Genomic DNA, 144,179 nt, shown 5'->3' with positions numbered 1-144,179 from the left:
GAACTGTTTTCTGGACCCTTCCCACAGTCACAAACCACTTGTCCGGTTGCTGCTGAGCAATTTTCCGATGCCCAGGTTTTCCACCAGTCACAGTCTGTGGGTGATGATGACCTTCTTGACGTAGTGGAAGTGTGTAAAGAGGTGTCCGACGATGAGGAGACACGGTTGTCAGACAGTGGGGAAGTTGTTGTCAGGGCAGGAAGTCCGAGGGGGGAGCAGACTGAGGGATCGGAGGATGATGAGGTGACAGACCCAAGCTGGGTTGAGAGGCCGGGTGAACACAGTGCTTCTGAGACGGAGGAGAGTCCTCGACCAGAACAGGTTGGAAGAGGCAGTGGTGGGGCCAGACGGAGAGGCAGGGCCAGAGCTGGTGCATCAGCGCCAAATGTGTCAACTAGTGAAGCTCCCGTGGCGAGGGCTCTTGCGGCGAGGGCTAGATCTTCAGAAGTCTGGAGGTTCTTTAAGGAAACACCGGATGACCGACGGACTGTGGTGTGCAACATTTGCCAAACCAGGCTCAGCAGGGGTTCCACCACTACTAGCTTAACTACCACCAGTATGCGCAGGCATATGAATGCTAAACACCCCACTCAGTGGCAACAAGCCCGTTCACCTCCGGCCGTGCACACCACTGCTCCTTCCCCTGTGTCAGCTGATAGTCAGCCCCCTGCCCAGGACCCTGCCACAAAAACCCCATCGTCGCCTCCACGATCCTCCACAGCATCCACCAGTGTTCAGCTCTCCATACCCCAGACGCTGGAGCGGAAACGCAAATATAGTGCAACCCACCCGCACGCCCAAGCCCTTAATGTGCACATCTCCAGATTGCTTAGCCTGGAGATGCTGCCCTATAGGCTAGTAGAGACCGAGGCCTTTCGCAACCTCATGGCGGCGGCCGCCCCTCGGTATTCGGTCCCCAGCCGCCACTACTTTTCCCGATGTGCCGTCCCAGCCCTGCACCAGCACGTGTCAGACAACATCATCCGTGCCCTGACCAACGCCGTTTCTGACAAGGTCCACCTGACCACGGACACGTGGACGAGTGCTGCCGGGCAGGGCCACTATATATCGCTGACGGCACATTGGGTTAACTTGGTGGAGGCTGGGACCGAGTCTGACCCTGGGGCTGGTCATATACTGCCGACGCCGAGGATTGCGGGGCCTACCTCGGTCCAGGTGTTTCAGGCCTACTATGCCTCCTCCTCCTCCCACCCCTCCTCCTCCTCCGAACTACCATCCGTGGGCACGGCGCCATCAGTCGGTAGCTCTAGGCACAGCAGCAGTGCCGTCGCTAAGCGACAGCAGGCGGTGCTCAAACTGCTGAGCCTAGGCGACAAAAGGCACACCGCCCAAGAGCTATTACAGGGCATCACGGCGCAGACTGATCTGTGGCTGGCACCGCTGAACCTCAAGCCGGGAATGGTTGTGTGTGACAACGGCCGTAACCTGGTGGCGGCTCTGCAACTCGGCAGACTGACACATGTGCCATGCCTGGCCCATGTGTTAAATCTGATAGTTCAGCGTTTCCTCAAGACATACCCCAATCTGTCTGATTTGCTCACGAAGGTGCGCCGCATCTGTGCGCATTTCAGGAAGTCCAGCCCAGATGCTGCCACTCTCAGGGCAGCGCAGCGCCGCCTCCAACTGCCCGCTCACCGACTGTTGTGCGACGTGCCCACGAGGTGGAATTCAACACTGACCATGTTATCCAGAGTTTACCAGCAGCGCAGAGCGATTGTAGACTGCCAGATGTCAACTTCCACCAGAACTGGTAGTCAGGTCAGTCAGCTTCCTCAAGTCTACAATGAGGAGTGGACTTGGATGTCTGATATCTGTCAGGTGCTGAGTAACTTTGAGGAGTCAACACAGATGGTCAGTGGCGATGCCGCCATCATCAGCCTCACCATCCCGCTGCTTGGCCTGTTGAAAAACTCTCTGGTCAGCATGAAGTCGGAAGCTTTGCGCTCGTCACAAGAGACAGGGGAAGAATATTCCCTTGTTGATAGCCAAAGCACCCTCAGGTCTGTTTCTCAGCGCATATCGGAGGAGGTGGAGGTGGAGGAGGATGAGGAGGAAGAGGAGGAGAATGTTGGCGAGACACAAGAGGGGACCATTGTTGAGTCCTTCACTGTTCAGCGTGTATGGGCAGAAGAAGAGGAGTTGGAGGAGTTGGAGGAGGAGGAAATGGACAGTCAGGCCAGTGAGGGGAGTGAATTCTTACGCGTTGGTACTCTGGCGCATATGGCAGATTTCATGCTAGGCTGCCTATCCCGTGACCCTCGCGTTCAAAGAATTTATTCCAGCACCGATTACTGGGTGTTCACTCTCCTGGACCCACGGTACAAGCAAAATCTTTCCACTCTCATCCCTGCAGAGGAAAGGAGTGTGAGAATGCATGAATACCAGCAGGCCCTGGTGCACAAGCTGAAACAGTATTTCCCTTCTGACAGCGCTAGCGGCAGAGTGCGTAGTTCTGCGGGACAAGTAGCGAGGGAGAGTAGGCGAGCAGGCAGCTTGTCCAGCACTGGCAAGGGTACGCTTTACAAGGCTTTTGCCAGCTTTATGTCACCCCAGCAAGACACTGTCACCTGTCCCCAGTCTCGGCAGAGTAGGGCTGATCTTTACAGAAAGATGGTGAGGGAGTACGTAGCTGACCATACCATCGTCCTAAATGATCACACAGCTCCCTACAACTACTGGGTTTCAAAGCTGGACATGTGGCACGAACTGGCGCTGTACGCCTTGGAGGTTCTTGCCTGCCCTGCCGCTAGCGTCTTGTCCGAGCGGGTTTTCAGTGCAGCTGGTGGCATCATCACCGATAAGCGTACACGCCTGTCGACTGACAGCGCTGACAGGCTGACGCTTATTAAAATGAATAAAGGCTGGATTTCTCAGAATTTCCAATCTCCACCAGGTGAAGGAAGCTCAACCTGAATAATTGATCCACTCCTCCTCATTTTCCTCCTTCTCCTCCTCTTTGTACAGTAAAGCAGAGGAAAATGGCTATTTTTTGACAGGGCCCACTGGCTCTTGCTATAGTACTTCATGCATTTAATTTTTCTGGAGGGCCACCTACCCGGTCCTCTGTTTGAAACAATTTTTGTGAGTGCCACATACAGGCACTCAATCTATTCCATTTTTCTGGAGGGCCACCTACCCGGTCCTCTGTTTTAAAAAATTTTTGGGACTGCCACATACAGGCACTCAATCTATTCCATTTTACTGGAGGGCCACCTACCTGCTCCTCTGGTTTGAAAAATGTTTGGGACTGCCACATACAGGCACTCAATCTATTCCATTTTACTGGAGGGCCACCTACCTGCTCCTCTGGTTTGAAAAATGTTTGGGACTGCCACATACAGGCACTCAATCTATTCCATTTTACTGCAGGGCCACCTACCTGCTCCTCTGGTTTGAAACATTTTTGGGACTGCCACATACAGGCACTCAATCTATTCCATTTTACTGGAGGGCCACCTACCTGCTCCTCTGGTTTGAAAAATGTTTGGGACTGCCACATACAGGCACTCAATCTATTCCATTTTACTGGAGGGCCACCTACCTGCTCCTCTGGTTTGAAAATTTTTTGGGACTGCCACATACAGGCACTCAATCTATTCCATTTTACTGCAGGGCCACCTACCTGCTCCTCTGGTTTGAAACATTTTTGGGACTGCCACATACAGGCACTCAATCTATTCCATTTTACTGGAGGGCCACCTACCTGCTCCTCTGGTTTGAAAAATGTTTGGGACTGCCACATACAGGCACTATCCAAATTAAATTGTCTCCATAGCAGCCTCCACACGTTGTCTCCATTGCTACCTCCAAAAGTCGTCCATATAGCTGCCTCCATACATCGTCCCTTTATCAAACGAGGTGTGTCAGGCAGAAATTTGGGTTGTTTTCATGGATTCCACATCAAAGTTGTTAACTTTGTCGCCACCCTGCTGTGTTATCCACAAAATATACTGGCAAACTTTTACCATTTAGGGATATTATTTCAGCGCTTCTTGCGCATCTGTTTACATTCCCCTCACCCGGCATATCCTAAACTTATAAGAACGCTACTACACTTGATCTTATACAAAAGGTTCTTAGAAGTGCTGTTTGGGGAGTAGCCTAGAGACAGGGGCTTGGATTGGCGAAAGCTCGCCTGGCAGCGGAGCGCCAGCTCCATGCGCATCATGCGCTTCTTGCGCATCTGTTTACATTCCCCTCACCCGCCATATCCCAAACTTATAAGAACGCTACTACACTTAACTTGGTGCAGGCTGGGACCGAGTCTGACCCTGGGGCTGGTCATATACTGCCGACGCAGAGAATTGCGGGGCCTACCTCGGTCCAGGTCTCAAAGGCCTACTATACCTCCTCCCACCCCTCCTCCACCTCCTCCTCCTCCGAATTACCATCCGTGGGCATGGCGCCATCAGTCGGTAGCTCTAGGCACAGCAGCAGTGCCGTCGCTAAGCGACAGCAGGCGGTGCTGAAACTGCTGAGCCTAGGCGATAAAAGGCACACCGCCCAAGAGCTATTACAGGGCATTCCACATCAAAGTTGTTAACTTTGTCGCCACCCTGCTGTGTAATCCACAAAATATACTTGCAAACTTTTACCATTTAGGGATATTATTTCAGCGCTTCTTGCGCATCTGTTTACATTCCCCTCACCCGCCATATCCTAAACTTATAAGAACGCTACTACACTTGATCTTATACAAAAGGTTCTTAGAAGTGCTGTTTGGGGAGTAGCCTAGAGACAGGGGTTTGGATTGGCGAAAGCTCGCCTGGCTGCAGAGCGCCAGCTCCATCCCAAGATCCAACTAACATAGTTGCAGCACCTTTAATCTACTACTAGTTCACTGCCTCCATAATAATAATAATAATAATCTTTATTTATATAGCGTCATCATATTCTGTAGCGCTTTACAAATCATAGGAAACAAATACAAATGTAATGTAACAGAGCACAACATTTGTATGGAACAACAGGAGTGAGGTCCCTGCTCGCCAGAGCTTACGGTTTATGAAGATGATGGGGTAACACGAGGTAAAAGAATATTTAATGGTCAAGCCATTCTTCTTAGGGAATAGAAAAAAATATAATAAATGGAATTGCTGTCGCTTGAAACACTCAGCCGTCATCTTATATACCAGGTCCAGGGTGAATGGGACTGCAGAGAAGTCTGGTGCCTGTTGGTTGCTGGATAACAGATGGGAGGACGACACAGGACGGGTTAGTAGAAGAGTTAAAACTTCATGCAGTTAATGAGTGTTATAGGCTTGCCTAAAGAAATGGGTTTTAAGAGCACGTTTGAAACTTTGGAGGTTAGGTATTAGTCTGATAGTCCGGGGCAGAGCATTCCATAGAATTGGTGCAGCTCTAGAGAAGTCTTGGAGACGCGAGTGGGAGGTCCGCACTAGGGTAGAGGTTAATCTAAGATCACTGGCGGATCTAAGAGCACGGGTTGGGCGATAGACTGAGATAAGAGAGGAGAGGTAGGGGGGTGCAGCATTATACAGAGCTTTATGGATGAGGGTTATTATTATTTTAAACTGTATTCGAAAGGAGACTGGCAGCCAGTGCAGCGACTGGCATGAACTGTAAGCATGCATGGTCCCCTTATCAAACGAGCTGTGTCAGGCAGAATTTTGGGTTGTTTTCATGGCTTCCATGTTAACTTTGTCGCCACCCTGCTGTGTAATCCACAAAATATACTGGCAAACTTTTATCATGTACCGATATTATTTGAGCGCTTCTTGCTCACCTCCTTTGGTTCCTCTCTGACACCCATTGGTTTGAAGCCTGAGTCCAATTAGGGTATGTCGCCATGCCACTCTCTAGCCTGCTGCCGCTGCCTCTGCATGCCGTCCCCTATAGTGTCAGGGTCAATTATTGGATGTTTTAGATGCTATCTAGCTTCATTCTGTCACTCTGTCATGGCCATGCTGTTGCCCATAATTTTGGCATAATGGTGCGATTAGGCAGCCTCAGAGGCATCCATGCATGCTGCCCCTGCTGTTTCCTGTCCATTTCCGTGGTGTTTCCATCCTTTTCTGAGGTTCCCAGGTGTTTGGCCAAGCTTCCCTGTGCAGAGCCTTGGTCCCCTTGAAAAATGCTCGAGTCTCCCATTGACTTCAATGGGGTTCGTTATTCGAGACGAGCACTCGAGCATCGGGAAAAGTTCGTCTCGAATAACGAGTACCCGAGCATTTTAGTGTTCGCTCATCTCTAGTAGTAACATACAAAGCTAATCAATATTACAGTGCTAATAGCAGTTTGGAGAGTACTACTTGAACTACTTTCAAGAATTACATAAACTTTCAAGGTCCCATAGGACAGCCTTAACTTTTGTTCTTTATTTTATTTGTTTAAAGTAAATCTACCACCAGGATTTAGAATTGTAAACCAAGAACACTGACATACTCATGTGTGCCCCCTCTAGAAGGATCTACTCTTTTTTTTTTTGCTTCTTATGCCCTTGTTTTTAAGAAAAAAAAGCTTTAAAAATTAACCAAATGAGTCTGAGGGGCTCCAGGCTCCATAAACACCTATGGAGTCTTTTGCATAATTATAAAAGCCTTTTATTCTTAAAAACAAGGGCATAAGAAATTAAAAGAAGAGCGGATCCTGCCAGAGGGGGCACACACCAGTATGTCACTGTGCTTGGTTTACAATCTTTCACCCTGGTGGTAGATGTCCTTCAAATGATATACAGTACTTTCACTGCACTTCACATCTGTTATATTTCAGTTTTTTTCCCATGCTATTATTTGCTCACACACCTATCACTGCCAGTGCCCTATTTCTTTTATACTATGACCCCACAGTGCTCACACCTACATAGTATAATCCCCCATGCCCCCTACAAAGACTATTACCACATGTACTCCTACACATATATGTTGTGTAGGAGTACATGTGGTAATAGTCTTTGTAGGGGGCATGGGGGATTATACTATGTAGGTGTTTCCCCAATCTAATACATGATGTGCCCCACCTTCCAAAGATATTAACCTCTTCAACAACCCATCATAGTAGTACACGGTAGTGTCCTTAAGGCTGGCCACGATTTCTATATACTTTCAGCATATAGTCAGGTAAGTAGGTAATCGATATCTGCTGCCGATGTACACTCCCCCCCTCCCCGCATTCAGGGGCAACGTATCTTTACTGCTTTGTAAGGACACGTCAAAATCCCAGTGACATGTCCTCACAACGTATGGCACAAAAAGTAATGTGAACCATAAGAACACATTTATCTAGTTTGAAAGAAAAATTGGTAATTTAAAGAAATCTACCATCAAAGTACAAACATAAAAATACAGGGCCATTTGCTCATAGATCCAGGAACCGTGACTGTAATCTTCTCATGGCCTCTTTCCTCGTAAAGTAAACTTTTAAAATTATTCTAATGAGCCTGTTTTACCAGAGTCCCTCCATGCTGCAGCTTCACGGGCTGTTTCACCTTTCCCCTCTGTTCTCTCAGCGCTTCCTCTGCCTGATTTAATCTTGCTGCAGTAGAGGAAGTTTCAGCACACAATGCTCCTGCACAGTGTTACTGTTTGTGAAGCTGCAGCAAGGAGGCGCTCTGGTAAGACCCCCAGGATGCCTTAAGGCTCATTAGCATAATTTTAAAAGTTGATTTGAGAAAGAAAGAGGCCATGGATAAGAAATATATAAAGATTACTACAGTCATGGTTCCTGGATCTATGATTGAGTTCCCTGGTTTTCTTGATTTTGATGGTAGATTTAATTTAAATATTAAACGTCATGTGACAGTGAGCTGTAAGTTTGTTATCCTCAAGACTGTCCGGAATAACATATGACATAGTTATTGTTCCTCCAACCTTATCCATTTATTTTCCGTATTTGGTCTCCCTCGCTAACTCTACTAAATATTAAAGCTAAGCTTCTATTAAGTTTTAATCTGATAATATGGATATCTTGGCAGGTTTTTCAGCTTCTGAAAGACAGTTCACTGGCTGGGAAGAGATTGCACTACTTAAAATATAAGAAACAGCATTTGGAGATTAGAGCAAGTAGATTAATATGACTAAATGATAGGAAGTTAAAACTACTTTAGATGCATTAGTATGTCATTTAGTTAAGTGGGATTTTTTGTGTTAACACATATGTCAGCAAGTCATAAAACAGATTTGTATATAGAAAGGTACAATGCTTTTTTATGGGAGATAAATGATAGATAGAAAGTGTTGGGGGCCCTAGGCAAACACCCCTTGAGCCCTCCCTTTAACCGGCCCTGATCATGTCTCCAGTACCACATCTCACCAGTTCACAGTGTTTCCTTCCGTCCTTCTACATAATGCTGAGATCCCACAAGGCATATGAACACCCAATCATCTTGGAACACTGTTTGCAAGCAGGTTCTTGTTACCTATGTCTGTTACATTATCTGTCTCTTCACTTGCATAATCTATACACATTTTGACAGGTGCCACTGATATAAGATAATCACTTTTCCAGCATTTCTTCCTTTTTTACCAGATTATTGCACCAGCATAAGATGAAAGCCCTGACCTCCCTGCAGTGATCGAAACCTTAGGATGCTCAGACCTTTTGATGTATCCGTCGGTCACCTGCACCTCCAGGCAATTCTTGACATTTAGGTTGCAGGAAAAAATAATGGGAAAATAATCACAATTACTGACGGTTTGCAAGTAATTGTGGTTATTTCAGGGCTTGTATGGCAAAAAACTGACATACACTATGGGGATTATTTATCATAAGTTGGAGCTCTGGCACAGCCCGAAACATCAAGAGGCTTCGGGCTCTTGATGTATCTGTGGGGGGGGGGGGGGGGCTTCAACGCAACTGAAAAGTATCCCCCTTTTATGTATGTTTTTGGTAATATTAAAAATTATTTTAAGAAAAAAATATTCCAACACAAACATTCATTGCATAGTTGAATTGCAATAAGGCATTAGAATCCTCTATTAGGTCACAAATTGTTTGTTTAAGAAGCTATCTGAAATCTGACAACAAATTCCTCATATTGTTTGATTTTTATGTGTGAATGCTGTCTGTCAGTGACACCATATATGATCTCCGGATAAGACTAATAAACTGCATTTTACAAGTACCCCAAATACAGAGAACATCTGTTGCCTTACTGAGAGAGTGACACTGGCTTCTGTTCTGTTACTACATTGTTCACATTTCATGGTGACTCGTGGACTAATAACACAGACAGAGGTGACACATAATCTTGGAATGCACTGATAATCTAATGGATTTCTCTATAATACTAATGCTATGTTTATACAGTATATCATAGCATTTGTCCTTATAAATACTGGAGGAAAATGTAGTGAATGATTCCTGGATACCGAGCTTAGACGATCAGTAATCCTCTCATTTTCAATAAGCGAAGGACCACCAGACGTCTAATCTTAAAAGCTAAAGAATTAAGCCACATCCACTGCCGTGGAACATTAGGAAATATCAGCTTGAGAATGCAAATCAGGACAGCAAAGCAATAATAGAATTATAATTGTAGTATACTCTTATTAAGAATGACGCTAACAATATGGAAGATGAGTTTGGTCACTATTAAGACCAAAGGACAAAAGGTCATTGATTGGCATAGAAGAAAGAATAATCATGGGAATAATCTGATTGCATTTGTTAGGATTTCATTTCCTTCCTTTGGGAAAAATTAGAAGTGGCTCCAATATGGTATTTGTCTGCTTTCTTCTCGATCAACAATTGGATAATTGAGGACAAGTTGACCTTGACGGATCCAACCATGGCAGCTACATAGCAATTTAACTACAAGTAATTGTTCTTCTGTCAAATAGAGTCCCAGCTACTAGGACTTAAAGCTGGTTTTAGCTCTTTCGTGTAATAATAGACAAAGGTTAGATATACAGTATTTAGTAATAGCTAAGTGGAATTGAAAATAGACGTATCACTGCACTTGATGCTTAGAACTTGAAAGAACCAAAAAAGCGTATTGTTTAAATCACACTTTTAAAAAAAAGAAATTTCCCCAGCATAAAGCCAGCCCTCTGCCCCAGTATAAAGCCAGCCAACATTACCTTAGTATAAAGCCAGTCATCTTCTCCAGTATATAGCCATCCCCCTGCTCCAGTATATAGCCAGCCCCCTGCCCCAGAATATAGACAGCCTCCTGCCCCTGTATATAGCCACCCCCCTCCCCTGGTGTACAGCCAGCTCCCTGCCCCAGTATATATCCATCCCATTTTCCCAGAATATAGCCAGCCCCCTTGCCCCAGTATATAGCCAGCCACTGACCCTAGTATAAAGCCAGCCCCCTGCCCCATTATATAGCCAGCATCCTGCCTCAGTTTATAGCCAGCCCCTTGCCCCAGTATAAAGCCAGCCCCCAGACCCTGTATATAGCCACCCCCCTGCCCCTATATATAGCCAGCACCTTGCTCCTGTAGAAAGCCAGTCCCATGCCCCCTATAAATAGTCATCTAGTATTCCCCCAATATAGCCAACCAAGTACCCTTATAGAAAGCCAGCCCCTGCCCCCTATAAGTAGTCATCCAGCATTTCCCCAATATAGCCAGCCACTGCCCAAGTATAAAGCCAGCCCCATTTTACCCAATTTATGAAAAAATGCTCACCTTTCCGGCACCCCCCCCCCCTCACAGGTCCTCTCTTCCTCGGTCCTGCAGTGGCAACTTCCGGCAGATCTGTGTGTCACTCCTCCTTGTGATGCTGCCAGCAGCGGCAGGTCCGTGTGTCCTGCCAAGCATCATATTTTTTGTGTGCTGAAAAACACGGCTTATACTTGAGGATATACGGTACTATTTTTTGTCACTATCCTAAAATGTTCACCTTGGTCACTGAGACTTACAATGGGATATTTATTGGATATTTTAAACTTTTGTAAAAATAATAAACTGAAAAGTGGGGTGTGCAATATTATTCGGCCCCTTTACTTTCAGGGCAGCAAACTAACTCCAATAAGTCAGTAAGGATCTCCGAATGATCCAATGTTGTCCTCCTTCTCAGGGTTCTCCATCATGAGGACCAAGGAACATACCAGGCAAGTCCATGATACTGTTGTGGAAAAGTTTAAAGCCGAATTTGGATACAAAAAGATTTTACAAACTTTAGACATCCCAAGGAGCCGTGTGCAAGCCATCATATTGAAATGGAAGGAGTATCAGACCACTGCAAATCTACCAAGACCCGGCCAAGAGGCCAATGATCACTCTGGATGAACTCCAGAGATCTACTGCTGAGTCTGTCCATAGGACAATAATCAGTAATACACTACACAAATCTTGTCTTTATGGAAGAATGGCAAGAAGAAAGCCATTTCCCATAGATATCCTTCTTGTTTAAAATTTGCCACAAGTTACCTGGCAGGCACGAAACATGTGAAAGAAGGTGCTCTGGTCAAATGAAACCAAAATTCAACATCTTGGCCACAGTGCCCAATAATATGTTTGGCATAAAAACAACACAGCTCACCACCCAGAACACAACATCCCCACTGTCACACATGGTAGTGGCAGTATCATGGTTTGGGCCTGCTTTTCTTCAGGGACAGGGAAGATGGTTAAAATTGATGGGAAGTTGGATAGAGCTGAATACAGTACCATTCTGGAAGAAAATCTGTTGGAGGAAAATCTACAATAGAATGTTTTACTAATAAAGGTATCCCAGTGTTATAATGGCCAAGTCAAAGTTCAAACCTGAATCCATTCGAGAATCTTTGGAAGGAGCTGAAAATTGCTGTTTACAAACGCTCTCCATCCAACCTCACTGATCTCCAGCTGTTTCCAATAAAGAATGGGCAAGAATTTCAGTTTCGATGTGCAAAACTGATAGAGACACATCCCAAGTGATTCACAGCTGTAAACACAGCGAAAAGTGGCACTACAAAAAGTATTAATTTAACCCCTTAGCGCTCCGCGCCGTAGCTGTACTGCGCAGCTTCTGACGATTAGCGCTCAGCGCAGTACAGCTACTGCGCGGAGACGATGCCGGTTCAGCGCTGCATAGCAGCCGAACCGGCATCGTTAGCCGCGGGATTTCAGCGGTAATCTACCGCTGGCATCCCCGGCTAACACCCGCGGTCGGAGTGGGCTCCGATCGCGGGTGTTTAACCAGTTAAATGGCGCGGTCAACGCGACCGCGGCATTTAACATGCCTTCTGGGGGTCTTTACCCCACGATCGCCCCCCCGCACCGTTTTCGGGGGGGCCGATCGCTGTTTTGGCTCCTCTGGGGTCCGATCGGGACCCCAGAGAAGCCTGGAGGGTTTACCTTTAAGATGGCGTCTGTGACGTCATCTTAAAGGCAAAGTGTCAGCCTATGCATCTGCATAGGCTGGCACTGATAATACCCTGCAATACATTAGTATTGCAGAGTATTATCAAGAACAAGCAATAAGATGATTGCTTGTTCATATCCCATGGTGGATCATGTAAAAAATGTACAAAATAATGTTTTTCAATAAAAAATTACTTTATAAATCACTAAAAATGCCCATAAGCCCCAAAACATATAAAGAGAAATATAATGCTCAAAAAAGTCTAAATCATAACACAAACCCCACATATATAGTATCACCGCGTCCGTAACAATCCATAGAATAAAACTAAATAACTATTGAACCCATATGACGTACGCCGTAAAAAAAAAACGTCAAAAACCCGCCAAAAATTATGATTTTTACCTATTATATCCCACTAAAAATGCAATAAAAAGTGATCAACAAAACATATGTACTCCAGAATGATATTGTTGCAAAGAACAACATGTCCCGCAAAAAACAAGCCATCAACCAGCTCTGTAGCCAAAAACGTAACAATGTTATGCCACTTGGAAGACAGCGATGCAAAAATGATAGATTTTTCCCCACATTAGGGTTTTATTTGGCAAATTTAGTAAAACATAAGAAAAAATATTCATGTCTGGTATCCCCGTAATCGTATCGACCCATAGAATAAAGATAACAGGATTATTAGGATATACGGTGAACACGAAAAAAAAAAAAGTAAAAAATCCAGTACAGAATTGATGCTTTTCTACTCATGACCTCAAAAAAAGTTCCAAAATTTTCAACAATAGGTGATACCAACCCCAAAATGGTAACACTGGAAAAAGCATCTTGTCCCGCAAAAGAAATGCTGTCACATGGCCCGAATAACGGAAAAGCGAAAATTTTATAGCCTTCAAAAGGGGGCAACCAGAAAACTAAAATCCTGGCAGCTGCAGGGTGCTCCTTCCCTTCTGCGCCTCGCTGTGCCCCATAACACAAGTAACGGCCACGTGTGGGGGGTCGCTGCACTCAGGAGAAATTGTAGAACAAATTTTATGGTTAGTTTTCTCTTTTTATCTTTTGGAAATGTGTACATTTTAGGGCTAAATGAACGTATAACCGACAAAATTTGACCATTCTAAATTTCACCGCCATTTTGATTCAATTACTATGAAGATCTCAAGGGGTTAACAATCTTTGTAAATGCTGTTTCTGATAGTTTGAGGGGTGCAGATTTGAAAATGGGTTGGTTATATAGGGGGTTTTGTTGCTAAATATGTAAAATTTGATTTCAAACAGTATTTATCCCCAAAATAGTCAATTCCGAAAATACGGAAAATCGCTGTTCGATTTGTAGGCCGCGTGACGGCAAAATAAATTATCCAAACATTTCAAAAATTATGAAAATGTAAAGTAGACAAATGGGAAATGTTATTCTGCAAGTTATTTAGGTGGTAAATCTATCTGCCTGAAAACGCGGTGATTTAGAATTTCGAAAATGGCAAATTTTTCTAAAAATTCATAATTTTTTTCTTTTTTTTGTAAATAAACGCAAAACTTATCAGCCAAAATTTACCACTAAAATGAAGTACAACATGTGGGGAAAAAACAATCTCAGAATCGCTTTGATAAGTAACAGCGTTCAAAAGTTATTACCACAGGAAGAGACACTGGTCAAATTTTAAAAAAAAGTTGCGAGCCTTAACCTGCAAACAGGCTGCGTCCTTAAGGGGTTAAGGGGGTCAAACAATACGACACACCCCACTTTTCAACCATATCCGGACAGAACAGCTAAATTAAAACATCACTTTTATTTGCTAAACTGTTAAAGCAATTCACAGAGAATGGGGCACATTTACTTACTTGGTCCAGTTGCGATCCTGCGTCGCTTTGTCCGACGAGGTTTCGGGTTCTGCCGGGATTCACTATCCTTGTGAGCCCGATATCCATTAGATGTCGCTACTGCATCGAGGTCTGCACCTGCTTCATCCCGGTGCATGTAAGTGCTTGATCTTGTGTCACATTTAGTTTTTTAAATTCCGCATTCTTTCCGAATCCGTCGTGTTGTCCGACGGCCATGCCCCCCCATTTCTGTTGCGTGAAAGCTGTCGTGCGTGCGCCAAAATCCCGGCGGAATTTGGCGCAAAACGGAACAATTTGGGAAACCCAACAAAAGTGCGGCCACGGAGCCCTCAGTAAATGAGCCCCAATAGCTTTGTTGCTTAGTGCTCAAGTGCATGTGTCTAAAAACACATAGGGGCAGATTTATCAAGCTGTCTGAAAGTCAGAATGTTCTTAGTTGCCCATGGCAACCAATCACAGCTCCCCTTTAAAATATTCATCAGCACTGGTAAAATGAAAGCTGAGCTATAATTGGTTGCCATTGGCAACTAGGAATATTCTGACTTTCAGACAGCTTGATAAATCTGCCCCAGTGTGACATGTAGTCAGTCTTGTCAGCTGGACTATGTTCGGTACACTATAGTGTTAGTGATGGTTCGGGGTGTGAGGCAGTGTACGATTATGTTGATTATTGGTCAGTCATATGACAATGCTATATAGCCATCTTCGTGATCACTATAGTCGTTTTGGTGACCACATACAGCTATAGGGCAAGAGGTATTATCCGATATTGCCTATAGCATAGCACCCTCAGTCGGTCATGTGGTGTGGTGACCAGACAATAATGACAGTCGCCCATCCAGGGGCTGCTGTGACGATTAGGCCACTGTATTCCTTTAGCTTCCGCTGATTATAGATATACTATGAACAAGTGGTGCCGCTAGACTGATAGATATAGAGTTGCGCCTACAGACTAGCCCTATATAACGTCGCACCTACAGACTAGTCCTATGCTTGAGACAACATCAACACTATCATGCCCCTATGTATCAGAGTAAGCACAATACACAATCCCTATATGGCGTAGTTATGTATCAGATACACTCTGACTGACTACGGTACACTCAACACTGCTAGTTTAAAAGATCATGACATTAGCCCAGGGGTTTGGGCTAATACTAATCGCGGTGTGGTGACGCCGAGTATATAAAGATAAAGGCACTCCCAAAGACAAATATGATTAACCAATAAAAGGAAAGATGAGAAGTTGTCCCCTATGGAATATAATGATGATAGGCCCAAAAGGTCCGATTAACATGTGGATATAGCCATGCAAAATATATGGTGGACGGTAACATCCTATCTCTCATGTAAACCATAGAGGAGGCCAGGTCAACCAATGAAATGGGTAGTCCTCACTACGTCACTGACACCCTTTTCTGTCAACTGATCGTAAAGATAAGATGGCCGCTAGCTGATCTCACATTGCGCATGTCAAATGGTGTAGCCGTTCATGGTCAATGTGTTTAATATGCATGTCAACTCATTTAGCCGAAGGTCCGATGCACGGTGCGCATAACTGCGCACTTAGCTGCTAGTACAATTGTGTATTGGCAGCACATGTCCGTGCACTTACCGTATATACTCGAGTATAAGCCGACCCGAGTATAAACCGAGACCCCTAATTTTACCATCAAAAACTGGGAAAAACTATTGACTCGAGTATAAGCCGAGGTAGGGAAATGCATTGGTCACAGACCCCCCCCCCCAGTATGTAGCCAGCCTGCCCCCAGTAGTATACAGCACTGCCCCCAGTAGTATACAACACAGCCCCCAGTAGTATACAGCATAGCCCCCAGTAGTATACAGCACTGCCCCCCGTAGTATATAGCACTGCCCCCAGTAGTATACAGCACAGTCCCCAGTAGTATACAGCTTGCCCTCAGTAGTATACAGCCTGCCCAGCGTTAAAAAAAACAAACTTATATACTCACCCTCCGGTGGCCCCAACGTGCAACGCTGCTCCCCCGATGTCCGCGTGGGTCCTCTTCTGGCTTCCTCGCCCGTCTTCTTGCTTCTCTAACTTCGTGCTGGGCGCCGCCATTGTTCTCCCCCGGACGGCGCTTAGTATGACACGCCGCTGCTGACGTCATACTAGGTGTCGCCTGGAAGAAAAACATGGCGGTGCCCGGGCACAAAGTTAGAGAAGCAAGAAGATGGGCGCGGAAGCCTGAAGACAAGTGGCGCGGACATCGGGGGAGCAGCGCTGCACGTCGGGGCCACCGGAGGATGAATATATAAGTTTATTATTTTTAAAGTATTTTTTTACAGTTTACACAGTTTACATTGACTCGTGTATAAGCCGAGGGGACGTTTTTCAGCAAATTTTTTGTGCTGAAAAACTCGGCTTGTACACAAGTATATACGGTAGTCTCTATATTAATGTATTTAATGCGAATGTCAGTGCATTTAACCGCTGGACAGTGTGGATGTACGGTGCACATGATAGCGAGCTTAGTCGCTAGTACAATTGTGTATTGGCTGCGCATGTCCGCATCCTTAGTCGCTATATCAATGTATTTAATGTGCATGTCAGTGCACTTATCTACTGGACAGTGTGAATGCACGGTGCACATGATATTGCACTTAGTCGCTAGTACAATTGCGTATTGGCTGCACATGTCCGTGCACTTGGTCGCTATATCAACGCACTTAGCCGCTGGACAGTGTGAGTCTACGGTGCACTTGACAGCACAATTAGTCCTTAGTACAATTGGGTATTGGCTGCACGTGTCGGCGTACTTATTCGCCAATCGGAATGGATATTCATTAGTGCATGTCCATACACTTTGCTGCTGGTGAGTATATGTGAGTATATGTTCACCATGCATGTCGGCACACTTAGCCGCTGATAAAGATATGTATTTTCAGTACCTATAAATGGCACGTTTGGTTGCCAAGCGGGTAAGTATTGGTTGTGCCCTTTAACGCGCTCAGGCCCTTTAATAATATGTATGAACACATCCACTTGTAAAGTATGAGGGGCAAGTTCTGTACATGTCAGTATAGTCATGAACGCAATAAATATGTTGAGTGCATCCGATAGAGGACTGAGTGTTCAATCCATCCGATAGAGGAGGTGGCACATGGGCATATAGGTAACACCCAGCATAGGCTATAAGCTGCCATAATTAGTGGCTACAAGAGGGACAATTTGGTTAAAAGTAAATCAAAAGCAAAAAGGAGAGGCACAATTCCCATAGTTAGAGCAGAATGAAATCAATAAATTCTGTTTAGTAAACACACTCAGTGGAAAAAAGGTATACAAATGTACATTTGGCTTAGAGATATGCCGCAAAGGTAAACCCTTCATTTAGGCCCACTGGGCTTAGGGATTTGAGACAACGTATCCATTTAGCTTCCAGTTGTAGAAGCTTCCAATCGATGTTTCCCTGTCGAGGTCCTGATTGAACCTGGTCTATTGCCCAGAACCTAAGGCCCCTTCCACACTTGCATTGCAGATCACGTCAGAGTTTGATCAGGGTGTGATCAGGGTTTGGTCAGTGAAAAACTGACATTTTCAGTTCAATCAGTTTTCAGTCAGAGTTTGTTCAGTGTCTCAGTTTTTCACACGCATTTTCAATGAAATTTCAATGCAATATCAATGCATTTTTCACGCCAGATAATGCGCGTGAAAGGACTCAAGACTGAGCTCTATCTTTTCTATGGCAATTGATGCGTGAAAAACGCATTGCACTTGCATTACACTTGCGTGTATCTCAGAGTGCAATGTGTTTTTGATGCGTCTCCATAGACTTGTATGGTGTGTTTTTTACACGCGTGACTTGCAAAAGTAGAGCATGCCGAGATTTCAATGTGTGTTAAAATACATGCACGTATGCGCGTGAAAAAAAAGTCTGAAAAACCCCATTGATTACAATGGGTCAGAGTGCAATGCAACTTCTGCACGTCAAAAGCAGAAAACGCGCGTGAAAAACACAAGTGTGGAAGGGGCCTAAGGGTGCCTGTGTTCCCTCTGTGGTGGAGTCTCCTTATTTGTCAAGATGGAGCTAATGTGGCTTGAAATCCTCCTCCTTGTTGAGTAGTTTTGTTTACATATATGCGTGGGCATGTACACTGTGCCACATAGACCAGAGCAGTGCTTTTACAATTGAGAAAATGTTTGCTGGAAATAACTTAATTATTGGCTGGATTGACAAACATTTTGGTTCTTGGCATTAGTGGGCAGAAAGAGCAAGAACTGCATGGAAAAGAATCCGTGATTGGATTTTTTAAATCTCTGAACGGGTATTTGAGCCCAGTGAAATGGCTATGCATCATGAAGTTTCGTAGGTTACGGCCTCTACGGTATGTAATTGTAAGCCTGTTTGTTAATCATTCTCTTAGATCCGGGCCCGCAGTGAGTGTCGGCCTGTACCTAAAAAGGATATTATTTATGGTATCTGCATAGGCATCATAAGTCCCTAAGCATCTAATGATTTGCTGGGCAGACTGTAGTGTCTTATTCTGAAAGAGTGCATTCCTCTCAGTAGGAGAGCGTTTTGAAATTATGAAAACATTCACTGTTTGCACCACCTTAGAAACCTTGTATCAAAGGGGGGGGGGGGAGATTAGGACAAAGAAAAAGAGTTGTAAGTGTAAAAAAAATATAACCTTTATTTAAATCTCTAAAATCCTGAATATATTTTCACATTAATAAATGCAAAGAACTAGTATGGCATTATTTGTGATGCCATACTTTATCTTGTCCACATTTGTTGTAAGGTAGGTCATAAGCACAGGTAGGGGTCCCCTTTATTATGTCCCTGCTGTAATCAGTCAGGATCCCACTAATATTTTGTTGTTGGGATCTTAGAGGAGACAGACTGTGTAATATAATTAATTCCAAAATAGCAGTTTATAGAAGGCATCAGCGTTGCTGCCTAACATTGCAGCGCTGCACTTTGCCTGAGCCGATCGCTGCAGTTTGAGAGGATCGCGGCTGGATGTATTGTGCGCTGCATATCCCCTCACTGCAGCGTCGCTGATGCAAACATTACCTAGACAGCATGTCCTCCCCCTCGACAATGAGTATGTTCCCCTCCCCCTAGGTAACAAGCATGTTCCCCACCCCCTATGACAACGAGACATTTTTTTTGTGTGTGTTTGTTTATTTCTTCCATGAACATGCCTGATGTGGACTACTTTGGATTCGAAGGATTATGTAGATGACCAGCATTTTATTAACAAATAAAATGGTCAACGAGGGTTTGTCTGCGTTTTTATTTCAATAAAATTTTCTATTTGTTAATACAATTGTGTTTATTTTTCTTCACAACACTCTTCATAGTTTGTCATTGTAGTGGTGCTGTCTGGTTGATGGTGCTCATTACTAAGGGCTGGACTTAGTGTCTGCCTTTTTTTTTTTGCCAAATTTACACTAATTCACATTAGGGTTGCCGGGAAGAGCCGGGTACAAACCAGTACCTGACCTATTATAGTGGGGCGGCTGCAGGCTGTTAATGTTGCCTGGAATAGCCCTCTAACAGTGGGCTATTCCAGCTCAGCAATAGCAGGCTGCTGCTGCTGCTTTTTTTGTATTTGGCTGATTTGGAAAATAGGTGGGAACTCATGTTTTGTTTTCCATTTTTTTTAGGGTGCACTCTTTTAATAGGCGGAAATTAACACAGCTTTTATTTCTGTCCGGAACCTGATCAGTAAAATTTCAAAAAAATAACTAATTTAGAAAAACTGTATTTTTTAAACTTTACATTGTTTTTTGTGGTACATATAAAGGGTGGTCTTCTCAAAAGTGTGATGAAAGTAAAGCCATTGAAGTTCTTTCTTATGTTGCCAAATTGTGTCATGTCGTGCCCATATTAATATCTTTCTCCAGAGATAGAAGATAAAACGGGCAGAATGCGACTCCCTTGCACATTTTTCTCTAATCTGTGTGATGACATATACAGAAGTATTGTGTAACTTTCCACTCAGTTAAGTTTGCTTTTTATTAACTTTTGCTGCAATAAATTTGCAATGCAAAACACTTTTGTAGAAATATTGCAGCACGCAAGATAATAAAATGTTCATAGTCATTACATTGTCATCTCCGAAGAATCATCTCAAGAAGGAGAGAAATTATTCACTAAACATTTTCTAACTAAATAGTATGCTTAGTTTAATCCCAATTCAGGCTACATACACCTGATATACTGGTGGCACTGTATATGGTATTGCTGCTTGGAACTGTCCTAACAATAAATCCCTTGTGTATAGGAGATCATTTGTTGACGTAATACCCTTTGTATTGGGTGTGATAAATTACATGAACCACTGCTTCTTCCTGTGTAATGGCCTTTCTAAGATGCTGAAGACTTATTAACTGTCCATGGAAATGGGGCCTTCTCCTCAGAGTCTTTCCCTCACTTATTTGAGTCCTACTTTATGCCCCAAAGCTGTTTTCTATAATAATCACAATAGGAAGATTATTTTTTATTTTAACACTAACTGGAAAGCCTAATAACAGTGAGTTTGAGATGACCACACAACAGCCCATGCATGCTGGGGAAGTCAGTAACACAAACTGTTTCTCCCAAGATATCTTTTCCATACAATTGTCAGAATTCAGGGGTAGTGGGCCCGCTGTACCACTGTGAACGATGATATAAGCCGACACCTGGAGCCTGGTTTTCACCAGAGCCTGCCACCAAGCGGGTTGGACTTGCTGCAGCCTGGTACCAGCATGGCGGCCAAGGCGAGGTGCATAATTGTGAGGCAGAGAAAGAGTCAGGGACAGGCAGGAGGTCAAGACAGGCAGCACAGGATCAGAGTCGGAGATGTAGTGAAAGGTCAGGACAGGTAGGACAGGAGTAAAGTCAGGAACGAAATCAAGGTCACAATGAAAAATCAGTCTAAATGCACAGTAAAGGATTTCTCAATGCTATGGAAGCACAAAGATCCATCAGGAGACACAGAAAGGAGCCCGGAATTTAACTGGGATGGCAGTCAACCAATCATTGGTGTGCTGGCCCTTTAAATCTTAGATGGCGGGCGTGTAGGACCGAGGAGACCGTCACTAGTGTGTGGCAAGGTGAAAAAGCCTGCCATGCTTTGGGGGCACAGGGAGCCATACAGGTGCGCCTGGGACCTGTAACATGGGTCGCAGGGGCATCCGAGACAACAATCATTCCTAACTGGGACATAGGGAATGATGTTTGATAAGAAATAGGGGGAGTGGACCTCACAGATGTAGCTATGTTTCATGTTAGTAGAATAAACAGTTCCAAACATCCTTTACTTTTTTCATTGCTTTCTGTGGCATTTGTTATTTGATATTATTGCAGTCAATGGGATTCCAGAAAATGGGAGCTTGTTAACCCCTTGCTAAATAAAGTTAATGTTTGCATAGGTAAACAAGTTATGTCTTTTCTACAGGCTATGGAATAACAAAATAACTGGTGAGTTTCAGACTGTTGGGACCTCCAGCAATCCGGAAAATGAGGGTCTCATTTTCACTGATGGGTGGAGCAACAGGACATGCATTCATTCTGATGCTGCATTCATTTGTGAGGGAGTGTCAGAAATTGTTTAACAGAGTACTTAGCTTACTACTACCATACAATTGAATGTGTTCAAAAGGATCACCGTTCTCTAGATTGGGGTCACATTCTCATGATCAGTGAGTATCCCAGCAGTCAGACGTCACTAGTGTGGATCAGCCTAATCTAATCATGCAATCATTACACTGAATTATGCAGGATTTGTCTGGCTATTTAGGCATCAGTATTCCATCCATATCTTTCGTACATCCCAAATAACATCTTTGTGTAAATGGAAGAAAAAAATTACTGTATATACTTGAACATAACTCAACCCAAATATAAGCCAAAGTAACTTATTTTACAAAAAAACTGGGGAAAAGTATAGTATAAGCCTAGGGTGGGAAAAGAATTGGTCAAAGCCTCCGCCCAGTATATAGCTAGCCCGCCCATGCCCCCAGTATATAGATAGCCAGGCTATGCCACAGTATATAGCAAGCTTCTGCCCCAGTATATAGTCTATGCTCCAGTATACAGCCTGCCAGCCCATGCCCAAATATTTAGCCTGCCAGCACATGCCCCAGTATATAGTCTGCCAGCCCCTGCCCCTGTAAATACCCAGCCAGCCCATAGTATATAGCTAGCCAGCCAATAGTATATAGCCAGCCAGCCCATAGAATATAGCCAGCCAGCTCATAGTATATAGCCAGCCAGTCTGCACCCATCCTGCCCACCCAGGACATAAAAATATAAACTCATTACTCACCTTTCCAATGCCCCCGTGTAGGTTCTCTTGGTTTTTTTAGCAACAGGTTCATGCACGCTGGGGATGCACAGGCTATGATGTCAGCCTGCCTCTGGAAAGAAGAAGACTTGCGGGCGGCCTTGGAAAGGTGAGGTTTTTTTAGACTTGAGACTTGAGACTTGAGCTGAATTTGAGTTTTTTTAGCACATTTTTTGTGCTGAAAAACTCAACTTATATTAGAGTATATACAGTATTTGCATCATAGAACATTCAGAAGGCGCGACCAGTGGTCTGTGGTAATGTTATATGCACTTTTTGCTCAATAGGGGTCATTTTTTATCTTTCCAGGGCCAACACATTAATTCTACATCTTCATACCTTTCAACAATGGAGACTTAAAATGAAAATTCTCCATGCCGCTACATATTACATTTCACATGTCAGATTGTACATGGCTTAGGAAGATTGATGCTTGTTACCTTATAAAACCCAGTGTAACAGAGACAGAATGCTATTCTGTATGTAACAAGGTTGCCACACCATTATATATTTTCTTGCATGAAATGGCAGGTAAGCCTCATTGCACTGCAAAATATCTGTAATCAAAGACCTTGAAGGCAAGTATTAAGCAGCAAGAAACCTAAAAGCCACTTTAAATGTGAACTTAACATTTGCATCCAGGGCAAAACTGTACTTTGCTTTAGTTAAATATTTATTAGAAATGAAATTACTACAAGAGAAAATTCCTGTTCCACATTTTAACAGACTAATCCTTGTGAGAAAATTCCCTAACTTACAAGACTATTTTTTTTCTTTGTTGTATATTTCGGTATTTGGTTAGCTGTGATAAGGTCCTATGATTAGGTAATCTAGAAAAATAAAGATATGGGATGGTTGTAGTTTGTCTACATGCATTATTATAAAGCATCTCACATCAAGTTCTTTATATCCTGTGGTTGGATTATTTACCCTATGCTTGGTATTTTGAAAAGGTGCTAATTTCAGAACAGGAATAATTATAGGGCCTTTTTTTTAAACTCAGTTTTATTTAGGAGTAAAATCATACATATCCATACATAATGTACAAGGTTTGGGCAATCAGCGTGCAAAATCATTCCAGAGTACAGTTGTCATACATTAGCGTAAGGATTACACATGGAAATTTGGCTTATTCTTCTAAGGAGGGGGGACACACACAAGAGGTTACTTTACCCCAAAATGCATGTATCACAGGACATTCCCAAATCATGTGCCAGAATCCTGCCGGTAGGTGTCTGCACCTATGGCAACCCGGGTCAGGGAGGCGGCCCATCTTATGTAGTCTAATGGGAGTCAAATAGCTCTGATGAATAATATATACTTGGATAAGCTTATTATTAATTGCTGGGGATACATATCTGTGTGATTCCAGGAGCTCTGCGTGCTCGTCCTCGCTCAAGGATGGAATTAATACCTTCCATTCCTCTAGTGCCCGTCGTGGGGCAGACTCCGCCTTGGCGCAGATTAAGTGAGAGTAAATAAGTGGAATTAAACCACCTGTGCCCTGTGAACGGATTACTCCTATTAGTGGGGTGTCTGACAGAGGTGTCTTGTTAGGGGGAATTTGGGTTTGAAGTGCGTGGCGCAATTGTAGATATCTATAGAAGCTGTCTCCATCCGATCATATGGGAGTATGGAGGAGTCGTCCCAGACATCTTTAATAGTACAAACCCCGTGTGTCATCCAGAATTGAGGGTCAAGAGTATCTGTCACATGTGAGAGGTCTGGATTTCCCCAAAGTGGGGTTTCCAATTGAACTGATGTAGTCCTGGTGATTTGTTTTGCTTGTCTAGGGCCTTTCCAAGTGGAAGTGGTCAAGGCGTGCCCTAGGGAGTCTACTCCTAAGTATGAGGCTAGGTGGGTTTCGGGATATTGTGGGGTTCCTGCAGATAGCCAGGATTGCAAGAATTTCAGCTGGCCAGCTAGGTAATAAAGGTATGGGTCGAGCCATACCCGCCAGTGATTTGGGTCTCTGTAATTTAGCCAGCTGGAGCTTTGATCTACCAGACCCCCATATGAAAGGGATCATGAGTGACTCTAAAGAAGTAAAAAAAGTTCTGGGTATGAGGTAGAAGAAGTGGGTGGTGACATATAGACACTTGAGTTGAATCACCATTTTAATAAGATTGATTCTCCCAGCCACTGAGAGGGGTAGTTTGGCCCATAGTTCAAATTTAGACCTAAAAAGAGTAAGTAGGGTCACATGATTGTCCTGCATTATTAACGGGTCTGAGGATAAAATTATGCCCAAATATTTGAAATGTGAAACCACCCTCAGTCCCCCTTGGAGCTGCACATCAGGTACCCGAGCTTGCGGCAGATACAAGATACAGGATTTGTCCCAGTTCAAGCGTAGTACTGAGAGATCGCCAAAACTGTCAATAAGTTGCATGGCTCTGGGTAGGGAAGTCTCCGGATCTGACATGTAAAACAGGAGGTCGTTGACATATAATGCCAAACGATCCTCTACCCCGCCAATGCGGAAATCCTTTAAATACCTCGTCTGCACGAATTTGAACCACCAGGAGTTCCACCGCCAGTGCAAACAGGAGTGGCGAAATGGGGCACCCCTGGCGGGTACCTCTCTCAAGGTGGAATCTATTTGAGTGCTGCCCATTAAGTGCTATACCAGCGGTTGGCCTCTTGTAAATAATGGATACCCATTTAATAAATGATGGACCAAACCCAAATCGGCGTAGAGCCCCCAGTAAGAATGGCCATTCAATGAAATCAAATGCCTTGGCCGCATCTAATGAGGCCAAGACCCATTACTCCCCTCTTTCTTTACCCACCGGCATAAGGATCTGAGTCCTCCTCAAGTTATCTGCTGTACTACGGCCAGGTATAAAACCAGATTGGTCTTAGTGTATAAGTGTCGTGATGATCTTATTTAGCCTAGTTGCCATTCCTCTAGTAAGTAATTTGTAGTCCGTTTTTAATAGCGAAATCAGCCTACAGGAGGCGCAATCTGGGGGTCTTTGTCGGGTTTTAGGATAACTACTATGTTGGCATCATAGAACGAGGCAGGGAGCTCCTCTTTTTCAAAGGATGTCTGTAGGGTTTTAAGCAGAGCCGGTAGCATCTCCTCCTGGTACTTAGCATATACCTCAAGGGGCAGGCCATCTGGTCCAGAGGCCTTTCCCTTGGATAGATCTTCAAGGGCCTCTTCAAGCTCTGCCGCTGTGATGGGAGCATCCAGGGTATCACGCTGTTATGTTGTTAGGGTAGGGCATGGTATAGCATTAAGGTAGTCGTCTATCTGATCTATAGTAGCTGTAGATCGAGATTTGTATAGGGCCTTGTAAAAGTCTGAGAAAGACTGTAGTATGAGGTCATCTGAGGTGACTATTAGAGATGAGCGAACACTAAAATGCTCGGGTACTCGTTATTCGAGACGAACTTTTCCCGATGCTCGAGTGCTCGTCTCGAATAACGAACCCCATTGAAGTCAATGGGAGACTCGAGCATTTTTCAAGGGGACCAAGGCTCTGCACAGGGAAGCTTGGCCAAACACCTGGGAACCTCAGAAAAGGATGGAAACACCACGGAAATGGACAGGAAACAGCAGGGGCAGCATGCATGGATGCCTCTGAGGCTGCCTAATCGCACCATTATGCCAAAATTATGGGCAACAGCATGGCCATGACAGAGTGACAGAATGAAGCTAGATAGCATCTAAAACATCCAATAATTGACCCTGACACTATAGGGGACGGCATGCAGAGGCAGCGGCAGCAGCGGCAGGCTAGAGAGTGGCATGGCGACATACCCTAAATGGACTCAGGCTTCAAACCAATGGGTGGCAGAGAGGAACCAAAGGAGGTGAGCAAGAAGCGCTCAAATAATATCACTACATGATAAAAGTTTGCCAGTATATTTTGTGGATTACACAGCAGGGTGGCGACAAAGTTAACATGGAAGCCATGAAAACAACCCCAAATTCTGCCTGACACAGCTCGTTTGATAAGGGGACCATGTATGCTTACAGTTCATGCCAGTCGCTGCACTTGCTGCCAGTCTCCTTTCGAATAGTTTAAAATAATAATAACCCTCATCCATAAAGCTCTGTATAATGCTGCACCCCCCTACCTCTCCTCTCTTATCTCAGTCTATCGCCCAACCCGTGCTCTTAGATCCGCCAGTGATCTTAGATTAACCTCTACCCTAGTGCGGACCTCCCACTCGCGTCTCCAAGACTTCTCTAGAGCTGCACCAATTCTATGGAATGCTCTGCCCCGGACTATCAGACTAATACCTAACCTCCAAAGTTTCAAACGTGCTCTTAAAACCCATTTCTTTAGGCAAGCCTATAACACTCATTAACTGCATGAAGTTTTAACTCTTCTACTAACCCGTCCTGTGTCGTCCTCCCATCTGTTATCCAGCAACCAACAGGCACCAGACTTCTCTGCAGTCCCATTCACCCTGGACCTGGTATATAAGATGACGGCTGAGTGTTTCAAGCGACAGCAATTCCATTTATTATATTTTTTTCTATTCCCTAAGAAGAATGGCTTGACCATTAAATATTCTTTTACCTCGTGTTACCCCATCATCTTCATAAACCGTAAGCTCTGGCGAGCAGGGACCTCACTCCTGTTGTTCCATACAAATGTTGTGCTCTGTTACATTACATTTGTATTTGTTTCCTATGATTTGTAAAGCGCTGCAGAATATGATGACGCTATATAAATAAAGATTATTATTATTATGGAGGCAGTGAACTAGTAGTAGATTAAAGGTGCTGCAACTATGTTAGTTGGATCTTGTGATGGAGCTGGCGCTCTGCAGCCAGGCGAGCTTTCGCCAATCCAAGCCCCTGTTTCTAGGCTACTCCCCAAACAGCACTTCTAAGAACCTTTTGTATAAGATCAAGTGTAGTAGCGTTCTTATAAGTTTAGGATATGCTGGGTGAGGGGAATGTAAACAGATGCGCAAGAAGCGCTGAAATAATATCCCTAAATGGTAAAAGTTTGCCAGTATATTTTGTGGATTACACAGCAGGGTGGCGACAAAGTTAACAACTTTGATGTGGAATGCCCTGTAATAGCTCTTGGGCGGTGTGCCTTTTGTCGCCTAGGCTCAGCAGTTTGAGCACCGCCTGCTGTCGCTTAGCGACGGCACTGCTGCTGTGCCTAGAGCTACCGACTGATGGCGCCGTGCCCACGGATGGTAGTTCGGAGGAGGAGGTGGAGGAGGGGTGGGAGGAGGAGGCATAGTAGGCCTGAAACACCTGGACCGAGGTAGGCCCCGCAATCCTCGGCGTCGGCAGTATATGAGCAGCCCCAGGGTCAGACTCGGTCCCAGCCTCCACCAAGTTAACCCAATGTGCCGTCAGCGATATATAGTGGCCCTGCCCGGCAGCACTCGTCCACGTGTCCGTGGTCAGGTGGACCTTGTCAGAAACGGCGTTGGTCAGGGCACGGATGATGTTGTCTGACACGTGCTGGTGCAGGGCTGGGACGGCACATCGGGAAAAGTAGTGGCGGCTGGGGACCGAATACCGAGGGGCGGCCGCCGCCATGAGGTTGCGAAAGGCCTCGGTCTCTACTAGCCTATAGGGCAGCATCTCCAGGCTAAGCAATCTGGAGATGTGCACATTAAGGGCTTGGGCGTGCGGGTGGGTTGCACTATATTTGCGTTTCCGCTCCAGCGTCTGGGGTATGGAGAGCTGAACGCTGGTGGATGCTGTGGAGGATCGTGGAGGCGACGATGGGGTTTTTGTGCCAGGGTCCTGGGCAGGGGGCTGACTAGCAGCTGACACAGGGGAAGGAGCAGTGGTGTGCACGGCCGGAGGTGAACGGGCTTGTTGCCACTGAGTGGGGTGCTTAGCATTCATATGCCTGCGCATACTGGTGGTAGTTAAGCTAGTAGTGGTGGAACCCCTGCTGAGCCTGGTTTGGCAAATGTTGCACACCACAGTCCGTCGGTCATCCGGTGTTTCCTTAAAGAACCTCCACACTTCTGAAGATCTAGCCCTCGCCGCAAGAGCCCTCACCACGGGAGCTTCACTAGTTGACAGTGGCGCTGATGCACCAGCTCTGGCCCTGCCTCTCCGTCTGGCCCCACCACTGCCTCTTCCAACCTGTTCAGGTCGAGGACTCTCCTCCGTCTCAGAAGCACTGTGTTCACCCGGCCTCTCAACCCAGCTTGGGTCTGTCACCTCATCATCCTCCGATCCCTCAGTCTGCTCCCCCCTCGGACTTCCTGCCCTGACAACAACTTCCCCACTGTCTGACAACCGTGTCTCCTCATCGTCGGACACCTCTTTACACACTTCCACTACGTCAAGAAGGTCATCATCACCCACAGACTGTGACTGGTGGAAAACCTGGGCATCGGAAAATTGCTCAGCAGCAACCGGACAAGTGGTTTGTGACTGTGGGAAGGGTCCAGAAAACAGTTCCTCAGAGTATGCCGGTTCAAATGGCAAATTTTCCTGGGAGGGGGCAGACTGGGGGGGAGGAGGCTGAGGTGCAGGAGCTGGAGGAGTGGGGATTTCGGTGACATGGGTGGACTGCGTGGAAGACTGACTGGTGGACAAATTGCTCGAAGCATTGTCAGCAATCCACGACATCACCTGTTCGCACTGTTCTGGCCTCAACAGTGCTCTACCACGAGTCCCAGTAACTTCAGACATGAACCTAGGGAGTGTAGCTCTGCGGCGTTCCCCTGCTCCCTCATCAGCAGGTGGTGTCTCACCCCGCCCAGGACCACGGCCTCTGACCCCTGCAGTAGTTGGACGCCCACGTCCCCGCCCTCGTCCTCTACCCCTAGCCCTCGGGTTAAACATTTTTAAAATGAGAGTTATAACTTTTTTTTTTTTTTTACTTCTTTTTGTTTTTTTTTGTGTTTTTTTGTGTTTTTTTTTTTTTTTTGTGTTTTTTGTTTTTTTTTGAGTTTTTAAAACCAAACAATCCTATCCTATTGCTATGGCTATTTTCTAGCCAAGTATCAAAGGAAGCACACTACTATGCCAGATGAGATGACACTGAGTTATTGCCTAATAGAAATCCAACCCCTACTGAATTTTCCCACTTCGGCCTTTGCTATGGATATGTGCGCCACTAAGCGCAGAACACAGCGGTCGCAAGTCTCACTACAAATTGCTCAGAATTGGCAAGTACATGCACTGCAGAAACTACAGCCACCAGCAGATCAACCAGAAATCAAATATATAGAACGCTACTGTAGGCTTCAAGAAGCTGTTTGTATTCTCCTATGGCTATTTTCTAGCCAAGTATCAAAGGAAGCACACTACTATGCCAGATGAGATCATAGTATCATAGTATCATAGTATATGAGGCTGGAAGGAGACGCAAGTCCATCAAGTCCAACCTTCAAGAATTAAATGTTTTATCCCCATAACCCGTGATATTTTTTCTCTCCAGAAAGGCATCCAGGCCTCTCTTGAACATGTACATAGAGTCCGCCATAACAACCTCATGCGGCAGAGAGTTCCACAGTCTCACTGCTCTTACAGTAAAGAACCTTTGTCTATGTTGATGGTAAAATCGCCTCTCCTCCAGGCGTAGAGGATGCCCCCTTGTCCTGGTCACAGGCCTAGGTATAAAAAGATCTTTGGAGAGATCCTTGTACTGTCCGTTCAGGTATTTGTACATTGTAATGAGGTCTCCCCTCAGTCGTCTTTTTTCTAAACTGAATAATCCCAAATTTTTTAATCTGTCAGTGTATTCTAGTTCCCCCATTCCCCTAATAATCCTGGTTGCTCTCCTCTGCACCCGACACTGAGTTAGTGCCTAATAGAAATCCAACCCCTACTGAATTTTCCCACTTCGGTCTTTGCTATGGATATGTGTGCCACTAAGAGCTAAACACAACGGTAGCAAGTCCCCCTGCTAATTCCTCACAAAATGGTAATAGATGCAAATTAAAATAAAAAAAGTAGAACGTTATTGTAGCCCTAAGAAGGGCTGTTGGGTTCTTTGAGAATCACTCCTGCCTAACAGTAAGCTAATAGAACACCCTAACGCTTTCCCTGACCAGCAGCAGCTCTCTCCCTAGCGGCATCCAGAGACAGAATGATCCGAGCAGCGCGGCCAGCGGCTAGTCTATCCCAGGGTCACCTGATCTGGCCAGCCAACCACTGCTATCGACGTGTAAGGGTACCACGTCATGCTGGGTGGAGTGCAGAGTCTCCTGGCTTGTGATTGGCTCTGTTTCTGGCCGCCAAAAAGCAAAACGGCGGGAGCTGCCATTTTCTCGAGCGGGCGAAGTATTCGTCCGAGTAACGAGCAGTTTCGAGTACCCTAATGCTCGACCGAGCATCAAGCTCGGACGAGCATGTTCGCTCATCTCTAGTGACTATCTGTCCATTTTAATTTCTAAGGGCAATAATTGTGGGGGAGGCTGAGCTTCTATATATTAGGTGGGCTAATAGGCTGCTTGATTGATTGCCTTGCTCAAATAATAGCTGTTTGCCTTTCTCATGCAAGCAGTGCATATAGGGGCAGATTTATCAAGTGTCTGAAAGTCAGAATATTTCCAGTTGCCCATGGCAACCAATCATAGCTCAGCTTTCATTCTACCAGTGCTTATGAATAGTTTAAAGGGGAGCTGTGATTGGTTGCCATATCACAGAAATATCACTAGAAATATTCTGACATTCAGACACTTGTCTGAGTACCTATGTACTCTTTGCCACATGCACAGGAGGCTCAGTAAATTACCCCTTTGGATAAGCAATTTATGAATCTGGTATAGGTGGTGCCTGTTATGTTGCTGGTGAATGTCCGGGAACTGGATATGACTTTACAGGCAATGCACCCACTGCATCGAAAGCAGCCTTTAATTTCCCTGTGGATCCACATTGCAGATGTGGGGGGTCTCGTATAGTGACTATGTACGACTCTGCCACGGATGTTACGGCCTCGGGGGTACGTGATACTCGGGGATACTGCTAAATGTGGGGCCAGGTCAGGGTCCATTATCTGCCTGGATGCTCTGTCAAATGTGCCAATAAGTCGGATTAGGGAATCAGTCTTAGGTTTGGGTTTAGGGGTTAGTAGAGTGGTGCGGTCAAGAGATACTGCTCTTTGGTACGCCTTCCTTAGGATGTGGCCGGGACACCCGCATTGCCTGAAGCGTTCTCTCAGGTCCTTGGCTTGTTAGTGGAACTCCTGTAGGGTGGAACAGTTTCTGCGTATACGTAGGTACTGTCCAAACGGGATCCCCCTCTGGAGTGCCGGTGGGTGGTGGGATTCCCATCTAAGCAGCGAGTTGGTTGCGGTGGGTTTCCGGTAGATGGTGGTTTTTAGTTCCCCGCTGAGAGTTTTGGTTATCTTTACATCTAGGAAGGGGAGACAACTGTGATGTGTCTCAAAAGTGAACTTGAGTCCCAAGGTATTGCTGTTCAAGTCGTGAACAAGTACTGCAAAGGATTCACTCATGCCTTCCCATACGATGAAGATGTCATTGATGTATCTGGCCCATAACGAGGCCAGTTTAATGTCCCGGGGTCCCGAGTCCTCGTTAAAGACGCAATTGTGTTCCCACCAGCCCAGGAACAAATTGGCATAGCTGGGGGCGCAAGCTCTCCCCATAGCCGTGCCCCTGAGCTGGTGGAACAACTTTCCATTGAAGGTGAAGTAATTATGCGTGAGTGTGAATTTAAGCAAACGTAGGACAAAGTTGTTATGGGCCCTATACTGGGTGCCCCTGCCATCCAGGTAGAATTTGGTGGCTTGAAGTCCTAGGTTGTGGGGGATTGATGTATACAGAGCCTCCACGTCGATGCTAGCGAGTAGGCTCTGTGGTGACAGGTACAGTCCATCTAGTCTCCTTAAGAGACCTGTAGTATCCCGTGTATAAGAAGGGAGAGTGGTGACAAAGGGGGCTAAAATTTGGTCAATGTATGTGCCCAAATTGTTGCACAAGGACTGTAGGCCTGAGACAATTGGTCTCCCCTTTAAAGGAGTCGTGCCTTTATGGCTTTTTGGTAGGACGTAAAATGTGGCTACCTTCGGGTGTTTAGGCATAAGGCATTGGTATTCGTTCTTCGATATGAGTTGGTCATCTAGCCCAGATGAGAGGATATTTTGAAGTTCAGTAAGGACATTTTTAGTCAGATCGTGAGGTAGGATGGCATAGCTGGACTTGTCCATGAGTAAGGTCTAACACATGGACTGGTACTGAGCTGCCTCCATGATGACTATGTTGCCACCCTTGTCTGAGGGCTTGATTATAATATTTTGGTCTCTCTCCAAGGTAAACAGGGCTTTAAGTTCATCTGGAGTGCAAGTAAAGTATGTGGTATCCAGGTTATTATGCTCCAGGTCGTCTAAGACAAGTTTGGCAAAGACGTCAATACTTGTGATATCCCCGACTGGAGGGGATTTAGTATTTTTATTGTGGAGGTTTGTGAAGGGGCCAGACCCCTCTATATTCGGATTCGTGTCAGCGAAATCGTGTAGGAGTCTCACCTCTAACCCGGTACATTAACGAGATTCACAATGGCCATCGATGGCCTGCGATTTATAGGGATTGACCTGTTTTATGTAAATCAGGTAACATACCCCCATCTCTCTTGACAGACAGGCACCTGACTTTAACCTTTTTTCATCATACTATCAGCACCGCACCCTACATGCCACCCACCCTGCCCCCTTAAAAGTAAACCAGTGTAAATCCTTCTTGATGGTCCAACCAAGATTATGGTACAGGACACATCCTCTTTAGGTCCTCTGGCCACTAATTTATTTTTGAAATTATGTTGACTCCTTCAACCTTCTCTCCCTCCCTCCTTCATCTAACTACCGGGTCTGATTCCCTTCACCACCCTACCTTTGGTATGTGTGACAGGGATCTCGACCTTTTGCCTTGCACACAGGTGACCATTTACCGAGCGCCTCCTACCACCTGGGACAGGGAGGGGGGTGCCGACGTGTCGCTCCCTGCCCTGCGTCCCGCTGGTCACCTGGCAACATGACGCGCCTGGCTCAACGCCGGCTTGTCGCTCCCTGCCTCGCGTCCCGCTGGTCACCTGGCGACGCGGCGCGCCTACTTCCATGCCCCCTCTCCTCCTCGGACACTCTCGGCTCTCACCTGATGTGCGCATGGGCACCCTGGGAGCCATTTTGTTGAAGCCCGCTTTCCTGCTCTAATCTCTCCCATGGTCCGCCCCGGGGGAAGGGGCCAGAACGCCCATTTAATGCGGCATCCATACCGACTTGGCACACGTGTGAAGCTCCACTGGCTCTCCGTACCCGGACACCTCCAGCCCGGCTCCCGAGCACGGCACCACTGTGCCGCCGCGGCGTGCATTCTGCGCCTCACCACCTTCCGGCTTAACCTGTGGCCCGCAATTCTTTCAAGTAAGGTAAGAACGCCTAGAATGTTTCCCATTGGGCGCACATACTTGGCTCCCACATTGGCCACTTACCTTACTTTCCCCTCCACAGACTCTAGGCCTTTTGTGCATACGTGTACACTCCGGATACCCTCCTCTCCTGACAAACATCAGTAAATTTGGGTAAGCGTTTCCCGCACCACCTATAGAACAGGTTTAATTTGCACCTTATTACTTACACAGCCCTTACTTCTCTTAACAGGTCGCATTTCCCCTGAGGAGCCTATGTCATATAGGCGAAACATGACATGTAGGGAATCCTGACCTACCAGAATACCATATACATCGCTTTTTGTCTGGGGAACAACTGACTCACAAATCTCATTCCCCTTAATTGGGTATCTTGACCAGTACTGTCTCTATACGGACTCGTAAAGTTCTTTATTGTCTCTATTACCGTCCTGCGACTGCATAGGACAAGACTTCTTCTACATGGGCACACTAACCCTTGACAGCTTTCTTAGGGTCTGACGCGAGGCTCTCCTTCACGTGCCCTGACGCATCCCTCACCCAAGGCATTCCTTCCCATTCATTGTAGGGTAAGGGGACCGAGCATAGTGTAAGGTTCCAGTCGGGGTGGAAGTCATTTAGGGCTGTTGCCCCGAGTTGAGGTACTTTGGTAGGGCACATCAGGTCCCGACACTAACGCCCCACCCGGCACACCCCACTGTATGCTACACATACATCTATCGTTAATAAAGAGTACAGTGTTGGTGTGCAAATACTGTATGCCAACTGCATAACTTATAAACCACGTGAAACAGAAGGAAGATTATACTTATCAAAACCAGGTAATGATAACGAGAATGTGTCCCTTAGTTTCCTCTAAGGCTTTGGTATAGAGGACAGGATCCATCGCTCATAGTCCAGTAATGGTATCGACGTCGTGGCGGGCGCTTGCGGGTGTTTTTCCATGTTTCAGCTTCACTGGGGTTATCGAAAAACAAATCTTTTTCTTCGAAGATCACCCGTAGTCTCGCCCAGTTTGTCATTGAGTAAGAAATCTGGAGCTCACGCAGCTGTCGCTTCACTCCCATAAATGAGGCTCGGGACTTCTGTAGAGAGGCAGAAAAGTCCGGGAATAGTGACAGTCGCATTATGGTAAGTGATGGTGCCATGTCTCTTTGCTGCTTGCAGTAAGGCATCCCGATCTTTGCTGCAAATGAGCCGGGCCAAGAAAGGTCTTGCTGGGGTGCCCGGTGGCGGAGGTTTGACGGAGTATGCTGAAGAAAGCGTGGCGGCCGGCAAGGTGTCGCACAACCATTTTTCAATGAACCCCACAGGATCGTTGCCTTCAGCTGTTTCCGGTAGGCCTAAGATGCGGATATTATTCCAGCGAAGCCGGTTTTCCAAGTCAACGGTTTTCTGGGCTCACATGGTGGCCGCTTTCTCTAGGGATCGCAGCCTCTCAGGTACTGGAGCTAGCGTGCCCTCTACCTCAGAGATGCGGGTCTCGGTCTCTTTGACCCGTTCTCACAGCTGTTGAAAGTCATGTCGCAGCAGGCCTACATCAATGTGTATCTCCTCAATTTTGGTGGTGAGGGAGGTAGTAGAGACATGTATTGCGTTTAGAAGCTGGCTGGTTACCTCCTTCAATGTGGGCTCCGGCTCCTGAGCTGCAGGTGATGATTCAGGCCCTGACACCTGTTGCGCTGTCTCAGGCGCGGGTATGGTGGAGATGCTGGCGCCTTCTTGTGAGCCAAGCCACGCGAACTCTCTGAGCTTTGCAGTGGCTTCTGGTGCTCTGGTTTTGCTCATGGCGGTCTTCCTGTGGTTCAGTCGGCGTCCCACCTTGTTTCCCGGTAGGATGACCGTATATTTTCGGCAGGAAGGGTTAGCAGGTTAGCGGGAGCGGAGCTCAGGCTACATGCGACCGCTCTCCTCGGCTGCTGGCCACGCCCCCCAATTATTGCACCTTTTAAGACCTATGGACATCAGAGAGGGAACTTCTTTCAGACGGCCAAGATCAAGTTTCCATTTTATCTTGTTGGTGGGGTTGTGGAGAGAAAGGTGAGTCCCTTTACTATGGGTGAACAAGCAGCAAACTGTTTTGGACTGATGTATTTTTGTTAATTTTTAAGATTTACAAGGAATCACCCCCCTGCTCCTAACATTGGACTACTTAAGCTGGGTCTGGAAGTTAATTCTTTATCACCTTGGTGGACCACCAACATTGAAATGTTAAAAATGCCAAAAAGTTAAACACCTACTATCAGGCCCGGCGTCAGCACCCGGCTGACCCGGGCAAGTGCCGGGGCCCCACAGCTCCAAAGGGGCCCACCAAGACGATGTGGCACCGTATTACGGGGCCAGGGTTCGCCGCTGATTTCAGGCCGCATAGGAGGAGGTGGGCGGAGACGTAGTGGGATCGGCCCGGGAGCAAAGTATAATTCGGCCCATCCCTTTACCTCCCCTGGCTGCTGCTGAAGGACAGTAGCAGCCCCGCCCTGCCCTACCCACTTCACATGTTGGCGCCCAGCCCTCCGCTCCCCGGCACACCCATCGCTCCTGGCCCGCCCTGCGCTCCCTGGCCCGCCCTCTTCACCTGCGGCCCGGACCGCGCGCCTTCCGGCCGAGCGGCTCGCGTCCGGCCTGCGCACCGAATGTCCAGCCCGGCCTGCGCGCCGAATGTCCAGCCCGGCCGCCCTGTCCTATGCGGTCCACTTCACCTGCCACCCTGTCCTGACCGAGTGACATCCAGCTGGGGTGAGTATGATTGTACATGTAAATGCATGTATATGTGTGTGTATGTATGCTGTATATACTGGATGTGTGTGTATGTATGCTGTGTATAGTGTATCTGTGCGTATGTGTTGTATATATGCTGTATATCTGCGTATGTGTTGTACATACTGGATGTGTGTGTATATATGCTGTATATCTGTGGGTATGTGCTGTATATGTGTGTATATATGCTGTATATCTGTGCGTATGTGCTGTATATGTGTGTATATATGCTGTATATCTGTGCGTATGTGCTGTATGTGTGTGTATATATACTGTATATCTGTGCGTATGTGTTTTGGTATTTTAAATGTCTGTTTTTTAATGTTGCTACACAAGTTCACTGTTAAGGGGCCCACTGAGGCTCTATCGCCCAGGGGCCCACTGAAACCTGGAGCGGCCCTGCCTACTATAATAGAGGATATACTCCACATGGTTAACTCTTAAAGGGAACCTGACATCAAGAGCAGGAACAATAAACCATACTGAAGGTGTAGGATATTTCTCCCTGGTGCAACCCCGATGTGGATTTAGGAACCCTAGTGATTGTATATGGGAAGCCCTTGATGTTATCAGCCTTAAGCAGGGATCACTTGGAGACAAGGGATGTCAACCATTATATTTCTATTTTACTAGAAATTGGTATGGAGTTTTCTCTTCTTGCCACCATCATTAGATAGTTTTACTCCAGCAGTAACGTGTAATTCACCTGTGCAGTTTGACTCTGTTGATCTCAGATATATCCCCTTGGTTTGAAGAGACATAAATTCTTCTCTTGAGTGATCTGTGAAATTATCCTGTTTTATGCATCTCTGATGCAGATAAGAATGTTAAATTGGTCTGCATTTTCTTCCATAATCTCTGCAGCTTCTTGAGAAAGTTGAAATGATCATCTGTCCTGCTCTTGAAAGCCAATTTAAGTCCACGATCTGCAATTTAAAGAAAAATAGATACGTATTACATTCATGACCTACTTGTATATGCCAAGAACCCTTCACAACGTAATACTGCTAAGGCTAAGGATAGCACAAACGCTCAGCATTGGCACCTTGCATTAAGGTGGCTTATCCTATTTTGGAAAATACTTATATAGTCCATAAAATATTCTGCTGTACCATGCAACAGTGCACAGTGCTGTTACTTTTCTTTGAACATCGAACTAACAATGGTCAAACATAGATGACGTATCCTAAGGACAAGCCCATCAAGTTCTCCAAGGCTCTCTACTTACAGAGTAAATTTACCTGAAATTTTACCCCGGGGCTTATTCATAAATTTTAATAAAATTTTGACCAAAATACTACTGTTCTGCTGGTTCTTTCACCGTAATTCACCCATGATGCGTGAATATTCTTTACAGGTGTTCCGTTTTATCAGAACAGAGGATAATCAGAACTAGACTGAAGATTATATACAGAAATCTGAAATGATCAGATGTGTTATGTTTTTGGAAACAAGTTTGCCTTTGCATGCTAAATTATGTAAATTTGTAGTCCATGGCGACAAAGTAAAAAATTCTGAAACATATTTTGTTTATTCACAGTGTATAATTGCAGACCTTGTAAAGTTCAGGGATTATTTGTTTCTTGATATAAAAACAAAAACTGAAAAGCTTAATTAGAAAAAAAAAAACAAGGACAGGATGTGAGAAGATGTGACAAGACAACAGAATTGGAAACTAATAAACCTGTGTTGAAATAACCGACAAGAGAAGTTAAAGAGGAGAAAATTACAGATCATTCTTTCGTGGGCTACACAGAGGTATTCTGGCATCTGTCTGCAGAGCTTGAAAGGCTCTAGATCTACAGAATATCATATTTGTGTTGTATGTTTTTCACAAGCATGATGGGAGTTGTAGTTTAAGAGCAGTTGGAAAGTTGGCAAGTGATTCCCTTGATGTCACCATTTCCCCCTTACTGTATATAAGATCTTGATTTTGCTTCAGGAGACCACCTGCATCCTCTTAAAGAAGGAGGAAAAGACTAAAAGAGAACAGAAGGTAAAATAGTTTGAGAAAAAAGTACGGGTTAAAACCATAACAGGCAATGATCAACAAGGTAGGTCACATAAATCCAAATACAGGTCAAATCACAGAAATCAAAGGAAGACACCAAAATCCAGGAATAGACTACAAACAGACAATAGGGCACATATACAATGTGAGGAATCAAGGCACAAATCAGGATAGACAGGTACCAAAAATAGTAACAGAAACATCATAGGAGGTACAAGTAATTTGGCAGTTAGTCCACAGGTGCTGGAGATTAAAGGTTTTTAGAATGAAGACAAAGACAGAGGCATTGTTCCTTGTGGCAATGCAAATAGGGAAGGGAACAGAGCATACTACCAAGATCAGTTGGGCAACATTATAGCTGTACCTATCTGACCCGGATGATCTATCTCAATGATAGGCAAGCAAATATCTTTAGCCATAAGACTCTAAATCAGGGGTCTGGAACCTTTTTGGCTGAAAGAGCAATAAGCTCCACATATTTAAAAATATAACTCTGCGAGAGCGCTACAATTGGACTCATTTATCTACACGTCCTTTTGACGCCGCGATCCTGAATGTCCGACGAGGATTCGGGTCAGCCGCCATTCACTAAGATTGTGCGTCCAATTTCCTGCATGTGTCGCTTCCCCCACTGAGGTCTGCCGGAGTTCACCATCTTCTTCCCGGTGTATGTAAGTGCTGATCTTTTGGTTTTTAAATTCTGCGGTTTGTTCGAATCAGTCAGGTTGTCCGAAACCACACGCCCCCCGATTTGTGTCGCATGCAAGCCGCTGCTGATGCGCCAAAAATCCAAGGCAATTCAGGGCAAATAGGAAAAAATTGCGAAACTCGATGAAAATGCATCGTTAGGACCCTTAGTCAATGTGCCCCAATATGTTTAAAAGGCCACTGACAGAACAATCCTTCCAGCAGTCATTAGTACAGCAAAGAGTGTTCCTCCCCCTGTACTAAGCCACCATTGGACCAAAACAATGGTAATTACCTGTAAAACAAAAACTAGATAATTTACTTTGGAGCTTGCAATGCATAACATCTTGTCGAGCACTCTGGCTTCTTTTTAATGTGCATGACTGGAAGCTGGCATTCTTACCACCTGATGATGAGAGAGTGCCAGCTTTCAGGCATGAAACAGAATAAAGAATCGATTTTTTATTTTGATAATGATAAGCAGGAACAGGAGCTGCAGAACCTGCAGAATACATGTGCAAACCGCTCCAGAACCCCCTCAATACACATGCCATCCACCATAGAACCTCCCAATACATGCGCCTGCCATCGCAGAACCTCCCAATACATGCACCAGCTGCTGCAGAACCTCCAAATTCACACACCAGCCACTGCAGAACATCCCAATTCACACGAACACCGCTGCAGAACATCGAAATACACATGCCACCCGCCACAGAACCTCCCAATACACGTGCCAGCCACTGCAGAAGCTCCCAATAGATGCACCAGCTGCTGCAGAACCTCCCAATACACACGTCAGCTGCCTCAGAACATCCCAATACACACACCAACAGGTGCAGAACATCCCAATACAAGTGCCAGTTGCTGCAGATCCCCCTTATACACACGCCAACCACTGCAGAACATCTAAATACACATGCCAACCACTGCAAAACCTCCCAATACCCACGCAAGCTGCTGCAGAACCTCCCAATACATGTGCCATCTGCAGCAGAACTTTATAAAACACATTTAAAGTGTCTGCACAAATTTTCTGGTGACTTTGCACTGGATAGAACATCTTTGGAGCTTGTACATGTATTTATAAAGTGTCTGCATCAGTTTTATGTGGCTCTGTGTCCCACAAGACAGAAAAATCTGCACCTAAAGGGGCTGTTACTGCTTAGTCGTACCATGCCCCACATTTATTAATGACGTGCTCCACAATTTTGTCTTGGGTCCTAGCTATTACATATGTCAGCTGCTGCGGAACCTCACATTAATGTACAAAGGCAGCGGTGGGGGAAGATATTTGGGGATGATGCATAGGGGTTCTGTAGGGTATCTGTGTGTATTTTAGGGACATTCAGGAGTTTCATAGCTGCACACAGGATGCTAAGTGGTTAAGGCAGAGTGTGACAGGAGACACTGGGGGGAGGGAGGACTTATCTCTGGCTAATTCTCAGTGGGGCTGCTGACTCCTTCTCCTCAGGTGCTGAATGTTCTCTGAGTCCCTTCTCCTCTGTATGAGACCAAGTCTCCCGTGCTGCTGACATCCAGCGCCGGGATTGGCTGCAGGGGAGGAGCCAGCCCCTGAATTAACACTGTGTACCCTTGTGATGACGATTACATCTAGGGGCACAACTGGGGCCTCGGACATATGGACGAATACGGGCCCCTGTTCTTGGCAGGCACCGTAGCAGCTGCTATGGCTGTAGTTACGCCCCTGGATAGGAGCCCTAGCTCCAAAAGAGGTTCCCGACCCCTGCTCTAAATGTTCAATATCTGGTGTAAGTGTAAGCCACTTGTCCCTAACCTGGGACAAGATCTTTTTGGCTAAAATGGTTTGTGAATATGTTGAGTGGCATCACCTTCAGAAGTAGAATTTCATTAAATACCTTTTAAGGGCACCCTACCGTTCAATAAGAAGATCGAATTTTAATAAAGAGGGGATTTCAACACGACAAACCCTATCATCTGTTTGCTTCTGAAAACCTTAGCATGGCTTAGCTTTTTGACCATTTGACTAAATAGCTGACCTTGAAAAACATGGATGTGTCTGATCCACTGGTATCTTCTCGCTAACACCCATGCATGTAAACATATTGAACTGCATTATATTGGTGATACAATCCCGTTAACACTAAGTGCCTGGAATTGTAATACCTTGTGAGGGGAACAATAGTTTTATTCAGAGCTTCATTGGCCCTTAACACGTTTGTTTTGGGCTTTTGACCTTGGCTGTTCTTCTCTTCCTTTAGGATAACTATTCATCCCTTATCATCCAACTCCAAACATTACATTGGATATTGGTTCTGGTCCAATAGTTTTTATCTCTGCTGAGGTTCAATAATCCAGACAAATTACATTATGAGTTTTCTATAGAAATGACATTTGAATATATATTTTTTTCTTTTTTTATTCTATAATGTAAGCTAAGTAACTTCTGGAAACACTGAAGCTTAAAATGAGGAAGGCTCAATCAAGGTGCATTACGTTGTAACAGACTGCTCCATGGACTTCTCTCCGCTACCTTGTAATGATTTTAAGGCTCAGATGGAAGAGAATTTAAACAGAACAAAAAAAGGGAGACCAAAAAAAATAAAAAGGTAAAATATGAATAGTAATTCAGGTTTTACTGGTGATAAATAGACTCTATAAAACGATCACATTGAAGTGACCTACAAACCAAAAAATCTCTTCAGATAAGAAGAGACAGAACTAGAGGAGCAGGTAAACTGAGATCAAACACTAGATGTAATATACTGAATTGACTGCTATAGCTGTAAGGCAACATATAAAGGTGAAATAAAAAGACTGCATATTGCAAAAGAGAAGACGGAGAAGAGGTGAGTCCGTAGAGCTGTGTAATTTTCCAAAGTCTCAAGTTGTTTCTGAGTCTAATTTTCCAGTGCATGAATTTTATTGTAGCATAGTCTGAGCAGTGACAGTAACGCGTTTAACACTCTACTAATAAATAAAGAGTCAATAATAATGTAAAAAAAATATATAGGAAATCTGGCAGGGTTAGAGTATAGTACATTTAAAGCAACCATATATCTAATGGTATTTTACCCTAATGGCTGTGAGTATGAGTCATAACAGGTTTCCTTATTGGCTGGGTCCCCGCTGCAATAGTGAATATGTCAGGACAGTTCACAGTGATGCTAAGTTAATGCAGAGGGTTTTAAAGGCAATTAGGAGGGTTGCCTGGGACAACTTTATGATCTGCACTTTGCTGGTTGCTGTTACATTCTAGAAGAAAATGGACTTAATATATGATTTAACATTTTGGATGTAATGGAAAAGAAATTTCCTTAAAAGGGTTAGTAGGGTTTGTCAGGGCTCGTGGGTTAGTGGACCCCCTGGACCACCGCGCGAGATGGTATAAGCCGACACCTGAGACCGGAATCTAAGTGACACCTAGTCTTCACCAGAGTCCGCTACAAAGCGGGATGGTCTTGCTGCAGCTAGGTTGTTACGTGGTGGCAACCAAGGTCGAGGTACCAATTCAAGAGACAGTATTGTAGTCAGGTTCAGGCTTTTAATGAGGGCTGGTGGCAGAGATGCAGAGTCAAGGTTCTAGTCCGGGATCAGCAACAGGAGATCAAGGCAGGAACGGGGATGAGGAACAAGGAACAAACGCTAGGTACTGGAAGCTTTCTCTTCTCACCATATAGCTCAAAGACCCGGCAGGGAATGATGGGAACAGTCGTCCTTAATGGAAAACCCGGAAGTGCCAGCCCCATTCAGCGGCACGCTGGCCCTTTAAATCTCCGAGAGCCGGCGCGTGCATGCCCTAGAGGAGTAGGGTCGTGTGCGCGGCCTAGCTAGGATGGGAGCAGGAGCATGGAGAGGTGAGTGTGAGCCGGGGGGAGCAGCGTCACGGAGAGGGGAATGGGTGTGCCCGCGATCCGCGACATGTTAATTTTTTTGTAGTTCCAAGGGTCAGCTGTCCAAAAATCTGATAATACAAACTGAGTTTCTACTACCAGTACAGAAGGCTGGATATACAATTAAATGGACTAATAAAGTGATTATCTCATTAATCCCTGCACCTACAAACAGCCCACTCCCGCTATCAGACGTCACTATGACACTGGCGTTACAAACACTAGGTATTGTGCTTGACATACAGACTCCACTTATTATAGTCCCTATGATAGTTCTCACACCACACTACAAAGAAAATACACAGCCTTTATGCTGTTATAAAGAGGACGCAGCAGAGATCTTATACAAAGCGAGCCAGCCGAACATCTCCTATTTCCTGTTGTCTACAAGCTTCTCATCTTATTCATACTTCTCTAGACATGCCTTATCTTCCAGAGTCTAATCTGTGTTCACCTCCCCCGGACTAGTTCCTTAATCTCCCAACCAACTGTCTTTTATAAAATGATATCTCGGCTTTTAGTTAGAAATCTGTCTGGAGATTAAATAGAATCTGACTCATGAATGTAGAACCACTGTCCTCCAAATAACTAAACACTGTCTACTGTCTACACATGTTATCTGCTCATCTCATTAATCTATTGTGTCCTTTCTGTATATTTACATATACAGTCATTATCTATCTATCTATCTATCTATCTATCTATCTATCTATCTATCTATCTATCTATGTTCTACATGCTTATTTATTTTATCCATCCTCTACCCTTTTCTTCACTATTTATTGGAGTATCTATTAATCTATCTATCTATCTATCTATCTATCTATCTATCTATCTATTACATCTTTATTTTCTATCTATCATGGAAAGCAGCACAATAAAATGGGAAGTATCTATCCATCTATCTATCTCTTATCTATGTACTATAAAGAGACACAACCACATTGAAATAGTGCTTCTTATGGTTAGGAATCTGTCACTTCTGGAATAGATATACTGGTTTGGCTTATATCACACATCATGTCATTAGGCTTCCTGAAAGCCATGCTTGATGGTAAGGTAAGCCTTTCAAGGTAGCAAGAGAGCTGTGGTTTTACTTTTTCCATCCTGGAAAAATGCGCAGTTGTCGAAGATGGGTTGCATGATATAATAAACCTGTTCTTACTTTGTTCTTTACCCTGTGTCCCACGCAGCAGTCCCTCTGTGCCATGCCCCTGTCACCATGTCCCGGACTGTCACCATGTCCCACCTGATATATTGCTGGGACAGTAGTCGGCTGGGTGTGCCCGGCCACCCAGAAGTTTTCAAAGTGGAGTTTCCATGCACCTGTAAAAAAATTGGCCCTTTCCAGCCACCTCACTTTTTTTACATAAAGGTATTTTTTAAATTTTTTTATTTTTACACACAAGGTATTACAATTCCAGGCACTTAGTGTTAAAGGGATTGTATCACAGACAAACCCTTTAATTGTCAAAGGAGAGAAATTTTCTAATTAAGTTCATACATAATCTACGTACTATGTTTAATCCATCAGAAGCCGATGCCACGCCTTTTCCCACCCTTGTCACACCCTTTTTTGTATCAAATAGGTGTAAAGGAACTGATAAAACTTGTGCATGGTCTGTGCCATGTTTGTGTCAGGTTTGACATGGCGTAGAATTGCACCATAGCCTGCGCCTGAACAAGCACAGGCTATAGGCAGGGCACCTGCCCACTGCACAATTCCTGTCTCTACGCTGGGAACTGGGACTGAATTGCAGTTTTTATGCCTGATTTCAGGCATACAAGCAACAATAAATCACCCTATTGTGTACATCAGTGTTAAATTAGACTCCCACTATGGAAACCATCTATCTATAATCTACCTACCCATTATTGGTTTATCTATCTGCTGTATCTGGAGTATCTTTTTTAATCTCTTTATCTAGCAATCCATTATCTATTTATCCATCTATATTTACTTTGTAGCTCTTGATAATGCACCTGTCAGAAAGAGAGGAAAAGGGGAATTTTTCCCTAATTGTGAGCTTTTAAACTGTAAAGTGAGACCTCACAAAGTAGCCAGATGCCTTCATAACAGCATTACTGTACTATGCAGTGGCGTAACTAGGAGAGACAGGGCCCCCTAGCAGGCTACTGCATGGGGCCCCCTTCCCACATAAAAAATATACATATTAGTATACTCACACATGCAAGTGCATATACACATACATACAGTGCCCTATGAAACATACTCACATACAGTGTATACAGACACTATATACACATCACAGATACTGTATATACACATCACAGTATATGTTATATACATATTATGCTGGACAATGTGCAGTACAATATAGATATAATGGTGCACATCCTCCATTCTTTATTGTGTTAGGTCGGATGACGGGGCCCCCTGACACTGTGGGTCCCATAGCGGCTGCTATGGATGCTACCGCTGTAGTTACGCCCCTGGTACTATGTGCTATTGAAGAACCCAAAACACTCAATTCATACACACACATATATCCAGTCCTATGTATTCAAGTCCCAAAATCACTGCACAAAATTGTCAGTTATCCAGTAAAAGGTATCATCAACTGAGGACTCTCATCTTTCATCTTTTTAACCACTGGCTACGACACTACAGAATATTTTGACTATATGTCATAATTCTGCCGAGTATTTGTAATGTAAAAGCAGTGAAGCTCCCAGCATTGAACATACCCTTAGGAAAATATGCCTACCACAAAAAAAAAAGGATTAGAAATTTGGATGCAGCTGTTGTTTCATAATATTTGTAGACCTCAGCTGTTATGCAAATCCTAAATAAGAAATTGTATTGAATTTAGCACAATCATAAAACTGTAAATAATAGGAAGGGAATAGTTTTACTTTAGTGAATTAAAATACTGTTTGCTGAACGCATTGTAAATGGAAATCTGCAGTATGAATGATATAATATTGGTAATTATAATAATTCTAACACTTAAGCAATGTAAACATCTCAGGCTAATTTCATTATATAAACTGACAACGAGGACCATAAAAGTATTACACAATGGGTAATAAATAGCTATGGTCGGATTATGTGGCTGCAAGAGGTTCTCATGTCAAGGCTTAGAAGAAAATTGGTCTTTTAATCAAATTTGCCTGTAAGGCCCCTTCCACACTTGTGTTTTCTATGCACGTGTTCTGCGCGTGGTTTTGACGCGCAGAACTTGCATTGTATTCTGAGGCCCCTTCTACAAACAGGCTCCACATCTCAAGCATTGTATCCCTAAATATAGCCAGCCTCAACTTCTCAAACACAGCCTCATCCAGCTTCTCATGACCTCTGTATAACCAGCCTCCATTTCTCCAGCACAGCCTTCACCATCTCCTGATTCCCTCAGTATTACCAGTCTCCACTTCTCCAAAACAGCCTCCTCCAGCTCCTTGTACCCTCCTTATAGCCAGACTCCACTTCTCCAAAACAGCCTCATACATCTTCTCATCCCCTCTGTAGAACCAATCTCCACTTCTCTTGTACAGCCTCCTCACCCTTGTGTATAATCAGCCTCCACTTCTCTTGCACAACCTCCTCACCCTTCTGTATAATCAGCCTCACCTTCTCTTGCACAGCCTTCTCTCCCCTGTGTGTATAATCAGCCTCCAAATCTCTTGCACAGCCTCCTTACCCCTGTGTATAGTCAGCCTCCACTTCTCTTGCACAGCCTCCTCACCCCTGTGTATAATCAGCCTCCACTTCTCTTGCACAGCCTCCTCACCCTTGCATATAATCAGCCTCCACTTCTCTTGCTAGGCCTCCTTACCCTTGTGTATAATCAGCCTCCAATTCTCTTGTACAACCTCCTCACCCTTGTATATAATTAGCCTCCACTTATCTTGCATAGCCTCCTCACCCTTGTGTATACTCAGCCTCCACTTCTGTAGCACAGCCTCCTCACCCCTGTGTATAATGAGCCTCCACTTCTCTTGCACAGCCTCCTTACCCCATGTGTATAATCATCCTCCCCTTCTCTTGCACAGCCTCCTCACGCCCTGTGTATAATAAGTCTCCACTTCTCATGCACATCCTCCTCACCCCCTGTGTATAATAAGTCTCCACTTTTCCTGCACAACCTCCTCACCTACTGTGTATAATCAGCCTCCTCTTCTCCTGCACAGCCTCCTCACCCTTGTGTATAATTGGCCTCCACTTCTCTTGTACAGCCTCCTCACCCTTGTGTATAATCAGCCTCCACTTCTCTTGCACATCCTCCTGACCCTTGTGTATAATCGGCCTCCACTTCTCTTGTACAGCCTCCTCACCCTTGTGTATAATCAGCCTTCACTTCTCTTGCACAGCCTCCTCAACCTTGTGTATAATCAGCCTCCACTTCTCCTGCAAAGCCTACACACCCATGTGTATAATCAGCCTCCACTTCTCTTGCTCAGCCTCCTCACTCCTATGTATAATCAGCCTCCACTTCTATTGCTCAGCCTCCTCATCCCTGTGTATAATCAGCCTCCACTTCTCTTGTACAGCCTCCTCACCCTTGTGTATAATCAGCCTCCACTTCTCTTGCACATCCTCCTCACCCTTGTGTATAATCAGCTTCCACTTCTCTTGCACAGCCTCCTCAACCTTGTGTATAATCAGCCTCCACTTCTCCTGCAAAGCCTCCTCACCCTTGTGTATAATCAGCCTCCACTTATCTTGCACAGCCTCCTCAACCTTGTGTATAATCAGCCTCCACTTCTCCTGCAAAGCCTCCACACCCCTGTGTATAATCAGCCTCCACTTCTCTTGCTCAGCCTCCTCACCCCTGTGTATAATCAGCCTCCACTTCTCTTGTACAGCCTCCCGACCCCTGTGTATAAGCAGCCTCAGCTTCTCTTGCTCAGCCTCCTCACCCCTGTGTATAATCAGCCTCCACTTCTCCTGCAAAGCCTCCACACCCCTGTGTATAATCAGCCTCCACTTCTCTTGCTCAGCCTCCTCGCCCCTGTGTATAATCAGCCTCCACTTCTCTTGTACAGCCTCCCGACCCCTGTGTATAAGCAGCCTCAGCTCCTCTTGCTCAGCCTCCTCACCCCTGTGTATAATCATCCTCCCCTTCTCTTGCACAGCCTCCTCACGCCCTGTGTATAATAAGTCTCCACTTCTCATGCACATGCTCCTCACCCCCTGTGTATAATAAGTCTCCACTTCTCCTGCACAACCTCCTCACCTACTGTGTATAATCAGCCTCCTCTTCTCCTGCACAGCCTCCTCACCCTTGTCTATAATTGGCCTTCACTTCTCTTGTACAGCCTCCTCACCCTTGTGTATAATCAGCCTCCACTTCTCTTGCACATCCTCCTGACCCTTGTGTATAATCGGCCTCCACTTCTCTTGTACAGCCTCCTCACCCTTGTGTATAATCAGCCTTGACTTCTCTTGCACAGCCTCCTCAACCTTGTGTATAATCAGCCTCCATTTCTCCTGCAAAGCCTCCACACCCCTGTGTATAATCAGCCTCCACTTCTCTTGCTCAGCCTCCTCACTCCTGTGTATAATCAGCCTCCACTTCTCTTGCTCAGCCTCCTCACCCCTGTGTATAATCAGCCTCCACTTCTCTTGTACAGCCTCCTCACCCTTGTGTATAATCAGCCTCCACTTCTCTTGCACATCCTCCTCACCCTTGTGTATAATCAGCCTCCACTTCTCTTGCACAGCCTCCTCAACCTTGTGTATAATCAGCCTCCACTTCTCCTGCAAAGCCTCCTCACCCTTGAGTATAATCAGCCTCCACTTCTCTTGCACAGCCTCCTCAACCTTGTGTATAATCAGCCTCCACTTCTCCTGCAAAGCCTCCACACCCCTGTGTATAATCAGCCTCCACTTCTCTTGCTCAGCCTCCTCACCCCTGTGTATAATCAGCCTCCACTTCTCTTGTACAGCCTCCCGACCCCTGTGTATAAGCAGCCTCAGCTTCTCTTGCTCAGCCTCCTCACCCCTGTGTATAATCAGCCTCCACTTCTTCTGCACAGCCTCCACACCCCTGTGTATAATCAGCCTCCACCTCTCTTGTACAGCCTCCTCACCCCTGCGTATAATCAGCCTTCACCTCTCTTGCACAGCCTCCTCACCCCTGTGTATATTCAGACTCCACTTCTTCTGCAGAGCCTCCTCACCGCTGTGTATAGTCAGCCTCCACTTCTCTTGTACAGCCTCCTGACCCCTGTGTATAATCAGCCTCCACTTCTCTTGCTCAGCCTCCTCACCCCTGTGTAAAATCAGCCTCCATTTCTCTTGCACAGCCTCCTCACCCCTGTGTATAATCAGCCTCCACTTCTCTTGCTCAGCCTCCTCACCCCTGTGTAAAATCAGCCTCCATTTCTCTTGCACAGCCTCCATTTCTCTTGCACAGCCTCCTCACCCTTGTGTATAATCAGCCTCCACTTCTCTTGCACATCCTCCTCAACCTTGTGTATAATCAGACTCCACTTCTCCTGCAAAGCCTCCTCACCCTTGTGTATAATCAGCCTCTACTTCTCTTGCACAGCCTCCTCAACCTTGTGTATAATCAGCCTCCACTTCTCCTGCAAAGCCTCCACACCCCTGTGTATAATCAGCCTCCACTTCTCTTGCTCAGCCTCCTCACCCCTGTGTATAATCAGCCTCCACTTCTCTTGTACAGCCTCCCGACCCCTGTGTATAAGCAGCCTCAGCTTCTCTTGCTCAGCCTCCACACCCCTGTGTATAATCAGCCTCCACTTCTTCTGCACAGCCTCCACACCCCTGTGTATAATCAGCCTCCACCTCTCTTGTACAGCCTCCTCACCCCTGCGTATAATCAGCCTTCACCTCTCTTGCACAGCCTCCTCACCCCTGTGTATAATCAGACTCCACTTCTTCTGCAGAGCCTCCTCACCGCTGTGTATAGTCAGCCTCCACTTCTCTTGTACAGCCTCCTGACCCCTGTGTATAATCAGCCTCCACTTCTCTTGCTCAGCCTCCTCACCCCTGTGTAAAATCAGCCTCCATTTCTCTTGCACAGCCTCCTCACCCCTGTGTATAATCAGCCTCCACTTCTCTTGCTCAGCCTCCTCACCCCTGTGTAAAATCAGCCTCCATTTCTCTTGCACAGCCTCCATTTCTCTTGCACAGCCTCCTCACCCTTGTGTATAATCAACCTCCACTTCTCCTGCACAGCCTCCTCACCCCCTGTGTATAATAAGTCTCCACTTCTCTTGCACATCCTCCTTACCCCCTGTGTATAATAAGTCTCCACTTCTCCTGCACAGCCTCCTCACCTCCTGTGTATAATCAGCCTCCTCTTCTCCTGCACAGCCTCCTCACCCTTGTGTATAATTGGCCTCCACTTCTCTTGTACAGCCTCCTCACCCTTGTGTATAATCAGCCTCCACTTCTCTTGCACAGCCTCCTTACTTCTGTGTATAATCAGTCTCCACTTCTCTTGCACAACCTCCTCGACCTTCTGTATAATCAGTCTCACCTTCTCTTGCACAGCCTTCTCTCCCCTGTGTATAATCAGCCTCCAAATCTCTTGCACAGTCTCCACACCCCTGTGTATAATCAGCCTCCACTTCTTTTGTACAGCCTCCCGACCCCTGTGTATAAGCAGCCTCCACTTCTCTTGCTCAACCTCCTCACCCCTGTGTATAATCAGACTCCACTTCTTCTGCACATCCTCCTCACCTCCTGTGTATAATCAGACTCCACTTTTTCTGCACAGCCTCCTCACCCTTGTGTATAATCGGCCTCCACTTCTCTTGCTCAGCCTCCTCACCCCTGTGTATAATCACCCTTCACTTCTCTTGCTCAGCCTCCTCACCCCTGTGTATAATCAGACTCCACTTCTCCTGCAAAGCCTCCTCACCCCTGTGTATAATCAGCCTCCACTTCTCTTGCTCAGCCTCCTCACCCCTGTGTATAATCAGCCTCCACTTCTTCTGCACAGCCTCCTCACCCCTGCGTATAATCAGCCTCCACCTCTCTTGTACAGCCTCCTCACCCCTGCGTATAATCAGCCTCCACCTCTCTTGCACAGCCTCCTCACCCCTGTGTATAATCAGACTCCACTTCTTCTGCACAGCCTCCTCACCCCTGTGTAAAAATCAGACTCCACTTCTTCTGCACAGCCTCCTCACCGCTGTGTATAGTCAGCCTCCACTTCTCTTGTACTGCCTCCTGACCCCTGTGTATAATCAGCCTCCACTTCTCTTGCTCAGCCTCCTCACCCCTGTGTAAAATCAGCCTCCATTTCTCTTGCACAGCCTCCTCACCCCTGTGTATAATCAGCCTCCACTTCTCTTGCTCAGCCTCCTCACCCCTGTGTAAAATCAGCCTCCATTTCTCTTGCACAGCCTCCTCACCCCTGTGTATAATCAGCCTCCACTTCTCTTGCTCAGCCTCCTCACCCCTGTGTAAAATCAGCCTCCATTTCTCTTGCACAGCCTCCATTTCTCTTGCACAGCCTCCTCACCCTTGTGTATAATCAACCTCCACTTCTCCTGCACAGCCTCCTCACCCCCTGTGTATAATAAGTCTCCACTTCTCTTGCACATCCTCCTTACCCCCTGTGTATAATAAGTCTCCACTTCTCCTGCACAGCCTCCTCACCTCCTGTGTATAATCAGCCTCCTCTTCTCCTGCACAGCCTCCTTACCCCTGTGTATAATCAGCCTCCACTTCTCTTGCACAACCTCCTCACCCTTCTGTATAATCAGTCTCACCTTCTCTTGCACAGCCTTCTCTCCCCTGTGTATAATCAGCCTCCAAATCTCTTGCACAGCCTCCACACCCCTGTGTATAATCAGCCTCCACTTCTTTTGTACAGCCTCCCGACCCCTGTGTATAAGCAGCCTCCACTTCTCTTGCTCAACCTCCTCACCCCTGTGTATAATCAGACTCCACTTCTTCTGCACATCCTCCTCACCTCCTGTGTATAATCAGACTCCACTTTTTCTGCACAGCCTCCTCACCCTTGTGTATAATCGGCCTCCACTTCTCTTGCTCAGCCTCCTCACCCCTGTGTATAATCAGCCTTCACTTCTCTTGCTCAGCCTCCTCACCCCTGTGTATAATCAGCCTCCACTTCTCTTGCTCAGCCTCCTCACCCCTGTGTAAAATCAGCCTCCATTTCTCTTGCACAGCCTCCTCACCCCTGTGTATAATCAGCCTCCACTTCTCTTGCTCAGCCTCCTCACCCCTGTGTAAAATCAGCCTCCATTTCTCTTGCACAGCCTCCATTTCTCTTGCACAGCCTCCTCACCCTTGTGTATAATCAACCTCCACTTCTCCTGCACAGCCTCCTCACCCCCTGTGTATAATAAGTCTCCACTTCTCTTGCACATCCTCCTTACCCCCTGTGTATAATAAGTCTCCACTTCTCCTGCACAGCCTCCTCACCTCCTGTGTATAATCAGCCTCCTCTTCTCCTGCACAGCCTCCTCACCCTTGTGTATAATTGGCCTCCACTTCTCTTGTACAGCCTCCTCACCCTTGTGTATAATCAGCCTCCACTTCTCTTGCACAGCCTCCTTACTTCTGTGTATAATCAGCCTCCACTTCTCTTGCACAACCTCCTCACCCTTCTGTATAATCAGTCTCACCTTCTCTTGCACAGCCTTCTCTCCCCTGTGTATAATCAGCCTCCAAATCTCTTGCACAGTCTCCACACCCCTGTGTATAATCAGCCTCCACTTCTTTTGTACAGCCTCCCGACCCCTGTGTATAAGCAGCCTCCACTTCTCTTGCTCAACCTCCTCACCCCTGTGTATAATCAGACTCCACTTCTTCTGCACATCCTCCTCACCTCCTGTGTATAATCAGACTCCACTTTTTCTGCACAGCCTCCTCACCCTTGTGTATAATCGGCCTCCACTTCTCTTGCTCAGCCTCCTCACCCCTGTGTATAATCACCCTTCACTTCTCTTGCTCAGCCTCCTCACCCCTGTGTATAATCAGACTCCACTTCTCCTGCAAAGCCTCCTCACCCCTGTGTATAATCAGCCTCCACTTCTCTTGCTCAGCCTCCTCACCCCTGTGTATAATCAGCCTCCACTTCTTCTGCACAGCCTCCTCACCCCTGCGTATAATCAGCCTCCACCTCTCTTGTACAGCCTCCTCACCCCTGCGTATAATCAGCCTCCACCTCTCTTGCACAGCCTCCTCACCCCTGTGTATAATCAGACTCCACTTCTTCTGCACAGCCTCCTCACCCCTGTGTAAAAATCAGACTCCACTTCTTCTGCACAGCCTCCTCACCGCTGTGTATAGTCAGCCTCCACTTCTCTTGTACTGCCTCCTGACCCCTGTGTATAATCAGCCTCCACTTCTCTTGCTCAGCCTCCTCACCCCTGTGTAAAATCAGCCTCCATTTCTCTTGCACAGCCTCCTCACCCCTGTGTATAATCAGCCTCCACTTCTCTTGCTCAGCCTCCTCACCCCTGTGTAAAATCAGCCTCCATTTCTCTTGCACAGCCTCCTCACCCCTGTGTATAATCAGCCTCCACTTCTCTTGCTCAGCCTCCTCACCCCTGTGTAAAATCAGCCTCCATTTCTCTTGCACAGCCTCCATTTCTCTTGCACAGCCTCCTCACCCTTGTGTATAATCAACCTCCACTTCTCCTGCACAGCCTCCTCACCCCCTGTGTATAATAAGTCTCCACTTCTCTTGCACATCCTCCTTACCCCCTGTGTATAATAAGTCTCCACTTCTCCTGCACAGCCTCCTCACCTCCTGTGTATAATCAGCCTCCTCTTCTCCTGCACAGCCTCCTTACCCCTGTGTATAATCAGCCTCCACTTCTCTTGCACAACCTCCTCACCCTTCTGTATAATCAGTCTCACCTTCTCTTGCACAGCCTTTTCTCCCCTGTGTATAATCAGCCTCCAAATCTCTTGCACAGCCTCCACACCCCTGTGTATAATCAGCCTCCACTTCTTTTGTACAGCCTCCCGACCCCTGTGTATAAGCAGCCTCCACTTCTCTTGCTCAACCTCCTCACCCCTGTGTATAATCAGACTCCACTTCTTCTGCACATCCTCCTCACCTCCTGTGTATAATCAGACTCCACTTTTTCTGCACAGCCTCCTCACCCTTGTGTATAATCGGCCTCCACTTCTCTTGCTCAGCCTCCTCACCCCTGTGTATAATCAGCCTTCACTTCTCTTGCTCAGCCTCCTCACCCCTGTGTATAATCAGCCTCCACTTCTCTTGCTCAGCCTCCTCACCCCTGTGTAAAATCAGCCTCCATTTCTCTTGCACAGCCTCCTCACCCCTGTGTATAATCAGCCTCCACTTCTCTTGCTCAGCCTCCTCACCCCTGTGTAAAATCAGCCTCCATTTCTCTTGCACAGCCTCCATTTCTCTTGCACAGCCTCCTCACCCTTGTGTATAATCAACCTCCACTTCTCCTGCACAGCCTCCTCACCCCCTGTGTATAATAAGTCTCCACTTCTCTTGCACATCCTCCTTACCCCCTGTGTATAATAAGTCTCCACTTCTCCTGCACAGCCTCCTCACCTCCTGTGTATAATCAGCCTCCTCTTCTCCTGCACAGCCTCCTCACCCTTGTGTATAATTGGCCTCCACTTCTCTTGTACAGCCTCCTCACCCTTGTGTATAATCAGCCTCCACTTCTCTTGCACAGCCTCCTTACTTCTGTGTATAATCAGCCTCCACTTCTCTTGCACAACCTCCTCACCCTTCTGTATAATCAGTCTCACCTTCTCTTGCACAGCCTTCTCTCCCCTGTGTATAATCAGCCTCCAAATCTCTTGCACAGTCTCCACACCCCTGTGTATAATCAGCCTCCACTTCTTTTGTACAGCCTCCCGACCCCTGTGTATAAGCAGCCTCCACTTCTCTTGCTCAACCTCCTCACCCCTGTGTATAATCAGACTCCACTTCTTCTGCACATCCTCCTCACCTCCTGTGTATAATCAGACTCCACTTTTTCTGCACAGCCTCCTCACCCTTGTGTATAATCGGCCTCCACTTCTCTTGCTCAGCCTCCTCACCCCTGTGTATAATCACCCTTCACTTCTCTTGCTCAGCCTCCTCACCCCTGTGTATAATCAGACTCCACTTCTCCTGCAAAGCCTCCTCACCCCTGTGTATAATCAGCCTCCACTTCTCTTGCTCAGCCTCCTCACCCCTGTGTATAATCAGCCTCCACTTCTTCTGCACAGCCTCCTCACCCCTGCGTATAATCAGCCTCCACCTCTCTTGTACAGCCTCCTCACCCCTGCGTATAATCAGCCTCCACCTCTCTTGCACAGCCTCCTCACCCCTGTGTATAATCAGACTCCACTTCTTCTGCACAGCCTCCTCACCCCTGTGTAAAAATCAGACTCCACTTCTTCTGCACAGCCTCCTCACCGCTGTGTATAGTCAGCCTCCACTTCTCTTGTACTGCCTCCTGACCCCTGTGTATAATCAGCCTCCACTTCTCTTGCTCAGCCTCCTCACCCCTGTGTAAAATCAGCCTCCATTTCTCTTGCACAGCCTACTCACCCCTGTGTATAATCAGCCTCCACTTCTCTTGCTCAGCCTCCTCACCCCTGTGTAAAATCAGCCTCCATTTCTCTTGCACAGCCTCCTCACCCCTGTGTATAATCAGCCTCCACTTCTCTTGCTCAGCCTCCTCACCCCTGTGTAAAATCAGCCTCCATTTCTCTTGCACAGCCTCCATTTCTCTTGCACAGCCTCCTCACCCTTGTGTATAATCAACCTCCACTTCTCCTGCACAGCCTCCTCACCCCCTGTGTATAATAAGTCTCCACTTCTCTTGCACATCCTCCTTACCCCCTGTGTATAATAAGTCTCCACTTCTCCTGCACAGCCTCCTCACCTCCTGTGTATAATCAGCCTCCTCTTCTCCTGCACAGCCTCCTTACCCCTGTGTATAATCAGCCTCCACTTCTCTTGCACAACCTCCTCACCCTTCTGTATAATCAGTCTCACCTTCTCTTGCACAGCCTTCTCTCCCCTGTGTATAATCAGCCTCCAAATCTCTTGCACAGCCTCCACACCCCTGTGTATAATCAGCCTCCACTTCTTTTGTACAGCCTCCAGACCCCTGTGTATAAGCAGCCTCCACTTCTCTTGCTCAACCTCCTCACCCCTGTGTATAATCAGACTCCACTTCTTCTGCACATCCTCCTCACCTCCTGTGTATAATCAGACTCCACTTTTTCTGCACAGCCTCCTCACCCTTGTGTATAATCGGCCTCCACTTCTCTTGCTCAGCCTCCTCACCCCTGTGTATAATCAGCCTTCACTTCTCTTGCTCAGCCTCCTCACCCCTGTGTATAATCAGCCTCCACTTCTCCTGCAAAGCCTCCTCACCCCTGTGTATAATCAGCCTCCACTTCTCTTGCTCAGCCTCCTCACCCCTGTGTATAATCAGCCTCCACTTCTCTTGTACAGCCTCCTGACTCCTGTGTATAAGCAGCCTCCACTTCTCTTGCTCAGCCTCCTCACCCCTGTGTATAATCAGCCTCCACTTCTTCTGCACAGCCTCCTCACCCCTGCGTATAATCAGCCTCCACCTCTCTTGTACAGCCTCCTCACCCCTGCGTATAATCAGCCTCCACCTCTCTTGCACAGCCTCCTGACCCCTGTGTATAATCAGACTCCACTTCTTCTGCACAGCCTCCTCACCCCTGTGTAAAAATCAGACTCCACTTCTTCTGCACAGCCTCCTCACCGCTGTGTATAATCAGCCTCCACTTCTCTTGTACTGCCTCCTGACCCCTGTGTATAATCAGCCTCCACTTCTCTTGCTCAGCCTCCTCACCCCTGTGTAAAATCAGCCTTCATTTCTCTTGCACAGCCTCCTCACCCCTGTGTATAATCAGCCTCCACTTCTCTTGCTCAGCCTTCTCACCCCTGTGTACAATCAGCCTCCACCTCTCTTGCACAGCCTCCTCACCCCTGTGTATAATCAGCCTCCATTTCTTATGCACAGCTCCCTCCTATTTTCAAGCGTCATATACTGCCTTAGGAACCTATAAAGTCTATGAGATCTTATAATGATAAATTATATCTTGTGGGGCCCTCGTACAGATGTTGGACTATGGCCCAGCATCTTCAAGTTATACCTCTGTTTTTAAGAATATTCTTAAATTGACTGATCCCTTTAGATGCAAATTTTGAAGCAAAAAAAAAAAAAAAATATATATATCAATGTTGTAAAAGATTACTAAGTTATTTTTAAGAACATCAAAATAATTCTACATATTGTACTTTATGTTACCACATTATTTCTTACGTGCAAATATACTGTAAGTATAAACTTACTATTTTATACTATAGGACATGGAGCATTCAGAGAAATCATTTGCAGTAAATTTTTTTGAACAAGTTTATTTTGGTAAGTGTCACTACTAGTTTATTACAGTCTATTTGGCAGGTGAAAAACATTATTCATCCAAGAGATAAGGAAGGTGAGTACCTGTAGAATGGAGAAACAGGGAGAGCAATTTCCCTCTGGGCTACATGGTCCCCTGTGTAACTAAACCAGCAGATATCATTTGTCATAGCCTATAGACACATACAAGGTTTACTGGATGCTTTTAATATTTGTATTATGTTAATGGATAAAAAAATGAATTAATGAATATTTTAGGCTACTATTTGTGTGCTACAACTTTTTCATTGTTAAAAGGAGGTAATTGCTTGGCAAAAAGAATAGTTTTGGATAAACATGTTGCCATATTTCAGTTATAACTTGCCTCAGTTTTCCAGTATTATCAATTGTCATTAGGAGCTTCAGTCCTATTGGGAGGTGAACTGCATTATTCATCCAAGAGATAATTCCTCCAAGGGCAGGTGAGCGCATGTAAAGTGCAGGGACAAGGTAAAAGAGATCTCCTTTGGGTAAAACGGTCCCTTGTGCCACTAAACTATAACAGATAACTTCTTGCAGGCATCATTTCTTATATTCTATAGACACATGGAAGGTCTTAGAGATCTCCATGCTTAATCTTCCTTCTTGTCATTATTTCACTCAGTGATTTTCATGTTTCTACCAGAAGAAGGCTACGTGAGCTATAAGTTCACTTTATAACATTGGTATGAGAGTACTATACTATGCCAGCAGTGTATTTTGTGTGAAGGCAAAGAAAAATTCTAGATGTGGTTGGTAGATGAGCATATAAAATTGCTGAGATGACTGATTATGTGCAACTTTATTGGTTTACTCTTGTACATGGGTTGTATGTTTTTTTTACCAGCTCCCTAACATCTCCCCTATTGTAACTTGTATGTTTGAGTCTCATCCTCTGTGGTGGCTGTAGTGGAACACTGTAACACTGTAATTTATGACTGTGGCATCAGCTATCCAGCGATTACAGCTGATCAGAAGAGGTTTTAGATCACTGACTTATATGACCCATTGAATGATATAATATTCACAAAATTTAAATATGATTATTAATAAATATATATAAAATAATCCAATAAATGGGGAGTGGTGAGACATCTGGAAAAATCTCCATGAGATTAATAAACTGCCTCGTTCATTGGCAACTATTTCAATATTCTCGCTGTTCTGTTTTGTGGAGCCTCTAATTGCTCCAAGCTAGGAAATATGTTGCAGCGACTATTCATGTGTTTTGACATATAGAACGGCAGCCACATGTGTTCCTCAGAGAACGGAAGACAGCAAGCTGAGTAATGTGGCATTGATCTGGAGGCACATCTGTAAGGTCTATACCTCTTTGTTCATGGAAAGCCCTTAGTGACTGCAAACACAGCTCTGCATATATATTTTATTAGCAATTTGGCCTGGAGGATATAATGAACATTATATAATAATAATGAAGATGATGAGGTTATTGTCCTTGATTACGCTGGAAAACAAGATATCTAGAGATTGTGATTAAACAGTGTTTGAAAAAAACATTATGCAAATACATAGTCACAAGCATGGTAATTCTCTGTTCTATGGAAATTATTTATAGAACTTTCCTCATTGTGGTAGTCTTTAGCTGTTTAGTTATATAGCTACAAGTCATTACTATCTGAAGATAATTAAATGTAGTTCTGGGGAAAAGTCTAACAATTCTGATCCTGCAGAGGATTGTATTGTGTTATTACCATTCAAAATTGGGATGAGAAGATCATGATGGTAATTGAAAGACATATGAGGCTAAAATCATTCCATACATGCCCATAGTGCATACATTTATGTGTTATTCTGCTTTTTTTATTATAAGAAGTAACCATTATCAAGCTTGTGACACCTTTAACAGCCTGTCATGTTTGGAATCAGAACTCTCATCCGATCCTGGATAGAGGCTAGATATACAGACTACATTATTGCCAAATTTCCAAAATACCATCACTAGTAGAGATGAGCGGATCTGAACTTTAGGTTCAGCATCCTCCATTCAGCAGCTCTGCCTAAACCAGACTTGTTGAATGATGGTTTGCTTAGCAGCCAATCAGAAAGCTTTACTGTTCTAGCAACTAGGCATGGCTGTGATTGGGCAGGTGGGCACATGGTGGACACATTTGGCCAATGACAGCCATGACTAGTTGCTAGGAGTGTAAAGCTACCCGATTAGCTGCTTAGCAGACCATCAAACAATATGTTTCGTTTAGGCGGAGCTGCCAGAGGACACAAAATCTAAACTTTAGGTCCACTCATCTGTAATCACTACAGATGAGCGAGTATACTCGTCCAAGCTTGATGCTCGTTCGAGTATTAGTGTACTCGAAATGGCTCGTTGCTCGGACGAGTATTTTGCTTGCTCGAGATCGAGCATTTAGTTAAGGAAACACAGTGAAGAACAGTGAAGAATACAATGAAAACAGTGAACACAGTGAACACAGGATCATTTAAGTGAAGAACACATTGCAGGTGTTTCCGTACAACTGCTTACTTATCAGAAGACATTAGTGCAGAACGGTGTTCTTCACAATAGTATATGAAGAACAATATGTGTGAAGAATCTGAAGAACACATTGCAGATGTTTCCATACGTCTGCTAACTTATCAGAAGACATTAGTGCAGAAAGGTGTTCTTCACAATAGTATGTGAAGAACAATATGTGTGAAGAACACATTGCAGATGTTTAACACGGGTCATTCTCCTTTTTGAAGTTCCACGAATATTCCATTGAATAAAAAAAGCCGAACAAAGAGGACTGACTTCCTTATTTCTCAATAAAATGACACATTTTATTGCAGAGCCTTGGTCCCCTTGAAAAATGCTCGAGTCTCCCATTGACGTCAATGGGGTTCGTTATTCGATACGAGCACTCGAGCATCGGGAAAAGTTTGACTCGAGTAACAAGCACTCAAGCATTTTAGTGCTCGGTCATCTCTAGTAATCACTAGTCAACTTTAGTTTTAAGGCAAAATCCCGAGTTTACCCCTAAATCTCCCCATGGCTCCTGAGATTCTATTGATTTATTACATCCCACTACACAATTTTTGCTCTAGAAACAAATACAACTCATTAGATTGAGATTGCCCTCACAACCAAGAACTTAATCAACACAAATCCAGAGCTGATCCCATAAAATTACATTTACCTCCAGAATTTAGGTACTTAACCAATAAATAGCTGAAGGAAGCTGAATCCCTAAGCTTGTGGGTATTAGCTGGTAAGCAACTAAAGCAATGGATACACCAGTATAGAATTGGGTGAATGGGGAGATAATGTATTTAATGTCAACTAAGATTTAAAGCAGAAGTCGAACCATTACATTTCTTAGTGTGGAAATGTATCCATGTAATTTATATAAACAAGCGTTAAATTTACAGAGACATTGAATAAACATATTTTAACTATGGAGCCATAACTTTTTTGAATTCTTCATAAGTTCACTACATGTATTTATACTCTCAAATAAAGACTCTCAAATGAAGACTAACAAGTTAATGCTTTTCGATTCTGATCCAGTACAAGATTGATAAACATTTATCATAAACGACCAGTATACCAAAGAGCTGAAAACATACATTGGGGCTCATTTACTTACCCGGTCCAGTCGCGATCCAGCTGCGCGTTGTCCGACGAGGATTCGGGTTCTGCCGGGATTCACTAAGGTTGTGCAGCCGATATCCAGTAGGTGTCGCTGCTGCGCCAAGGTCCGCCGGAGTTCACCTTCTTCTTCATGGTGCATGTAAGTGCTTGATCTTGCGACACTTTTTGTTTTTTAAATTACGTTTTTTTTCCGAATCCGTCGGGTTGTCCAACGACCACGCTGCTCGATTTCTGTTGCGTGAAATCTAGCGTGATTGCACCGAAATCCGATCGCGTGTGCCAAAATCCCCTCAAAATTCGGCGCAAAACGGAAAAATTCGGAAAAACCTGACGAAAGTGCGGCCTCGGAGCCCTTAGTAAATGAGCCCTATTGTGTATATTGTTACAATTGTTTAAAAGTTACAATAAAGCGGCATTGTGGGCCTAGTAAAGATTTCACAGCCTATGAGAACATTTTCTAACCACAGTGCCACATCTCCCAATCTCATACACATCCTATTGTGCACATAGCTATAAGGGCAACCTCATTTCTTCTGTATTCTCTCTGGACATTTCACTTTATAATGGAGTTCCATAGACTGCTGTGCTTTTTTATTGTTGCACTCTGGATTGCTACCATCATATTGTGTTCAGCTACTAGTTCTTTGCCAAAAAAAACCTGTCCCCCTGCTGTACTGTCTTTTCATGAATCCCACTTAATGACTACATTACTCGTAAATTCTTCCACATTACTTTCCTCATATTCGTTCTACTTCAAATGAGTGAATAATACCTCTAATTTTGAGACCTAAGAATGAATAACCTTTAGTTGACTTTGGTTAGGCTTTTTTTCTTGCTTTTTATATTTGCTGGCAGTTTGCCGACTTATAATAATGCAGTTTTTTTGGCACAGTGTATCATTCCCCATAGGGTCTTAATATAAGGTTATACCTTATATGTTATTTTTATATGGCTTCTGTTTTATCATTGCACCTTTTTGCCTGATGAATTTTCGTCTATGCATTATGTTTGTTATACCCTGCTTGACTTGCTCTGTGTAATTGAATTATACAAGTATGCATACAGTGGAGGAGGATGTTTGCAGATATACTCAAGTAAAATGAGATCAAGCTTACATCACTAATATCCTTCCCTTGCTCAGACTATATTGAAGTGCTTTTAATTCATTTAGATATTTTTCAGATGATGCCATTGATATCTCCCTCAGATGCCTGTTGTGAAGCAATGCTAGATATAATTAGAGGTATTGTGCACCGCCAAACAGGACTGGTAATATGCAGGAATAAGGTTGTCACTGTTGTCTTATACCAAAAGGGCTATGCCCAATGAGCACATCTTCTTAATGGTAATCTAGCATTAAAATCAAGCACAATAAATCAGGGACACTTAGGCACTGTGTGGTAACCTTCTTACATTTGTTATACATGGCCTCCTTCCTTCAGTTCAACTTCAAGAATTATGCTAATTAGCCAGAAATGCTATGGATGCATTGCCAGAGTCCCTCTCTTCTGCAGCTTCATAGGCTGTTAGTGTGCAGAAGCACATCTCACCCTCCTTCAGCACTCCCCCTTCCCCATGATTGTAGTACACTCACATTTAAAAGGTTAAAAATGCTCATTAAAAAAATCCATCAAACGACCATCAATGCCCAACTCCGGGTTTCTCCTATCCAGCTCCTTCTGGGGAGATTGTATTCTGGTCTTTTGGTTTCATCATTGGTTTGGAGTCAATTCTCAGCAGAAGATCCTTAAAATGTAACTTCAAAGTTATAGTGATTTTACAAAATTCTCATATGTGATTCCCCCATTTAAAAACAAACACAACAATGTCCGTATTGTGCTATTTCCCGTTCCAAAGTTATGGCATTTTCTGTTCTGAAAGTGTTTGATAAAAATCTTTCTTACCAGAGGTGAAGCTAGAGGATACTAACCTTTTCCTGAATCTGCCCTGAAGCTGAGTCCAATTCACTCTGCCCACAGATCCCATGATGCCTTATGTTCTATCTCTAAGTAATTTAACAGCAGTGAGATTCCTACAAATAAATCCACTGAACACTGCACAGTGCACATACAGGATGCTGTGCAAGACATCTGTATCCACAGCACTGAACACACTGAGCTCTGCTGCACACACATCAAAAATTGCTGGATATAGTTAATAAAGATAAAAGGCAAAGTTATTCTACATCCCAAGCTATTGATTTGTGGAAAAATAGAAACTTTACAGTTGTGCTTTAAATACTCTGTCTGACCTTGATGATTTTCTCCAAAACTTCAAAAATGTCACAATATGACTTGGCTTCCTCACTACTTTCTAGTTATACTACATACATTGGGGGTTGCAATATAGGTATATATATATATTTTATTAAAGGTCTATATTTGGGACTCCACACAAATCCATATAGATATGCATCTAAAGGCTGGTGTATAGGCACCCACTACAGCACGGGACTAACAACCCCAAGGCTAACACTAAATTTAAATCAATCTTTGATAACAAAACTTTATTTTCATGATTTTCTTTCAACAGGACAGCTATTTTATTGCCACCAATAGAATATTGCACCTCACCTCTAATATTATGGGGCTGTGCTGTAATTAAAATGAATGTCAGTTACCAATCGAAACTTGGGTAATAAAGAAGGCGCATAATTAGCAGCACGGTAATAAATTCCTATTTATCATTACTGTTCTGACACCTGAATATATCCTACCACGATAATCATTTGCACGTGAGGAAGCATGACATATTTATTAATGGAATCAATTGGATTTTTAATGAAATGTACTCACATGTGATGCGCTAATCATTTCCATCTTGGTGGCTAGAATCAGCAGCACGATAAAAGAGACATATAGTCAGATTACACAGTTTGTCCTTCGTTAGGATGTTCTTCGGTTGGAGCGGGATGGATTCCTTCAAATGGCATCATTTCAGTGATCTGCAACAAGCAGCGCTAATGAAAATTAATGTACAGGAAACCTAATCCAGCAGCAAAGTAAACAATGCCATCGCCACATATTGTTTTATTACATGCTATGGGAAAGATTGATTGGGACGTTTTTCTCCGAGTGGATAGAGTGTAATATTCTTAGAATTGAACATGTCCATCTGCTCTTGCAGCCTGTGTCTATACAACCATATACATTTGCAGAAGAAATAGACTAGAATATGTATATGACAAGATGATTTATTTTTAAATTATATGGGTAATGTCTAGGTAGATGCAGAAGATGTTTATGAGTTTTTTCCAATGGTGTAAGATGGATGTGCTATGACTAGAGATGAGCGAACATGCTCGTCCGAGCTTGATGCTCGGTCGAGCTTTAGCGTACTCGAAACTGCTCGTTGCTCGGACGAATACTTCGCCCGCTCGAGAAAATGGCAGCTCCCGCCGTTTTGCTTTTTGGCGGCCAGAAACAGAGCCAATCACAAGCCAGGAGACTCTGCACTCCACCCAGCATGACGTGGTACCCTTACACGTCGATAGCAGTGGTTGGCTGGCCAGATCAGGTGACCCTGGGATAGACTAGCCGCTGCCCGCGCTGCTCGGATCATTCTGTGTCTGGATGCCGCTAGGGAGAGAGCTGCTGCTGGTCAGGGAAAGCGTTAGGGTGTTCTATTAGCTTACTGTTAGGCAGGAGTGATTCTCCAAGAACCCAACAGGCCTTTTTAGGGCTACAATAACGTTATACTTTTTTTTTCTTATTTGCAGCTAGTACCATATTGTGAGGAATTTGCAGGGGGACTTGCTACCGTTGTGTTAAGCTCTTAGTGACACACATATCCACCTCAAACACCAAAGTGGGAAAATTTATTAGGGGTTTGATTTCAATTAGGCACAGTCTGCCATTTACTTTTTATTTTACGTTTATTTTTTTAATAACTCAGTGTCATCTCATCTTGCATAGTAGTGTGCTTTCATACTTGGCTAGAAAATAGCCATAGGAGAATCCAAACGGCTTACTTACGCCTACAGTAGCGTTATATATATTTGATTTCTGGTTGATCTGCTGGTGGCTGTACTTGCTGCAGTGCATCTACTAGCAAATTGTGAGCAATTTGTAGTGAGACTTGCGACCGCTGTGTTTTGCGCTTAGTGACGCACATATCCATTGCAAAGACCGAAGTGGGAAAATTTATTAGGGGTTGGATTTCAATTAGGCACAGTCTGCCATTTCCTTTTTTATTTTACGTTTATTTTGTTTAATTACTCAGCGTCATCTCATCTGGCATAGTAGTGTGCTTTCATACTTGGCTAGAAAATAGCCATAGGAGAATCCAAACGGCTTACTTACGCCTACAGTAGCGTTATATATATTTGATTTCTGGTTGATCTGCTGGTGGCTGTACTTGCTGCAGTGCATCTACTAGCAAATTGTGAGCAATTTGTAGTGAGACTTGCGACCGCTGTGTTTTGCGCTTAGTGACGCACATATCCATTGCAAAGACCGAAGTGGGAAAATTTATTAGGGGTTGGATTTCAATTAGGCACAGTCTGCCATTTCCTTTTTTATTTTACGTTTATTTTGTTTAATAACTCAGCGTCATCTCATCTGGCATAGTAGTGTGCTTTCATACTTGGCTAGAAAATAGCCATAGGAGAATTCAAACGGCTTACTTACGCCTACAGTAGCGTTATATATATTTGATTTCTGGTTGATCTGCTGGTGGCTGTACTTGCTGCAGTGCATCTACTAGCAAATTGTGAGCAATTTGTAGTGAGACTTGCGACCGCTGTGTTTTGCACTTAGTGACGCACATATCCATTGCAAAGACCGAAGTGGGAAAATTTATTAGGGGTTGGATTTCAATTAGGCACAGTCTGCCATTTCCTTTTTTATTTTACGTTTATTTTGTTTAATAACTCAGCGTCATCTCATCTGGCATAGTAGTGTGCTTTCATACTTGGCTAGAAAATAGCCATAGGAGAATCCAAACGGCTTACTTACGCCTACAGTAGCGTTATATATATTTGATTTCTGGTTGATCTGCTGGTGGCTGTACTTGCTGCAGTGCATCTACTAGCAAATTGTGAGCAATTTGTAGTGAGACTTGCGACCGCTGTGTTTTGCGCTTAGTGACGCACATATCCATTGCAAAGACCGAAGTGGGAAAATTTATTAGGGGTTGGATTTCAATTAGGCACAGTCTGCCATTTCCTTTTTTATTTTACGTTTATTTTGTTTAATAACTCAGCGTCATCTCATCTGGCATAGTAGTGTGCTTTCATACTTGGCTAGAAAATAGCCATAGCAATAGGATAGCATCGTTTGGTTTTAAAAACTAAAAAACACAAAAAAAAACATAAAAACACAAAAAAAAGTTAAAAAAAATTAAAGTTATAACTCTCATTTTAAAAATGTTTAACCCGAGGGCTAGGGGTAGAGGACGAGGGTGGGGACGTGGGCGTCCAACTACTGCAGGGGTCAGAGGCCGTGGTCCTGGGCGGGGTGAGACACCACCTGCTTATGAGGGAGCAGGGGAACGCCGCAGAGCTACACTCCCTAGGTTCATGTCTGAAGTTACTGGGACTCGTGGTAGAGCACTGTTTAGGCCAGAACAGTGCGAACAGGTGATGTCGTGGATTGCCGACAATGCTTCGAGCAATTTGTCCACCAGTCAGTCTTCCACGCAGTCCACCCATGTCACCGAAATCGGCACTCCTCCAGCTCCTGCACCTCAGCCTCCTCCCCCCCAGTCTGCCCCCTCCAAGGAAAATTTGGCATTTGAACCGGCATACTCTGAGGAACTGTTTTCTGGACCCTTCCCACAGTCACAAACCACTTGTCCGGTTGCTGCTGAGCAATTTTCCGATGCCCAGGTTTTCCACCAGTCGCAGTCTGTGGGTGATGATGACCTTCTTGACGTAGTGGAAGAAGTGTCTAAAGAGGTGTCCGACGATGAGGAGACACGGTTGTCAGACAGTGGGGAAGTTGTTGTCAGGGCAGGAAGTCCGAGGGGGGAGCAGACTGAGGGATCGGAGGATGATGAGGTGACAGACCCAAGCTGGGTTGATAGGCCGGGTGAACACAGTGCTTCTGAGACAGAGGAGAGTCCTCGACCAGAACAGGTTGGAAGAGGCAGTGGTGGGGCCAGGCGGAGAGGCAGGGCCAGAGCTGGTGCATCAGCGCCAAATGTGTCAACTAGTGAAGCTCCCGTGGCGAGGGCTCCTGCGGCGAGGGCTAGATTTTCAGAAGTCTGGAGGTTCTTTAAGGAAACACCGGATGACCGACGGACTGTGGTGTGCAACATTTGCCAAACCAGGCTCAGCAGGGGTTCCACCACTACTAGCTTAACTACCACCAGTATGCGCAGGCATATGAATGCTAAACACCCCACTCAGTGGCAACAAGCCCGTTCACCTCCGGCCGTGCACACCACTGCTCCTTCCCCTGTGTCAGCTGATAGTCAGCCCCCTGCCCAGGACCCTGCCACAAAAACCCCATCGTCGCCTCCACGATCCTCCACAGCATCCACCAGCGTTCAGCTCTCCATACCCCAGACGCTGGAGCGGAAACGCAAATATAGTGCAACCCACCCGCACGCCCAAGCCCTTAATGTCCACATCTCCAGATTGCTTAGCCTGGAGATGCTGCCCTATAGGCTAGTAGAGACCGAGGCCTTTCGCAACCTCATGGCGGCGGCCGCCCCTCGGTATTCGGTCCCCAGCCGCCACTACTTTTCCCGATGTGCCATCCCAGCCCTGCACCAGCACGTGTCAGACAACATCATCCGTGCCCTGACCAACGCCGTTTCTGACAAGGTACACCTGACCACGGACACGTGGACGAGTGCTGCCGGGCAGGGCCACTATATATCGCTGACGGCACATTGGGTTAACTTGGTGGAGGCTGGGACCAAGTCTGACCCTGCGGCTGGTCATATACTGCCGACGCCGAGGATTGCGGGGCCTACCTCGGTCCAGGGATTTCAGGCCTACTATGCCTCCTCCTCCTCCCACCCCTCCTCCACCTCCTCCTCCTCCGAATTACCATCCGTGGCCATGGCGCCATCAGTCGGTAGCTCTTGGCACAGCAGCAGTGCCGTCGCTAAGCGACAGCAGGCGGTGCTCAAACTGCTGAGCCTAGGCGATAAAAGGCACACCGCCCAAGAGCTATTACAGGGCATCACGGCGCAGACTGATCTGTGGCTGGCACCGCTGAACCTGAAGCCAGGCATGGTTGTGTGTGACAACGGCCGTAACCTGGTGGCGGCTCTGCAACTCGGCAGACTGACACATGTGCCATGCCTGGCCCATGTGTTAAATCTGATAGTTCAGCGTTTCCTCAAGACATACCCCAATCTGTCTGATTTGCTCACAAAGGTGCGCCGCATCTGTGCGCATTTCAGGAAGTCCAGCACAGATGCTGCCACTCTCAGGGCAGCGCAGCGCCGCCTCCAACTGCCCGCTCACCGACTGTTGTGCGACGTGCCCACGAGGTGGAATTCAACACTGACCATGTTATCCAGAGTTTACCAGCAGCGCCGAGCGATTGTAGACTGCCAGATGTCAACTTCCACCAGAACTGGTAGTCAGGTCAGTCAGCTTCCTCAAGTCTACAATGAGGAGTGGACGTGGATGTCTGATATCTGTCAGGTGCTGAGTAACTTTGAGGAGTCAACACAGATGGTCAGTGGCGATGCCGCCATCATCAGCCTCACCATCCCGCTGCTTGGCCTGTTGAAAAACTCTCTGATCAGCATGAAGTCGGAAGCTTTGCGCTCGTCACAAGAGATGGGGGAAGAAGATTCCCTTGTTGATAGCCAAAGCACCCTTAGGTCTGTTTCTCAGCGCATATCGGAGGAGGTGGTGGTGGAGGAGGATGAGGAGGAAGAGGAGGAGAATGTTGGCGAGACACAAGAGGGGACCATTGTTGAGTCCTTCACTGTTCAGCGTGTATGGGCAGAAGAAGAGGAGTTGGAGGAGTTGGAGGAGGAGGAAATGGACAGTCAGGCCAGTGAGGGGAGTGAATTCTTACGCGTTGGTACTCTGGCGCATATGGCAGATTTCATGCTAGGCTGCCTATCCCGTGACCCTCGCGTTCAAAGAATTTATTCCAGCACTAGAGATGAGCGAACATGCTCGTCCGAGCTTGATGCTCGGTCGAGCATTAGCGTACTCGAAACTGCTCGTTGCTCGGACGAATACTTCGCCCGCTCGAGAAAATGGCAGCTCCCACCGTTTTGCTTTTTGGCGGCCAGAAACAGAGCCAATCACAAGCCAGGAGACTCTGCACTCCACCCAGCATGACGTGGTACCCTTACACGTCGATAGCAGTGGTTGGCTGGCCAGATCAGGTGACCCTTGTATAGACTAGCCGCTGCCCGCGCTGCTCGGATCATTCTGTGTCTGGATGCCGCTAGGGAGAGAGCTGCTGCTGGTCAGGGAAAGCGTTAGGGTGTTCTATTAGCTTACTGTTAGGCAGGAGTGATTCTCCAAGAACCCAACAGCCCTTCTTAGGGCTACAATAACGTTCTACTTTTTTTTTTTTTATTTGCATCTAGTACCATTTTGTGAGGAATTAGCAGGGGGACTTGCTACCGTTGTGTTTAGCTCTTAGTGGCACACATATCCACCTCAAAGACCGAAGTGGGAAAATTTAGTAGGGGTTGGATTTCAATTAGTCACTAACTCAGTGTCATCTCATCTGGCATAGTAGTGTGCTTTGATACTTGGCTAGAAAATAGCCATAGGAGAATCCAAACAGCTTACTTACCCTTACAGTAGCGTTCTATATATTTGATTTCTGGTTGATCTGCTGGTGGCTGTACTTGCTGCAGTGCATGTACTAGCCAATTCTGAGCAATTTGTAGTGAGACTTGCGACCGCTGTGTTTTGCGCTTAGTGACGCACATATCCATAGCAAAGACCGAAGTGGGAAAATTTAGTAGGGGTTGGATTTCAATTAGGCACTAACTCAGTGTCATCTCATCTGGCATAGTAGTGTGCTTTGATACTTGGCTAGAAAATAGCCATAGGAGAATCCAAACAGCTTACTTACGCCTACAGTAGCGTTCTATATATTTGATTTCTGGTTGATCTGCTGGTGGCTGTACTTGCTGCAGTGCATGTAGTAGCCAATTCTGAGCAATTTGTAGTGAGACTTGCGACCGCTGTGTTTTGCGCTTAGTGACGCACATATCCATAGCAAAGACCGAAGTGGGAAAATTTAGTAGGGGTTGGATTTCAATTAGGCACTAACTCAGTGTCATCTCATCTGGCATAGTAGTGTGCTTTCATACTTGGCTAGAAAATAGCCATAGGAGAATCCAAACAGCTTACTTACGCCTACAGTAGCGTTCTATATATTTGATTTCTGGTTGATCTGCTGGTGGCTGTACTTGCTGCAGTGCATGTACTAGCCAATTCTGAGCAATTTGTAGTGAGACTTGCGACCGCTGTGTTTTGCGCTTAGTGACGCACATATCCATAGCAAAGACCGAAGTGGGAAAATTTAGTAGGGGTTGGATTTCAATTAGGCACTAACTCAGTGTCATCTCATCTGGCATAGTAGTGTGCTTTGATACTTGGCTAGAAAATAGCCATAGGAGAATCCAAACAGCTTACTTACGCCTACAGTAGCGTTCTATATATTTGATTTCTGGTTGATCTGCTGGTGGCTGTACTTGCTGCAGTGCATGTACTAGCCAATTCTGAGCAATTTGTAGTGAGACTTGCGACCGCTGTGTTTTGCGCTTAGTGACGCACATATCCATAGCAAAGACCGAAGTGGGAAAATTTAGTAGGGGTTGGATTTCAATTAGGCACAGTCTGCCATTTGTCCTTTTTTATTTTACGTTTATTTTGTTTAATAACTCAGTGTCATCTTATCTGGCATAGTAGTGTGCTTTCATACTTGGCTAGAAAATAGCCATAGCAATAGGATAGCATCGTTTGGTTTTAAAAACTCAAAAACACAAAAAAAAACAAAAAAAACAAAAAAAAAACAAAAAACACAAAAAAAAACAAAAAACACAAAAAAAAGTTAAAAAAAAATTAAAGTTATAACTCTCATTTTAAAAATGTTTAACCCGAGGGCTAGGGGTAGAGGACGAGGGCGGGGACGTGGGCGTCCAACTACTGCAGGGGTCAGAGGCTGTGGTCCTGGGCGGGGTGAGACACCACCTGCTTATGAGGGAGCAGGGGAACGCCGCAGAGCTACACTCCCTAGGTTCATGTCTGAAGTTACTGGGACTCGTGGTAGAGCACTGTTGAGGCCAGAACAGTGCGAACAGGTGATGTCGTGGATTGCTGACAATTAGAGATGAGCGAGCACTAAAATGCTCGGGTGCTCGTTACTCGAGCCGAACATTTCCAGATGCTCGAGTGCTCGTTTCGAGTAACGAGCCCCATTGAAGTCAATGGGAGACCCGAGCATTTTTCAAAGGGACCATGGTTCAGGAATAAAATGTGTTATTTAATTGAAAAATAATGTCTTCTGATAATTTGCAAACATCTGCGATCTATTCTTCACTGTTCCGCGCGTATATTATCTCCCGACAAGTTAGCAGATGTAAAGAACAGTGAAGAATAGAATAAAAACAGTGAACACAGTGAACACAGTGAACACAGGATCATTTAAGATAAAAACACAGTGCAGAACACAGTGCAGAATAGATTACAGATGTTCGGCACATCTGCTTACTTGTCGGGAGATACGCGCGGAACGGCGCGAACAAAATAGCATGTGAAGAACAATATATATGTGTGTGAAGAACACATTGCAGATGTTTAAATACATCTGCAATGTGTTCTTCACACATATATATTGTTCTTCACATGCTATTTTGGGCGCACCGTTCCGCGCGTATCTCCCGACAAGTAAGCAGATGTGCCGAACATCTGTAATCTATTCTGCACTGTGTTCTGCACTGTGTTTTTATCTTAAATGATCCTGTGTTCACTGTTTTTATTCTATTCTTCATTGTTCTTCACTGTGTTTTTTTTAATTAAATGCTCGATCTCAAGCAGGGGAAATACTCGTCCGAGCAACGAGCCGTCTCGAGTACCCTAATGCTCGACCGAGCATCAAGCTCGGACGAGCATGTTCGCTCATCTCTACTGACAATGCTTCGAGCAATTTGTCCACCAGTCAGTCTTCCACGCAGTCCACCCATGTCACCGAAATCGCCACTCCTCCAGCTCCTGCACCTCAGCCTCCTCCCCCCAGTCTGCCCCCTCCCAGGAAAATTTGGCATTTGAACCGGCATACTCTGAGGAACTGTTTTCTGGACCCTTCCCACAGTCACAAACCACTTGTCCGGTTGCTGCTGAGCAATTTTCCGATGCCCAGGTTTTCCACCAGTCACAGTCTGTGGGTGATGATGACCTTCTTGACGTAGTGGAAGTGTGTAAAGAGGTGTCCGACGATGAGGAGACACGGTTGTCAGACAGTGGGGAAGTTGTTGTCAGGGCAGGAAGTCCGAGGGGGGAGCAGACTGAGGGATCGGAGGATGATGAGGTGACAGACCCAAGCTGGGTTGAGAGGCCGGGTGAACACAGTGCTTCTGAGACGGAGGAGAGTCCTCGACCAGAACAGGTTGGAAGAGGCAGTGGTGGGGCCAGACGGAGAGGCAGGGCCAGAGCTGGTGCATCAGCGCCAAATGTGTCAACTAGTGAAGCTCCCGTGGTGAGGGCTCTTGCGGCGAGGGCTAGATCTTCAGAAGTCTGGAGGTTCTTTAAGGAAACACCGGATGACCGACGGACTGTGGTGTGCAACATTTGCCAAACCAGGCTCAGCAGGGGTTCCACCACTACTAGCTTAACTACCACCAGTATGCGCAGGCATATGAATGCTAAACACCCCACTCAGTGGCAACAAGCCCGTTCACCTCCGGCCGTGCACACCACTGCTCCTTCCCCTGTGTCAGCTGATAGTCAGCCCCCTGCCCAGGACCCTGCCACAAAAACCCCATCGTCGCCTCCACGATCCTCCACAGCATCCACCAGCGTTCAGCTCTCCATACCCCAGACGCTGGAGCGGAAACGCAAATATAGTGCAACCCACCAGCACGCCCAAGCCCTTAATGTGCACATCTCCAGATTGCTTAGCCTGGAGATGCTGCCCTATAGGCTAGTAGAGACCGAGGCCTTTCGCAACCTCATGGCGGCGGCCGCTCCTCGGTATTCGGTCCCCAGCCGCCACTACTTTTCCCGATGTGCCGTCCCAGCCCTGCACCAGCATGTGTCAGACAACATCACCCGTGCCCTGACCAACGCCGTTTCTGACAAGGTCCACCTGACCACGGACACGTGGACAAGTGCTGCCGGGCAGGGCCACTATATATCGCTGACGGCACATTGGGTTAACTTGGTGGAGGCTGGGACCGAGTCTGACCCTGGGGCTGGTCATATACTGCCGACGCCGAGGATTGCGGGGCCTACCTCGGTCCAGGTGTTTCAGGCCTACTATGCCTCCTCCTCCTCCCACCCCTCCTCCACCTCCTCCTCCAAACTACCATCCGTGGGCACGGCGCCATCAGTCGGTAGCTCTAGGCACAGCAGCAGTGCCGTCGCTAAGCGACAGCAGGAGGTGCTCAAACTGCGGAGCCTAGGCGACAAAAGGCACACCGCCCAAGAGCTATTACAGGGCATCACGGCGCAGACTGATCTGTGGCTGGCACCGCTGAACCTGAAGCCAGGCATGGTTGTGTGTGACAACGGCCGTAACCTGGTGGCGGCTCTGCAACTCGGCAGACTGACACATGTGCCATGCCTGGCCCATGTGTTAAATCTGATAGTTCAGCGTTTCCTCAAGACATACCCCAATCTGTCAGATTTGCTCACGAAGGTGCGCCGCATCTGTGCGCATTTCAGGAAGTCCAGCACAGATGCTGCCACTCTCAGGGCAGCGCAGCGCCGCCTCCAACTGCCCGCTCACCGACTGTTGTGCGACGTGCCCACGAGGTGGAATTCAACACTGACCATGTTATCCAGAGTTTACCAGCAGCGCCGAGCGATTGTAGACTGCCAGATGTCAACTTCCACCAGAACTGGTAGTCAGGTCAGTCAGCTTCCTCAAGTCTACAATGAGGAGTGGACGTGGATGTCTGATATCTGTCAGGTGCTGAGTAACTTTGAGGAGTCAACACAGATGGTCAGTGGCGATGCCGCCATCATCAGCCTCACCATCCCGCTGCTTGGCCTGTTGAAAAACTCTCTGGTCAGCATGAAGTCGGAAGCTTTGCGCTCGTCACAAGAGACGGGGGAAGAAGATTCCCTTGTTGATAGCCAAAGCACCCTCAGGTCTGTTTCTCAGCGCATATCGGAGGAGGTGGAGGTGGAGGAGGATGAGGAGGAAGAGGAGGAGAATGTTGGCGAGACACAAGAGGGGACCATTGTTGAGTCCTTCACTGTTCAGCGTGTATGGGCAGAAGAAGAGGAGTTGGAGGAGTTGGAGGAGGAGGAAATGGACAGTCAGGCCAGTGAGGGGAGTGAATTCTTACGCGTTGGTACTCTGGCGCATATGGCAGATTTCATGCTAGGCTGCCTATCCCGTGACCCTCGCGTTCAAAGAATTTATTCCAGCACCGATTACTGGGTGTTCACTCTCCTGGACCCACGGTACAAGCAAAATCTTTCCACTCTCATCCCTGCAGAGGAAAGGAGTGTGAGAATGCATGAATACCAGCAGGCCCTGGTGCACAAGCTGAAACAGTATTTCCCTTCTGACAGCGCTAGCGGCAGAGTGCGTAGTTCTGCGGGACAAGTAGCGAGGGAGAGTAGGCGAGCAGGCAGCTTGTCCAGCACTGGCAAGGGTACGCTTTACAAGGCTTTTGCCAGCTTTATGTCACCCCAGCAAGACACTGTCACCTGTCCCCAGTCTCGGCAGAGTAGGGCTGATCTTTACAGAAAGATGGTGAGGGAGTACGTAGCTGACCATACCATCGTCCTAAATGATCACACAGCTCCCTACAACTACTGGGTTTCAAAGCTGGACATGTGGCACGAACTGGCGCTGTACGCCTTGGAGGTTCTTGCCTGCCCTGCCGCTAGCGTCTTGTCCGAGCGGGTTTTCAGTGCAGCTGGTGGCATCATCACCAATAAGCGTACACGCCTGTCGACTGACAGCGCTGACAGGCTGACGCTTATTAAAATGAATAAAGGCTGGATTTCTCAGAATTTCCAATCTCCACCAGGTGAAGGAAGCTCAACCTGAATAATTGATCCACTCCTCCTCCTCCTCATTTTCCTCCTTCTCCTCCTCTTTGTACAGTAAAGCAGAGGAAACTGGCTATTTTTTGACAGGGCCCACTGGCTCTTGCTATAGTACTTTATGCATTTAATTTTTCTGGAGGGCCACCTACCCGGTCCTCTGTTTTAAACAATTTTTGGGAGTGCCACATACAGGCACTCAATGTATTCCATTTTTCTGGAGGGCCACCTACCCGGTCCTCTGTTTTAAACAATTTTTGGGAGTGCCACATACAGGCACTCAATCTATTCCATTTTACTGGAGGGCCACCTACCTGCTCCTCTGGTTTGAAAAATTTTTGGGACTGCCACATACAGGCACTCAATCTATTCCATTTTACTGGAGGGCCACCTACCTGCTCCTCTGGTTTGAAAACTTTTTGGGAGTGCCACATACAGGCACTCAATCTATTCCATTTTACTGGAGGGCCACCTACCTGCTCCTCTGGTTTGAAAACTTTTTGGGACTGCCACATACAGGCACTCAATCTATTCCATTTTACTGGAGGGCCACCTACCTGCTCCTCTGGTTTGAAAAATTTTTGGGACTGCCACATACAGGCACTCAATCTATTCCATTTTACTGGAGGGCCACCTACCTGCTCCTCTGGTTTGAAAACTTTTTGGGACTGCCACATACAGGCACTCAATCTATTCCATTTTTCTGGAGGGCCACCTACCTGCTCCTCTGGTTTGAAAACTTTTTGGGACTGCCACATACAGGCACTCAATCTATTCCATTTTTCTGGAGGGCCACCTACCTGCTCCTCTGGTTTGAAAAATTTTTGGGACTGCCACATACAGGCACTATCCAAATTAAATTGTCTCCATAGCAGCCTCCACACGTTGTCTCCATTGCTACCTCCAAAAGTCGTCCATATAGCTGCCTCCATACATCGTCCCTTTATCAAACGAGGTGTGTCAGGCACAAATTTGGGTTGTTTTCATGGATTCCACATCAAAGTTGTTAACTTTGTCGCCACCCTGCTGTGTAATCCACAAAATATACTGGCAAACTTTTATCATGTACCGATATTATTTGAGCGCTTCTTGCTCACCTCCTTTGGTTCCTCTCTGCCACCCATTGGTTTGAAGCCTGAGTCCATTTAGGGTATGTCGCCATGCCACTCTCTAGCCTGCTGCCGCTGCCTCTGCATGCCGTCCCCTATAGTGTCAGGGTCAATTATTGCATGTTTTAGATGCTATCTAGCTTCATTCTGTCACTCTGTCATGGCCATGCTGTTGCCCATAATTTTGGCATAATGGTGCGATTATGCAGCCTCAGAGGCATCCATGCATGCTGCCCTTGCTGTTTCTTGTCCATTTCCGTGGTGTTTCCATCCTTTTCTGAGGTTTCCAGGTGTTTGGCCAAGCTTCCCTGTGCAGAGCCTTGGTCCCCTTGAAAAATGCTCGAGTCTCCCATTGACTTCAATGGGGTTCGTTATTCGAGACGAGCACTCGAGCATCGGGAAAAGTTTGTCTCGAATAACGAGTACCCGAGCATTTTAGTGTTCGCTCATCTCTATCCAGCACTGATTACTGGGTGTTCACTCTCCTGGACCCACGGTACAAGCAAAATCTTTCCACTCTCATCCCTGGAGAGGAAAGGAGTGTGAGAATGCATGAATACCAGCAGGCCCTGGTTCACAAGCTGAAACAGTATTTCCCTTCTGACAGCGCTAGCGGCAGAGTGCGTAGTTCTGCCGGACAAGTAGCGAGGGAGAGTAGGAGAGCAGGCAGCTTGTCCAGCACTGGCAAGGGTACGCTTTACAAGGCTTTTGCCAGCTTTATGTCACCCCAGCAAGACACTGTCACCTGTCCCCAGTCTCGGCAGAGTAGGGCTGATCTTTACAGAAAGATGGTGAGGGAGTACGTAGCTGACCATACCATCGTCCTAAATGATCACACAGCTCCCTACAACTACTGGGTTTCAAAGCTGGACATGTGGCACGAACTGGCGCTGTACGCCTTGGAGGTTCTTGCCTGCCCTGCCGCTAGCGTCTTGTCCGAGCGGGTTTTCAGTGCAGCTGGTGGCATCATCACCGATAAGCGTACACGCCTGTCGACTGACAGCGCTGACAGGCTGACGCTTATTAAGATGAATAAAGCCTGGATTTCTCATAATTTCCAATCTCCACCAGGTGAAGGAAGCTCAACCTGAATAATTGATCCACTCCTCCTCCTCATTTTCCTCCTTCTCCTCCTCTTTGTACAGTAAAGCAGAGGAAACTGGCTATTTTTTGACAGGGCCCACTGGCTCTAGCTATAGTACTTTATGCATTTAATTTTTCTGGAGGGCCACCTACCCGGTCCTCTGTTTTAAACAATTTTTGGGAGTGCCACATACAGGCACTCAATCTATTCAATTTTTCTGGAGGGCCACCTACCTGCTCCTCTGGTTTGAAAACTTTTTTGGACTGCCACATACAGGCACTCAATCTATTTCATTTTTCTGGAGGGCCACCTACCCGCTCCTCTGGTTTGAAAACTTTTTTGGACTGCCACATACAGGCACTCAATCTATTCCATTTTACTGGAGGGCCACCTACCTGCTCCTCTGGTTTGAAAAGTTTTTTGGACTGCCACATACAGGCACTCAATCTATTTCATTTTTCTGGAGGGCCACCTACCCGCTCCTCTGGTTTGAAAACTTTTTTGGACTGCCACATACAGGCACTCAATCTATTTCATTTTTCTGGAGGGCCACCTACCTGCTCCTCTGGTTTGAAAACTTTTTTGGACTGCCACATACAGGCACTATCCAAATTAAATTGTCTCCATAGCAGCCTCCACACGTTGTCTCCATTGCTACCTCCAAAAGTCGTCCATATAGCTGCCTCCATACATCGTCCCCTTATCAAACGAGGTGTGTCAGGCAGAAATTTGGGTTGTTTTCATGGATTCCACATCAAAGTTGTTAACTTTGTCGCCACCCTGCTGTGTTATCCACAAAATATACTGGCAAACTTTTATCATTTACCAATATTATTTCAGCGCTTCTTGCGCATCTGTTTACATTCCCCTCACCCGGCATATCCTAAACTTATAAGAACGCTACTACACTTGATCTTATACAAAAGGTTCTTAGAAGTGCTGTTTGGGGAGTAGCCTAGAGACAGGGGCTTGGATTGGCGAAAGCTCGCCTGGCAGCGGAGCGCCAGCTCCATGCGCATCATGCGCTTCTTGCGCATCTGTTTACATTCCCCTCACCCGCCATATCCCAAACTTATAAGAACGCTACTACACTTAACTTGGTGCAGGCTGGGACCGAGTCTGACCCTGGGGCTGGTCATATACTGCCGACGCAGAGAATTGCGGGGCCTACCTCGGTCCAGGTCTCATAGGTCTGGTATACCTCCTCCTCCTCCCACCCCTCCTCCACCTCCTCCTCCTCCGAATTACCATCCGTGGCCATGGCGCCATCAGTCGGTAGCTCTAAGCACAGCAGCAGTGCCGTCGCTAAGCGACAGCAGGCGGTGCTCAAACTGCTGAGCCTAGGCGATAAAAGGCACACCGCCCAAGAGCTATTACAGGGCATTCCACATCAAACTAGTTAACTTTGTCGCCACCCTGCTGTGTAATCCACAAAATATACTTGCAAACTTTTATCATTTACCGATATTATTTCAGCGCTTCTTGCGAATCTGTTTACATTCCCCTCACCCGCCATATCCTAAACTTATAAGAACGCTACTACACTTGATCTTATACAAAAGGTTCTTAGAAGTGCTGTTTGGGGAGTAGCCTAGAGACAGGGGCTTGGATTGGCGAAAGCTCACCTGGCAGCGGAGCGCCAGCTCCATGCGCATCATGCGCTTCTTGCGCATCTGTTTACATTCCCCTCACCCGCCATATCCTAAACTTATAAGAACGCTACTACACTTGATCTTATACAAAAGGTTCTTAGAAGTGCTGTTTGGGGAGTAGCCTAGAGACAGGGGCTTGGATTGGCGAAAGCTCGCCTGGCAGCGGAGCGCCAGCTCCATGCCAAGATCCAACTAACATAGTTTTAACTGCAGCACCTTTAATCTACTACTAGTTCACTGCCTCCATACATGGTCCCCTTATCAAACGAGCTGTGTCAGGCAGAATTTTGGGTTGTTTTCATGGCTTCCATGTTAACTTTGTCGCCACCCTGCTGTGTAATCCACAAAATATACTGGCAAACTTTTATCATGTACCGATATTATTTGAGCGCTTCTTGCTCACCTCCTTTGGTTCCTCTCTGCCACCCATTGGTTTGAAGCCTGAGTCCATTTAGAGTATGTCGCCATGCCACTCTCTAGCCTGCCGTTGCCTCTGCATGCCGTCCCCTATAGTGTCAGGGTCAATTATTGGATGTTTTACATGCTATCTAGCTTCATTCTGTCACTCTGTCATGGCCATGCTGTTGCCCATAGTTTTGGCATAATGGTGCGATTAAGCAGCCTCAGAGGCATCCATGCATGCTGCCCCTGCTGTTTCCTGTCCATTTCCGTGGTGTTTCCATCCTTTTCTGAGGTTCCCAGGTGTTTGGCCAAGCTTCCCTGTGCAGAGCCTTGGTCCCCTTGAAAAATGCTCGAGTCTCCCATTGACTTCAATGGGGCTCGTTATTCGAGACGAGCACTCGATGCATCGGGAAAAGTTCGTCTCGAATAACGAGTACCCGAGCATTTTAGTGCTCGCTCATCTCTAGCTATGACCATTCTGAAACACACAGAAGTTTTTCTTGGAAAATGATTATTATAATTTATTGACAGAGCACCATTAATTCCACGGTGTTGTATAATCAGTGGGGGTTCACAATCTAGATGGGAGGGTAGATGGGGACACAAGGTGAGGGCCCACAATGTATATGAGAGGGTAGATGGGGACACAAGGTGAGGGCCCACAATCTATATGGGAAGGTGGATGAAGACATAAGGTGAGGGCTCACAATCTATATAGCAAGTTAGATGGAGACATGGGGTGTGTGGAGTGCCTATGAGTTCTTTTAAATAGAAGTGTCAAGGGAAACTACTTGACCCCAATACAAATCTGTAGCATAACCTTCCAACGCCCATTTATAATAATGGTGCCTTATAGGCAGATGCATAAATTCACGATGCTGTGCCTTAATGCAAATATGTACCAGATCAACCAACTATAACGTAATGTTTATAGTAATGGCCTCCTCAAGTAGCAAAGAGACACATTATAGACCTCCCTTCAAGGCTTCTGCCCTAATGCACCCCTGAAGGTATGCTACTGCTTTAAGGGGCAAGGGTATGAAGGCCTTAGTAGGATTGCTGCCTTCATGGTATACTATAGACTTGTCCCAATTACAATTTTGCCTTGTAAATGAACATTTACGATAACACATTTGGGCAGATTTATCAAGCTGTCTGAAAGTCAGAATATTTCTAGTTGCCCATGGCAACTAATCACAGCTCAACTTTCATTTTACCAGTGCTCATGAATATTTTAAAGGGGAGATGTGATTGGTTGCAATGGGCAACTAGAAATATTCTGACTTTCAGACAGCTTGAATAATCTGTTTTTAGCTGAATCCCCTAAAGGCCAGTAAATTCAAAGATAACCCTTATTTATCAGAACTGATTTTTCCTATGACAAACACCAGTGTCAGAACCCTCAGAATGCATTCTGGCTGCAGAGTTCTGAGCTTGTGAACCTTACCCAGATGCTCAGCTAGGGGCTCGGATTTACAGCCTTGCAGTTTAGTTCCTCTGGCTTAGCTGTATCTGTGTTCTGTGGAAAGATGGGTGGTTTCATCTTGAAGCTGAGTGGTGTGTCAGGTGTGGCTAACTAATAGATGGCTGGTCCAATGAATGGCCGGGGGAGGGGATGTCCAGGAACTTTATAAATATTTAATCCTTAGGTTTCCCAGTGGCTGGTTATACTCGCCTCCTTGGACTTATTGTACTATTTCTGGTATTGCTATATTGCTGTGTTTCTTGACTCTTGCTATGTTTCTTGACTGTTTTTTTACTTATCTATTCAGTACCTTGCCGCAATTCTGGATTTGACCCAGTTATTCTGACTTTGCTTGTGTCTTTCTTATTATATGTCTGTTTGTCTCTCTATGTTTATCATGCATCCTGAGCACATACTCAGAGTAGGGTCTGTTGACCAGTTCCTGACTGTGGGTTAGGTTATGGAATAATCAAACCCATTATATTCTACTTTTGTGTAGAGGCTCTGGATGCTGTGTTTAGCCAGGGGCATGTTCTGGCTAACCAGGTTCCCATTTCAGGTTAATAAAATCCTAAAGTCCACAGTTTTTCTTTATTTTTAGGGAAAGCAGTAAGCTTATATCTGTGGCATAGTGATAACCACAGTGAAAGTTTGTTTTTTTTAATTCTGCTTCCTCCTAGTCCTAACACTGTTACATTCATTTTCCTAGCAACCTTGATTGATTTGAACCACAACCATCTGTTTCCTGCAGATGCGGCTCTTGTCCACTAATAGTTCACCTGCTGTGATTGACAGATTCTCCGCTTCCATTGCCATCCTGTCTGATGTCAGAGTACCCAGACTATGGATTCTTAAATGGGATTTGTGGATCTGTACTATTTGCTAACTGTAGATCTGTATTTAGCTAGCTGTGTTATTCTGTCATTCTGTATTCTGTTATATCTGACCTTATGCCTGTATTCTTGACTATCCATTTACCTAATGATTTTGTACAGCTTTGTCCTCTTGGTTATTTAACTATACTATTTGTTTTGTCTTTGTGTTTACATTTTGGGAAATAGGGAATGTAGAATAATTATCTACCTACCACTTGGGGTAGGCCAAGCAAGTAGGCAGGGGTGCTTTGGAAGGGGGTTTAATCTCCGTCTGTCTCGGTCTGTGTCTCTGGTCCATTCCCTGACCATGCATAGCAGGCTCCTTACCTTACTGAGTTGTCCTCCATAGCATGTTATGTTTAGGCTTGGGCAAAGGTTTCCAGGAGATCTCCTGCAGAGATGTCTTTTCCTCAATTGCCCCGGGTTTTTGGCGCACGCGATCGGATTGTGGCTCATCGGCGCCAGCATGCATGCGACAGAAATGGGGGGGGGGGCGTCGGAAAACCCAACGAACTCAGAAAAACCGCAGATATTTTTTTAAAAAATGTGTCGCTTGACACGCGCTTACCTGCTCCCAGGATAGGAACTCTGGCGAGCTCCAGCAGACTTCAGCTCAGCAGCGACACCTGGGGGACATCGGGCGCACTATCTTAGTGAATCCCAGACAGAACCGAATCAGTGTCGGAGAACCCGCCGCTGGATCTCGACTGGATCGGGTAGGTAAATGTGCCCCATTATGTTGAGAGTATGTTGTGACTAGAGATGAGCGAGCACTAAAATGCTCGAGTGCTTGTTACTCGGGTCGAACTTTTCCCGATACTCGAGTGCTCGTATCGAATAACGAACCCATTTTAGTCAATGGGAGACTAGAGCATTTTTCACTGAAAGAACACATTCAAAGAACACTGAAGAACACATTGCAGATGTTTGTAGATGTTTTCACTGAAAGAACACATTGAAAGAACACAGTGAAGAACACATTGGGGGTCATCTACTAAGGGCCTGATTCGCGTTTTCCCGTCGTGGTACCCGAATATTTCTGATTTGCGCCGATTTTCCCTGAATTGCCCCAGGATTTTGGCACACGCGATTGGATTGTGGCGCATCGGCGCTGGCATGCAAGCGACGGCGTGGCCGAATGAAAACCCGACGGATTCGGAAAAACCGTCGCATTTTTAAAGAAAAAGTGTCGCAAAAATTGCACTTACCTTCACTCAGCCCGGCTCGGTGTATTCCAGTGCGTTCCGATGCACTTCAGCGCAGCAGCGACACCTGGTGGACGTCGGAGGAACGACCTTAATGAATCCCGGCTGGACCCGAATCCACCGCAGAGAACGAGCCGCTGGATCGCGAATGGACCGGGTAAGTAAATCTGCTCCATTGTTCTTCACAATAGTATGTGAAGAACAATATGTGTGAAGAACCCGTGTTAAACATCTGCAATGTGTTCTTCACTAGAGATGAGCGAGCACTAAAATGCTCGGGTACTCGTTATTCGAGACGATGGGAGACTCGAGCATTTTTCAAGGGGACCAAGGCTCTGCACAGGGAAGCTTGGCCAAACACCTGGGAACCTCAGAAAAGGATGGAAACACCACGGAAATGGACAGGAAACAGCAGGGGCAGCATGCATGGATGCCTCTGAGGCTGCTTAATCGCACCATTATGCCAAAATTATGGGCAACAGCATGGCCATGACAGAGTGACCGAATGAGGCTAGATAGCATCTAAAACATGCAATAATTGACCCTGACACTATAGGGGACGGCATGCAGAGGCAGGGGCAGCAGTGGCAGGCTAGAGAGTCTCATGGCGACATACCCTAAATGGACTCAGGTTTCACCAAAGGAGGTGAAATGATTTCCTAAGTGAACAAAAGGTTGACGGTATATTTAGTCGATAACACAGCATGGTGGCGACATAATGACCAAGTTCCATAACGTATCTGGTGAAACACCCGAAAAATGAGCCTGACACAGCTCTTTTGATAAGGGGACGACATGTGGAGGCAGCCATGGAGACGACTTCCATGATTAAGAGCGACAGTATGGGGCATTCATATTGCGCTGCTATGATTGCAACTTCAGGTCTCCAGCATGGCGGCGACAGATGGGCCGAGTTCCACTATGTATCTGGTGAAACACCTGAAAATTCTGCCTGACACAGCTCGTTTGATAAGGGGATGATGTGCTGCATATCCTCTCGTGCTCCAGCGTCTGGGGTATAGAGAGTTGAAATGAGACATTGGTGGATGCTGTGGAGGATCGTGGAGGCAAAATGGACAGGAAACAGCAGGGGCAGCATGCATGGATGCCTCTGAGGCTGCCTAATCTTGGGATGGAGCTGGCGGTCCACTGCCAGGCAAGCTCTTGCCTGCCCAAGCCCCTGTCTCTCGGCTCCTCCCCACCCAAAATGGGCCTGGGGGCCAGAAGCGTTTACTTTGAAAAAATTATAATTTTCAAATCAGGCCGGGTCGTTTGAATATTTCACCTAGGAATAATGGAATAGCATAGTGGTTCTATTTTTAATTGTTTTTACAGAAATGGTTCCATGATTAAGAGCGACAGTATGGGGCATCCATATTGCGCTGCTATGATTGCAACTTCAGGTCTCCAGCATGGCGGCGACAGATGGGCCGAGTTCCACTATGTATCTGGTGAAACACCTGAAAATTCTGCCTGACACAGCTCGTTTGATAAGTGGACGATGTATGGAGGCAGTGAACTAGTAGTAGATTAAAGGTGCTGCAGTTAAAACTATGTTAGTTGGATCTTGCGATGGAGCTGGCGCTCCGCTGCCAGGCGAGCTTTCGCCAATCCAAGCCCCTGTCTCTAGGCTACTCCCCAAACAGCACTTCTAAGAACCTTTTGTATAAGATCAAGTGTAGTAGCGTTCTTATAAGTTTAGGATATGGCGGGTGAGGGGAATGTAAACAGATGCGCAAGAAGCGCTGAAATAATATCGGTAAATGATAAAAGTTTGCCAGTATATTTTGTGGATTACACAGCAGGGTGGCGACAAAGTTAACAAGTTTGATGTGGAAGCCATGAAAACAACCCAAAATTCTGCCCGACACAGCTCGTTTGATAAGGGGACGATGTATGGAGGCAGTGAACTAGTAGTAGATTAAAGGTGCTGCAGTTAAAACTATGTTAGTTGGATCTTGAGATGGAGCTGGCGCTCCGCTGCCAGGCGAGCTTTCGCCAATCCAAGCCCCTGTCTCTAGGCTACTCCCCAAACAGCACTTCTAAGAACCTTTTGTATAAGATCAAGTGTAGTAGCGTTCTTATAAGTTTGGGATATGACGGGTGAGGGGAATGTAAACAGATGCGCAAGAAGCGCTGAAATAATATCGGTAAATTATAAAAGTTTGCCAGTATATTTTGTGGATTACATAGCAGGGTGGCGACAAAGTTAACAAGTTTGATGTGGAATCCATGAAAACAACCCAAAATTCTGCCTGACACAGTTCGTTTGATAAGGAGACAATGTATGGAGGCAGCTATATGGACGACTTTTGGAGGCAGCTATGGCGATGACGTGTGGAGGTAGCAATGCAGACAACGTGTGGAGCCAGCTAAAAAGACGACATGTGGAGGCTGCTATGGAGACAATTTAATTTGGATAGTGCCTGTATGTGGCAGTCCAAAAAAGTTTTCAAACCAGAGGAGCAGGTAGGTGGTCCTCCAGAAAAATTAAATAAATTGAGTGCCTGTATGTGGCAGTCCAAAAAAGTTTTCAAACCAGAGGAGCAGGTAGGTGGTCCTCCAGAAAAATTAAATACGTAGAGTACTATAGCTAGAGCGAGTTGGCCCTGGCAAAAAATAGCCAGTTTCCTGTGCTTTAGTGTACAAAGAGGAGGAGAAGGAGGACAATGAGGAGGAGGAGTGCATACATTATTCAGGTTGAGCTTCTTTCACCTGGTGAAGAATGAAAATCTGGAGAAATCCAGGCTTTATTCATCTTGATAAGCGTCAGCCTGTCAGCGCTGTCAGTCGACAGGCGTGTACGCTTATCGGTGATAATGCCACCAGCTGCACTGAAAACCCGCTCGGACAACACGCTAGCGGCAGGGCAGGCAAGAACCTCCAAGGCGTACAGCGCCAGTTCGTGCCACATGTCCAGCTTTGAAACCCAGTAGTTGTAGGGAGCTGTGTGATCATTTAGAACGATGGTATGGTCAGCTACGTACTCCCTCACCATCTTTCTGTAAAGATCAGCCCTACTCTGCCGAGACTGGGGACAGGTGACAGTGTCTTGCTGGGGTGACATAAAACTGGCAAAGGCCTTGTAAAGCGTACCCCTGCCAGTGCTGGAAAAGCTGCCTGCTCTCCTACTCTCCCTCGCTACTTGTCCCGCAGAACTACGCCCTCTGCCGCTAGAACTGTCAGAAGGGAAATACTGTTTCAGCTTGTGCACCAGGGCCTGCTGGTATTCATGCATTCTCACACTCCTTTCCTCTCCAGGGATGAGAGTGGAAAGATTTTGCTTGTACCGTGGGTCCAGGAGAGTGAATACCCAGTAATCGGTGCTGGAATAAATTCTTCTGAGCCGAGGGTCACGGGATAGGCAGCCTAGCATGAAATCTGCCATATGCGCCAGAGTCCCAACGCGCAAGAATTCACTACCCTCACTGGCCTGACTGCCCATTTCCTTCTCCTCCAACTCCTCCAACTCCTCTTCTTCTGCCCATACACGCTGAACAGTGAAGGACTCAACAATGGTCCCCTCTTCTGTCTCGCCAACATTCTCCTCCTCTTCCTTCTCATCCTCCTCCACCTCCTCCGATATGTGCTGAGAAACAGACCTAAGGGTGCTTTGGCTATCAACAAGGGAATCTTCTTCCCCCGTCTCTTGTGACGAGCGCAAAGCTTCCGACTTCATGCTGACCAGAGAGTTTTTCAACAGGCCAAGCAGCGGGATGGTGAGGCTGATGATGGCGGCATCGCCACTGACCATCTGTGTTGACTCCTCAAAGTTACTCAGCACCTGACAGATATCAGACATCCACGTCCACTCCTCATTTTAGACTTGAGGAAGCTGACTGACCTGACTACCAGTTCTGGTGGAAGTTGACATCTGGCAGTCTACAATCGCTCTGCACTGCTGGTAAACTCTGGATAACATGGTTAATGTTGAATTCCACCTTGTGGGCACGTCGCACAACAGTCGGTGAGCGGGCAGTTGGAGGCGGCGCTGCGCTGCCCTGAGAGTGGCAGCACCTGTGCTGGACTTCCTGAAATGCGCACAGATGCGGCGCACCTTCGTGAGCAAATCAGACAAATTGGGGAATGTCTTGAGGAAACGCTGAACTATGAGATTTAACACATGGGCCAGGCATGGCATATGTGTCAGTCTGCCGAGTTGCAGAGCCGCCACAAGGTTACGGCCGTTGTCACACACAACCATGCCTGGCTTCAGGTTCAGCGGTGCCAGCCACAGATCAGTCTGCGCCGTGATGCCCTGTAATAGCTCTTGGGCGGTGTGCCTTTTATCGCCTAGGCTCAGCAGTTTGAGCACCGCCTGCTGTCGCTTAGCGACGGCACTGCTGCTGTGCCTAGAGCTACCGACTGATGGCGCCATGCCCACGGATGGTAATTCGGAGGAGGAGGTGGAGGAGGGGTGGGAGGAGGAGGAGGCATAGTAGGCTTTTGAGACCTGGACCGAGGTAGGCCCCGCAATCCTCGTCGTCGGCAGTATATGAGCAGCCCCAGGGTCAGACTCGGTCCCAGCCTCCACCAAGTTAACCCAATGTGCCGTCAGTGATATATAGTGGCCCTGCCCGGCAGCACTCGTCCACGTGTCCATGGTCAGGTGGACCTTGTCAGAAACGGCGTTGGTCAGGGCACGGATGATGTTCTCTGACACGTGCTTGTGCAGGGCTGGGACGGCACATCGGGAAAAGTAGTGGCGGCTGGGGATCGAATACCGAGGGGCGGCCGCCGCCATGAGGTTTCGAAAGGCCTCGGTCTCTACCAGCCTATTGGGCAGCATCTCCAGGCTAAGCAACTTGGAGATGTGGACGTTGAGGGCTTGGGCGTGTGGGTGGTTTGCGCTATACTTCCTTTAGCGCTCCAGCGTCTGGGGTATGGAGAGCTGAACGCTGGTGGATGCTGTGGAGGATCGTGGAGGCGAATATGGGGTTTTCGCACAGGAGGTGTTTGGGCCGTGGTCCTGGGCAGGGGGCTGACTAGCAGATGACACAGGGGAAGGAGCAGTGGTGTGCCTGGCCGGAGGTGAATGGGCTTGGTGCCATTGAGTGGGGTGTTTAGCATTCATATGCCTGCGCATACTGGTGGTAGTTAAGCTAGTAGTGGTGGAACCCCTGCTGATCCTGGTTTGCCAAAGGTTGCACACCACAGTCCGTCGGTCATCCGGTGTTTCTTTTAAGAACCTCCAGACTTCTTAAAATCTAGCCCTTGCCACGGGAGCTTGAATACAAGCAACATTTGGCGCTGATGCACCAGCTCTGGCCCTGCCTCTCCGTCTGGCCCCACCATTGCCTCTTCCAACCTGTTCTGCTATAGGACTCGCCTCCGTCTCAGAAGCACTGTGTTCACCCGGCCTATCAACCCAGCTTGGGTCTGTCACCTCATCATCCTCCGATCCCTCAGTCTGCTCCCCCCTCGGACTTCCTGCCCTGACAACAACTTCACCACTGTCTGACAACCGTGTCTCCTCATCGTCCGACACCTCTTTACACACTTCTTCCACTACGTCAATAATGTCATCATCACCCACAGACTGCGACTGGTGGAAAACCTGGGCATCGGAAAATTGCTCAGCAGCAACCAGACAAGTGGTTTGTGACTGTGGGAAGGGTCCAGAAAACAGTTCCTCAGAGTATGCCGGTTCAAATGCCAAATTTTGCTGGGAGGGGGCAGACTGGGGGGAAGGAGGCTGAGGTGGAGGAGCTGGAGGAGTGCTGATTTCGGTAACATGGGTGGACTGCGTGGAAGACTGACTGGTGGAAAAATGGCTAGAAGCATTGTCCGCAATCCACGACATCACCTCTTCGCACTGTTCTGGCCTCAACAGTGCTCTACCACGAGTTCCAGTAACTTGAAACATGATGAACCTAGGGAGTGTAGCTCTGCGGCGTTCCCCTGCTCCCTCATCAGCAGGTGGTGTCTCACCCCGCCCAGGACCACAGCCTCTGACCCCTGCAGTAGTTGGACGCCCACGTCCACGCCCTCGTCCTCTACCCCTAGCCCTCGGGTTAAACATTTTCCAAATTAATGTGTAAACTTTTAATTATTTTTTTTTATTTTTTTTTTTAACAAAACGATGCTATCCTATTGCTATGGCTAGTTTCTAACCTACACTGACAGCACACAACTGGATTTTGTGCTGTGCCTGATGACGTTGAGCTATAAAATGAAATAAAGGTAAAAAAAAAATAAATCAGCAGACTCTGCCTAATTCTAATCAAACCCCTAATAAATTGTCCCACTTCGGTGTTTGCCGAAGCCCAGCCACAAGCAAACAAAAAAAAGGAAAATATAACGCTATTGTAGGCCTAAGTAAGCCGTTGGGGTTCTCCTATGGCTATTTTGTAGCCTACACTGAAAGCACACTACTTTGCAAGATGAGTTTGAGCTATAAAATGAAATAAAGGTAAAAAAATTAAATAAATCATCAGACTCTGCCTAATTCTAATCAAACCCCTAATAAATTGTCCCACTTCGGTGTTTGAGGTGGATATGCGTGTCACTAAGAGCTAAACACAACGGTCGCAGGTCTCCCAGCAAATTCCTCACAATATGGTACTAGCTTCACTACTAATGCCAGCAAGCCCAGCCACAAGCAAACAAAAAAAAGGAAAATATAACGCTATTGTAGGCCTAAGTAAGCCGTTGGGGTTCTCCTATGGCTATTTTGTATCCTACAATGAAAGCACACTGCTTTGCAAGATGAGTTTGAGCTATAAAATGAAATAAAGGTAAAAAAAAAAAAAAATCAGCAGACTCTGCCTAATTCTAATCAAAGTATTCGTCCGAGCAACGAGCAGTTTCGAGTACGCTAATGCTCGAACGAGCATCAAGCTCGGACGAGTATGTTCGCTCATCTCTATTCTTCACACATATTGTTCTTCACATACTATTGTGAAGAACTCCGTTTGGCATGCGTGTCTTCGGGTCAGTTAGCAGACGTACAGAACATCTGTAATGTGTTCTTCACTGTGTTCTTTTAATGTGTTCTTTCAGTGAAAACATCTACAAACATCTGCAATGTGTTCTTCAGTGTTCTTTGAATGTGTTCTTTCAGTGAAAAATGCTCTAGTCTCCCATTCACTATGTTCACTATGTTCACTGTGTTCACTGTTTTCATTGTATTCTTCACTGTTCTTCACTGTGTTTCGTTAAGTAAATGCTCGATCTCGAGCTGGCGAGATACTCGTCCGAGCAACGAGCCGTTTCGAGTATTCGAGCTCGGACGAGTATACTCGCTCATCTCTAGTTGTGACCTCTCTTAAAAGATGGGGGAGCACTAACTCACAAATCTGTTTTGCCTGGTAACTGACTCTCTATGCATTCACAGTACATTAATGTACAGACTTCCGATATATTAACCTTAAATATAAAGTTATTTCCTGAAACTATTTAGCTGGACTGTAATGTCCTTGCTGGCCACGTGACTTTCTGAAAGCATCAGTTACACTAGTAGAATATTTTCAATCTTCATACTGATGATAAAGTCCACTGCGGTAGGACATGTGTTTAATGTACTCGCAAATACCATTGAATCCAAATAGGTAATAACATTAAACTCCCGTTAGGATAAATGTGTGTTCCATGTAAGTCATTTGGTAAAATGGATCTTGGAAAAGATATGTAAAACAATTAATTCTCTTCAACCATGTCTAGACTGTGCATTAAGAGCACAAGTGGACTTTGGTGTTGAAAGGCATAGAGTTAAGTACATTTCTGTGGCAATTTCAATTTATGTCTGAAAGGCTTCCCATGATATTGACGTTGTAGTGTACGGAGTACATAGCAAAAAGCTGCACGACTTCAGCTGTACGTGTAGACAAATAATTATAACAAAAGGAAATATAAAGAACCAATTAAAAAGACAAACACGTCAAGTCTTTTCTACGTAAGCCGTAGAGAAAGAGGGCTTTGAAAAGTTCTTCAAAGTTCTAGATGCAAATAAGCCCAATAGGACAAGTGTCAAGGTCTAGAGGCATTATGCTAATGAACCTGTTGAAAACCTTTGTAACATAGTGCCAAAATGTGTGACTAAGCCCATGAAAAAGTCATCTGCATTATTTTGAAGAATTCTTTATTTTCTGTTTTACAGGTTTTTCTTTGAGTGTTCAGTGTGACATTCAATTTTAATTACATAAAAAATTATATCTCAACTTATTTTTGGGACTAAACAGGGACTCAATAAAACCTAAAATTTCTAGAAAATGGATAAATCTGTTATTTTTTTAAACAAATCTTAAACTGGAGAATTTCCTTTGGTTAAGTACAATATAGTCTTTTATAGGAGGCTTGAACAGCCATTGTAAAGTAGCCATTGAAAAGAAAATATGACCATGACCATAATGAAAAGAAGAATCTTCTACGGTTAAGGATACTATTGTTTTTAAGAGCCTTGTATGAAGTAGACATTAGACTGAAAAATGACCACAATGAGAGGTAAAATGTACATACTCTTAGGGTCTCCTTTCTGTAAATGCCAAGATCTAGTGTTGGTTGAAGTTACAAGTGGTCCCGGGGCAACATACAGCACAGGTTCTATTTGTTCGTTCTTGAGTTGAATTTGTATGTAAGTCAGAAAAGTTGCCATTGCTAATGTAGGCTAATGGCAAAATGTAGACAAGCTCACATGATCGAATCTAAGCTCAATAAAATAAATGGGTACAAGGCTCCTGTACCAGATGGGTTAACCCCTTAAGGACGCAGGTTTTTTTGGTTCATTTTGTATTCTCCACCTACAAAATCTATAACTATTACATTTTTCCATTTATTTTCATCATAACAAATTTTACTTTTCAGTGACGTTATTTATTATTCCATTCTGTGTACTGGAAAGTTGGAAAAAAATTCCAAATGTGGTGAAGTTGGCAAAAAAAACCTGCATTTGTGTCACTTTCTTGTGAGCTCAGTTTTTACTGTGCGTTCCAAATGATATGACTACTTTATTCTTTGGTTCGGAACAATCACAGTGATGCTAAATGTGGTGCCAATGTTTAAAAAGGGCTCTAGATCTTCCCCAAGCAATTATAGTCCTGTAAGGTCAACTTCCATAATGGAAAATAATCGAAGAGTTAGTAAAAGACTACATATAAGAGTATGTGATATCAAATAGTATAATAAGTGATAGAAAATGCGGTTTTACTAAGGATAAAAGTTGTTAGACCAACGTGATCTGCTTTTATGAAGAGGTGAGCAGATGCCTAGATGGAGAAGCTGCTGTGGATATTGGGGCAAACTTACTTACATAGTCCTGTCGCAAGACCTGTGATGATGTCACGATCACATGACCTGCTGGGGGAAGTAGTGCACGGAGCTCCACGACTGAGGTGAGAGGGAGAACATAGGAAGATCTATATGGGCACAAAACAGGGGGATCTGTATGGGGCACATAACAGGGGGATCTGTGTGTGGGCACATTACAGAGGGATCTGTATGGGGCACATTACACAGGGATTTGTATGGGGCACATTACAGGGGGATCTGTGTGGGGCACAATACAGGGGGAATCTATGTGTGGGCACATTACAGGGGGATCTGTGTGTGGGGTACATTACAGGGTGATATGTATGGGGCACATAAAAGGGGGATCTGTGTGGAGCACATTACAGGGGGATCTGTATGGGGCACATTACAGGGAGATCTGTGTGGGGCACATTACAGGGAGATCTGTATGGGGCACATTACAGGGGGATCTGTGTGGGGCACATTACATGGGGATTTGTATGGGGCACATTACAGGGGGATCTGTGTGGGGCACATTACAGGGGGATCTGTGTGGGGCACATTACAGGGGGATCTGTGTGGGGCACATTACAGGGAGATCTGTGTGGGGCACATTACAGGGGGAATCTGTGTGTGGGCACATTACAGGGGTATCTGTGTGTGGGCACATTACTGGGGGATCTGTGTGGGGCACATTACAGGGGGATCTGTGTGGGGCACATTACAGGGGGATCTGCATGGGGAACATTACAGGGGGGCTGTGTGGGAGGCACATCACAGGGGGATCTGTGTGGGGCACATTACAGGGGGATCTGTGTGGGGCACATTACAGGGGGATTTGTGTGGGGCACATTACAGGGGGGCTGTGAGGGAGGCACATTACCGGGGGGATGTGTGGGAGGCACATTACTGGGGGACATTACATGGGGATCTGTGTGGGAGGCACATTACAGGAGGGCTGTGTGGGAAGCACATTACTGGGGGACATTACATGGGGATGTGTGTGGGGAACATTACAGGGGGATCTGTGTGGGGCACATTACAGGGGGATCTGTATGGGGCACATAACAGGGGGAATCTGTATGGGGCACATTACAGGGGGAATCTGTGTGGGGCACATTACAGGGGGAATCTGTGTGGGGCACATTACAGGGAGGCTGTGTGGGAGGCACATTACTGGGGGACATTACACAGGGATGTGTGTGGGAGGCACATTACTGGGGGACATTACACAGGGATGTGTATGGGAGGCACAATACAGGGGGGGCTGTATTGGGGGAACTTTACTGGGGGGGCTGTGTAGGGCACATTACTTAGGGAGATTACAAGGGGGACATTACTGGATGGATGTGTGGGTGACATTACTGGGGGATGAGTGGGTGACTTTAATTGGGGGGGTGTGGGGAGCATTACTGGAAGGGATGTGTGGGAAACATTATTGGGGGGCAGTAGGAAGAGCCTAGGTTTGATTTCACATAAGTTTCCAGTGATGATTATGTGATGGATAACGAGCGCCTTGTCTCTTGTAGTTGTTTAAATGCAATTGTGTGAGCACAGCCTTAGGGTGATGTCACACGTGGCATTTTGAACGCCGTTTTTTAAGCAGTCCATTTTTGAAAACGCATCCATTTTTGACAGGTTTTACCAATTATTTAAATTCAAACTGGTCAAAAACGGATGCGTTTTCTGACGGACTGCTAATGGCCAAAAACGTGTTCAAAACACCACGTGTGACATCACCCTTACAGTATTTTGGGAGAGTGTTAGGGGCAGCAGCAGGACAACACTGTCAGGTTGCAGTCACAGTTGCAGGTGGTTTTAGGTGCAGTTTTGTTAATTTAACAAGTGAAAGACATGAACTGGTGAATTTGAGTTTTAAGGGGAAACCTGTTCCACAAATGTCTTTCACTTGTTAAAATAACAAAACTGCACCTAAACCCACCTCAAAACTGATTGCGATGCATTTGTAACTGCAACATGTGAATGCAACTTCGGAGAACCAAGATTTCGGGATAATGAAGGACATAAGATGTCTGTCTGGTGAACTCCACAGAAAGGAGACATGGTGATGCCGAGTCCAAGGGTGGTTGCACATGTGGCGTTTTGAACCTGTTTTTGGAAAACGCATCAATTTTTGTCCGTTTTTAATTAAGATAATTGGTAAAACCGGACAAAAACAGATGCGTTTTTAATGGACTGAAAATGCCTGACTAAAAATGGACTAACAACGGGTTCAAAACGTCACGAGTTCCAACACCCCAATAATGAAGTGGACATGTCACCTGAAGTCACTGGATGCAATTTAGGATTTCTGTAGCTGTGTAGCCCCCTCAGTAAAGTTGTTATTGGCACAACCACATGTGAGGGGGTTATGTACAGGAGGGGGCATTACTGATACAAATGCATTGGAGCCCGTGCCCCGGATCTTTTTCCACCCTAGCAACGCCCCTGGGCTACACGACACGGCTACTCCACACCCCCGTAGCCTCTTTAATCCTCCTAACCAGTTAACTTCAGTGTGCAGCTTTCTCGATGAGTGCACGCAGCTCCTCGTAGGTGTTGTGAGTAGCCGCGCTGTGTAGCCTCAGCTCTGGCTACTCCATGCCTCAGTAGCTTCTTTAGAATATTTGCATATCACCCTGATTAAAGATGAAAAAAGATAGAGATAGGGAGTAGAGGATTAACCCTAACAACTATTCTTACATACGATAGATGCACCTACTAGGGGATCTAGCCTAAAAGGTAGATCCATAGTGGTAGGTTCCCTTTAATCCTACCACTTTGCTCTGAATATAGATACAGGCAGTCCCCGGGTTACATACAAGATAGGGTCTGTAGGTTTGTTCTTAAGTTGAATTTGTATGCAAGTCGGAACTGTATATTTTATCATTGTAATCCCAGCCAGAACTTTTTTGGTCTCTGTGACAATTGGATTTTAAAAATGTTGGGTTGTCATAAGAACCAGGATTAACAATAAATCTTCATTACAGACACCTGTGATAACTGTTACAGCTGTTTATTATAGCCTAGGACTAAAGTACAAGAAATTACCAATATCCAGAGGTCCGTTTGTAACTAGGGGTCGTATGTAAGTCGAGTGTTCTTAAGTAGGGGACCGCCTGTAGTTGTGAGTTAGCCACAGACAGGTTCAGGACACACACTCTGGAAAAGGCTCATATTCATCTTGACCTCATATTAATGTACAACTATAACAGATGATGAACAAATTAAACCAGTTTTACCCTATACAAGTCTATTTACCAGTTTCTAATTTTAATGGCAACTCTGACACCGTAGAACATAGTACCTAAGTCTGCTAAGTAAAGAGCTAAAAGATAGAAATTAATGTTTTTTTTTTTCATGACTGCTGGTTGTGTGTTCCTCAAAATTCACAACACAAGAAATAAATGGATGTCAGGAAAAAAATGACTACAATCATATGCAGACAAAGGAATTTCAGGTAGAAGGTCTGTTTCATTGCGGAAGGAATTATGGTATTCTTATTTTCTTTTATGTATCAAGTAGTAGATTTCTTCTACTGGATGATTAATGGTCTACAACTGTGATACTGGGAAAGTCAGCGGACTTTTGGAAGGAATGGTAAATATATACTGTGTTATAAATGACGCTATACATCCCGTAACCAGTGAAGATAAAACTGCAGGTTTCAGATATCTATCTCAGCAACTCGGCACAGCAAATCCCCAAGCTATTATGCCCCGGCTGTAGGACAACATGTGTATTAGAAGAAGTAGGATGATGCCTTTGAAGTGATATGCATCGACTTTGTATGTATGTTTATCTTAGACTCTAGAATTAGTATATGGCCTCCTTTAGAAGAACACAGTCATCAAAAATAAATAATATTACAAACTGCAAAAGATCATAGGCTCATGGGAAAATAGAAGCTGGGTTCAATTCTATATAAAATATGTGCTGTCTGTCAGGATTCGGGATGCGTGAATCCACTGGACCACCGTGGAAGGTGGTACTAGCCGATACCTGGGACCGGAGTCTAAGTGGCACCTAGTCTTAACCAGATCCCGCTGCGAATCGGGATGGACTTGCTGCGCAAGGTACCATCAGGTTGTTCCACAGGTGCGACTAGCCCACAGTGGCAGCGAAGGTCAAGGTACCTTAGCGGAAGACAGTCTTGTGGTCAGGTCCAGGCACAGGGTCAGGGCATGCGGCAGAGATGCAATGTCAAGTCCAATCCGGGGTCAGCAACGGGTGGTCCAGGCAGATGGGAACAGGAACACAGGCACATGGGACACAGAAACACAACAATGCAGGAACACAGCAACACGGAGGAACTCTGGTAACACAAGAACATGGAGGGACTGTGGTAACACGGGAACACGGCAGCACAGGACTCTGGAGCAGGAACACACGGGAGAAGGAACGCAGGATACACAGGAACACACAGGAACGCTGGAGGCACAGGAACACACAGAGACTGCCGCGGGAGCCAGGAGAGGTGTCATTATTGTCATTATTGTCATTAATTATCCTGAAGGTCCACAAGATATCCCTCTTCTGAGGTAGACAAAGTACTTATATATTCACTTTCCCTGCCCACTAGAAGCACTAGACAGCCCCCTTTTGTAATTACTTTCCATGCAAGGGAAGCTTATTCAGCTGCTTTCAACTTTGAGTCCCAGAGGGGGTCCACAATATTTGATCTTACTCTATAACCTCACAATTTTCTAATAGACTCGCTCAAAATTGATGGTTGAAGCCAGACAACCATTTTCAAATGAAATCTTTTATCAAGTTTTTACATATCAACCTAAATTATAAGTCGATGGCAGTGTTCAAAAAGCAAGTTTGAAAATATACCTGACTCCTTGCCAGAGAAACACCCCTTTTCCTCATTCATGTGGTCAGTTTATCTGAACCGTGGTGTCATGAACCAGAACATTTCTCTTTCCTCCTTCTATCCCCACTCCCTTCTTAAAGAGAATCTGTCTTCCAGGAAACCCACCCAAAATAAAAACTTCATTAAAACTATGATTAAAAAGCATTGACCTTATGCCTAAATAGTTCCTTTCCTTGGCTGCAATGTTAGAAAAATCAGTTTGTTAATGTATATGCAACTCACCTGACCTAAGTCCAATGTCACTACTTGAGTTCAATGAAGCCCTGCATATTTATGAGTTACTTGCATTGCCCTGACTCCTAGTTCCCGATTGACAAATCTTATTGTTACAAAACTTCTGCTATGTGTAGTGTTAAGTTAGAGCTCTGTTACAGCATTAGCCACATCATGTCATGCGATCAGTGTGACATCATCTAAGGTCCTAATTCATTTTCCCAGTCTACCCATGTATATATCTGATCACATGAAATCACAGCAGCTTCCATGGAGGATAGGAAGGAGTAAAAGTCCACAGAGTCATACTGCAACCATGCCATGATACCACCATGTGATCAGATATATGCAAGGTGTATAGTTTGTGTTATTGTTAGAAGGTTAAAGGACCTATGATGTCACTTTGGTCAAGAATGGGACAAAGGGAGGTGTAGATGGATGGGACAGATCAAGCAAGACAAGCCTTCTCTGATGCGTGGGAATATAAAATAAAGTTTATTTATGGCGACGTGAAGGAAACAATTTTTAGCTAAAAGAAGGGTGTTAATAGGGCTCTATAGGAACCTGTCACTAGCTGTATATGTGAAAATGTTGTGACAGGTTCCCTTAAAAAGTTAATGTTTAAATCTCACGAAGGGAGGGGTAGAGAAGAGGAGTGTTTAGGAGCAGGACAGTATGACTTAGATAACTTAGTGAACCAACGAAATAGCTTGAAGGGTTTCTGTCACTGTGGATGCAAGGGACAATTCCTAAAAGTTTTTAGCTGCTCACATTTGTTCCTGCTGTTATGACATTATAAAGCTTATAGCAATGAAGAGTTAATAAATGGGTTGTTGGCTCCTCCATAGTTAGAGGGACTCAGTTTGTGGGGGAGGACCCTGAATAGGCTCCCTACCTTTAATAGCTAAAATTCCCTAAATAGGTTTTTCCAGCCTTTTGATATTGATGACCTATCATTAGGTCCCAACACTCAGAGCCCCATCGATCAGCTGCTCTCATCTGCTGTCAGGGCGAGAGATACGCAGTGCATCCTAAGGACAGGTTATCAATAGCAAAAGCCTGGGCAGCCCCTTTAATAGAGTATTTGACATGGTGTTTTCTACAAGATTTAATTGAATTGTATTATAACGTGGATAACAGCAGAGTGCCCTCACCTAGTGATCAGTGTAGGATTCGCAAGACTAGTATCAATACTTCCCTAACACAACCTTCTACATTGTATCTAAATGTTATTCTCAGGAAAAAGGCTTCTTAAATACACTTAAACCTATTATGGCCTCATGGGAGATTAGTTTACATGCCTGACATTTCCTGGATAAGTTGATATGTCATTTTTATTCAGGAATATATCAATGACAACATCCTCCTCCATTCCTGCTCCATAATATTAAAAATAAAATGCCAAATGTATTACTACCGAAATATAGATAATAGAAGCCAGCATTGCCGCCTATATCTAAAACATTGATAAGACAAGGGACAGGTTCAGCGAGACACAGGTTAATAGCAAGGCACTTCGGCTAGTTGAATTGTGTCATCTAGGAGAGATTGGTTAAAATTCATTTTCAGGCAAAATAGTTATTTTGCATTCATATCAAGGAACAGAGCAGGATTAGTGTTTAGCAATGTAATCTTGCACAGTTCTGTCTCTTTCAATCAGCGAACCTTAGCTTCTGTACTGAGTCTATTCCAATGTAAAAAAAGATAGTCCAATTGGAATTATCATTGCTTCTTGAAAGAATTGGAATTGGTTTTTACATGGAAATGAGACTGCAGAGAAGAGATTTGCAGGCAGCTTGGAGAATACGTTTTATAGAAATAAAGAGAAATATTAAGGAATAAAAGCTTTACTGCGCAGCCAGATGAAAACTGTGGGTGCCTCCGTCATTACCCCTGGGCCCCCCACTCTGTATTCACAGAAGATGGCTAATCCATGCTTTAAAAGATATTAATCCTATTCATTTGAATGGAATTGAACTCCACTCCATCACTAAGGAGAGATTTTCACAGCCGCAGAATGGAAAATAGCAGTTACTGTGCTAAATATCCACTTGTGGGTCTTCATACAGGGACGTTGGGACATAAGAGCTGGTCATTCAGGGAAAATCTGGTTATATAGTTTAACTTTCTCTGCAAAGAAAGCTCAATAGTACATTCCTCTTGTTTAAACTCAATGTGACTTCACAGTACCATATTATGAAATATCAAGCAGTCTATCCACTGGATAGAGGGGTAACTGTCTGATTAGTAAGTTTCTGATGCCTTGGACCCTCATAAGCAGGAGAATAGGGCTTCTTTGTTCCCCTTTTATAATGAAGCAGCTTTCTAAACATTCACAACTTCTCAATTCACTTCTATGAGACTGCAGGGCATAGCTGAGTATAGTCTTTTCACATGGGGAATGGAAAACTAATTCTCATCATCATTGAGGGTCTCAGGAGTTAAATCCCCATTGATCACATTATTTATCTAATGTTATGTAATCACATTTGTGTTGTGCAGCAGTAACGCTCCCTAGAGGCTTCAGTCTGAGATTCTGTATCCTGATTGGCTGATTTGCTTAAGCTGTACTGGCCTCAGTTCCCTTAGCTGACGTCACAAGCAGGTAGTGCTTGCCTACTTAGGGAGAGGCTGGAGATGATTTTAAAAATAGGGCTGATAGATATACCAGGCTTGTACTCAGGCTGTGAAGAAGACAGCAGCATGATATAGTTATCATTGAACTTGTCGCAAAGGGTCTCTGCAGTTGTGATAAAACGATTTTTGACCAGGTAACTTTGGAGTAACGCTCTGTATGGATTTTGGCTACTCAATTCCAAGCTTGAATCTCACCTGGAGCTACTTTGCGTTTTTTTATAGTTGATTGTAGAGTTAATTGCCTGGGCTTAGCTGGGTGTCTGTTCTCAGGAGGCCTGAGTGGTGTCATTTTCTAGGCTCTCTGTTTTTCTCAGCTCAGAGTTAAGTTTTGCAAGGACTAGACAGTCAGTTGCTGGGGACGTCAGCCAGGGACTTTATACATTGCAGATGCTGTGCTCACTCAGGGGGGGTTTCTTATGTGTGCTATGGTACCACTGACCTTGGACACTACCACATCTGGAATCATGTATATCCCCAGCCAGAGCCGAGACCCCGTGTACCCTGGACCTGTCCAGAACTGTGTACTTTTAAAGGGGGTTTTCCACAGGATAGGGCCTAACTTGCTAATCAATGGGGATCTCAGTGATGAGAGAGAATGAGAATGGGGGGTTGCAATGGAGGCCAGAGTACCTCTGTCGGACCCCCCGTTCCTTCCCAAGATAAGGGAGCAGCCGGTAGCGTTTGTTCATGCTGCACTATTTATCTCTAGAAAAAGTAAAGAAATTGTGGGGTGTAAGATCGCAACAGGATCATAGCTATAGGTGCATAGGTAGAAATTATACCTCCAACATAGAACCTGTATTGACACATAGCAGTTGGGAGCCTGGTTACAGGAGCTTTGGGGGCAGGAGGACAGAAACCTGTGCCACATATGACCACCAGAAAGTATATGGTTGCATAGAGGTTCACCAGCCACACTATTCTTCCTTAACTTACCACCAGAGGGTGAATACTATGCATATGTAAATTACTTACCAGGAACTTTTTATATATTTCAGATTTTATATCTGTTCAATGAAGATTAGTAATAAAAGATTCTGTTCAAGAGTTGAAACACCACACCACAGTTCTCCAAAAGCTAGCACTTTTTTATTTTTTACATTAATAGAGCCATTTGAGGGCTTGATTTCTGCAGTACAAATTTTACTTCCTAGTGTAAGTATTTAATATTTCATGCAATATACTAGGAAGCAGGAAATAATAATTCCAAATGAAGTACTATTGACATGAAAAAGCAGTTGCACCATTTTCTTACTGACTTAGTCTTTCATTTTATGGCCCAAATGAAATCTTTTCTTAATTTTTGGGTCAGTTTGAAGTTATATAGTTATGTTATGTTTAAAAAAAATCTAAATCTGTAGGGAAAAAAACTATATGACCTTTGAGAAATGTTGCTAAGTATTCAAGATTATGTTGTTTCTGTACACATTTTTAACTTTAAAGGGAACCTCTCACTACATTTTTCACAAATACAACTAATAGTAGGATCCCATAGAGCTTTATTAACTAAAGGACACCCTTCGTTTAGTTGTTTCCCATGAAATCAGTTATAAACTTAACTGGTCTCCAGGGTTATCCAGAGCGAGTAGGGGCCAAGGCCTAATGTCCTTTGACCAGAGTAACATCATCTCAGGTCTTTTAGCCTCCAAACATTAGCAAACTGTACACATATATGAGCACATGAAATCATAGCATGCCTGCATGGAGGCATGGAGAGGATTAAATGTCCATGGTGGTTGCTGTTAGTTCATGTGCTCAGATATATGCATGGTGTACAGTTTGCTAATGTTAGGAAGCTAAAGGACCTGAGATGATTTCACCCTGATCACATTACTGCTGAATAATTAGAAGGGATGGGGAATAGTTGCTGGATTCAGCCCGAGGAGGCCAGTTCCACCTTGACTCACTCTAGATATCCCTGGATATCAGGCAAGTCTGATTTAATGGAATTCTGAGGGAAACAATTTTAGTTAGTGAGTAAATAGGGTTCAATGGGAACCTGCTACTAGCTGTATTTGTGAAAAAAATCCACGCACAACTTTAGATATAGCGAGAAAAATAAAATACCAGAGATAACATTGATTTCACAATTCTGGAGAAAGTAGCAGGTAAGTTGCCCTCAATACTCAAGTTTGAGAGCAGACTCCTCTAAACAGTAGCTAAAGTGGTCACTGCACTCTGGCTCATGAAGATCCAAAATGAGCTACACCTTGGGGCTCTGTACTTGAAAATGCAGGGATTTCTTCAGCTATGCAGGAGTCCCACTCCAGATGCCCCCCACCCACCCTTCCTTCACATCCCTCCATGTTTCCTTGGTGTCGATGTGACAGAAAGGGGAAAATAATTGCAAGTGGCAGTAATAAGCAATAAACTAGCGCTTGTGATTATTTTGTCCTTTCACCTACCTCCACGCCAGGGGAGTGTAGAGGGGCATGAAGGGGGGAAGCGGCCGGCCAGGGTGGGTACGGCCAATGGGCAATCATATGCTTGTGTGCCTGCGTATGATAAATAACCCCCATATACTAAATATCTAATTTCAATATCTAATTTCTTCTATTTCCTTTAAAACTATGTTATGTATTCAGATGTTACTGTAAAATGAAATATAAATGTATTCATTTTGTTACTTTATATTGCCCTTTGAAATAAACTCATGTAACCCTTGTACCTACTGATAGTTTGCAGGTGGCCATGGTCCAATGCTTCTTCCCTCATACAGAAAAGCAGAAAGCTGAAATTTGTTGCTTGTATATTCCCAGTAGGGCCCATCTTCTTTCACTTCTCATGCTCCAGTATGCAGCAATTGTAATACTAATGAATAATTATTACATAATCTTAAAAAAAAAGGCCGAGGGACAGAGAAGAATGTGTTTCATTGTGTAGAGATAATAATTCCCTTTCATATTTCTATGAGTTCTTGACTCATACATGATTTTTAATCATACAGATGCAATTACCGCTTCAGCTCAAAACACAAAAATGTGTAAATAAACTGACATCTCTGGCGAATATATTTATTTATATATGTAAACAATTTGGCTGCATTATGAGCTGTTTGTTTAAAAATGGAGATAATTTTCTTACACTATGAAACAGTCGCATGGCTAATGAAAATGCTTATTACATGACATGATTGTTATTTAAGATATGCCAGAAATAACCATGGTGATAGGCCAATATTCCAGGAACTCATGCTCCCGTTGTCATCTGGCGCCAGCCATTTACATATAATATGGCCTGGAAAAATACCTCTGAAGTGTGCCTGCAGTCAATATACAAAATATCTAAGTTTTATTATAAACATTTTTTCTTTAAACTAAATGCATATTTACACACAATTATTTAATTTTTGATTTCTTGTAGTTCACTTTTTTGCGTTCTATGTAGAATACGAGCAGTATTGGTTGAGTCTTCTCAGTAGAATTTTTAAAATACAGATTTAACCCTTTAAAGGGGTTTTCCAAATTTGCAAGTTATCCTGTATTCACAGGATAGGGGATGAAAAGCTAATTGGAGGTGTCTGTCTGCTAGGTTCTAAACTGACCATGAGGACAGGACACCCATGGCAGTTTTGGAAATTGGTAAGCACAGCTCTGCCACTGTCTAAGTGAATGACAGGGATGGCCATACTAATGAATGGAGCAGTAGTAGTGAATGATCAAGCTTTCACTTTACCCATTAGGGAGAACAGGACCTCCATTTTCTGAAATGCTAACTCCTGTTATCCTTGGTGTTGGTCCCAGCAGTCAAACCCATACAAATCAATAAGAAAACTTGGAACCCCTTTGAGGATCCCTTTAAGGACAAATGTTGCTTGGGCTCTCAAAACCAGGGATTTCATTTTGATGTTCCATCCTCATCTTGCGCAAGACATATGAAGGCTTGTTTCTAGAGTTGTATTTTCCAATGGTTTTAATTGTAGGGTTAAAATAAACAAAATAATGAAAAATGTATTGACCTCTCTAGGGGTAATTCCAGCCTTTTTTTATTATCTTGTCAATGCTTTTTTCCTTTCCCGGCACTGCTTGTTATTAATTTTAATAACTTACATTAAAGTAATTCCACGGCTATGTCTTCTCCCACCTCGTCTGCCATATTCCAGTGGATAGAGGACATCATCATGCCGAAAGTATACAATTATGATGTCATACAGAGTAGCTCCTCCAATTTTTCAAGCTTAGTGGGGGTAAGAATGTAAAAAAAAACAACCACCAGCAATTTCCATGCTGTTCTCCTTATGTAGTTTTCTTCCTATCCATTTTTGTGTTCCTCCGATTCTGTGATATCAAACTCACCTGTGTTTTATGTTTCCTAGCAACTGCAACATTTGTGTTTCATTTGAAGATTAGATTAAAACTAGAGATGAGCGAACATGCTCGTCCGAGCTTGATGCTCGGTCGAGCATTAGGGTACTCGAAACTGCTCGTTGCTCGGACGAATACTTCGCCCGCTCGAGAAAATGGCAGCTCCCGCCGTTTTGCTTTTTGGCGGCCAGAAACAGAGCCAATCACAAGCCAGGAGACTCTGCACTCCACCCAGCATGACGTGGTACCCTTACACGTCGATAGCAGTGGTTGGCTGGCCAGATCAGGTGACCCTGGGATAGACTAGCCGCTGCCCGCGCTGCTCGGATCATTCTGTGTCTGGATGCCGCTAGGGAGAGAGCTGCTGCTGGTCAGGGAAAGCGTTAGGGTGTTCTATTAGCTTACTGTTAGGCAGGAGTGATTCTCAAAGAACCCAACAGCCCTTCTTAGGGCTACAATAACGTTCTACTTTTTTTATTTTAATTTGCATCTAGTACCATTTTGTGAGGAATTAGCAGGGGGACTTGCTACCGTTGTGTTTAGCTCTTAGTGGCACACATATCCATAGCAAAGACCGAAGTGGGAAAATTCAGTAGGGGTTGGATTTCAATTAGGCACTAACTCAGTGTCATCTCATCTGGCATAGTAGTGTGCTTTGATACTTGGCTAGAAAATAGCCATAGGAGAATACAAAGAGCTTACTTACGCGTACAGTAGCGTTCTATATATTTGATTTCTGGTTGATCTGCTGGTGGCTGTACTTTCTGCAGTGCATGTACTAGCCAATTCTGAGCAATTTGTAGTGAGACTTGCGACCGCTGTGTTCTGCGCTTAGTGACGCACATATCCATAGCAAAGACCGAAGTGGGAAAATTTAGTAGGGGTTGGATTTCAATTAGGCACTAACTCAGTGTCATCTCATCTGGCATAGTAGTGTGCTTTGATACTTGGCTAGAAAATAGCCATAAGAGAATACAAAGAGCTTACTTACGCGTACAGTAGCGTTCTATATATTTGATTTCTGGTTGATCTGCTGGTGGCTGTACTTTCTGCAGTGCATGTACTAGCCAATTCTGAGCAATTTGTAGTGAGACTTGCGACCGCTGTGTTCTGCGCTTAGTGACGCACATATCCATAGCAAAGACCGAAGTGGGAAAATTTAGTAGGGGTTGGATTTCAATTAGGCACTAACTCAGTGTCATCTCATCTGGCATAGTAGTGTGCTTTGATACTTGGCTAGAAAATAGCCATAGGAGAATACAAAGAGCTTACTTACGCCTACAGTAGCGTTCTATATATTTGATTTCTGGTTGATCTGCTGGTGGCTGTACTTTCTGCAGTGCATGTACTAGCCAATTCTGAGCAATTTGTAGTGAGACTTGCGACCGCTGTGTTCTGCGCTTAGTGACGCACATATCCATAGCAAAGACCGAAGTGGGAAAATTTAGTAGGGGTTGGATTTCAATTAGGCACTAACTCAGTGTCATCTCATCTGGCATAGTAGTGTGCTTTGATACTTGGCTAGAAAATAGCCATAAGAGAATACAAAAAGCTTACTTACGCGTACAGTAGCGTTCTATATATTTGATTTCTGGTTGATCTGCTGGTGGCTGTACTTTCTGCAGTGCATGTACTAGCCAATTCTGAGCAATTTGTAGTGAGACTTGCGACCGCTGTGTTCTGCGCTTAGTGACGCACATATCCATAGCAAAGACCGAAGTGGGAAAATTTAGTAGGGGTTGGATTTCAATTAGGCACTAACTCAGTGTCATCTCATCTGGCATAGTAGTGTGCTTTGATACTTGGCTAGAAAATAGCCATAGGAGAATACAAAGAGCTTACTTACGCCTACAGTAGCGTTCTATATATTTGATTTCTGGTTGATCTGCTGGTGGCTGTACTTTCTGCAGTGCATGTACTAGCCAATTCTGAGCAATTTGTAGTGAGACTTGCGACCGCTGTGTTCTGCGCTTAGTGACGCACATATCCATAGCAAAGACCGAAGTGGGAAAATTTAGTAGGGGTTGGATTTCAATTAGGCACTAACTCAGTGTCATCTCATCTGGCATAGTAGTGTGCTTTGATACTTGGCTAGAAAATAGCCATAGGAGAATACAAAGAGCTTACTTACGCCTACAGTAGCGTTCTATATATTTGATTTCTGGTTGATCTGCTGGTGGCTGTACTTTCTGCAGTGCATGTACTAGCCAATTCTGAGCAATTTGTAGTGAGACTTGCGACCGCTGTGTTCTGCGCTTAGTGACGCACATATCCATAGCAAAGACCGAAGTGGGAAAATTTAGTAGGGGTTGGATTTCAATTAGGCACTAACTCCGTGTCATCTCATCTGGCATAGTAGTGTGCTTTGATACTTGGCTAGAAAATAGCCATAGCAATAGGATAGCATTGTTTGGTTTTAAAAACTCAAAAAAAAAAAAAAAACACAAAAAAAAACAAAAAACACAAAAAAAAACAAAAAACACAAAAAAAAACAAAAAAAAGTAAAAAAAAAAATAAAGTTATAACTCTCATTTTAAAAATGTTTAACCCGAGGGCTAGGGGTAGAGGACGAGGGCGGGGACGTGGGCGTCCAACTACTGCAGGGGTCAGAGGCCGTGGTCCTGGGCGGGGTGAGACACCACCTGCTGATGAGGGAGCAGGGGAACGCCGCAGAGCTACACTCCCTAGGTTCATGTCTGAAGTTACTGGGACTCGTGGTAGAGCACTGTTGAGGCCAGAACAGTGCGAACAGGTGATGTCGTGGATTGCTGACAATGCTTCGAGCAATTTGTCCACCACCAGTCAGTCTTCCACGCAGTCCACCCATGTCACCGAAATCGCCACTCCTCCAGCTCCTGCACCTCAGCCTCCTCCCCCCCAGTCTGCCCCCTCCCAGGAAAATTTGGCATTTGAACCGGCATACTCTGAGGAACTGTTTTCTGGACCCTTCCCACAGTCACAAACCACTTGTCCGGTTGCTGCTGAGCAATTTTCCGATGCCCAGGTTTTCCACCAGTCACAGTCTGTGGGTGATGATGACCTTCTTGACGTAGTGGAAGTGTGTAAAGAGGTGTCCGACGATGAGGAGACACGGTTGTCAGACAGTGGGGAAGTTGTTGTCAGGGCAGGAAGTCCGAGGGGGGAGCAGACTGAGGGATCGGAGGATGATGAGGTGACAGACCCAAGCTGGGTTGAGAGGCCGGGTGAACACAGTGCTTCTGAGACGGAGGAGAGTCCTCGACCAGAACAGGTTGGAAGAGGCAGTGGTGGGGCCAGACGGAGAGGCAGGGCCAGAGCTGGTGCATCAGCGCCAAATGTGTCAACTAGTGAAGCTCCCGTGGCGAGGGCTCTTGCGGCGAGGGCTAGATCTTCAGAAGTCTGGAGGTTCTTTAAGGAAACACCGGATGACCGACGGACTGTGGTGTGCAACATTTGCCAAACCAGGCTCAGCAGGGGTTCCACCACTACTAGCTTAACTACCACCAGTATGCGCAGGCATATGAATGCTAAGCACCCCACTCAGTGGCAACAAGCCCGTTCACCTCCGGCCGTGCACACCACTGCTCCTTCCCCTGTGTCAGCTGCTAGTCAGCCCCCTACCCAGGACCCTGCCACAAAAACCCCATCGTCGCCTCCACGATCCTCCACAGCATCCACCAGTGTTCAGCTCTCCATACCCCAGACGCTGGAGCGGAAACGCAAATATAGTGCAACCCACCCGCACGCCCAAGCCCTTAATGTGCACATCTCCAGATTGCTTAGCCTGGAGATGCTGCCCTATAGGCTAGTAGAGACCAAGGCCTTTCGCAACCTCATGGCGGCGGCCGCCCCTCGGTATTCGGTCCCCAGCCGCCACTACTTTTCCCGATGTGCCGTCCCAGCCCTGCACCAGCACGTGTCAGACAACATCATCCGTGCCCTGACCAACGCCGTTTCTGACAAGGTCCACCTGACCACGGACACGTGGACGAGTGCTGCCGGGCAGGGCCACTATATATCGCTGACGGCACATTGGGTTAACTTGGTGGAGGCTGGGACCGAGTCTGACCCTGGGGCTGCTCATATACTGCCGACGCCGAGGATTGCGGGGCCTACCTCGGTCCAGGTGTTTCAGGCCTACTATGCCTCCTCCTCCTCCCACCCCTCCTCCACCTCCTCCTCCGAACTACCATCCGTGGGCACGGCGCCATCAGTCGGTAGCTCTAGGCACAGCAGCAGTGCCGTCGCTAAGCGACAGCAGGCGGTGCTCAAACTGCTGAGCCTAGGCGACAAAAGGCACACCGCCCAAGAGCTATTACAGGGCATCACGGCGCAGACTGATCTGTGGCTGGCACCGCTGAACCTGAAGCCAGGCATGGTTGTGTGTGACAACGGCCGTAACCTGGTGGCGGCTCTGCAACTCGGCAGACTGACACATGTGCCATGCCTGGCCCATGTGTTAAATCTGATAGTTCAGCGTTTCCTCAAGACATACCCCAATCTGTCTGATTTGCTCACGAAGGTGCGCCGCATCTGTGCGCATTTCAGGAAGTCCAGCCCAGATGCTGCCACTCTCAGGGCAGCGCAGCGCCGCCTCCAACTGCCCGCTCACCGACTGTTGTGCGACGTGCCCACGAGGTGGAATTCAACACTGACCATGTTATCCAGAGTTTACCAGCAGCGCAGAGTGATTGTAGACTGCCAGATGTCAACTTCCACCAGAACTGGTAGTCAGGTCAGTCAGCTTCCTCAAGTCTACAATGAGGAGTGGACGTGGATGTCTGATATCTGTCAGGTGCTGAGTAACTTTGAGGAGTCACCACAGATGGTCAGTGGCGATGCCGCCATCATCAGCCTCACCATCCCGCTGCTTGGCCTGTTGAAAAACTCTCTGGTCAGCATGAAGTCGGAAGCTTTGCGCTCGTCACAAGAGACAGGGGAAGAATATTCCCTTGTTGATAGCCAAAGCACCCTCAGGTCTGTTTCTCAGCGCATATCGGAGGAGGTGGAGGTGGAGGAGGATGAGGAGGAAGAGGAGGAGAATGTTGGCGAGACACAAGAGGGGACCATTGTTGAGTCCTTCACTGTTCAGCGTGTATGGGCAGAAGAAGAGGAGTTGGAGGAGTTGGAGGAGGAGGAAATGGACAGTCAGGCCAGTGAGGGGAGTGAATTCTTACGCGTTGGTACTCTGGCGCATATGGCAGATTTCATGCTAGGCTGCCTATCCCGTGACCCTCGCGTTCAAAGAATTTATTCCAGCACCGATTACTGGGTGTTCACTCTCCTGGACCCACGGTACAAGCAAAATCTTTCCACTCTCATCCCTGCAGAGGAAAGGAGTGTGAGAATGCATGAATACCAGCAGGCCCTGGTGCACAAGCTGAAACAGTATTTCCCTTCTGACAGCGCTAGCGGCAGAGTGCATAGTTCTGCGGGACAAGTAGCGAGGGAGAGTAGGCGAGCAGGCAGCTTGTCCAGCACTGGCAAGGGTACGCTTTACAAGGCTTTTGCCAGCTTTATGTCACCCCAGCAAGACACTGTCACCTGTCCCCAGTCTCGGCAGAGTAGGGCTGATCTTTACAGAAAGATGGTGAGGGAGTACGTAGCTGACCATACCATCGTCCTAAATGATCACACAGCTCCCTACAACTACTGGGTTTCAAAGCTGGACATGTGGCACGAACTGGCGCTGTACGCCTTGGAGGTTCTTGCCTGCCCTGCCGCTAGCGTCTTGTCCGAGCGGGTTTTCAGTGCAGCTGGTGGCATCATCACCGATAAGCGTACACGCCTGTCGACTGACAGCGCTGACAGGCTGACGCTTATTAAAATGAATAAAGGCTGGATTTCTCAGAATTTCCAATCTCCACCAGGTGAAGGAAGCTCAACCTGAATAATTGATCCACTCCTCCTCCTCCTCCTCATTTTCCTCCTTCTCCTCCTCTTTGTACAGTAAAGCAGAGGAAAATGGCTATTTTTTGACAGGGCCCACTGGCTCTTGCTATAGTACTTCATGCATTTAATTTTTCTGGAGGGCCACCTACCCGGTCCTCTGTTTGAAACAATTTTTGTGAGTGCCACATACAGGCACTCAATCTATTCCATTTTTCTGGAGGGCCACCTACCTGCTCCTCTGGTTTGAAAAATTTTTGGGACTGCCACATACAGGCACTCAATCTATTCCATTTTACTGGAGGGCCACCTACCTGCTCCTCTGGTTTGAAACATTTTTGGGACTGCCACATACAGGCACTCAATCTATTCCATTTTACTGCAGGGCCACCTACCTGCTCCTCTGGTTTGAAAAATGTTTGGGACTGCCACATACAGGCACTCAATCTATTCCATTTTACTGGAGGGCCACCTACCTGCTCCTCTGGTTTGAAAAATGTTTGGGACTGCCACATACAGGCACTCAATCTATTCCATTTTACTGCAGGGCCACCTACCTGCTCCTCTGGTTTGAAACATTTTTGGGACTGCCACATACAGGCACTCAATCTATTCCATTTTACTGCAGGGCCACCTACCTGCTCCTCTGGTTTGAAACATTTTTGGGACTGCCACATACAGGCACTCAATCTATTCCATTTTACTGGAGGGCCACCTACCTGCTCCTCTGGTTTGAAAAATTTTTGGGACTGCCACATACAGGCACTCAATCTATTCCATTTTACTGGAGGGCCACCTACCTGCTCCTCTGGTTTGAAACATTTTTGGGACTGCCACATACAGGCACTCAATCTATTCCATTTTACTGCAGGGCCACCTACCTGCTCCTCTGGTTTGAAAAATGTTTGGGACTGCCACATACAGGCACTCAATCTATTCCATTTTACTGGAGGGCCACCTACCTGCTCCTCTGGTTTGAAAAATGTTTGGGACTGCCACATACAGGCACTCAATCTATTCCATTTTACTGCAGGGCCACCTACCTGCTCCTCTGGTTTGAAACATTTTTGGGACTGCCACATACAGGCACTCAATCTATTCCATTTTACTGGAGGGCCACCTACCTGCTCCTCTGGTTTGAAACATTTTTGGGACTGCCACATACAGGCACTCAATCTATTCCATTTTACTGCAGGGCCACCTACCTGCTCCTCTGGTTTGAAACATTTTTGGGACTGCCACATACAGGCACTCAATCTATTCCATTTTACTGCAGGGCCACCTACCTGCTCCTCTGGTTTGAAAAATGTTTGGGACTGCCACATACAGGCACTCAATCTATTCCATTTTACTGGAGGGCCACCTACCTGCTCCTCTGGTTTGAAAAATGTTTGGGACTGCCACATACAGGCACTATCCAAATTAAATTGTCTCCATAGCAGCCTCCACACGTTGTCTCCATTGCTACCTCCAAAAGTCGTCCATATAGCTGCCTCCATACATCGTCCCTTTATCAAACGAGGTGTGTCAGGCAGAAATTTGGGTTGTTTTCATGGATTCCACATCAAAGTTGTTAACTTTGTCGCCACCCTGCTGTGTTATCCACAAAATATACTGGCAAACTTTTACCATTTAGGGATATTATTTCAGCGCTTCTTGCGCAGCTGTTTACATTCCCCTCACCCGCCATATCCTAAACTTATAAGAACGCTACTACACTTGATCTTATACAAAAGGTTCTTAGAAGTGCTGTTTGGGGAGTAGCCTATAGACAGGGGCTTGGATTGGCGAAAGCTCGCCTGGCAGCGGAGCGCCAGCTCCATGCCAAGATCCAACTAACATAGTTTTAACTGCAGCACCTTTAATCTACTACTAGTTCACTGCCTCCATACATGGTCCCCTTATCAAACGAGCTGTGTCAGGCAGAATTTTGGGTTGTTTTCATGGCTTCCATGTTAACTTTGTCGCCACCCTGCTGTGTAATCCACAAAATATACTGGCAAACTTTTATCATGTACCGATATTATTTGAGCGCTTCTTGCTCACCTCCTTTGGTTCCTCTCTGCCACCCATTGGTTTGAAGCCTGAGTCCATTTAGGGTATGTCGCCATGCCACTCTCTAGCCTGCTGCCGCTGCCTCTGCATGCCGTCCCCTATAGTGTCAGGGTCAATTATTGGATGTTTTAGATGCTATCTAGCTTCATTCTGTCACTCTGTCATGGCCATGCTGTTACCCATAATTTTGGCATAATGGTGCGATTAAGCAGCCTCAGAGGCATCCATGCATGCTGCCCCTGCTGTTTCCTGTCCATTTCCGTGGTGTTTCCATCCTTTTCTGAGGTTCCCAGGTGTTTGGCCAAGCTTCCCTGTGCAGAGCCTTGGTCCCCTTGAAAAATGCTCGAGTCTCCCATTGACTTCAATGGGGTTCGTTATTCGAGACGAGCACTCGAGCATCGGGAAAAGTTCGTCTCGAATAACGAGTACCCGAGCATTTTAGTGTTCGCTCATCTCTAATTAAAACTAATGTTTTTAGGATTATTATGGACCTGTGTCAATTTACCTCTACACAACCCCAATGGAATAAACAGAAATCCATCTTGTACTTAAGAATAAAAACTGTTTGCTTCTAAAATAGAAAATGCAACAGAAAATAAACTAGGGAAGGGATTTACACGCAGGCCCTTTTTTGTTTTTGCATTTCCTTTTTTCACTCCCCACCCTCAAAAATCTACAACATTTTTATTTTTCCATGCAAAGAGCTGTATGAGGGTTTGTTTTCTGTGAAACAAATTGCCTTTCAAAATGACTGTATTTAATATTCCATGCTGGAAAAAATTCGAAATCAGTGAAATTTGTGAAAAAACACATTTACACTATTTTATTGTCTTCTTTATTCTTTGGGTCACTGTGATCAAGGGGATACTAACTTTAAATAGGTTTTATAATGTTTCCATACATTTACAAAAATTAAAACTTTTTCATACTTTGGTGTACAGAGCTGTGAGTGGTGTAATTGCTTGTGAGATGAGATGACCTTTTCAATGCTACCATTTTGAGGGCTGCACAGCCATTTGATCACTTTTTATTACATTTTCTATGTTGCAAAATGGTGAAAAGGGACATTTTTAAAACGCTGGGAATAGACAATACATAACATGCTTATGATTTTATTTTTATTTATTTTTATTTCAGTTATAGGGAAAGGTGTTCTGAATTGTTATAGTTTTTTAAAATGTATTTATTTATTATTTTTTAATTATTGACTACCGTATATACTCGAGTATAAGCCGAGTTTTTCAGCTTGGACAAAGATGGCGTCTGTAGACAAATATCGCTTAATTCCAAGCACAGCTGTTGTTTTAACCCCTTAATAGCAAGACCCTTTTTTTTCTGTTATTTGATCTTGTGCCCTGCATTTGTCTTCACTGTAGTCATAAAGAAATATAGAAATAAAGGAGAAAATATTGAAGATGGAATAAATATTCTGCTGTAGTATTTTTCCATCCCACAGACATTCCTGTATTACAATAATTTTGAAGAAATATTGCAGAAAAAAAGAAAAGAAGCATCAAGAACAGAGTTCCCAAGGAAAACATTTAGAGTGGACCCAACCTGAGGAATGGCTTGAATCCTCCACTCTGGACAATGCTTCAAGTTCAATTGCCAAATCCTTATTATTCTAAGTAAAAATAAGTTTACATTGACTTTCTCAAGTAGGATTTTCTTCAGTACAAACAAAATCTCACTATTCTCATGATTAAGATTAACTGGTAGATACTTTTCAGTTTGGGATTTTCTATTTAAGGAGCTGCATCTGGACTCGTGCCCACATTACAATCATTTCCCCCTAATTGCTCTTTTTTACAGATGAGTTAGCAAGAAAGTCTTTTTTAACCTGCTAGGTGCTGAATGGTTATATTACTTTTATACTATATATGTAAAAATATTGTTCTGTCATATGTATACAATATATTGGAGCAAAAGGAAGATTTCCAGACCCATGGCACTGCAATGAGATAAAATGACAGTCTACTTAGTTTATGATGTAGACGCACATTGTTCAGGTTGCCTGACAACCACTTTTCTTCAAGTTTAAATATCAGTTTGACCACACAGTGAACCACCTTACCCCTACCACTTTCTAACCATTACAGAACCATGCAACACCTTCATTGGTAGGAGTTGATGGCTTATTTGCTAGAAACATGTATGATGATAATTAAATAAATTTGGAAGCTGGTGATCTCGGGATGTTGTAGTTACCTGGGGCATTATCTGTGGTACAGCTAGGGAACAGCTCAGTATCACCACATATACAAGGAGTACTAAATTTACTATTAAAGGGAACCTGTAGACAAGAAGGTCATTTTTACATGATGACAGGTTATTATCACCTATAACATTTTTATTTCACAAATACCTTTGTCAGGAATATGAATAAATCCAGTCCTTTTAAATCTATTATTTTACATTACCTGGCTCTCTGCCAGCAGCTTGTGGTGAGCGCTGAGAGGGGGCAGAACAACAGCACGAGGTGTCTTTTCCTTCAATTCCTCCTCCTCTCCTCCTCCTCACTCATAGTCCTCCCTCAGATTCTCCTCTGCTCCCTCTGAGTGAGGAAGAGAAATAAGAGACTGAGCAGAAGACAACATATGGCGTTTGAACTGCCACCACCCACCAAGACTCACCACATGCTGCTGGCAGGGAGCTATGTAATGTAAAATAATGAATTTAATGCACTGGATTTATTCACATTGCTGACAAAGGCATTTTTAAAATGAATGTTCCACAAGCTATTGAAACCTGCCTTCAGTTAAAAATGACCACCCTGATGAAATGTTCTGTTTAAGGATGCTTGGTATATTACTAACCCTCTTCTCCAAATTGACTTTGTGATCACTACTGTTTTTTCTTATAAGAATCACAATTTTATTTTTTGTAGAAAAGGGAAGAATTCTCCTAGCACTATTAATTGAGAACCATAAGTGTTGTAGAAATGATAATGCGGAGTACAAAACATATGCAACATGAACTTTAGGAAACAAAAGCCCATCGGCTCCACAGAAACCGGTACTTATTGGCCATTAATGGTACAGTGTAGCTAAATGCCAATTGTAGCAACAATGCATGCACCCCGATAGGTCTCTTAAAGGAAGCATGTGGAGCACTGCGTTATTGCTTCACTTGCAAATACTTGGTGCTCAACTCTTGATTCATGGAAAGGGTAAAGTAGGGAATAAGTATATTGGCAAGTATAAATGTGGCATAAATGTCTATTGGAATTTTAGAAAAATGTTCTTATTATGTTTTGAAACAAGTGTGGCCTAGTGCAAAATACTTACATGTAACCTAATCTATAATGCTACTACTTTCTTGAAATACTTCCACCTTAGAAATCTTTATGACTAGGCCTCAGTCTTGGTCACGGTCCAATGATCAAATGGTCAGTCTGCCCCATGGAATCCTGTGAGATGCTTGAAGACTGTTTTACATTGTTTCTTCCTGGCTCTGATTTATCTTTTTTATTTGCTGTAATTATTTTGTGCTATAAAAATAGCTTCCCGGTCGGTTATGAGTGACAAAGACGAGAAGAGATTTAAAGACAGATAAATAGAATGTGTGTTTACTGCGTCGGATATAAAGTTTTATGCAATTAAAGTAACCCGGCTTCTCGTGTCTTAATGGATTTCCTCACCTGCAGGGAGATTAACAGTCACTTCAGACATCATCAGTGATACTTAAGCTGCATTACAAATATAAAGGGGTTGTAGGTGTCAGTCAATCAATCGAATTCTGTGTCCTCATAAAAATAGCAGCGATAGAAGCCAGTGTTATGAGAGCAGCTGCCTTTGCATGTGTAGGACGCTTTATGGAAAATGTCTGTCTGGAGTCATCCATATTCATAATTGATCAAGTATATTTGGATTAACAGCAAAAGCCACAGACGTAATGAAATAACAAACTTCTATATTTGTTCAACGGCAGGAACTGTGGTTCGTAATAAATACATTTTTTATTACAGATTAGGAAAAGCATTTACAGGAGGATAATATTCTGCTGTTACTTTCTCCCTCTGATTTGAGAGAACAAGTGAATACTGTAGATAAAGGAACTAAGCTGAAGGTGTGCTACATTAGGGGCTCTGCATATAGGAGGCCCAGGCTGCACTTACTGTCTTTTTTTGCAGATTCGTCTCTGAAACCTTTTTTTTACGTTGTTGTTCTACATCCTAAATATAGCTTTCTTTAGAAAATCCATGGCCTGAATACAAAGAAAGCTTCATTGTTATTTATATGCATATTAGCAATTCAGAGCATTGTGGGCATAACCATGAGGGCTGATGGGCCCTCTCTTGCCCAGTGAAATTGGGAAAGAATGCGTGTACTGAACCTTCTGGAGTTTAAAGAATTTTGTGAGAATACAGTAAAGAATTCAACTTCTTACTGAAGAAAGTTAATTTCTGAAGAAGTCTGAGAGAAGGGACTGTAACCCGCTTTTGTTGCGGGGTCTACCTAATATCTGGAGCCCCAAACAATTGCATGGGTATGTTATGGGTTAATCCACCCCTTCTGACCATGGCTATCTTTTACATATTAATAGAAATTAAGAGCTCTTTCCAAGCAGTCCATGGTATATATTTAAGGAAAGTAATATGTATGATTCAGGGAATCTCACTTATAAGACTATACTTGATTGGCTGACATGTGACTGGTCCCCTTTCAGATATGGTGGTAGATAAAGCCCTGTGAAGCCCTGTTTTGTTTCACCAGATAATAGGCCCTGTGTAAACATACGACTTATCCAACCCCTTAGTCACACTACTGTTTGACCTGGAACCACCAACAATATTCCATGAATATAGAAAACCCCCATGGGGCCAGTAACCAGAAGTGTTGGATTGTCATGGAAACCGGGAAATGGAGAATTTTTTGTATTAATAGAGAACCCCTAAAAGATCAGGATGTGTGTGAGCACTACATCCCTTTCAGTGGTTATATTCCTCTGCTTACATGTATATCAGCATGAGTGCATCACAATGTACATGTAGATGGATTGAGGTAAACAAATAAAGGCTGCAATGCTCCTGTCGACCTACAAGCAACTGATTGAGGGGAAATAAGGGGGGAGATCAACAAATCTACAGGTTATGTTCATATTTTCTGTGGAGGCTTTGTTTTTAGAAGCAAAACTGTGGAAAAAAAAATTAAGTTTGTTACTAAACTGGAGGGAAAATGTACTTCATTGATATACTGATCCATTGTCTGATGAGTGTTTCACAAGGCTAATCGTCCTCTCAATCCAAATGTGTCCACAAACCCACAATTTCTTCTGGATGAATATGACATGATTCAGTGGTCATGCCCTCCAACCATTCTTGATAATATAGTGATTACAGGGTGTCCCACTGTTATGAACTGTTATTTGTTGAATTTATTGCTTAGGCTTTCATAAATAAAAGTGAAATCCTGCATTCAGTAGTAAGGTTTACCATTCACAGGTCCCACGTTGGTCATTCATTTCAGTGGACAGTGTCTGTGCATGCACAAACATCTCCACTGAGTTAACCCTTCCAACTCCACCCAAAGCCTGAAGTCTCTAGGTTTGACCAACAAATCTCAAGGAATCTGCTTTAACTCTACCTCTTTTTCTGTTAGTGTTAATTGTTTCACAGATTATAGCAAATCACTTGAAAAAGCTAAATTTAGGGTGCTAAATGATTATAAATAAGTTGCAAACTAAGAAAAAGATGTCAATGAAAACAACAAAGAGCAATAATTATTTACAAAGGGATGTCTGGGGATGCTTTTCATGTTTGCTGTCTTTGCTCATTACACCTTTTTAATACTTAGTTACTTTGTATTGTTTTGTATTGTTGTCCGGCCTAGGGAGGTGTAAAAACAAGAAAGAAGCTTTGCTTACCTTTCTCTGGCCTTCCGCTCGAGGTCCTAGCTGCAACCTGCTCGAGGTCCTAGCTGCAACCTGTGTAAGGGTTGGAGTGGGAGCGCACTATAGATGTGATGTCATCATTGAGTCTTTGTATACATACAGTGACCAGTGGTGATGGGAGACACATCACTGGATTGGAGTGCCAGGGAAGGGTCAGTAAAGCCTTTTCCTTGTTTTTACACCCCACTGGACGTTTGTTAGAAAAGTAAAAGCCAGGACAATACCTGTAAAATATGCTTCATATATGAGTTATATTGTTTATAGCGGCTGCATCAGAGAAAGGTATTTGCCTCCCAGGGACAGAAAACTTGAGTATAAAAAAGAGAACTGAATGCTGAACTGAAGAGAACTGAATGCTTTTTGGCATGCTTTTAGTATTCTTTCTGCTTTGGGGAGCAATTCTACCTACAGAAGACTGGAACTGCCATGGGAACAAAGATGGCACCAAAATATGACAACCTCTTCATGAAAGAACTAGAAAATGACTTACTGGATTTCTGCCACATCAAACACTTGGCCTACTATTGGTTTATTGATGATGATATTTTGATAATCTGGGCAGGTTCAGAACAACAGCTAATAACATTTCATTAAAATTTCAACAAATTCCATCCTACAATAAACTTGACATTAAACTTCTCATACAGTGAAATAAACTTCTTGGATGCAACCATAAAAATCCAAAATAACTGTATCCAGACATCCCTATTTCAAAAACCGGTTGATTGGCCTTTATACCTAAGATGGGACAGCTTTCACCCTAAATATATAACTAAATCTACATCTACAGGCAGGCCATCCAATTTAATCGTATTTGCTCCAGTCCAATTGACAGAGACACACATCTAAACAATCTTAGGAAGACATTCCTAAATCAGGGACAGGGCCGCATCTGCCATGAGGCGAGATGTAAATCTCGACTCAGGCGGCAGAATGCAGAGCCCTTTGGTAAGTGGCATTATTTTCAACAACATGGTGGGCGATTTGGGGACCCTTTAGCACCCTAATCGCCCACCAGGTAAATCCATCACACCTGTCTCTTTAAGGTGCGATAGATATGCCGAGGGACGCAGCGCCTTTCCGGCTGTCTGAGTCACTCCGTATGATGCAGTGACAAAGGCGGTGGGTGATGAAGTCACGCCACCTGTGTCTCTGCGCGGAGCCAGGCGAAGATGGGAGCAGGACAATACGGTAACCGGGAGAAGACTGAAGCCGGGAGTGCAGGGAGAAGACGAGAGTCGCGAGTGCCGGGAGAAGACGGGAGCCATAGAAGACAGCGTGGGAGCAAATGGACTGCATGTAAGTATAAGTTTTATTATTTTTATTGGCAAAGGATGTATTAAAAGGGGGTTGTGGGGTCTATATATATTTATATACACCTTAAACTGGTTAATTAAGTTAAATAAGTTAATTAATCTAGGGGGGCTATAACGCAGGCTGTATTTAGTAAAACTGAGGGAGGATCAAAATATGGGGGCGACATATTAATTAAACTGGGGGTACTATATGGGAGGCTGTATGCAATTAAACTAGAGGGGGGCTATACACTCACCAGCCACTTTATTAGGTACACCATGCTAGTAACGGGTTGGACCCCCTTTTGCCTTCAGAACTGCCTCAATTCTTCGTGGCATAGATTCAACAAGGTGCTGGAAGCATTCCTCAGTGATTTTGGTCCATATTGACATGATGGTATCACACAGTTGCCGCAGATTTGTCGGCTGCACATCCATGATGCGAATCTCCCGTTCCACCACATCCCAAAGATGCTCTATTGGATTGAGATCTGGTGACTGTGGAGGCCATTTGAGTACAGTGAACTCATTGCCATGTTCAAGAAACCAGTCTGAGATGATTCCAGCTTTATGACATGGCACATTATCCTGCTGAAAGTAGCCATCAGATGTTGGGTACATTGTGGTCATAAAGGGATGGACATGGTCAGCAACAATACTCAGTTAGGCTGTGGTGCTGCAACGATGCTCAATTGGTACCAAGGGGCCCAAAGATTGCCAAGAAAATATTCCCCACACCATGACACCACCACCACCAGTCTGAACCGTTGATAAAAGACAAGATGGATCCATGCTTTCATGTTGTTGACGCCAAATTCTGACCCTACCATCTGAATGTCGCAGCAGAAATCGAGACTCATCAGACCAGGCAATGTTTTTCCAATCTTCTACTGTCCAATTTCGATGAGCTTGTGCAAATTGTAGCCTCAGTTTCCTGTTCTTAGCTGAAAGGAGTGGCACCCGGTGTGGTCTTCTGCTGCTGTAGCCCATCTGCCTCCAAGTTCGACGTACTGTGCGTTCAGAGATGCTGTTCTGTCTACCTTGGTTGTAACGGGTGGCGATTTGAGTCACTGTTGCCTTTCTATCAGCTCGAACCAGTGTGCCCATTCTCCTCTGACCTCTGGCATCAACAAGGCATTTCCGCCCACAGAACTGTCGCTCACTGGATGTTTTTCTTTTTCGGACCATACTCTGTAAACCCTAGAGATGGTTGTGCATGAAAATCCCAGTAGATCAGCAGTTTCTGAAATACTCAGACCAGCCCTTCTGGCACCAACAACCATGCCACGTTCAAAGGCACTCAAATCACCTTTCTTCCCCATACTGATGCTCGGTTTGAACTGCAGGAGATTGTCTTGACCATGTCTACATGCCTAAATGCACTGAGTTGCCGCCATTTGATTGGCTGATTAGAAATTAAGTGTTAAAGAGCAGTTGGACAGGTGTACCTAATAAAGTGGCGGGTGAGTGTAACTAGGGAAGAACATTAACCCAAACTGTCCATACTATCTGGATTATCTTTATATATTATAATGAGGCCTCACTCCACAGTCTTCTTCAGTAACACAGCATATCAGTATATGAAAATGTTATAGTTTTGTAGCCTCCTTTCATATCCATCTTTTCCATTATTCACAGGGAGTTATGTTATTATCATCCACATTACGATATCTACGAGTGGAGACCTTAGTGGTTGCATCCCCATGTACATAGCCAGAATCATCCATCACTAAACAATAAGGAAAAGCTTGGACTAGGTCTACCAAGTGGACCATACCATTCCCTCCACAAGGGTAGTGCAATGCGACCTTGATGTAATCAAATTAAATTGCAATTTTCCTGAACTTACAAAGACAGAGTGAAAATGAAAGCAAAGGAAAGCAAGGTTTCTTTTTATCTTTGATATAACCATCCCCGTTCCTTAAGCTAGTGGCTTTTCAAGTGTAGTTTTACATAATCTGCTGCTCCTTTATGCTTTCCATGAATAGATATTACGAAGCATACATTACTATTTGTGTAGTTTGAACATGAAAGGTGACATTACAGTGACATCTGTCCTTTTATGCTACAGCAGTCAGAGTTTCGTTTTAGCAGCAGCAGATTATGTCATTGAATTGTAGGCAAAGAACAGAGAGATGGAAAGAGGCAAGGTGAGATGGATTGTGGGAGGTTCATAGAAAGCAACAATACATAGAAGTGTGGGAGTAGTACAGTTTACTGAATAGAAAAGGAGATGTCAGGAAAAATGGATACAAAGGGGTCACCACAGGTGAAAAAGGAACAGAGCCTGTTTCTTTATAAAGGAGCTTTACTGATACTGGTTTAGGCCAATTATAGCTCCAAATGCATGATGTAACTTTTTGCATTTGAAGTTACTGGACTACAGCAATTTCATATGTAAATTACTTCAATATTTTTAAGAATGCCAAAATATGTGAAAAATGTTTTTGGCTTTTTTTCAGTGTACCACAAATTCTCTACCTGAGTAGAGAAACTAACTCTACCATCAAGGAGGCACAGGGACAAGACTAGGTACAGTATGTTCTATGTAACCTAAGGTTCAATATATTATGATTTCCAATAGGTGGCAAAATGTTTATTAGGTCTTCTTCTTATGATGGCATTATAGTGAAAGAACAATTAATTTGTGATGTCTGATAATATGAATTAATTGAGATGTTTCTTATGGGCCCTCTCTTTTCTTTCTAGAGATCTAAATTAAGAAGAATTCACTATGGCTCCCGTTTAGTGCAGTGAATTCAGTCCAGGTTTAGTGTTACGAATAATGCTGTGAGCTATGCTATTCTTGTGATCTAAAATTACATTTTCTCCAGTATATCACCTCATAGACAGTCTGAACAAAAGTGTCAACAGAACCTTAACTTTATACAAAGTGTGCCTATGGATTCTCTTGGTTGTTTGAGGAATATGAAATTAGTTTTTCAGTCCTGCTGTGCACAAGTTAAGCACTTTTTGTATAAATTCAATCCCCTCATAGTGACTCTATAGATTGAGATTTTAGTGCCATGTTATCTATCCATAAACATTTTGTACATGTATTCACAAGAGACTTTGGGCATTGTCCAGGAGCACAGCTCATCTATACCAATCTTTCCCTGAATGGCAGCAATTACACCGACAATGTTACAATATCTGCTCTGTCATTTTTAGAACAAAAAAAGATCTTGCAGAGCAGTCATAAACCCACAACTAGCCCACAGAGGGACTCTAACTTTTCAAAAAGTCTCTTAGTTAATTTATCTGCCACTTATCTCGGGCAGAAACCTATTCTCAATAAAAGGCCTGACTTTTTTCTCCCTTTTCCAGCAGAAAGCTGTTCTCTGCTGTCATTCTGGTCAATCTATTGCTTTGGCTTCATGGTGAACCCAATTTATTGTGTTCGGAGAAATTTCCCACTACAACAATAAAACATATGATCATACTTCTTGAAGTATGTGAACATAACACCTTACTGGCTCTGCTTGTCTACAATAACCTGAGCCATTCAAAGGTGCAAGAGAAAAAAAAGCAGGGAAAACACAGAAAACATAAATCCTCTTCATGCAACTGCTATATTTTTTCTCTTAAAGGTTTTTTCACTTTTGCAATTTTTTTTAATATGTCTTCAATGCATTTAGAATAAAGCAACTGTTCTTGATTCACATTTTCATTTTTGTGTATATAGTCTTTGTGTGTACGTAATAGAACTCTTTGTCCCTGGCTTTTCTACAGGCAATGCCGAGGTTATGTGCAAGAAAGGTTCTTTAGGTTTGTTCTTAAGTTAAATGTGTATGTAAATCGGAGCTGTATATTTTAAAATAGTTTCAGACAAAATGTGATTATTGCAGCATAGGACTAAAGTAAAACATCCGGAGAGCTTCTCAAGAGTTTGCAGCGAGCACAGAGGTCTATCTGTAAATAGGGGTCATCTGTAAGCCGGGTTTCCTTAAGACGAGGATCACCTGTAAATGTATTTTCTGTATGTTAGAAAACAGATGAAAGGAAATGTGCAAGATCTGACTACACAAAGTTTGTTTTGAGTCCGGAACTATATGGATACACCAATTGTTATTGGATCTGTACACTGATACTAATGAAGTTGTTAATGTATGATAAATATATTAAAAGAAATGCTTGTCAACAGGATTACAATAGAAAGGTTAAGGTGTCAAACGAGTACTGCAATGAGATGGGGTTTTATAACACATTTGAAATAACATTTCTCTATTGGGATAAACAAGATTTCATATGTTATAGTCATATTAACATTCTTCTAAATAAGTCTATAGATGTAAATGTGATATGTTATTCAGTATTTTTATGCTTGGTAAAGGCTTGAAACACGTTGTAGGACTCAATACATCTGTTCAACCTCATCACATTGATCACTTGTTTGGATGTGACTGAAGGCAGCAATGTTTTTCATCAGTTGTAGGTTATTTCTGCAATATGGGAAACCATAGTCATATTGTGAGCATATACATTTACTAAACATAGAAAACATAATACAGTACAAAACAAAATACATGGAACAATGCTTACATATTACATATCTAATGCATTAGGCATAATATATAGGGCAGCACGGGGGCTCAGTGGTTAGCACTACAGCCTTGCAGCACTGACGTCCTGGGTTCAAGTTCCATCCAGGTCAATATCTGCAAAGAGTTTATATGTTCTCTCTGTGTTTGTGTGGGTTTCCTCCTAAACACCAATACCCAGGGTCGGACTGGCCCACCGGAGGACTGGTGAATCCTCCGGTGGGCCCTCGACACCTCCGCTACGGCAGGGTCCTCCATCCCCATTTGAGGGCCCTGCCAGCAGGGTCGCAGTGGCCCAGAGTAGGTCCCCGGTACCTCCGCAGGGGCCTCCATCCCGATCTGAGGCCCCTGCCAGTGAGTGACATCACAGGTACTCGATGCGTCCGTAAGCGGCCACATCGAGTACTGTCGCGAATAATTGCGCTGCCATAAGTGCAAGCGACGCAGCCGGTTTTTTTTTCGGCACGCGTCGCACTGTGTCCCCTGATGTGCGGCAGCGTGATGATGCACTCACGCTGCCACGCGTCTTCTTGTCAGCTCCTCTGTCGCCGGGAGAAGAGACGCGGAGGACGCGGGAGCGCTGCTAAAGGTGTGTGAAATTTATTATTTTTAACTGGCAGACTATATATATTATAGAGGGGCATAGTAGTAAGGGGCTACATGTAAGGGACCCCATTGCAGGATTAAACATTATTAATGGCAACTAGAAGTTATATACAGTATGATAAGGGGGCACTACATCTAACAAGAGTGGGGGGGGGGGCATTGCACATATATACCGGATAAGAGAAGTAGTACTGTGCAAATATATACAGGATAGGAGTAGTAGTACTGTACTATGCCCATATATACAGGATAGGAATAGTAGTACTGTACTGTGCTAATATATACAGGATAGGAGTACTAGTGCTGTGCTGTGCTCATATATATACAGGATAGGAGTAGTAGTGCTGTGCTGTGTCTGTATATACAGGATAGGAGTAGTAGTGCTGTGCTGTGTTCATATATACAGGATAGGAGTAGTAGTGCTGTGCAGTGCTCATATATACAGGATAGGAGTAGTAGTGCTGTGCTGTGCTCATATATACAGGATAGGAGTAGTAGTGCTGTGCTGTGCTCATATATACAGGATAGGAGTAGTACTGTTGTGAGGTGCTCATATATACAGGATAGGAGTAGTAGTACTGTGCTGTGCCCATATATACAGGATAGGAGTAGTAGTACTGTGCTGTGTCCATATATACAGGAAAGGAGTAGTAGTACTGAGCTGTGTCCATATATACAGGATAGGAGTAGTAGTACTGTGCTAATATATACAGCATAGGAGTAGTAGTACTGTGCTGTGTCCATTTATACAGGATAGGAGTAGTAGTACTGTGCTGTGCCCATATATACAGGATAGGAGTAGTAGTACTGTGCTGTGTCCATATATACAGGATAGGAGTAGTAGTACTGAGCTGTGTCCATATATACAGGATAGGAGTAGTAGTACTGTGCTAATATATACAGAATATGAGTAGTAGTACTGTGCTGTGTCCATTTATACAGGATAGGAGTAGTAGTACTCTGCTGTGTCCATTTATACAGGATAGGAGTACTAGTACTGTGCTAATATATACAGGATAGGAGTAGTAGTACTGTGATGTGCCCATATATACAGGATAGGAGTAGTAGTACTGTGCTGTGCTCGTGTATACAGGATAAGAGTAGTAGTACTGTGCTGTGTCCATTTATACAGGATAGGAGTAGTAGTACTGTGCTGTGTCCATTTATACAGGATAGGAGTACTAGTACTGTGCTAATATATACAGGATAGGAGTAGTAGTACTGTGATGTGCCCATAGATACAGGATAGGAGTAGTAGTACTGTGCTGTGCCAATATATACAGGATAGGAGTAGTAGTACTGTGCTGTGTATACAGGATAGGATTAGTAGTACTGTGATGTGCCCATATATCCAGGATAGGAGTAGTAGCACTGTGCTGTGCCCATATATACAGGATAGGAGTAGCAGTACTGTGCTGTGCTCGTGTATACAGGATAGGAGTAGTAGTACTGTGCTGTGTCCATTTATACAGGATAGGAGTAGTAGTACTGTGCTAATATATACAGGATAGGAGTAGTAGTACTGTGCTGAGCCAATAAATACCTGAATATGAGTATTTATTAGGACTTTTGTATAAAATAAGCTGAGCAGTAAATATAAAAAGAATAAGGAGAGCATTGGAAATGATATATTATATAATTAAAGGGAATGATGTCCAATTTAATTTATTAGGTGTATCATATTATTTACTCAGGGGTGTGCATGTAATATACTGAGGAGCTCAATGTAATATTTCATTTATGGAGAGGGCACGGTATGGTTTTTGTTATGGGGGTAAAATTGATATTTGTGGTGGGCACAGTGTGGTCAGTTGCGATTGGGACATTGTGATCCAGGTGACGTTATGCTGTAGTGACAGTGATATTTTTAGTTGCACAGTGTGGAGATGTGCCACAGAGACATGAAATTCTCCAGTTATAAGGAAAAAAGGCAGTCGTCTTGTGCCTTGAGGTACTGAATCCCACTTTTGAGTTTGATCACTGTAATTACTAACTATCTAAACTATTCCTATAATGTCAGTGCCTAGTCTTTTGTGCTGCAGAGAACATACGGAGAAGGTGAAGGGTTATAGTTAGTTTTTTTTGGTAAGTTAGTGCTAAGCACAATGCAGCCGACGTGAACTATGAAATAACAAATATTTCTCGGCAGCGGTATGGTGGGCCCCCAGAATCAGTTTCTCTGGTGGGCCCCAGGCACCCCAGTCCGACCCTGCCAATACCTACCCTACTGGTAGGTTCATTAGATAGTGAGGGACTGATCTGGCAAGCTCTGTGTAGCGCTGGATAATCTGTGTGCCCTATATAAATAAAGGAATTATTAATATAGAGAAACAAATACAAAAACACAGCTCTTGGGGTCTCCAGTACATGAATGGCAGCTTATGTGTATCCCTAAATGTCTAAGCCATTACTTGTGCGAAATCAAGATAATTATTTCAACTTTTTAAAATGTCTATGTTGAAAAATCTGGTTTATCAGGTTAACCACTCCAACTCCCCCACTTACTTTTTATAGCATAGTATGTAAGGTTGGAAAAAGACACAGACTTCTATCAGGTCCAACCTTTAACAATTACCGTATTTTCCGGACTATAAGGCGCACTTAAAAGCCTTGGATTTCCTTGGAAATCCAAAGTGCGCCTTATAGTCCGGTGCGCCCTATATGAGGGCAGCGGACCCTACTTACATAGGTCCCCGCTACCGGAGACAGCAGATCTCCAGCGGGAACTGCAGACCATGCGGCACGAACAACTTCTGCCGCGTGGTCTGCAGTTCCCGCTGGAGATCTGCTGTCTCCGGTAGCGGGGACCTATGTAAGTATTCCATTCTCCACCTCCCCCTCACCTTCCCCGCTCACCTTCCCCGCGTTCCGCGTCTCTTCTCGGCGTCGCGTCCCGTCGGGTCTCCGCTCCGCCCCCGGACCTCCACCACGCCCCCGACCCTGCGCCTTATAGTCCGATGCGCCTTATATATGGAATTATTACATATATAAGGCGCATCGGACTGTTGCGCCTTATATTCCGGTGCGCCTAATGGCCCGGAAAATACGGTAAACACATGTTTTTTCAAATGTTCGTAAGAATGTTTTTTCACCCCATGATATTTTTTATTTCAAGAAAGGTGTCCAGGACTCTCTTGAACATGTACAAAGACTCCACTATACCAAAAGCATGCCCTCTCTCTCTCGCTTATTGCTTTCCTTACAGTACTAGTTAAGCACTAGTTTTTTTCTTGTTTCTCTTCTGCATTTTCCCATCTGATATGTGGTTTTAACAGGACCTTTTTAGAAAATCTTTGAAAATGTCCCATTTTTGGGTGCTCTTTTCTAGATGTCATCACAAAGTATTTTCAATATTAACACAACTTTATGGAATTGTGAGTCATGCAGTTACGCATTATAGACCAGCTAATTATTTAATGCTAACCTTATGTTGTATAGTATTATGTTTTGCTTTTAATAAATAGGATTTTATTTAGATATTTTACCTTTATTGGCAATAATAGCATGTGACATTATTACTAAATTGTTTTTTCTGCACAAAGTCTAAGCTTAGACTAAGTTAAAACGTGTCTGAAGGTTTATAAATGTGAGGAAATGCATTTTATGGAAACACAATACAGCTCAACCCAAGAAGTATTCCCCAGCTGTTGCTGGACATTAGCACTAGTGCATACTTTAGTGGAATATTTCTATAAAGGGCACAGGAGAAGACATAATTTATATTGTAGATTGGGACTTATTACAGATTTTAAATTGGGCCTCAATGAATGCCTCTACTATAGTGGCTGGTCTTATGTGGACCATGACTAAGCCCTGAGAGAGGGCGAAACGCGTTGGTCACCATACCTGGGCCATCACACGTTTGTAAGTTTGCCTACTGTGGATTTTACAAGAATTCAAAATAAAAGAATTTATTTTACCTGCACATCCCTGAAGCGCGGACATCATTTCTTCTTTCTGGAATATGTGCCTGTGGTCCGTGGGGCTTTTTGGATGTATTTCGCGCTGGGAGTCAGTCAAGTCGGAAGGTGAGCAGGAACTTTGCATCTCTTTTATTTGATATATATATATATATATATATATATATATATATATATATATATATATATATTATACACACATGCAGTTGTGAGAGGGCGTTATTCACACATTATGACCAACCAGCATTTAACATCATCTAAGTTCATGAACATTTTCAATAGCTAACAAAACTTTTCTGCCTTTTTATGGTCTGATGTTTTATAATTTTACAAAACCCGAACCATAGTTCAGCTGAACTTCATTACTGGCAGCAAAAGAATCTAAATGACTATTTGCGATACAAAAGCCGGCCATAATTTCACATCTTCATTGTTCCATAAGCCTTTTAGCAATGTATTGATCTCTCATATATCCAGTTGACACGTACTAGACTCAGCTCACCACAACTCCAATTCATAAGACTTATTCATTGGACTGATATCTTGATCTTTGAATGATATACAGTAAAGGAGTCTTTTCTTTGGTTCAGGAATAAGCAGAACCAAAGTATAGGGAGTGGTAGCAGTGTCCTAAAACAAATTCTTTATTTAGTCACATTAAAATACACCACAAATCAACGTGACAACCAACACACAAAAAGAGATTATATGCCTATCTAATTATTGTATATAGGCACATATCAAACGGAAAGACATATTAAAAAAACACATAGAGTACATTGTCATCTGTAGAAACTACCCATCTGGGCCTACCGTGATTCAGATGTACTCAAAGTGGGCGGGAGTGGGGTGCGGTACTGGTAGGAACTATCCCTCTCAATCCCCAAGTTGACTCCCGCTCTAACAAGAGCAGTCCCAAACTGACCCTTTAAAAATCAATACTCCTCATCCAGATCCGCCTCCCTGACGCGTTTCATCATAGTTAGAATCCTCAGAGGGATTTGCGTTTGAGGTAGCTGATGGAAAAACGAAAAAGAAGATATGCACTTATTTATAAAGTGCTTCTATTCGTGCAGGGCTAGCTGTGTGCTTAGTCCTTAATACTCCGCTAGTGCCGCGTCCTGATGGTGGATCGCGGGACTAAATCTGTAAGCGGTGTGGCGATAGGTTGGCGCCCTCCTAGTGTGCTTCCGCCTATTTTAAAAACACCTAGCTCCGCCCCCGAAGTCCCCCGATTGGTCCGTGTAGTGCTTGCTTGTGATTGGTCCACGTCACAAGCCACACGGACCAGAATGAAGACCGCACTACGTCTGGCCGGGGGACAGTGCGCATGCGCATATTAGTACTGACGGAGTTGTGTAGACGCGTCTCCTAGGAGACGCCTGTTCCTGCTATGCAGGTAAGGTAAACCACTTGTGTATGGCAGGATCGCTACAACCGGGACAGACCGGTCCGGTCCCCCAGACCCCTAGTTTATGTCCCGTAGGAATGCCACCGGACAGAACATATAAAAACCTATTTACGGCAGAATTTTAGACAGAATATGGTGGGACAGAACGTTTAGTGGCATGTTTGGAGCAGAGTCCACTATTTATGCTAAAGAGGGACACATATCGCGATTCACAGGGGGTTACTGGCTAGCAGACCTAATAATTATCGTTATGCACATATATAGATGTCCATTACAGGAAAGATACAAAGGTGAACTGCTCATTTAACCCCTTCGGTGCTACGGTGTCTAAGGTGTAAATCCACCTCGCTTCTCTTTGCAATATGAGTCTGTCCCAGTCTCCACCCCTCTCCGGGTAAGATATCAGGTCTATGCCCATAAAGCGTAGGGCCGTGGAGTCCCCATTGTGGTACATGGAGATATGATTAGCAAGGGGTTTGTCTCTCCTATGCGTTATATCACCTAGATGATCTCCGATCCTTCTCCTCAATTCTCTATAGGTTTTCCCCACGTATTCCAACCCACACCTACAGGTTGCTTTGTAGATAACACCTACGCTCTTACAATTTATGTAGTCTTTTATCGTATATGTCTTCTCTGTAACATTGCTCACAAAAGTCTTACCAGTTTGTATGTATGGGCATGCCACGCATCCCCCACATTTGAAGCAACCCTTCACTTTCCTATCTAGCCAAGTGCCTTTTGGTGTAGGGGGTCTAAAATGGCTATTGACCAGTCTATCCCTGACGGACCTGGTTTTACGAACTCTTACAGGGACCCCCAAAAGGACCTAAATGGGAGAGAGAGGATAAGAACACGAGGATTATAGCCACCTATGATAATGGGGCAAATGAAGCTAAACAAATCCTCGAAAAATATTGGCCAATTCTATCAATGGACAGAGATATTAAAGAGATCATTGGTCCTCGTCCTCTCATCACGTACCGTAAAACCAGGTCCGTCAGGGATAGACTGGTCAATAGCCATTTTAGACCCCCTACACCAAAAGGCACTTGGCTAGATAGGAAAGTGAAGGGTTGCTTCAAATGTGGGGGATGCGTGGCATGCCCATACATACAAACTGGTAAGACTTTTGTGAGCAATGTTACAGAGAAGACATATACGATAAAAGACTACATAAATTGTAAGAGCGTAGGTGTTATCTACAAAGCAACCTGTAGGTGTGGGTTGGAATACGTGGGGAAAACCTATAGAGAATTGAGGAGAAGGATCGGAGATCATCTAGGTGATATAACGCATAGGAGAGACAAACCCCTTGCTAATCATATCTCCATGTACCACAATGGGGACTCCACGGCCCTACGCTTTATGGGCATAGACCTGATATCTTACCCGGAGAGGGGTGGAGACTGGGACAGACTCATATTGCAAAGAGAAGCGAGGTGGATTTACACCTTAGACACCGTAGCACCGAAGGGGTTAAATGAGCAGTTCACCTTTGTATCTTTCCTGTAATGGACATCTATATATGTGCATAACGATAATTATTAGGTCTGCTAGCCAGTAACCCCCTGTGAATCGCGATATGTGTCCCTCTTTAGCATAAATAGTGGACTCTGCTCCAAACATGCCACTAAACGTTCTGTCCCACCATATTCTGTCTAAAATTCTGCCGTAAATAGGTTTTTATATGTTCTGTCCGGTGGCATTCCTACGGGACATAAACTAGGGGTCTGGGGGACCGGACCGGTCTGTCCCGGTTGTAGCGATCCTGCCATACACAAGTGGTTTACCTTACCTGCATAGCAGGAACAGGCGTCTCCTAGGAGACGCGTCTACACAACTCCGTCAGTACTAATATGCGCATGCGCACTGTCCCCCGGCCAGACGTAGTGCGGTCTTCATTCTGGTCCGTGTGGCTTGTGACGTGGACCAATCACAAGCAAGCACTACACGGACCAATCGGGGGACTTCGGGGGCGGAGCTAGGTGTTTTTAAAATAGGCGGAAGCACACTAGGAGGGCGCCAACCTATCGCCACACCGCTTACAGATTTAGTCCCGCGATCCACCATCAGGACGCGGCACTAGCGGAGTATTAAGGACTAAGCACACAGCTAGCCCTGCACGAATAGAAGCACTTTATAAATAAGTGCATATCTTCTTTTTCGTTTTTCCATCAGCTACCTCAAACGCAAATCCCTCTGAGGATTCTAACTATGATGAAACGCGTCAGGGAGGCGGATCTGGATGAGGAGTATTGATTTTTAAAGGGTCAGTTTGGGACTGCTCTTGTTAGAGCGGGAGTCAACTTGGGGATTGAGAGGGATAGTTCCTACCAGTACCGCACCCCACTCCCGCCCACTTTGAGTACATCTGAATCACGGTAGGCCCAGATGGGTAGTTTCTACAGATGACAATGTACTCTATGTGTTTTTTTAATATGTCTTTCCGTTTGATATGTGCCTATATACAATAATTAGATAGGCATATAATCTCTTTTTGTGTGTTGGTTGTCACGTTGATTTGTGGTGTATTTTAATGTGACTAAATAAAGAATTTGTTTTAGGACACTGCTACCACTCCCTATACTTTGGTTCTGCTTATATGTTCATATTTAATAGGAGTGACGATATATCACTAGCATAATTGTTATTTGGCTCATCTTTGGTTCAGGAATAAGGAGAAGTACAGGTCATACCCACTTTCTATTCTCCTCCTACATCTCTGAAGAATTTCTTTAAATCATTAAATTTGTGTTATGTCAAATATTTCATTCAAAAAATGTTTATACAATGTACTTTACATTGTAATACTATTTATTATGGAATATCTACAAGGCAACTAAGAAAACATGATTGAGGTGAATTCCTGATAGACATCTCGACAGAAAGTCCTGTTGTCTATAGAAGTATAGGTACAGATGGAGCCCATGTCTAAGATAGGACACAGTTGTAATGAATATATAGCTTTGAAAGATAGATAGTATGGGGGTGATGTATCTTTAAATTTTCTGTCTATTTTTGGAATTGTTTTTGTGCATCCTCCTCCCGTGCCAAAACATGTACCAAATTGACATAGACTTACTTACACATAGACCCATGCTACAACAAATCACCTGTGACATTCATGTCAACATCATCTTCTCTCCGCACATTGCGGCTTAGAAGGTTTTTTTTCTCCTCAGTGTTTTGCGTGTGTGAACTGTGGATAGATTTCTGCTGTTTTGGGACTGATTGAACTACACCCAGCTCCTCTACAGCCCATCTAGCAAGCGTTACTAGAGTGATGAACAGCAGTTCCATTCAGCTGCTGGGGGGCATCCCGGAACTACTTTATATACCTGCCCAGTTCCATCACACCTTGCTGTTTCTACTAGTCTCCTCATTCCTTTTCCTTATTACTGAGTGTTATTGCTTGGCTATTCTGTATATCCAATCTCTGCTATATTTTCTCGAATTCTCTCTAGTAATTTGATTTTGTGCTTTGCCGCCATCTTGGTTTTTACCTGTTTCTTTTCGCTTGTTTGTCTGTATTTATTGTTTGACCATGTGTCTCCTTGTGTGTACGCTGGTCTGTCTCTGGCTTCATTGTACCAGTGCTTTTTCCTGTCACCTTGCAGGGTCTCTCAGGAGTTTGTTAGCAGGTTCCTGATAGTGGGTTCACCCTTATCAGGGCGGTTTATATGTTGTAGGCAGGGCTGTAGCCTGACATGACATAGCAGGTTGAATTTGCCACTGCTTACAGACAGCTTGTGCCAGTTGTGATTTTGCTGTTTGCTAGACAGAAATCAGACAGATATCAGACAGCACCATTGCTTTTCTGATTGATCTATTACTTTGTGACAAGATTTAAGATTTGAACTCACAATTTGGCTAAAAATGACCCCAGTGCCCTGCTTGTGTATGTACTGCCACTTTTTTAATATGACACCTCAGTCTTATTGCTAGCAAGATAGAATGCGGAATGATTGCATGAAGATGATAAGACCTAAAGTAAATGGAGAAAGATAAGATACATTATGCAGTTTTTGTCTTTAACTTGTACTACTGCTTTATGCAAAGTTAGTTAAGTGAGTTAGTGACAAATGACAGATATGTGGGTGCTCTGCAGCTTTTAAGGGGAGCATGGCCTTTCCTGCATCTCCCCTCAACCGGAGTCACGTACTCCAACGTTTTCCACTGGCCACACAGGGCAGTGGCTAGGGATACCTGTTCCTGGGTGCCGAGCTAGGAAAAATCCCTGGACCTGCAAGTAAGGCACACCCCGCATTACTAGCCCTGCTGGAAGAGAAGCTGAGGAGGGAGGGTTCTGGGTGGCTGGCTCCTTTTCTGGCAAGGCTAGACCCCACTCCCCAGGTGTCGGCATCTCCTCCCTTAGCTATCCCCAATGCCCTACCTGCACGGCATGGCAGAGCACTGTGCAGACTCATCCCATCCCCCTTTAAAATTAGGAGCCGAGCATGGGCTCCGTCCAGAAACTATGCTTCGGCTCCATCAGTAGCAGCATACACACCCCGCTCTGTTACACCTTCCCACATGGGAGAGTGGTGAGGAGAGGGGAAGCATGAATGCTCCATCATCTCCTCCCACAGACAACTTGGCTGTGCCTGCCATGCAGCATTGGTTTCACATAACAGGCAGGCTATGCAGCCGGGCCGCCCCACTGCAAGCTACCCCTCCAAAACCCCCACAAAAGTTAATGTGGCTGCTTAGCAGCAGATAGGTGCACCAAACATCACACACGTCCCCTCACAAAAGCCAGAATACGCACAGGACCTTTTTGTCTCCCTAGACACAATTTATACGGCTCAAAAGCTACACAGAGGTTCTGCATGGTGGAGATATAATGAGGAGTTTAGGCGCCGATTAGCGGCTAGCCTGGAAGTTGGTTGGGTGACAAATGTGACTGATGTGTGGATACAATTGATGATGTCACAAAAACCTCTGTCTCCCTTTCCTTCAGGAGATGTTTCAGGTTCACAGTCTGAGGCGGCCTCCAAGCGACCGGAATCCTGTTGGCTGTTCAATGTGGGCCACTGCGGTGGGGCTCATTTGGAGCGTTGCTGCTTTAAAAGGCCCTACACTGGTTTGCTTTTAGCGGAAAATGTAAAATCGGTCAGGGAAAATGTTGAGATAGTTAAAAAAAAACTGTTAAAAGAAGTTAAAATAGGCAGGATGGTGGGCCCCTTTACCCTCCTGCCTTTCGATAAGCTGCGGGTGTGTCCCTTGGGCTTAGTGCCAAAGAAAGAATTGTGTAAGTTTAGGATGATACATCATCTTTCTTATCCATCGAGCGACTTGGTTAATGGTGGCTTACCCTGGGAGTAGGTGGCAGTATCTTACACATCTTTTGACATGACGGTACTGCTGGTGAATAAAGTCGGTCCCGGCGTCCTTATTGCAAATTTGGACATTGAAGCGACTTTCCGCCTCCTCCAGGTGCATCCATCATGCTTCCATTGTTTGGGTTGCAAGCTTAATGAGTCTTTCTTTGTGGACATGCCAATGGGCTGTTTAATATCTTGCAAATATTAAAGGTTTGGCTGGTCGGTGATTCCTACATTTATTGGGCACCTTGCTGTGCGGTGGGGCACCTTCCTGTGGGGTGGTGCAACCCGATCTTTGAATTTGGGCTTTACCACGGCAGACTTTTCATGGAGGGGTGTAAAGGACCTAAAATGGCTTCAAGTTCTTCCGGGGGTTGTGGCGATCAGCAAGTTGTCTCCAGGTCTCAGAGTGGAGGAAATGACATGTGCTTGACTCATTTTTGGCTGAGCTGGTATCTGTCATGAAATCAGACTTGGTGGTGGTATGGTCTGAAATAATGCCCAGGGTTATTTGGAATGGTGAACGTAATCCTGATTCCATTGAACAGCCACGTCGCCACAGGCAACTGGGCAACCTCAATGAGATTGGCCTCCACATTTTTCTTTGGGGCTTCAGGACACCATTCAGAAGGCTTTATTCCTTTTGTGTGGGTTTTGGAGAACAGTGTAGGGTTACACTGTCCTCCTAGTGGCCTATGGTAGAATCTTTGACCCTCTCAGGATATAGCACAGATCACCTGATGGATCAACTAAGTAATGCCCCAGCTGAGGCGGGGCCTGGAATGCTAGGTGAAATTAGAAAAGGGTCTAAGGTTCCCCATTGGTCCTCTTTTTCTCCCAACAAGATGGTCTTAGTATTATTTGTGCCGGGTGTGTAAGGCTAAGGTACAGTAACATTAGTAGGGTCAGTCTGCCTAACCTGCGGGCTGTATAAGCCAAGGAATTGCAGGACTGGCTCAGCTTTAAGGGGAGCACGGCCTTTCCTGCACCTCCCCTCACCCGGCGTCATGTGGTCCAGCATTTTCCGCTGACCACGCGGGGACAGTGGCCGGGGATACTGATTTCCGAGCGCGGAGCTAGCCCGACCTCTTTCTGGACTGCTCCGTGCTCAGGAAAGATCCCTCCCGCCGTCCCAATGCTATGTTTTTTGTTGTGTTATAATGTTAATAATGTTTGTTAGTAGTCACAGCTAGGCCCATGGCCTAGTCGGGGCCTGGCATGCTAGGTGAAATTAGAAAATGGTCTAAGGTTCCCCATTGGTCCTTTATACAATGTTAAAGACTAAAGCTGTGGCCGACCCCTACTTTTTTTCCCAACAAGATGGTCTTTGTATTATTTGTGCCGGGTGTGTAAGGCTTAGGTAAATTAACATTAGTATGGTCAGTCTATAAAGTTCTTGCATAAGCTAACCTAGATTAAAAAAAGAAATATGTTGTGTATAAAGACCCTTCATTTACTTCAACTGAAACAAAAGCTTTACTACCATTTATTTATAACGGTAGCTTCTCTTCTACTTTTTCTCTATTCAAATCTTTTTTCTTTTTTTGCTGAGCTTCTGAAATATATTTCTTTAAGGAAAAAAATGCCCTTCACGAGGGGACATGTATACCCGGTGGACGTGCACCCGGTAATTAGGCTCACTTGCTATATAAAGGGAGGTCAACGACTCAAAGTCAAAAGGAGCATACTTTATTTATTATGCATAATAGAAGCAGCAGAATGTTTTATGCAGTTATGAAACATAAAATGGGTTATTTAGGCTTATTTTTTGATTGTTTTTGAATTTTCAATCAATATTTTAGAATTCACTCATTTATAACATACATTCACTTGTGTTGAAATTGATACATTCTGACAGCTTTTGTAATTTGCTATTGTGACAAACAGAATAAAAAATCCAGCCCCTATAATACATCAATGAACCACTGGATATTTAGTGTTTTCCATATTTGTTTGGCTATTACTTTGCTGTTGTGTTTGGCCATTGACTTTATTCAAGGAAGTTTGAAGAATAGCTCATGGCTTTTTTGAAGGGGCTATGCCACATCAGAAAAGGAGCACAGAGCAAATCTTCCACTTTTAAGACCCCCATTAATTATAGGAGTAAGAGATAGCTCCTTAAAGAGGTTTTCCCATTAAAGAAAAGTATCAAATCTCAATCCCCTAGTGATGTTAACACAATAAAGATCATTTTTAAACCTTTACTTCACAATTTGGATAATAATAACAATTTTTGTCTGTTTTCGCTCCTATCTCTCAATGATGGTCAATGTAAAATTCCAGGCAGACAAATTATGATCTCTCTAGTTCTGTGAGTTGACAATGTAGCTAGAGTATCAGGGTACAAGGTTTATATACACTTTCATTTAGCTTCTGAACATTGTACTAGTATCTTACACATAGAAAAAGTGATGAGACAGATCAGAGATGAGAGATCCATGAGATGCATATTTTTTTTAAGCAAGATTATTTTTGTTAGTTTTACAAAAAGTAACATAAGTAACATTAGTAACATAAACACACATAATCAGATAAACGTACATTACATTACAATCGGTTGTGTATACATGAGATGCATATTACACTCAATGACAGTCCGCTCTTCTATATCTTTGCTATTCCACAACACACTGTTAGATCTGCTGTGCCTTCCTCCTCCTCCCCACATAAAGAACGTATCTGTCTGTAGCTTTACACTCCTCACACTGCTGCCGGCAGGAACTCAGTGTCTGTGTATCAGTGTGAGAGCTCCAACCTTTGCTTAACTCCCACACTTCAAAACATACTGGTAGGTTGATTAGATTGTGAGCCTCATCAGGAACTTATTTGGCAAGCTCTGTGCAGCACTGCGTAATCTGTGTGTGCTATATAAATAAAATAATTATTATTAATCAGACTTAGAGACACAATTACATTTTAAGGTAGTGCTCCGACAGCATTAACAATATAACACTTAAGATGTCACAGGTGCCCCAGCGATCCATGCGCTTCTCTGTGGCGCTGCAACCCGGCCCCAGCACCAAACTCACCTCTCCATGCTCTTGCTCCTGTCCGGCCTGGTCCATGCGCGCGTCCCCGCTCCCTCGGACCAGCACACCTGGGTACCAGCACTCTAGGATTTAAAGGGCCAGCGCACCTCTGATTGGCGCTGGCACTCCCGATTTTCCTTAAAGGCCTGCTGTTCCCAGGATTCCCTGCCAGATCTTCACGCCATTCCCAGTGAAGTGAAAGCCCCCTGTGTTCCGTGTTCCTTCTCCCATGTTCCTGTGGTGAGTTCCAGTGTTCCTTCCTACGCTGTACTCCCGCTGTCACCCTGGACTTGGACTGTGTTTTGCATTTCCACCTTGGCCACCACCGCTGGCTAGTCACACCTGTGGAACAGCCTGGTGGCACCCCGCTGCAGCAAGACCATCCTGCTTTGCGGCAGGCTCTGGTGAAGACCAGGTGCCACTTAGACTCTGGTCCCAGGTGTCAGCTAGTACCATCTCCCACGGTGATCCAGAGGGTCCACAGACCAAGAACCCTGACAGAAGATTGTATTGGGTAGAATTTCCAGAGATCTGTGTAAGTATACATTTGTGTGTGTTATTGGTAACTAAAGGGTTGTGAAAAATGATTTATTTTCACAGATTATAAATGAGATTTAGAGCACTATGGATTTGTCCTTAAAGTGAAATGAACCACAGCCCAGAAGTTGAAGCATCAAATAATATTTTTTTCAGCTTAGCCTGCCCCTGCAGTCTCCTCTGTCTGTGCTGATTATATCTTTAAGATCATATATTTTTTAAACAAGAATTTCTAAGAGTAATAACTGCTGGAGTGGAGGGGCTGCCGCTCCCTACTTTCTCGGGTGGTAGGGGATTATCAAGTTGTGCTGCTCTGTGTAGCTAGTAGAATAGACTTGCATTTATGCAGCTCTGTGGATGCAAAATTCTCCTGTTAAGAGTAGTGAGATAGAAGGGTTTCCCTGTATCCTATCAGTCAATGCTAGTCTGTAGATCTGATCTGCAGAACCTTCTTTCTACATTTCTCTGCACCTCAAGCAGTTTCATAGATTCCTTACCCCATTGCATCATCCCCCTGCCATTGCTCCATGTACACTATCTTCCCAGCAGAGAAGCTGCTAATCCTTTTTTTCTCACACAGCACAAGATCCTAGCACAGACTAGGTGAATTTTGTGAACACAAAAATCATGGGAAGAGGAAATTCGATATCACAGTTTAAAAAAAAAATAACAGAGCCACCTTTTAGCATTGTAGCAGGTTTTCAGTTAGATACCGCAGCAGTCACTTATAGCATATGGGTGGGGCTATGGAACTGTTCAATGAACACACACCACATAAATGTATGGTTACATAGATCTCCAGGGCTGCTACGTAACGTTTCTACAACTTTGTATAATCAGAAATACTGGTAGACTCCCTTAAGTAAATTGTAGTCTTCAGTCACAAAATTGCATTCATGTGTGATCATAAACATGCATGAAAAGCTATAGAAAAATTAGAAAATTTTACAATTCCTAGTACATAAAAGCTGTACTGCGATTGGAAGCAACAATGGTTCATACATTTTCCACAATATTCCGCTATCTGGATAAAAGTTGGACATAGAATAATAATATTATTAATATAATATTATTGGTTCTCAATCTTTTTTACCTGTTACCCCCTTCCTTTAGTCACCGGCATCAGTCCAATATGGAATAATACTGGGTTAAAAAAGACATCAGTATATAGTTTTTAGAGACTGTATACCCCAGACTGCTTTATAACAACAAGTGAACAGGATTTTTTATTCTTACGTTTTGATACATGTTTCAACTGTTTTCATGGCAAAGAAATATGGAATAAACAGAAAGTGTGAACAATATCTAAAGGGGCCACCAGGTTTGTGGAAATAATTTCTAATTAACTAATTAAAATGCACAAGTGATACTGTCTGTAATTTGACACAGGAAACTTGCACAGCTTAAAATACATTGCTGTTTCAGATGTTATGTCTTCCAATAAAATACATCTATTTGTATTGAATGTTTGTGCATTATGACAATTCTGGTTATGGTCTTTCATGAAATTGGTATGTAGTAGTCGAAAACTAGCCCAATTCAGCTATTCCGTGTTCTATAACGGAATAAAGCCTATTTCAGCTTTATACCTTTTTGTCCTACTTACTACAGATACTGTACTCACCCTATGTATCCTGTGTTTTTGGTACTTTTACAGTTTATATTATGAGATCTGGAGGATGAAAGTCACAATGGGAATTTCTTGGCTGTAGCCAACATATGGATGTGGCTGTTTTCACCTACTTTTCCCTCTACAATGAGCACTAAGCAGGTGTACAGCTATAGGGGAGGACAGGTAGAGGTTGTATCCTAAGCAGAAAGAAGAAAATAAAGAAGAAAAATTGGATTGGCCACTGCTTTGTGAGTTGATGTACTTGTATAAGTAAACATATATGGTTCTGTAGAAGCAACAATTGAAGACCAGGAAAATGTGGTGTTCTATTCCCATAATGGTGAGATCTGTAAACATATTGAAATAATAAATGAAGATAGGAATGGCACTCGCCAGATGACACACAAGTGAACCGGATGAAGCACGAAACGCCTGTTGCTTTTGTCTTGATGTGATGTGCTGCACTACATCTCCTCCTCCCTCCCTTCATTTTGAAATTTTTGCTTAAAAGAGCTTACTGTGAGTATTTGTAAATAAATGAATTACTAAGAAGGCTTCATCTGGTGCGTGTCATTCCTATCTTCATTTCTTATGATCAGAGGTTGGATCCTAGCTTGGGGAAAGGGAGAAGAAAACACCAGGGGAAATGGTACAGATGGTATAATAGAAAGACCGGCATAGTACAAAGGATAACTGCATATCGACTTTAATTTGTCTCTGCACCAATAAATCTGTAGCACACTCTCATAGCATAAGCCTAATGCATATACCTGAAGTGCACTTACTGGAAGAGCAGGTAATTCCCTGGAACAAAAAAGTTAGCAATTTAACCCCTAGTCTTTATTTTCCCCAATATTTCCCATTGTAGGAGAACATGTCCCTATATGAATTGTATGGCGATTCTATTGTGCATGGGATCCCTAAAGAAGACATTATACCATTTATCATTTAATTGACATTGCCCCGAAACAATCAGATTTTCTTTTTGCAATTGTCCCTGCTTTCATATTGCGATAACCACAACCGTGGATAGCAAATTCACATTTAAACTTCCAGGCTCCTTAACTTTGGATTAGGGGAATGGTTAGATGGTTTTAAATAAAAAGTAAGACCTTGCCATTTAGCCTGTTGTACTTGGTAGGAGGTCAAAGGGGTTGTCAGAAAGTTATAAAAAATAGCGATGTGGCCGGGAAATGGTTGCATAAAAAAATGTATACTTACTTCCTCTGTCCCTCTCGGTGTCCCACATTCTGGTTTGTTTACTGGGGCATAGAAGCTATGCTCAGACAGCTTCCGACCGGCTGGGCATGACCACCTGTTCCTCGTCCCAGCACTGTATCAGGTGCTGGGATATGGTGACACGTGGGCGTGCCCAGCCATCATGATGCTATCTGAGAGGGGCAAAGGAAGTAAGTACACATTATTTTGAATACTGTTCTGACACTGCAATACTCTCACTTGAGAATATAGCAACTACTGACAATTTTATATCAGAATCCTTTCATGATTCCTCTGTATCATAAAGGGGTGTACCATCAAATTCTCTTCTGCCACTTGTGTTTAGAGTAACTTAAAGAGGTATATTGCAAAAATAGGAATATTTGATATGCAGAAGTCAGGGAAAGCTAGGTGACAGACTTTCTGAAGCTATAATAGCAGCTGAAAAGTGTTTATAATAACTCGACTGAAAGAAACTCAAGGATGATCTGAGGGGGAAAGGCTCTTTAATTGAATTTCTAAATTATCCCAAAATTTCCACTCGATAGAATTAAATAGCCATGCTGGTGAGGAAAAGCCATTCAATGTATCTCGTCACAGGAATCGAGGAGTCAGCTTTTCTCCTCGCTTGGGTTAATTTTGGCTGCGGCTTTTATACCTATAAATTGAATTCTTGCTTTCAAATTTGAGAGCCTGTACTCAAACTATTACCTCCAAACCACTCCAGTCTGGGTCCGTACAAAACCCAGACTATGAGAGGCACCTTGCGGGAGTTAATGGAAGCCATCTTAAAAAAATTGGTCAAAAGCCTACATATTTCATTGACTAACAGTAATTTCAGAAGAACATAAAGATGAATCATTGCAATGCACTTGGAGAGGTTTGTTCAAGCTCGAGCACGCTGCAAGGCTTTCTATAAACCGTCCTGATGAAACAGCCATTAGTGGACTTGTTTAGACTATAGGAAGCTGAAGTGCATTGATTTGAAGGCCCTTGTAACACAGAAAGGGCAGGAGAATGAAATATGAGCTGAATGTTAGGGACTATTATGTGAAGAGTACGCCCGGCGGGTCAGGACAACCCTTGATTTACTGCTTCTTTCCCATTCCTGTAAGTCAGAAGAAAATAAACTATTAATGGGTATGGGTGACATAGACATGAACAACTTTACCCTCTTTAACCTGGCGGTTACTGTACAAAATATCATTATTTCTAAATGATATATTTTTCTGACTGGCAAACACCCAGAACATATGGACTTTGCTCTTAAAACAATTTCATTTCCATAAAAGACATAAGTAGTGAAGAACTCTTAAAAGTAGTTTATTTTTCAGATATTCTCCAAGCATGGACAAGGTTGTAATCTCAGTCAGGCAAGGGTTAATTATGAATCCATGCTGCAGTTAAAAACTGTTTTCTATTTTGTCCACCTAAACATCTTAAAGTACCCACTGCTCCATGTCGTATGTAGACTGGTGGCTCATTGTTTAACGTAATTGCTTTGCAGCATTAGAACCTGCATCTTACATATGGATGTGTTCAGCACTCCAAAAACATTGCTTTATGCTTGTCATATAGCTTTAACCACATATAGAGGTGTCTGGTTCTGTAGGACTGTAAAGAGACTTTGCAGCTAGAATAATATTAATTAGGAATGTACTCTGCAATAGTGGATTATAATGTGGGAAATTTGGCCAACAGCCTGAATCATCCACCAGAAGAATGGAGCTGCCAATAGCTTTAAAAACCGGTTTGTACCGCTAATAGGAAAATTTATTTTAAGATACAGATGCTATTAAAATTGAGAGCAACACAGCAATACTACTGCAAATACTCTCTTTAGGACACAGGCAGCATGATGATGTCATCCTACCACCTGTGAACCAGGACAGAAGCAGATGGATTTCTGGAATGTAAGGATTTTTTATAACTGAGCACATGTTTAAGGGGGTACAACATATAGGGGGTCATTTATCTAAGGCTTTTCTCTTTTTTTCTCCTATGTTGGTGCCTTTTTTGGTGTCCATTTCCATATTTCCTCCAAAATTTGTGACTTCTGTGCTAGGCTAGTAAGTTAGACACACAAGAATTTTTCAGGGTTGTGCTTTTATTTATATCTTTAAAGTCCAGATGTGGACGTGCAAAAAAGTTGCAATCTTAGCAAATAGCTGTAAAATGACGCAATTTCGCCATGAATAAACTCCAGACTCCAGGCATGGGCAACAGTTAAGAAGGGCGTTTGCATTTGTTTGATAAGGGGGTGCAATATATACAATATTTAACGTGGTTTCTGTAGGTATTTTATTACATAAAGAAAGTTGTGCATGTAACTTAATGTTGGGGTTGTATATAAATTATTGCATGAGGAGTTTGCTATATCTAATTTATTGCATGAGAGGGGGCTTCATGCAAATTAATATGCAAACAAAGTGCTGTATGTAAATTATTTAAGAGTGGGGGCTGTAGATGTAAAGTGCATTTAGGTAGAAGTTTACTTCAGCCCCAGTTTTGGCATAGGAGATTTTTAGTAATTAACTATGCAAAAATTAACAACTTTTTTTTCACCAAAAATCTA

General features: G+C 44.6%; 1 long non-coding RNA gene across 1 annotated transcript; it reads right to left on the bottom strand.

Moving 5' to 3' along the window:
* Positions 1 to 37,174: 37,174 nt before the first annotated feature.
* LOC140068916 (uncharacterized) lies at positions 37,175 to 97,523 on the bottom strand. Its single transcript, XR_011848625.1, has 3 exons — positions 97,362 to 97,523; positions 63,878 to 64,026; positions 37,175 to 37,452 (listed from the first exon to the last, which is right to left on the bottom strand). It is a non-coding gene; the product is annotated as an uncharacterized lncRNA (long non-coding RNA).
* Between the last annotated feature and the right edge of the window lie 46,656 nt (positions 97,524 to 144,179).

This window comes from Engystomops pustulosus, chromosome 7, assembly GCF_040894005.1.
Source record: "Engystomops pustulosus chromosome 7, aEngPut4.maternal, whole genome shotgun sequence".
Classification (NCBI taxonomy): Eukaryota; Metazoa; Chordata; class Amphibia; order Anura; family Leptodactylidae; genus Engystomops; species Engystomops pustulosus.
Note: the sequence above shows the minus strand (reverse complement) of the source record. Positions and strands in the feature narration are given on the sequence as shown.